Genomic DNA, 141,709 nt, shown 5'->3' on the forward strand with positions numbered 1-141,709 from the left:
ATAGGTAAATAGTCTTATAGTTTGTGTAGTTTGGAAGGCATTTTCTTCTGTAGGGGACACCGGCACTATGGTTGCGGTTTCTCTGATTGGCAGATGTAAACTTGCGGCTTGCGTTTTACTACGAGTGCCGGCTGAGACGGAGGGTCCCGCCTCTGTTTCACTTTTCGCTGCTTCTATTTCTTTCTTTATTTCATGCGATGTGCTTGGGAAGGGGTCGACTGATTCATAAGCGGGAGTTGGCGGCAGATTATGCAGAGGTGGGTAGATTGGAATATATGGCGGCGGCTCTAAACTCTCAGGCTTGTCAGCTAATATGGGCTCCGCTGCGAGCGGTGGTTTAACTTTTTTTTCTTGACTCGCATTATCTTTTTGTACTACAAATATGGCCGCCGCCGATGACGTATCATCTCTTGTATTCAAAATGGCCGGCTTCTCCCTTCTCTTCCGGTTTGGGGACTTCCAGTTACTTGTCTTTTTTATGTGCGCCACCATTACGAGGGCGGCCCCTTCTACTAACATTTTTGCCCACGCCGGTGGATCTAAAATGACTGCAATCCAGGAATTAATATACGGGATATCTTCGGGATACCCTGGCTGGCCTTCTTTCGTTACTATAATTCGAACTCTTGAGGAGTTGGGAAATCAAAAGTTCCTTTCGGGGGCCAGTTGACGCATAGGCTTGACCATTTATGTGCACAACGCTGAATCATGCCGGGCTTTGTGCATGCCTGCTTATCGAACACCTCGCTGAAGTGCTCCGTCATGACTTTTAGCGGAGTAGAGCCTCCCCCTCCCATTTTAGGATAGAATCACAGACAAAGGAGGGAAGGGATAGCGGATAGGTAAGGGGTCCGTATCCGCCAGACACAAAAGGATCACACTCGCCTCGACTAGAACGCGGTCGCCCGGCCTAGAACTGCGAGGCCATTCACTCTCTTTCACACAACAAGAAACCTAGTCCCAAACTTTCCAATTGCGTGGTCTTCGGAGCGGGAGCCCTACTAACCCAGCGCGAGGCTTGATCAAGACCTCCTCGATCCACCTTTAAGGATCGGCTAGTAATTTAGCTTTATCTTGTCTCTAATTCTAGTTCCCACTATGTTTGGATCAATATACTTGCCTGAAAGTTCTCTCGATCGCGAAGAAGCCTTCTTCCCGAATCACCAGCCCAGAGGTCTCAGGAGATTTTCTGTGGAATGGTCCCCTCAGAAACCTGATCGCTGAACTCAGCGGTGGCCACTCACCAGGTAAGTCTGGGGGATTGCTCCGCCACCAAACTACCGGACCAACTGGGGGGCTAAAATAGCGTCCCCGGTACCTCCTGGCTGGCTCGCCAAATGTAACCGTCTCTTTTAGTCAGAAAGAAGGCCCGGACAACTGATCCGTAAAGATAGACTTTTATTGCCAGCAAGATGCAGCTAAGACAATGGCTTAGTACAACTGCATGCCCCTCCCCTTCAGGAGCAGACTCTTATACATTCTACAATTCTTATCTTTTACACATGCGTTCTGTGCGATGCTGAGCAAGCATATTTCAGCCGAGGATTTCAAGTAGGTGTAGCTTATAATCAGACTATTGTTTCGTCATTTAATTGATGTGTTAGACATTTTGTAGCATCTATCTGAATGTCAGTACGTAACTACGTAATGCATGCCATTGCGGTTCAAATGTTAGTACATTCAATATGGCTGTGCCTTTCAATGCTGGCGCTGTTAATCAGAAGTTTTCAGTTGTCTCATTCAAGGGTCGTCCATAAAATTGAACTCCTTCAATACGATGGGTTAAAAAAATGCTCTCTGAACAAACATTATGCTGTCCTGTCACTTTTTAAGCTGGGGACTTGTTTTTTAAGCAAAAGGCTGTATCAGCAGGGTTTACACAAGTGGTTGTGGGGGAGAGTAGCTTGTCTGTGCCTGGGACCTAATTCAGGAGGAATGCCTGGCCAGCAGCCCTACAGAAAGATTCCCAGACCCAGGTGCTGGCTCATTTACGCACACACACTTGTTTACAAAGCCCTATAAAAGTTCGGGGTCCTCCGGTGGGAACTTGGAGCCTCACCTGTGCACTGACGAGAGGCGCAGGATCTTTCCCGTTGAAGCTGTGTGCTCCTGTTTTTCGGTCGCACCGGGGTTCCCCGACCTGATGAGTGGCAGGATGCTGATTTGGTATGTATTATAGTCACGGGAAATGAAGTATGTGTGCTGTAAATAAAGCTATATTTTCATTACTGTACATCTCGTATCTTGTATCATAGTGTGTGTGTGTTTAGTACTGTGCAGGGTGTCCTTGATTAAGAGGAAAAATGAAAGAAGGGCAGTAAAGAATCTGCAGGGGAGGAGGTGAAAGCCCAGATGGAAATTCCCAGCTGCGAAGATATACCCTACTCCTTGCTGACCAAGGAGTGGGGATGTAATACTGGTTTGTGTGAAAGTGGGCATAGAACCCCACGAGATGTTGGATATTTTTCAACGAGTTCCTATAGTTGCAGGGAAAGAGATGGCATGCATTGCCCGGCATGAATGAATACTTCTTACTGGATATAGGAAAGCTCACTTAAGGGTTAATGAGTTGCAATAGCAACTAACAGCAGCTCAAGAAGAATTAGAGAGGTTAAAGCAGCATAGAGTGGTGTTCCAATGTCAGTTGCAGCTTTGTAAAGATAAAGCGGACGGACATAAATCAAGTGGTGGCAGAGAGGGCAGCCATACGGGTTTATACAAATACAGCATGGTGCAGTGAGCCGGGCTACACAGAAAGTGAAAAGAAATTAGTGTAGATAACATTTAAATAAGCAATACAAAATGTATATATCTTGTAAAAAAAAAAAGTGAAGCTAGTGGGTTAAAAGACTTCCTGGATATCCCGGGATGGAAGAATAAACCATTTAAAATGCTAGATGAAATCTGGGAATCAAAGGTAAAAGTTTTATATGAGCCTTTAATTTGTGTCTGTGTTCCCCTTCATCTTTTAGTGTGAAGGGCTGATTTGTTTATGTTGGGACCGTCTAGCTTGTGTTAAGAATTTTTCTTGTAATCTGCAGAAAGCAGGATAGTGCATAAGAAAATCTATTGAGTACAGAATATTCTGTGTGTGTATTTAACTTTAGCATTATGTGGCAACAGAAAGTGTCATTTGTTAAGAATCACAGGGACACTAAACTAGAATTAAAAGCAGAAACAAAGAGAAAGCACTTTTTGGAGATTGCAGCAGCAGTATATGGGAAAAACCCATGGGATTTTAATGTCGCAGCAGACTTAAATTCTTTTGATGATGTGGAAAATAAGATTTCTAAGTATATCCATGCCACAATGCTCAAAAATAAGAGTATTTAAACTTGAGAACTGCAAATATATGATGTATCAACCAATAACACCTAAACAAACATCATATTTTGATGGCTGAGAGACAAAATATATTTATAAAGTAGAATGTGGCTCCTCATATATCAAGTGGGCTTCTCTGATATTTAAAAGAATGCTCACAGGCAAAAATATATAGCTTGTTAAATGCTATTTTGCAGTCTGTCTTATTACTCCAAGACTGTATTGCCTTCATTTAATCATTGGTAACCTCATTCTACAATGTTGACCTTTTCACTTTTTTTTGAATCATTTTAAAATATTTTTAAATAAGCAAGACACTTATCGTTGCATAGCGTGATTTTGACAGCTTTTTACTACACCGGCCCGACCCGACACGGTACGTGTTTCGTGGGCTTCTTCAGGGGAGGAAATTTTCTACGGTGTCTACAATATAAACAAACAAAGTTATACTTAACTTGTGTAACAGTTGAATAACTGAAGTTGTGGCTGTTGGCTATGTCATACATTCACAAAGTCTGTCCTGCTGCATACGCTGTTGCTTGGTCTCAGCTTTACTGAAAACAGGATCCATCCTGTTTAAACCAGAGATTTTGTAACGTTCAAAATGATATTGGATATCCATATGAATAGTGTATATAGGGATTATTACATACAAGGAGTTATTGATGTTTATTGTAGAGTTTCTTATTTACTTAATCTCAGTTTTTTATTCATTTCATATCAGGTATTAATCCATAAACACAAACATCTGAATTAGTGATGAGAGTGCAGAGGCTGTACTTCGAGGACAGCTTCCAGAGTGCTGGGCCGTGAGAATTGTATACATCATTTGTCATTGACCTCATAACGTGAAATCATCCCACCCTTTGCCACAGAAGACATCTTGAATCTTTCATTTTATGGACTGAAGTGCTCAGAATTTCCTTGTTCCATGGGGGTGGCATTACTTAGATAATGTTTTTAAGTAATATGTATATCTCTTTGAAATGTAATAACTGATTATCATGATGAAATATGATTATGATACACTCAGCTAATAACTAGTCACACTGTTACTTGCAGATGCTACTATTTTGATTCTCACATTAATCATACAGTCTGAATTGATGCACTTTTATTGCTCCGTAGTTGCTCTTCTCTGTGTTAAAGGTTCAGATAGTAATTTTTCTTTTTGTAGAAAGAACTAGAATAGATTTTTGAAACAGGAAATTTTTTTTTTTTTAATTGTTGGGTTTTTCTTTTTTTTTTGGCACCACCAGGGGGTGGGGGAGTATGTACTACACCTGAGTTTAACTGTTTCCAGATACCTAAAAGATAAGGAGATTAGCAGGCTGTATGCTGCCAGTGGGAGATGCTGTTCAGCAAGGACCTAAGACAATATTTCATTGAGGGGTGGAGAGGCACCCAAATAACTGCACATGTGGACGCAGGCTATACTGAGCGCAGTAGGCATGATACTGGATAATCAATAAACATTGGCTTATATATATTCTGATGAGCTAGGTGTCCCCCAGAAGTCAGAGAGGCCAAACACATACAACAAGAAGAATGGAGATTGCAATGGATGACAGAAGATAATGAGACCAATCACTGTGGACACTCCTGGCAGGCCAGAGGCACGCCTTGCTACTGTTTTAAATTGGGCAGTTCTCTGTGTCAGTTAAACTCCAGGGCCATGCAGTTTAGATGGGGCTTAGGTATTGATGAGGATATTCTGACCAACTACACAGAGGGAGCTTTTCTTGCAAATATGGTAGTAGCCCTGGTCTTTTATATTTGCTAGTCCTATGAGGACCAGTGTTTAATGCATGTTTATATCCAACAATTAATACACATTGTTCTGACCAATGTAAATATAGATTAGCAAACTTTTCATCCAGGGGTGGAATATGTTGGAGAGGCCGAATGGATTCAGAGTTTTCATCCAGACACAGACTAGTTTGAAGGCCGTACAGCTGTTTCTGAAAACTGATAAGAACTTAGAGGGAGGGAAGCTGTTGTTTTCACAATCATTTGTAGTGTATTTTATTTATTTATTTATTGAGTTTTATATACCGTCGTTCAGTTTCGCCATCATAACGGTTTACAAAGTTTCGATGTTTAACAGAGTTTCCAAAAGAAACCCCTGTCACATGGTAGGAGCACAAGATGGCGCCGGCCATCCAGTGCTCCTGCCATGTGACAGGGTCCGGCCAATGGCACGGATACCCTGTCACAGGGTAAGGGCAAAGGGCCATCGGCACCATTTTGATTAGTGGCAGCCGACGGCCCTGGAGCGGGAGATCGCTCCAGGGACCCCCACTGGACCACCAGGTACCTGTAAAAAGTTTTTTGGGGGGTCGGGAGGGTGGGGGAAGCTAAGGTATTAGTTTTAAAGGGTTGGGGTGGGTTTTTTGTTTATCGGCTCGGGCACAGCCGATAAACAAAACCGCTATCGGGCCCGATGAAAAAAAAACCACATGTGAGTCGGAACCGGAATCCGAACCGATTCCGGTTCCGACTCACATCTCTATTATGAAGAGACCATATGTAATTTGTCCTGAGAGCAACGGGTGGAATGTAATATGATGGGTTAAAAAAATGCTCTCAGAACAAACATTATGCTGTCCTGTCACTTTTTAAGCTGGGGACTTGTTTTTTAAGCAAAAGGCTGTATCAGCAGGGTTTACACAAGTGGTTGTCGGGGAGAGTAGCTTGTCTGTGCCTGGGACCTAATTCAAAGGAGGAGGAATGCCTGGCCAGCAGCCCTACAGAAAGATTCCCAGACCCAGGTGCTGGGCTCATCTACACACACACACTTGTTTACAAAGCCCTATAAAAGTTCAGGGGAACTTGGAGCCTCACCTGTGTACTGACGAGTGGCGCGGGATCTTTCCCGTTGAAGCTGTGTGCTCCTGTTTTTCGGTTGCACCGGGGTTCCCCGACCTGATGAGTGGCAGGATGCTGATTAGCTGTGTGCTCCTGTTTTTCGGTCGCACTGGGGTTCCCCAACCTGATGAGTGGCAGGATGCTGATTTGGTATGTATTATAGTCACGGGAAATGAAGTATGTGTGCTGTAAATAAAGCTATATTTCCATTACTGTACATCTCGTATCTTGTATCATAGTGTGTGTGTGTGTGTGTGTTTAGTACTGTGCAGGTCTGCCTACCTCCCATTCGGGCATCTTGTTACACCAGGTCAGACCAAAGGTGCATCAAGCCCAGTATCCTGTTTCTAACAGTGGCCAAGCCAGGTCACAAGTAAATTCCAAGCTGCTTATCCCAAGAATAAGCAGTGGATTTCTGTAACTCTAACTTAATAATGGTTAATGGACTTTTGCTCCTGGAACTTGTCCAAACCTTTTTTAAGTGCAGCTACACTAATAGCTTTCACCATATCCTCTGGCAACGAATTCTACAGCTTAATTATGTGTTGAGTAAAAAAAGTATGCTCTCATTAATTTTAAATGAATTACCTAGTAACTTCATTGTGTGTCCCCCTGGTTTGTATTATTTTTGAAAGAATAAACAACTGATTAACATTTACTCATTCCATTCCACTCATTATTTTATAGACCTCTGTCATTTTTATATTCTCTGTTCTATTCCGCATTCCTTTCCTAATAATCCCTAGCATTCTGTTTTCTTTCTTGGCTGCTGCTGCACATTGAGCAGAACATTTCAACCTATTTTCAGTGATGACACCTAGATCCTTTTCCTGAATGGTGACTCCTAATGTGAAACCCTTCATTATGAGGCTATAACGTGGGTTACTCTTCCCTAAGTGCATCACTTTGCCCTTGTCCACATTAAATTTCATTTGCAAGCCCAGTCTCCCAGTTTTGCAATGTCCTCTTGCAATTTCTCATAATCCTCTTGCGATTTAATAACTTTGAATAATTTTGTGTCATTGGCAAATGTAGTCATCTCAGTTGTTCCCATTTCCAGGTCATTTATAAATATATTAAAAAGCAGGGTGCCAGAACAGATCCCTGGGGCACTCCACTATTCACCTTTTTCCATTAGGAAAATTAACCATTTAGCCCTACTCTCTGTTTTCTTTTAACCAGCTGGCTAACCACAATAGGACACTGCCCCCTATCCCATGACATTTTAATTTCCTATAATGTCTCTCATGTTGCAGATTTGTGAGGCAAGACTTCCCTTGGCTAAATCCATGTTTATCCCATTAAACTATGCTTATCTCAGCAATTTTGTTCTTTATAGTTTCCACCATTTTGCCTGGCACAGATGTCAGACTCACTGGTCTGTAATTTCTTGGATCACCCCTTGATCCCTTTTTAAAAATTGGTGTTACATTGGCAACTCTCCAGTCTTGAGGTACCATAGATGATGTTATTGATAGTTTACAAATTTCCAATAGCAGTTCTGCAATTTCATTTCTCAGTTCTTTCAGCACTCTAGGATGTATGCCATCTTTAGTTTGTGCATTTGCCCTAGTACATCTTCCAGGTTCACTGAGATTTATTTCAGCTCTTCTGAGTCATCACCTTTGAATATCATTTCTGGCATGGGTATCTCTCTTACATCTTCCTCAGTGAATACCAAAGCAAAGAATTCATTTAGTCTCTTTGCTATGGCTTTGTCATCCCTAAGTTATTTATTTATTTATTTTTAATGGAATTTATATACCGACGTACGTTGGGAACATCTCGTCGGTTTACAAAGAACAAAACTAGCAACAGGCTTTACAAGGAACAAGTAACAATAAGAACAAATAATGTAGGGGAGAAAGGGATGTTAGGGAACGAGAGAACTAGAGGAGGGTAGAGGGGGCCGGGGTGTGATCATAATAAAATATAGTTAATAACACATATTTACAAGGAGGCAGTAAAGCATGTTATATACAGGTTATATTCAGGGTGAGTAAAGTTTGCATTATAATATGTTCTTGGGGTTAACCTGGACTAGGGGGGGGTGGAGAAGGGAGGCAGGCGGTTAGGTATAAGAGTGGGTGAAGAGCCAAGTCTTAAGGTTCTGCTTGAATATTTTAGGGCAGGTTTCTTGGCGAAGTGAGGTAGGTAGCTTGTTCCAAAGGGAGGGACCTGCGAGGGAGAAGGCTCTTTCCTTGGTAGAGTGCAGTTTAGTGAGTTTGGGAGAAGGGGTGTGAAGAGTGGCAAGATACTGTTTTCTAGTGGGTCTACTGTTGGTATGAAAGGTAAAATCTTTTTTGAACCAGTGCATGTTTTGGTTGTGAAGGGATTTGTGTATTAGGGTGAGAGATTTGTATGTAATTCAAGCTGAGATAGGCAGCCAATGCAAATGTTTGAGTACAGGGGTTATATGGTCGTTTCTGTGAGTGTTGGTGAGGATGCGGGCAGCAGCATTTTGTAGGAGTTGTAAAGGTTGCAAGGTGCTTTTAGGTAGGCCCAGAAGCATGGAATTACAGTAATCAATCTTAGAGAGTATGAGGGCTTGGAGTATAGTACGAAAGTAATTGAGATGTAAGTGTCCCTTTTTCTCCTTGATCATCTAATGGTCCACTTGACTCCCTCACAGGCTTTTTACCTCCAATATGCCTTAAAAAGTTTTTATTACGAGTTTTTGCTTCTTTTCAAAGTCTCTCTTTACATTCCTTATCAATGCTTTGCTTCTGACTTGCCAGTGCTTAAGCTGTTTCCTGTTTATACCTGAGGCAATGAAGGATGAAGTGACTTGCCCAAGGTCACAAGGAACAGCAGAAGGATTTGGTTTACAGCCTGCTGCTCTAACTACTAAGCTTCTCATCCTCTCTAACAGGCCAATACAGTACAGTGCGCTCCAGCGGCGGAGCGCACTGTACTGTGGATAGCGTGTCCAAAACACCCGCGATTGGACGGGTGTTTTGGACACGCTATCACCCCTTACTGAATAAGGGGTAAAGCTAGCGTGTCCAAAATGCACGTCCAACCCCCCCCGAACCTAATAGCGCCTGAAAATTGCAAATGCAAGTTGATGGCCCTATTAGGTATTCCTGTGCGATACAGAAAGTAAAATGTGCAGCCAAGCCGCACATTTTACTTTCAGAAATTAGCGCCTGCCCAAAGGTAGGTGCTAATTTCTCTGGGCACCGGGAAAGTGCACAGAAAAGCAGTAAAAACTGCTTTTCTGTGCACCCTCCGACTTAATATCATGGCGATATTAAATCGGAGGTCCCGAAAGTAAAAAAAAGTAAAAAAAATTGAAATGGGACTGCGGCTCGCGGGTTGAAAACCGGACGCTCAATTTTGCCGGTGTCCGGTTTCCAAACCCGTGGCTGTCAGCGGGCTCGAGAACCGACGCTGGCAAAATTGAGCGTCGGCTGTCAAACCCGCTGACAGCCACCGCTCCTGTCAAAAAAGAGGCGCTAGGGACGCGCTAGTGTCCCTAGCGCCTCTTTTTACTGCTGGCCCTAATTTTATTAAATTAAAATACTGTATCGCGTGGACGGGAGAGCGGGCGCTCGCCTGCTCTCCCATGATTTTACTTTATCGGCCCGTAAGAGCAGTAGAAACTATATTCCCATGCAGGCACTGGTGCAAAGCTAGGACTAGACCAGCATTTGTTGAGCTGGGTGAGGTGGCAACCCCAATTTTCAGACCTGGTATTTTCTGCATTTTGCTGGAGTCTCCTCTGACATTTTTTGAACACCTTCCAGCAAAATTCAAAGAAAGGGGCAGAGCAGAGGGGTCTCCAACTGAAGGACACAAACAGGAATTTTTTTGATTGAGAACAGAGACACTTTTGTCTGGACAAGAATAACTGGACAGATAGGATGGATAGGTTGGTCTTTTTCTGCCATCATTTACTATGTGTCTATGCAAATAAATTAAAAGCCATAAAAGATTTGATCACTAGAGGGCAGAAGCTTTTAGCATTTCTAGGGGGCAATGATTATGTACCCAGCAGATGAGATTTCACACACATACACACACTGTTTTAAGATCTCTTCCACCTTATATTGTTCCCTGTAAAAGAAGTCAAGCCTAGAAATACATCTGTGTTGTGCCTTAGACTTCTCTTCATACTCTTGTTCTCTATCCAGGCGCACCTGTGACCCCCCCCCCCCCCCCCCTTTTCTCCGCAGAGAATCCTCAGACTTCTTTTGGGTTATCTATTGGAAACCAAATCATTAAGATCTTCCTTCTTTTTTTAAATTCTGATTTTCATTTTATTCCAAGATCTCAGTGCGACCCAGTTACTGGATGAGAGGCTAGAACTTTTCTTCTGTTTAAAATCAGCACTGCAGGTGCAAGAATTGAACTGGAAACCCCAAGAAGCCATTGGAAAAAGAAATATAAATGTATTTCCTCCTGTACTGAGATATCGGATATGCACATTTCTAAAAGCATAATATTCACACAACTAGAGGACATATATAGAACAATTATCTTCAAAACATATTTTATTAAATATATATTAATATAAACACATTTGTTTAAACCTATCCTAATACACAAGATCACCTATCTTAGCGGCCTCTTACCCTATAAAAAGTATATCCATTCATACCTTACCCTTCATTCATACTACACATTCATACACATACATCATCACACATTAAAACCACCCAAAACCTCACCAGCACTGTATTTCATTCAATTGATATAAAAAAAATGACCGTTAATTTTATATATGTACCATCAAGTGCAATTGCCTCACACTGTTATACATACAGTTATAATCCCATATATAACAAACATTGGTTCACAATATGTGTCTTGTATCCAACGACGATCTCGTTTCACCCGTGGTTACAGGCTTCCTCAGGGATTCACTGTATCCTCAAACAACTTCTTTGTCACATATGTATATATCTCCCTCTTAAAGTGCCAACTATTCTTCGAAAATTAAGTTCTCCTTAATGGTATTATGACACTACACACCATTGCCGCACGTCGATAGGGTCTTGCTCTCTGCCCCGGCGTCTTAATACTATCCACCAACAATGTATCCGACGATATATTCATTCACCCGTATCAGTATCCTGTATACTTTGTAGCTTCTTAATTTTTTCATGCCCTTCACATCCGATTTTCTCAAAACACAATGTTCAATAACTTTCCGTCCGCAGTCACGTTATGCTGGACACAATGTTCGGTCGCTCTTCCATCCACACTCAGATTATACTAAACACCATCTTATCTAAATCTTTTACCAGATTATAATAAACGCGGGGGCACCATCTGAGCGTCGTTCCAACACAAATGCATTTGTGTTGGAACGACTTTTTTTTACTTTCGGGACCTCCGATTTAATATCGCCATAATATTAAGTCGGAGGGTGCACAGAAAAGCAGTTTTTACTGCTTTTCTGTGCACTTTCCCGGTGCCCGGAGAAATTAGCACCTACCTTTGGGCAGGCGCTAATTTCTGAAAGTAAAATGTGCGGCTTGGCTGCACATTTTACGTTCCAACACAAATGCATTTGTGTTGGAACGACGCTCAGATGGTGCCCCCGCGTTTATTATAATCTGGTAAAAGATTTAGATAAGATGGTGTTTAGTATAATCTGAGTGTGGATGGAAGAGCGACCGAACATTGTGTCCAGCATAACGTGACTGCGGACGGAAAGTGATTGAACATTGTGTTTTGAGAAAATCGGATGTGAAGGGCGTGAAAAAATTAAGAAGCTACAAAGTATACAGGATACTGATACGGGTGAATGAATATATCGTCGGATACATTGTTGGTGGATAGTATTAAGACGCCGGGGCAGAGAGCAAGACCCTATCGACGTGCGGCAATGGTGTGTAGTGTCATAATACCATTAAGGAGAACTTAATTTTCGAAGAATAGTTGGCACTTTAATAGGGAGATATATACATATGTGACAAAGAAGTTGTTTGAGGATACAGTGAATCCCTGAGGAAGCCTGTAACCACAGGCGAAACGAGATCGTCGTTGGATACAAGACACATATTGTGAACCAATGTTTGTTATATATGGGATTATAACTGTATGTATAACAGTGTGAGGCAATTGCACTTGATGGTACATATATAAAATTAACGGTCATTTTTTAATATCAATTGAATGAAATACAGTGCTGGTGAGGTTTTGGGTGGTTTTAATGTGTGATGATGTATGTGTATGAATGTGTAGTATGAATGAAAGGTAAGGTATGAATGGATATACTTTTTATAGGGTAAGAGGCCGCTAAGATAGGTGATCTTGTGTATTAGGATAGGTTTAAACAAATGTGTTTATATTAATATATATTTAATAAAATATGTTTTGAAGATAATTGTTCTATATATGTCCTCTAGTTGTGTGAATATTATGTATACAAATAGAGGGACTGCATGATCATTATTTACCTGTTGACATTTCTAAAAGCAGACAGAGAAAAATGAAAAACTTCCCACAAAAGAATGAGCAGGAAAAGTCCTGGGGGAAAGAGGAGAAACAGCAGTTACAACATCAAAATATGTGGTGTCCTGCCACCAGGCCAGAAATGTGACCTGACCAGGGCCAATATGGACCAGCACCAGAACTTGGGAATTGTCCTTTCTGTACTGTACCCTATAATTTTATTTTATTATTTTTTTGTCATTTTTTCCCTTTAATTAATGTTAACCACTTTATGATTACTTTGGCACCACATGTAAAAATTGTCATGCCAATAAAGCACTCTGAATTTGTATCTGCAAAAAAACATATCAGGTGTGGGTTTCAAAAAAGCTATATCTCCCATCCCCTAACTAGGATCATGTGACAGCTATGAAGGACAATAAACTGTCAAAAAATATAAAATGCAGACTGAGCTTTGAGTTCCATTTTCTCTCTGCAGTAACTAGAATGTAATCCTTAAAATTCAGCAGATGCAAGCTTGGCGTCCCAGAGCAGCTGAACACATGGCTATTACCCAACAGGTTCGGTGTCATACCACAGCTTATAACACCCAAGGCTAACTTTTAATCTCTTTTCTTGTTTTATGTTGAAACTCCAGGAAACATTAACCAGACTTTCTTGTTACATAGTTCATTTATGAACATAAAGGCTAGCCAGCACCTCTTTACAAAGTTTTATTGCAAAATTGCCTTCTGCTGGTATGAAATCATAAAACAGCATTCCATGAAATAGAGATGAGAGAGGCAAAGTCCAGGAAGAGAGTTGAGGTTCATGCCAGAAGGCTCACTGCCCACCACCAGCCAGATACTCCAAATAGCAACTTTTCCTGAGCTGCAGGTGTGGCTGCGTTGTGGGGGAACTCTACTGCACTTTAATGCTTTTCCATTGGACTCAGTTCTTTTGCAATCTCTTGGGTATTCCTTTCCTTGGAGACTCTTTCCATGTGATCTTCTCTTGTGCTTCCTTCCCCTGCACACTCCTCCCTTGGACCCTCTTTGCTTGAGCTCTGTTCCTTGCAATCTTTTCCTTTGTGCTTATCTTCTTTTGGAATTTCTTCCCCTGGACTCTATTGCTGTGGGTTCTCTGCTCTTTTACTTTTTTCTCCTGTGTTCTTTACTCTGGTCGCTTGCTCTTGGCTCTTTCTCTTGGAATCTCTTCCCCTGCACACTCTTCTTTATTTATTTGATTTATATTTCACTTTTCAGGCACTTCAAAGCGGATTACATTCAGATACTGTAGGTATTTCCTTAGCTCCAAAGGACTCACAATTTAAGTAGACTGCCAGGCTTCCACCCAGTCCACGCACTCCTGAACTTTTAAGGGACTGAGAGGAGGGGGAGATAATTACTTCATGCTGCTTTTCTTGGATTCTCTTTTCCAGACTATGGCCAGTAGCCATGACCAGAGCACCACTGCCCTAAGGGTGAGCCCATAAATTGTCAGGATAAGGGTAAGGCAGGACAGGAGAGAAGAGCACTAGCCTCAAGCATCGCCTTTCTAGTGGCATCATCAGGCTGCTTTCCTGACTCCCAACTTGGATGTGGCCCATAAGGCCAAAACCAAAATGCTCTGTTGCTGCTCCACCCTGCTGCTGGCAGGGCTGAAGAATCAGCTACTGGTGCTCTCTCCTCCCCGTGGCCTAGCACAAGCCAAAAGAAGAGCGGAGTTGGCACCTTTCCCTACCTCCCAAGATACCATATGAATCACACAAAGCTCCCTAGAAATCTTTATCTTTATTTATAATGTAGAGCCCACTGTTCAATCTGCTTCACAGCAGGATAGCTAAAACTAAACATAATGAAAAACAGAGAGGTACACAAAAATCAGGCATAAAAATGATTAGACTCAAAAAAATAACTAATAAATAAAACATAAATCTGAAAAAAAGCATTAAAACCAATTAATATAAAAATAAGATCCATTCGTATTAGCTGTAGATGAGAAAGTTCTCGAGTCAACGTAAGACTAGCAAATAAAAAAGCAACTTGAATGAGTGCTAGCAAACCCTGAAATATAGTCCCAAAGCCTGTTTAAAAAGCCAGGATTTCAAAGAGTTCCTGAATATGTGTTGACAAGATATACTGAAAAGCCACGATCTGGGGTTTCCACCAGATGCACAAGACGTGGTAAATTAACTTTGAGGAGGCCCTGTCTTTGCAGGTGGTAGAGTTTGAGATGGATTATAAATTTGCAATATTGAGTAGTTTATGAATCAACATCAATAATTTATACTTTACTCTCAACCGTACTGGTAACCAATATACAGAAGAAAGAACAGGAGTTCTCTCATCAAATCATCATGTGCCTGACAATACTCTGGTTGCAGTATTTGGAAGAACCAGTAAAGTATGCAATGTGTCGGCAGGAAAGAGTTACAGCAATCTACAGATGAAAAAACAAGAACTTGTAAAAGAGTTATAAAATCACAAATTAAAATCTAGCGCTTGCAAAAATCTGCTTTTACAAGATTTCTCATGTGAGGGTGCCTAGACAGGCACTTATCCAAAGTAACCCCCAAATACTTGACTTCAGAACATATAGAGAATACCACATTCTCAAAGGTAAGAAAAGAAGGAGCATCTAACAGGGAATCAACTAAGAATGAAAACCTCCGTTTTATTAATATTTAAAGAGAGCTTGTTATGAAAAATCCATTTTGTAATGGCTGATAAACAGATGCTGACTTCACTAAACTTAGATGACCAAGAGGAGTGAACTGGTAAAAAGAACTGAATATTTATTGTCCACATAGATTTTATAATTCATGCCCACTCCAGCAAGTAATCTACACAAACAGGTCAGGTAGATATTAAACAATGAGGACCCCTAAGGAACTCCAGAATGTACCGGATGCCATGATGACGTGTTTGAGCCAATCCTGACTTGCTGGCTACGATTGCTCAAAAAAGAACAAAACCATTCTGGCTATGCAAACAAGAAATCAGGATAGAGCAGTTTACAGTGACAAAGTCAGCTGAAATATCTAATAAAATCATGATGTATTTTGCTCCACAATCAAACCCGTCCTGATAGTATCCAAGGTGACGAAAAGCTAAAATGTTCCTTAAAACCATTTTGCTGCCAGTCAAGATCAGCATGGTCATCCAAAAAATCTGAGAGCTGGCTAAACACAATACCCTCAAGTACTTTCGAAACGAAAGGAAGGGAAGAAATCCACTGATAACTTGAAAATTCAGCAGGGCTGACAGCAGGGAGGAAAATAGAGGCCTGCTTCAGAGATGGTGGAATTATGCCTGATACTAAGGAAAGATTAATAGTTTTACACAGACAGGCACTTAGGTCAACATGCAGAACTTTTAACAGACCAGATGGAATGTAATTTAGTGGACAGAAGGCAGCATTTAAGGACACAATGGTTAGCACCACCTCACTCCTGGTAACTAATGCAGAATTATCCCAGAGTGGCTCAAGGATTGGCCTGCGATCAGAAAGAGGGAACCCTTTGCACAAATTCATGACTTTATTAGAAAAAAAGGAGGCAAATGCCTCCGTAGGAGACGCATCGCATGGTTTGAACTGCTTCTTAGACTCTGAACCATGCAGGAGGAAGAGAAAGGCGCCAGCTCCGCTCTCCTTTCAGTTTGGGTTGGGCCATGGGAAGGGAAGGAGAGCAGTACCTAAGGCATCTGTAGAAAAGCAAAGACTGTGGGGTTGGGAAGGGGAAGTGCAGCACCTGGGGCAATAGGAGGCAAAGGGGTTAGGAGAGGTAAGAGAAGCACCTGGGAATTTGGGGTGGGGGAGCATAGAAACTGGAAATTAGCGGTGGAAGGGAAAGAAATAAAATGGATATGGAGAGCATGGATTGGGATAGGTGGGTTTGTGGGGAAAGCAACAACTGGGGATCAAGGATTGGGTGAGCAATGACTAGGAAACTGAGAATGGCAAATGAGGCATGAGTGAGTTGGTGGAGACTGGGAGATTTACATATTTATGTATTTAATGTATTTACAAAACTTTAATTTCCACAGCTTACCAAACATATTATTTGAAGTGGCATTGAAGGGGGTGGGGACTGAGAGATTGGGTGGGAAGGGATTTGCGTGAACTGGAAGTTTGGGGGTGTAGGGAGAGCAGCAATTGGGAGGTTAGGTATGACTGGGGGATTGGGTGAATAGGGACTGGGATGCTACTGTGATAGGGTATGAGATGGAGAGATATGATATGCAACTAAGGGTGCTACTGTGATAGTGTGTGAAATGGGGTTGAATGATGAGACTGGGGGTATGACAGAGAGGAGGAATGTGAAGCTGGGTAGGGGGTATGAGACAAAAGAAAGGGACTAGAGCTAGAGAAAAGAGTGGATAATAACAGCGAAGGAGTTTGAGCAGGTGAGGGCAGAGTTTGTGTTGCTGTTACTGTGTGACACCAGAATGTGTATATTATGTATATTGAAGCTCACATGCGAAGATATAATTATGTGTTTCTATTATGGTACATGTATTTTAGATCAATAAAAAAAGTTTTAAAAAAATTCATAGTTCTATGGTGTTTCTGAATTCCATATTTAAAAAAATTAATGTATTTCTGTTAGGTAAAGTTATAGATGGGCAGAGGTATCTTTTTCGTTTTCATTTAAGGTGGAGATAAGAGATCAGTTGTCTATGCCCTTGAAAAATTCCACTCTGCCGTGCCCCAGTGTGAAAAGTGTGTATGCAGAGTGCCCCACTCTTGCTCATATGTCACCATCGGGCAGGCCTCGACTTTCTCAGTTTTATGTATATATCATATTATACATATGTCATGCACAGGGTATGAACTCACTTTTTCACTTGGCTATAGGTGCCAAATTGCCTGGCAATGGCTCTGCTCCCTCCTTGGACTCTTTCCCCATGGATGTTCTTCCTTTGCATTCTCTTCTCCTGGATTCTCTTCCCCTGAGCTATTTTTCCCTCCTTTCTCCTCTTGGACTCTCTTCTTGGATTCTTCACCTTGACTCTATTCCCCTCCGCTCTCTCCTTTTGGATCTTCATATGGGTGATGCTTTATTTAGTATGTGGTTTTATGTCTTTGGCTATATTAGTATATTTATGTTTCTTATATACTTGCATGTATTTTGTTTGCCACTCTGGGCAGTTTTTTGTTATTTTTCTGGAAAGGAGATTAAAAAAATCATTAATACCCTCCCAGGACTGACACCCCGCCCCCCCCCCAGGTGAGGTGTAAGCTTTGTCTGTCCACTTCTCCTATGTTAGGGCTCCTGAGAACATAGCTGAGGGAGGTCCTGCCTGGGCATGGTTACAAGGGGATGGGAGAGCTAGAGAAAAGGTTTGAAGGCTCTATTCCCCTGGCATTTAGTTGCATCACCCTGGCAACTACATCCACAACAAGGGAGCTTGGATGTCATCTTTATCCTCCTGTCCTGCACAATGCAGCAAGATCAGACCTGACACCCAAACTGCACCTCCTTATAATGAAGGGGCACCAGCTGGGTCCAGGTAATCAGAGATAAAGCGAGACAGTCCTGTTTTTACCTAATCACAGCTCTGTACCTGCTGACTTTTCTGGCAGAAACTGGAACTGTGAAATCAGTAGTTTGCACTGAGGGTAAAACCCAGGCTTAGCCTGGCCCTGATGGCCTGGAACCATCTGGTAACCCCAAAATGTGCAGCTCCCATTTGATTCCTTTTGGGTGCTTTGCTGCCCTTAAGGTTACCAAGTGATTCCACATCACATGGACAGGATAAGCCAGGCCTGGTTTTGTTCCCAGTGCATCTCTGGAATTTTATTGTTTCCTAAGATTAGTATACAGAAAAATGGTTCTGCATTACCACTGTACAATATGTAAGCAAAACAAAGCAGGAACTACAGGTCCTATAGAATGCAAAAGGCAAAAGCAGGGCTGGGTCAGGTTGTTACTAATGACATGGAGCTCAGCTGGTAACCAATCCATCGGCACTGCCTGTAACACTAGCTATGTGTGTTGCATAGAATATCCTATTCAGACTTCCGGCTGTTATCTCCACTAGAAGAATCCACTCAGCTTGCTATAGCCCTGACTATTGAGCCTGTAACAGAGGATCAGAAACAGTGGAAAGAAGGAGGCAAGATTTCAGGCTGTGCTACCTGAAAACAAATAAAGTCTCTAATCCTGATCTCAACACCTTGTGATCACTCTTTCTGCCCTGAAGACAAGCAAGGCACCTTATCCCTAACCCTTCCTGCTTCGGAAGACAGAGACAAGGAACCAAACTCCAAATACCTGCTCCATGACCATGCCCCTTAATGCTAACTCCTAACCTTTTATATCCTGGAGGACAGATGAGGGCACTTAACCTTTGATCGTCCCTGAAGAGCTCACTGGAAACAAGAAGCGTTACTATTTTTAAGAACTGTGGGAATGGCACAGCATGATAAGAAACCTACTTTGGTGAATATTTTTGACTTGGTGAAGAGGAAAACTGGGATTTGTATTGATCTGGTTTATGGAGGGGAGCAGGATTGTATGAACTTTGTGGATTTGGGGGTTTGATGCTCTGCTGGAATTTATTTATTTATTTATTTAATACACTCCCTGTGCTTAATTCAGGGAGGGTGGGGTGGGATTTGGTGCTGAAGGGTCAGGAGCAGGAAGGGGAGAGGAACAAGCCATACCCCTCTCACTCTGTTGCACAGGGCCAGTGGAAGGCATGCCATGACCCCAGTAACCTGACAGCACTGATGTGCCATGCAGACTGCCATCCCTTCTCTTGTTTGTCCTCAATTGTTTATCTTCCTTCCTTTACTCCATCCATCTGGCACTCATCAGGGAGGCATCATGCATGGCCCTCTGCCTTTCTCTTCCCCATCTAGCCTCTTATCCGGAAACTATCATGCTCAGCTTCTCTTTATTTCTTCCCATCTGGTGCACTATTAGTTCACATAATCAGACAGAATTTATCTGATTGTTGTACAAAATGTATTTTTTCTGCAGCTCGAGGAGCCGAGAAGACCCTCTGTGTTTGACGTTTTCTCCCTGACTGTCACTGATGAGGTAAGTCTCATACCTTGGATCTCACAGCTAAGGTTCTCCCTGCCCCAGCCAGTCCCTAGGCGGTTAACAATTTAAAACCTAGGAATAAGGCCAGTATACAACACAATAAAACTTAAATGGTGAACACCTCTCAGTGCAAACAGCAACTATTCAGCAGTGAAGGAGCCAAAATCTTCCCTCTGGCCTCCATGGATGAGCCTGAGTTTTATTACTGGTGGAGAGCAGGAGCTGGGCTCTCCTCTTTTATTGTCTGCTAGCACAAAGCTCGAGACTCCCAGGCTGAATCACCTGGAAACAGTTATTAGTTGCAGTGCCAGAAAGATAAATCCACGCCAGGTAGCCACCTGAGCCCAGTTCCAACATTCAGCCTAAAGCATTGTTCAATCTATCACACAGAAAGCAGCCCCTGTGCATGGCTTCTGTTTGCATGTGCCCTGCATTCAGTAACTCGAGATAAGTCAAGCAGTACCTGATGGGTACCTTCTGGGGACATAATTCTCTTCCTGTCTTGCCCCCATTTTTTTCTCTGCCTGTCCTTTGCTCTCCATCCTCGTTGTCCCTGCTTTCCCCCCCCCCAGGCATATTTCCATAGGCAGAGACTAGGGGGCATGGGGGCAGCACCCCCCCCCCCCAATGTTGTGGGCTAGTGCTGAGTCACCCCCCCCCCTCTTACCCACTACTAATATGACCTCTCTAGCCCTTGCTGAGCAGATAAATTATGTCTATGTATTTAACCTGCTCTTCTGTTCTAGCTATTCAGAGGCACTATCTCAGAGAAACCTGAGGAGGAACTAAAGGAAACAGAAGAGAGGGAGGTGGAGAAGGGATCCCCCGAAGTACCTGCCGCAGAGTACCTCAGTGAGACCCCAGTGAACATCCCAGCTCTTGGGAACCTACCAAAACGAGGTGAAGAGGAGCAAGGGCAGCAATGGGGTCACCTGCAGAGCCTACCCACAAACGGTCACCATCAGAGGCAGGCTGATCCTGCCCTGGTTTCTCTTCCACTTGGAGAAGCTAAGAATTACAAGTCCATAGTAGATGCACATGGAGTAAAACCAGAACTGGTCCAACCTGTCTTGGATCACTTGGAGCCATCTGGTAACTGAAGTCATTCACCACTCATTCTTTGTGTATTTGCTTCAGTCATGTTTAATTTTTTGGAGTGAAAAAGGCAGCAAACAGGCTGTAGGAGACAACTTTTATTATTGAAAAAACTGGTGGCAAGTTAAGTTCCTGGACTGAATTATACAAAATCTTCTGACTTGTTGATCCTTAGACTCATGTGGACTTTGTGCTCTGCTGTGGGACCTGGAAAAGGAAATGGGGGCCTCGTGCAGACTTCTGCTAATCTCAGGGGTCCAGTGTGGGGGTAGTATGAAGGGACATGGCTGTGGCACTTTTGGCTTCAAACTCCTAGCAAGTACTGTGATTTTGTCTTCTCTTTCAGATGTTTCTAGCTTGGAGGGGCTCAGCCAAGAGGAAGATGCTTCCCTTACTTGTTTCTTTCGCCGATTCTACATTGTTCTTGCCAATGTGGCCGTGGTACTGGTGGTGTCAGCGGCTGCTCTATCCATCTGCCTCATCCGTAAGTCCTTCCCAACCTCCAGGGGCATCTGCAATGTCTCTGCACCATTCTTGGCCCATTCTGGCATCCGTCACTGACCAGAGCCCAGTTTCTTCTTGGCACTTTTCCCGTTTTCTGTATCAGAGACTCACTCCTTGGATCCTTCCTCTGCCCTGATGCCCTTGTGGCTCACTCCTAATAGATCCCATGTTCACTTCTCCAGTCAGATATGGCCATAACTCATCTTCAGAACGGGCATGTCCAGATTACGTGGAGCTATGCATGCCAGTGGACAACTGCTCCCTGACTGGTGGCATCAACTCCTGCTCCTCAGCCAAGCAACAGGCCAATATAAGCCACATCTCCACCACTGGTAAGAAGCTGGATCAAGGTAGGGGTTCAGGCTTAAATCTGCTTGTTGCGTGTTATAGACAGTAAACCTTCCCTAGCTTCCAGTCATAGAGAGGGAAAATGTAATTGTTTTTCCACCTCAGTGAGGCTTTTCCCCTTACTGCTTGTTGAACCTAGGCTTCACTGGAAACTAAAGTATCACCTCTCTGCTTATTCCTTTTCTAATTATTCAACAGAGAGCGCAATCTTCCAGCATGACTTCCTACTGCTTTCCATCCAGTTCTCATCCACAATGCCTGATCTCTCTCTTTATGTCATCCTACTCAGCTCTCGTCAGGCACTCATCACACAGCCTTCAGTCTAAATCCATTTCTGCCCCTCCAACACACGCACACATGCACGCACACACACAAGTCAGTGTAAAAAGGTTTAAACCACACCCCTCACTGTGGCATTACATAAAAGAATTAGTCCAAGGAGCTGGAGAGCTCAGGATTCTTATTTTGGGTGATTCCCTAGGGGCTGTCCTGGTCACCATTCTTGCCCTTCTTGTTGACCCCCTGCAGATTACCGGAACCCTGTGGTGCTTCTGGGCCGCAGTTCTCTTCTCCAGGTGTACAATGTGTCAGAGGGGCGGTATTATACCATCTGCCATAAGGGCTGGGACCCCATCTTTGGGAGGATGACCTGCAGGGAACTGGGATTTAACAGGTGAGTGGAAGAAACATAAACATAGTAACAATGATGGTACATAAAGACCAGATGGGCCAGCCAGTCTGCCCAGAAATTTGCTTATGGTATCAACTGCTATTCCATACAGGTTATCCCCATGTATTCTGTTAAGGGTAGTAACTGCTGCTCCATGCAGGTTACCCTCATGTGTTCTGTTAAGGATAGTAACTGCCGCTCCTTGCAAGCTACCTCCATGTGTTCTGTTAAAGGTAGTAACTGCCGCTCCACACAGGATACCTCCATATGTTCTGTTAAAGGTAGTAACTGCCACTCCATGTAGGTTATCCCCATGTATTCTGTTAAGGGTAGTAACTGCCACTCCATGCTGGTTACCCTCATATGTTCTGTGAAGGGTAGTAAGTGCTGCTCCATGCAGGTTACTCCAAGTGTTCTGTTAAGGATAGTAACTGCCACTGCGGGCAGGTTACCCCTATGTGTGCTGTTAAGGGTAGTAACTACGCTCCATGCAGGTTACCCCCATGTGTTCTGTTAAGGATAGCAATTGCTGCTCCATGCAGATTACCCCCATGTGTTCTGTTAAGGGTAGTAACTCCTTCTCTGTGCAGGTTATCCCCATGTTTCTGTTAAGGGTAGTAACTACCACTCTGTGCAGGTTACCCCCATGTGTTCTGTTAAGGGTAGTAACTGCTGCTCCATGCAGGTTACCCTCATGTGTTCTGTTAAGGATAGTAACTGCCACTCCTTGCAAGCTACCTCCATGTGTTCTGTTAAAGGTAGTAACTGCCGCTCCACACAGGATACCTCCATGTGTTCTGTTAAAGGTAGTAACTGCCACTCCATGTAGGTTATCCCCATGTATTCTGTTAAGGGTAGTAACTGCCACTCCATGCTGGTTACCCTCATATGTTCTGTGAAGGGTAATAAGTGCTGCTCCATGCAGGTTACCCCATGTGTTCTGTTAAGGATAGTAACTGCCACTGCGTGCAGGTTACCTTCATGTGTTCTGTTAAGGGTAATAAGTGCTGCTCCATGCAGGTTACCCCCATGTGTTCTGTTAAGGATAGCAATTGCTGCTCCATGCAGATTACCCCCATGTGTTCTGTTAAGGGTAGTAACTGCTTCCCCATGCAGGTTATCTTCATGTGTTCTGTTAAGGGTAATAACTGCCGCTCCATGCAGGTTACACCCATGTGTTCTGTTAAGGGTAGTAACTGCCACTCCGTGCAGGTTATCCCCATGTTTCTGTTAAGGGTAGTAACTGCCACTCCATTTAGGTTACCCCCATGTGTTCTGTAAAGGATAGTAACTGCCGTTACGTGCAGGTTACCCCCATGTGTGCTGTTAAGGGTAATAAGTGCTGCTCCATGCAGGTTATCCCCATGTTTCTGTTAAGGGTAGTAACTGCCACTCTGTGCAGGTTACCCCCATGTGTTCTGTTAAGGGTAGTAACTGCCACTCCATTTAGGTTACCCCCATGTGTTCTGTAAAGGATAGTAACTGCTGTTACGTGCAGGTTACCCCCATGTGTGCTGTTAAGGGTAGTAACTGCTTCTCCATGCAGGTTATCTCCATGTGTTTTGATAAGGGTAGTAACTGCCGCTCCGTGCAAGGTTATCCCATGTGTTCTGTTAAGGGTAATAACTGCCTTTATAAGGCGAGCAGGAGGAATAGAAAATAGGAAGCAAGGAAGTGAGGGAGAAAAAAGAAAAAGGGAGAGAAAGAAAGAAGCTGGAAGGCAGAAAAGGGAGAGGGAGAAGGAGAAAGGGAGGGAGGCAGGCAAAGAGACTGAGACCAGAAAAAAAAGTTGGAAGAATGGATGAGAGATGAAGGGAGAAGGAAGACATGCATTGGAAAAGGGCTGATTGTAAAAGATATATGGAGATGTGAAAGAAGTCAAGTGAAGAATGAATGGGTGAGGATACGGAGGAAGGGCCAGGTGAATAGGACGGTTGCCCCAGGAGCTGTTCTGAAGAGGGGTGAAGAACTACAGTGCTTGAAACTGATGAGGGTTAGTGGGGAATGTAGGGCCTATGAGCCTGTGATATATGCCGCCTCAGATTCAGTATTCCCTGACTGCCACTGCTACTACTACTGCAAGACTCAGGACTGACCCAACTGTTTTTGCCACCTTAAGAGCACCAAGGTGAGGGGAGGCTGTGGCAGCATGAAGGGGGGAGGAGTATGTGATTGGTGGGAGGGTGCGTGTGAGCAACGTTCCAGATGTAGCTATAACCAGTCACACCACTGGCTTGTAAGGATGGCTGGGCGGATGGAAGATGGGATGAATATATAATGGGTAGAAATGGAAGAAGATGGAGAGCATTTCTAGAAGATGGATGGATGGATGGTAAGAGAGAGAGCAGTGAAAGCCAGGATAGGAAAAGAGGGAGAATGCTTGTGGATATTGAAAATCTTGCCTGTGCCATGTGAAATGCCCTAAGGATATTTGCACCTCAGATTCCGGAGCGTAACTTAACTTAGGCCATGAAGGCAGAGTGGAGATTGGATTACTTCCCATATTTGGGTGAATAATACTTATCACTTTCTTAGGAGGACCTCGATTTAAGTCAGCACAATGAAATCAAGGGAGGACCTAACCTCTACCTCCAGAAACTCAACCGAGTTGTTTGGTGTTCAGGCCTTTTACATTTTGGGGCAAAGAATTTAACTATTAAAGCACATATAGTTCAGAAATGGGAATATACACAACAGGATTTCATCCAGTACAGAAAATAAAGGATTAACAGGAGTCGTCCTTTCTCTCCCTTCTTTTTTTTCTTCTACTTGGTCCAGCCATGCCGACTCGGAAGCAGTGGACTTGCGACTCTCTGAACCCAGCTGCCTGGACAGCTTTGCCATAGTGACTAAAGTCGAAGAACACGCCGACCACATAGAAAACTTCCTGATGCCAGTGTGAGTTTCCCCAGTTTCCAGCCTTGCTCCCCTCCATCGGCGTGAGACATAAACTCTGTTAGCATTCCAACAGCAGTGCATACCCTGCAGAGATAGTCATAGGTGTAGCATGTACTTAGAAACATGACGGCAGCAAAAGACCAAATGGTCCAACCACCTAACTAATTCAGCTTGACAATTCTCATTGCTCTCTCAGAGATCCCCTGTATTTATCCCATGCTTTCTTGAATTCAGATACTGTTTTCATCTTCACCACCTCCACTTGAAGGCTGTTCCCTGCATCCACTATCCTCTCTGTAAAGAAATATTTCCTACGATTACTCCTGAGTTTACCCCTTTCACCGTCATCTATGACTCCTTGTTCTAGAACCTCCTTTCCTTTGAAAGGTCCTGCCTCCTGTGCATGGAAATTTTGGATGTCTTTAAATGTCTATCACAGGAGTGTCGCCATACTTCCCAGTCACCTGTTGGCCCATCTGCTCCCCTTGCCCCAGCGAGATGCGAACTCTTCCTCTGCCTGGGCTTAAAATGCTAATAACCCAGGCAAACGTGGCAGGAGAGCTGGAAGAAACATTCAGCGGTATTAGTAGCATGGTCTCTTCTTCTTACCCATCTTGGTCCAGAAGAAGAAGTGGTGTGCAGCAGCCGCACGTGCAGGAAGAAGAGACCATGCTAGGTACAAGTGTGTGCAGCATCGGCTCAAAGGAGAAGAGCAGCATGGCCCGGAGCAAAAGGAGGAGCAACATCAGCCCCCATGGCCGATGGAACTCTTCTCAAGGCCATGAGGGTTGGAAGAGGTTGAGGCTGTTGCTGCTGCTAGTTGTTCTTCGGTGGAGGGAGAGAGAGAGAGTGAGTGAGTGAGCATGTTTTTGAGACCCTGTTGTGTGTGTGTGTGTGAGTGAGAGAGAGACAGCATGTATGTGAGTGATTGATTGAGAGCCTATTTGTGAGAAAGAGAGCATGTATGTGTGATTGAGAGCATGTCTGTGATCCTTTGTATATGAGAGAGATCACATGTATATGTGTGATTGAGAACCTGTTTGTGTAAAAGAGAGTATGTGTGTGTGATTGAGAGCATGAATGTGTAAAAGAGAGTAAGTGTGTGTGATTGAGAACAGTTACTACCCTTAAGAGAAACATGGGGGTAACCTGCATGGAGCGGCAGTTACTACCCTTAAGAGAAACATGGGGATAACCTGAACGGAGCGGCAGTTACTACCTTGGGAAGCTTGCTGGGCAGACTAGATGGACCATTTTGGTCTTTTTCTGCTGTCATTACTATGTTACTATGTGTGTGAGAGAGACCACATGTATGTAAATGTGTGACTGAGAACCTGTATGTGTAAGTGAGAGCAAGTATTTGTATGATTAAGAGCCTGTGTGTATAAGAGAGAGAGAGTGTGTGTGTAATTGTGTGATTGAGAGCCTACATAAGTGAAAGAGAGAGAGAGAGAGAGCATGTGTATATGTGTGTAACCGAGAGCTTGTGTGAGAGAGAGAGAGCTCATGTGAGACTGAGAGAGGAGAAAGTTGCAAGCAACCCCCCCTCCACCTCCTAATTCACAACAATCTCAGGGCACCTGGAAATCTGATTCCAGGTATGGAGAGCAGAGCATTTTTTTTATCCTTATTATTTTTAATTATTGGGTCTTTGTGTCTGCTGCTTTAAAATATGTTATTGGTGTCTGGAAATTTTTTATATGAGTTTTTAATTATTGGAGATTCTGTTCATTAGCTGTTTTGAAATAATCTGTTCTTTTTGTTAGTATGGTTGTACTGCTATTTATTTTATATTTCTTGATTTGTTTTATGAGGACTAGTGATGTTTCTCTTTTTCATTTGTTGCACTGCATACAGAGTGTCTGGCTTGTTGCAGTTTCCAGTTCAGTTTTTGTCTACATGTTTCTAGTTATGCTTTATGGTCTCTTGATTCTTTGTTAGGTGAGGGTCTGCACCTGTGACCGAGGTGAGGTTTTCTGCTGGCGTGTAGTTTCTGTGTAGGGCTCTAGAGCAGCCTGGCTTGGTCCGTTTTCCTAATAGGAGATGTATTGGAGATTTAAGGCCTGGTGTAGTATTTTCAGTGTTGCCTTTTCTTAGGTAAGGTGGTTACAGTTTGAGTGCTGGAAGTTGGTGCTGTTCTGGTATGGGAGTTTACTATTTATGTAATTTCTATTCAGAAATCTATTCAGAAATTCCTTTATGTCATTCTTAACAATAAAAGTAATACTGGACCTTTTTTATTATTTTTGCTGTGGATTATAACGAGCAGTGCGTTACAGATGTGAGCGATGTCCATCAGGTGTGTCATGATGGGAAAAAGATTGAGAACCACTGCCCTAGGGTGTTCATGTTTAGATCTGTAAGACTATCCCCATATGCTTTAGAACGAAGACCACTGACCATTTTAGTAGCCACCCTCTGGAATGACGTCAATCGGTTTATATCTTTTTGATAGTACAATCTCCAAAATTATACATAGTATTCTCAAATTTTCACCAGGGACCTCTGCAGGGCAATATCTCCTCCCTTTTTCTGCTGACCCTCTCCTTATGCAGCCAAGCATCTTTTTTACTTCTGTCGTCACTTTATCCACCTGTTTGGCCACTTAAGATCATCAAATACAATCACTCCCCAGATCCTGCTCATCTTTCATGCTGTACCGCTGCCTTGAGTTTTTGCATAACAAATGTGGGAGCCTGCATTTTTTAGTATTAAATCTTAGCTGCCAAATCCTAAACCATTCCTTGAGCTTCACTAGATCCCTCCTCATATTTTCCACACCTTTCTGGCTGGCTATCCTATTCCAGATTTTGGTATCATCAGGAAAAAGGCAAACCTTTCCCAACAATCCTTCTGCAATGTTGCTGACGAAAATGTTGAAAAGAACTGGTCCAGATCTGTGAGGGACACTACTAGTATCACACCCCTCATCAGACAAAACTCCATTTATCACTACCCTTTGTTGTTTCCCACTCAGCTAATTTATAACTCAGTCAGTCACTCTAGGTCCCATACCAAGGGCGCTCAATTTATTTATAAGTCTCTTATTTGGAACCATGTCAAAGCCTTTACTGAAATCCCAGTAAACTACATCTAGTGCTCTCCCCTGATCCAACTCCTTGGTCACCCAATCAAAGAAATTGATCAGAGTCATCTAACTAGATTTACCTCTAGTAAAACATGCTGCCTCGGATCTTGTAACCCATTAGATTCCAGGAACTGCACTATCCTCTGTTTTAGCAGCGATTCCATTAATTTGCTCACCACAGAGGTCAGACTAACTGGTCTGTAGTTCCGAGCCACCTCCTTACTTTATCTCATTATTTATTTAATTTAATAAATTTATATTCCACACGTATCTAAAATTCAAGGCGGATTACAAAAATAACATAATAAATAATAAATTAAGAACATAGATAAAAACACAGAGCTTCCATTTTTAAGAATAGGAACCACATCCACTCATCTTCAATCCTCTGGAACTACTCCCGACTCTAAAGAAGCATTTAAAAGGACAGGTCTTCTCTAAGTTCCTTTAGTACCCTCAGACATATCCCGTACAGCTCCATTGCCTTATCTACTTTTAGTTAGTTCTACATGAACACATTGTTAAGAAAATTGATTGAGGTTTACCTCATTTATAATCTTTTTTGTGTTTGTTTTATGTGGTCCTGCTCCAGGTCCTTCCACAGTGAACACCGAACAGAAATATTTGTTAAGAAATTTTGCTTTTTGCTCATGGGCCTCTACATATTCCTCCTCTTCTCCTCTGAGTCTCACAATGCCATTTTTGCACTTCCTTCTATCACTAACATATTTTTCAAATGTCCCCCTGTTTTACCATATTTGCTATTTTTTTAAAATATAGGGGTAGATTTTCAAAGGTGGGGGGGATAAAAAAAAGTTCCCTCCAAGGCCGCTCCAATTTCGGAGTGGCCTTGGAGGGAACGGGGAAAGCCATCGGGGCTCCCCTTGGGCTTGGCGCGCGCAAGGTGCACAAGTGTGCACCCTCTTGTGCGCGCCGACCCGGGATTTTATAACATGTGCGTGGCAGCGCGCGCATGTTATAAAATCAGGTGTACATTTGTGTGCGCCGCGTAGCATGCACACAAATGTACCCCGTGCGCCTAAGAATAAAAATCTTCCCCATATTGTGAAATGTATTTGGGAGGGGCTATGGTGTTAAGTAGTCAAACACAATTTAGACCTATAAATAACATCACTGATGCACCCAACCTGCAAACTCTGAGCTATTCAGCCACAAACTCTCATATATCAACCAAACTTACCCAGTCATTCTCACACTGGTCCAAGTTTGCACTCTTTTCTCCAACTATTTATCTTTCAAACTGAAAAGCCAAAAGAATAATTTTTCCCAAACAGGGAAGTTTTAAAACAGAAAATCCAATATAAGCAAGAGGCTGACATGTCAATAAAAGATATTTATAAATGAAGGGGAGAGTTGTCTGGGACATGTCCCACAATACCGAATACATGTTTCATTGATTCTAAAAGTTGTGCATATGGTAAATGTTGGTACTTTGTCTGCAAAAAAAACAGGTTCCTTGAAGGGATATAATACTTTACTGAGTGTTCATTTTTTATTTGCCTCAAACATGTCATTTTTGATATAAAACTATTTTAGTATATTAAGATATTGCATGTAATATGAGTCTCAATATAAAATCTGTTAAAAGCAGGACATGAATTCACTGCCATAGGAGAAATTACAGACTAAACATCACCTTCCAGTGAGTATTCTGAGTTCCGTAACATACACAAACTAGTGTGGCTATCCCAAGAACTCACTGAAATCAATGTGCAACGAATGTCAGCCAGTTATAATAATGCAATTTTTTCTGCAGCAAACTTATTGTTATACATACAAAACAATATTGAGAGCACAGATGTCGCTTTTCACCCAGTAGCTAAGCCAATGTAAACTACAAGTTACCATGTAACCACCAGTCTAAAGGCTGCATTACGAAGTTTGGACACTTTAATATTGCTGTATATCACATACTTTTGAAGCAGAAATGGGCAAACCTTTTCCTCAGGGGCCACATTTGTGGCTGTTGCAGATTCAAGGAGCCATAGAGAAAAGACATTGAATACTTATATTTTCTTTTCTTCTATCCATTTGTGTCCAGTTTCCTTCTTTTGGAACCATTCATTTTTTTAAATTTTCTCCTCAAAAGAAATTGCATTTCTTCAAATTTTTTATGCCGGATTTTCTTTAGATTTGTACTTCATTCTCCTTTCTTCCTAGAAAGAAAAAATCTGAAATGTTACCATAATCTGTAAATACAATCTTAAAAAAGCCCTATATCTTTACTCTAGTTTATTCAAATTTTTTTTAGTTTATTTAAAAGGGTGGTGAATTGAAGTGGGATAATGCTGTGTACCTTCAATAAATATGATTATGCCAAAATGAGCTCCAAGTTTACTGGCACTCGGGGTACTCCAGTTCAGAAGCAGCACATTGTAAGAGTGTTGTTCTCAGGGCACTAGGGGTTGGAAATGGCAGGTTGAGGTGGCGGTGGTCTCGGGGCATTTTGGGTTGGAAATTGAGGTTGCGATGGCTGCCTTGGGGCATTCCTCATGGGAAGCTGCAGCAGAGAACAGACAATGCTGCAGTTTTGATGTTATCATCAAAGGCTTGATGATGACATGGGCAGGGACAGTTGCAGAACTGCAGCATCTTTCGTTTTCCGCTGCTGCTTCCCACGAGTACACTGAGACTACCAGAGCAGAATTACAATGATAGTGAATTGGTAGCTATATTATTTCAAAATTGACAAGTGGGCCAGAAAAAATTATTCCATGGACTGAAAATGGCTTGTGGGATGTAGTTGGCCTACTCTTGTTTTAAGGCATTCAGACTACACCCAAGCAGGTTTCCCAAACCTATCTTGGTTTTCAAGATATCCACAAAGCATAGCTATGAGATAAATTTGTATATACTAGTTCTCCAGTGTATACACAATTATCTCACGTATATGCATTGTGGATATCCTTAAAATCTGACTGACGGTGGGGTCACCAGGACATTTCTGGGAAGACCCTACTGTAAGGTAATATCACCCCCCTATTATTCCATTAAAAATTGTACTTGGTAAAGCTCCCAGGACAGATAGTAAGTGGCTACTTCCCTGTTTTTCTCCAAGTACTTGAAACTTTACTAATTGCTAGAACTGCTTGCTCTGTTATTTCATGTGTATTTAGCAGTATCAGTGTACACAGTGCTGTAAAGGGAGAATCTGTTTAGCACAGGACATAGAGGCACAGTGTGGTCTGCACTGAAGCCTCCTTAGATGTACTGAAATTCAGAAAAGCTGGCTCTGATCTCAGGAGAGGAAACTCATTCTAATGTACCTTTATTGATTTGCTTATGTACAACATGCTTCAGTAAGAAATGCCCATCTCAGGAAGGAGTCTCCCTTCAATGCACAGGTAAGGATCCAGAGTCCTGCTGACTGAGGGCCACCTCTCACCTTTTCAAAGTACCACTGATCTAGTTCCTCCCATTCTGTCATTCTTCAGGGGAATGCAAGTTTCTGTGCAGGGAAGTTGGAGATGCGGCCCTTGTGAAATTAACTTATGCAATTTATTCTTCTCGGTTACATTGTTTTGATGTTGAAAATTATAAATCCATCCACTCACCCATCAACCTACTCATCTTTTCATCTGTCTCATTCATCCCTACTTCAGCCCTTCATCATCCTTCTATAAATCCCTATGCATTCATCCCTTCCTTCACTCATCCATCAACCAATGTATCCATTTCATGCTAGGCCAATTGTATTCCCCTTTCTCTTTCCCGTGCTCTCTCCTCTCTTTGTCTCTTGATTTTCTACTCTCTCTCCCCTTCTTTCTTGGACTCTCTCTCTTACACTCTCCACTTCTTTTCATGCTGTCCTGGGCAGCACAGAACTCTCATCTTTTTTCCCCAGACTGTGGCCGTCCTGCCACCACAGCCCAGCGCATTGTTGGAGGGTCCCCATCGGCAGAGGGCACCTGGCCATGGCAGGTGAGCCTGCAATGGGAGAGGAGACACATCTGTGGAGGATCCATCATTTCCTCTCAGTGGGTCCTCAGCGCAGCCCACTGCTTTGTGCTGTGAGTATCATATCCCTGACTTGCCTTGTTTTGCAACCCATCGATTGGAAAGTTCTGTCCAATCCTGATGTGGTGTCACAACAGCCATGGTCCTCCTTTACCCAAAAGCTGGTTCCCATAAGCTTTGTTCCCATATCCAAAAATGATATCAGTCATCCTTCCCCAGAAAATGACTGCTACAGCAGACAATCCCATATTCCTAAGGATGACTTCCCCAATAATTCTCATCCTAGGCTGATGACTTCATCTGCCAGCAGCTCTGTATCTCTCTTTGGAGTCTGGTCATTCTTGCTGTCCTGTCATATTCCTTAGGACATAGTAGAGTTAGAAATATAGATTAGTGAAGCACAATTTTTCATCAGCCGTTACTCCCCCTGCTTGACAAGTACACACGTTGTGTTCATGCTCTTTGCACCCTGCCAAACCACTCCATTCTGTGTCCCATCCTAGGTCCAATCTGTTGACAGTCAATAAGTGGATGATTCAGGCAGGCTCCATCTCTATCAGTACCGCCACAGGGTCTACCTTGAGTCTGTATTCGGTGCAAAAAATCTACTACAATAGCCAGTTCTCAGCTGCTACCACAGATTATGATGTGGCCCTACTCAAGACAGCAGTTCCTTTGCAGTTTTCTGGTAAGTGTTTGCCTACCAGGGCCCAGAAGTGAATGGCTTTGAATAGGTCAATAGACAGACTTCCCCACAGGAGACCAGCCATTTTAATCTCTTGAAGTCAATTACTTTATCTTACCACAAGGATCTGTGATTTCTTCTGCCCCAGCAAAGAAGAGAATGAAGATTCAAACTGGGGTCCTTGTCCCACTTACAGTATGGAGAAGCCTTCTGGAGCTCAGATAGCAAACCTCCTAGAATTCCCAGGTTTGTGGGTGCCAGTCTCATTGATTTTCAGGTGGAAGATTTGCCTCTTGAATGCTCAAGGTGGCACACATAAGGTCAATTCTACTGGTAGTCACTTTTCTGTCATATTTATTTGCCCTTCCAGTCCCCTCTCAGATGTAAAAATAGTATTTGCAACTCCTACCTGTAATTAAAATTTGATGTCTCTCTTCCAAAGATACTATGTTGCTTTTGCACCTTCCACCTGGTGAAGTCCTATCACCCCCGACTATGGGCATTGCTTCACCCACAGTGGTAGCTATATATATCAGTCCACCTAAATATTTTTGCTAGTCTTCATCATGAGAGCCATTAGCATCTGTTGGCTTGACGATTTGGGCTCTGAGAATCTGATTTGTCCTTCTCTCCTCTCTATAGATACACTCAGGCCCGTGTGCCTGCCAGGCTACCGCCAACAGTTCCAGGCCAGAGGAAACTGCTGGATCACCGGTTGGGGCCATGTAGTGGAGGGTGGTAAGCTGCCAGGGTCTAGGCATCTTTTTTCTTTGGTTTTGGAAGGGGCTATGCATACTCAGTTTTAAAGAGCAGAGCACAGACTGTTTTTTTTCTGCAGACGAGGACAGTTATTTTGTGCTGTGCCTGCAGTTTACAAGAAAGTATGAGCGTGTTCCTTGAGTCACTTGGTTGTTTTCCCCTGCAGGTGTCTCTGTGCCGGCTGGCCCTCATTAATCCATTAAATCCTCACTAATTCTCTGTCCTCATGTTTTGTGATCAGGCATTAGGCACTACAGCACATCTAATCTTTATGCCAGCTGGCCTCATTTAAACCCCTTAGCCAAGGGCCAAGCCATCAAGCAGCAGGAAAATGAATCCTCTTCTCCTGGAGATGAAGCCTTAATACATTCATTCTTGGTTCAATCTGATGGGCGGGGAGCCTACTACTGCTATTACTGCTGATTATCTGTATAATACTATGAGATGTACGCAGCACTGTACAGGCCCACAGTGCCTGAGGCATGGAGCTTGCAATCTAGATAAGACACGCAGACAAAACAAGAGAATTCAGGAACTTGGTTATTATAGAAACTTGTAAAACCAAGGCCATGATCAGGGAAGACCAGCTTTAGGAATTGGAAGCTGCCTCAAAAGGTGGGTTTTTAGGCAGAATTTGAGAGGGCCACTGTAACTGAGCAAAAGGCCTCTCTCTGCCTTCTACGAATCTATATAAGAAAGCAGGCAATGGGACTGAGTAGGAGAACTGAGCATTTGAGAGACTGCCTTAATAACTCTATCAGCTGAGGTATGAAGCTACAAAAGTCCCACATCCCTGAAGTCTCCCTGCAGCCCATAGGGAGCGAAAGCACCTATTCCTGAGCCCAACACACTAAGACATCATTACCGCCCTGGTGACTGATTATTTGCATTTCATCTCCCATTGTGACATTCAGAAATCCGGTAGCCAGTTTAGACCTGCGGTAGAGCCCGAGTCTTTGCAGGTTCTGATAATTTTCTTTGGACTAACAAAAAAATTATTTACATACTATATTGCTGCATGGTTCTCATACCTGGAAAATATCCCAGAATCCGCAAAGAGCCCTGTTCATTCTACACCCGAGACAGGAGAATTTGAAGAGGACAGTGATTAAACAGTTAGCTGGCTAGAACCGATGGGGTGAAACTTGCCTGCGCTTAGCGGACAAATTGTTGCGATCCCGGTCACTAGGTTAGTGACCGGGCCCTTACCTGCGCTCCAAACCCCCCGAAACGCCGGTTCTTGGGCCGTCTGGGCCGCGTGGCAGCGGCGTCTCCACGAGGGAGACGTCGCCGAAGACTCCTCCCCTCAGCAGGGGAATGCGCGCGCGCGAGGGCCGGCTTCTTGAGGCTTCAGCACTCGGATGTGTGGGACCGCCCCCGGCTGACGTCAGTCGCCGGCAAAGGATTAAACCAGCTGTTCACTTTCATGCTTTGCCTTGCAACGTGGTCACTCTGTTGAGTTTCAAGTTGCCGTTCCTGCCTGCCTGGTTCCTGACTCCTGCCTGCTCGTTTTGGATTACCTGCTTGCCTGCCTGTTTGACTTCTGTTCCTGCCTGCCTTGCTCCTTGGATTTCTGCCTGCTTGCTGCCTGCCTTGACTCCGATCCGAGTTTCCACTTTTGCCTGCTAGCTGCCTGCCTTGACTCCGGTACGTGACTCCATTTCTGTCTGCCTGCTGCCTGCCTTGACCCCGGTACGTGACTTCATTTCTGCCTGCCTGCTGCCAGCCTTGACCCCGGTTCGTGACTCCATTCTGCTTGCCTGCTGCCTGCCTTGACTCCGGTTCGTGTCTTTCTCCGTGGATTCTTTCGACCTTCTCCTAAGTCCCAGCGGCCCGGGTCCCTACGGGCTCCTCCTGGGGGGACCTCGGGCTTCCAGGGCGAAGACACCTAAGTCCTAGCGATCCGGGCTCCCACAGCTCCTCTGGAGGGGTCACGGGTTTCCAGGTGAAGTTCCAGTCCATCCAGTCTGTGTCTGCCTCCCGACCGTCCTCTTGCGTCGGTCGGCCCAAGGATCCACTCCCGGATTTTGTCTAATCCTAACAGTTTGCAAGGCCATGGATCCGGCAGACCTCGCTGGTCTCCAGGCCATTCCGGGTCTCGCTCAGCGGTTAGTGCAACAACAACAGGTTCTTGACTCTCTTGTAGCCACAGTGGAGCGCATGGCTACTCGCATGGACGCCGAACCTCCTGCACCAGTACCAGTACCAGCGGCCGCTCCGGTCGTCACGCTTCAGACGCCCACGCAACTTCCTGCTCCCTCTCGCTACGCTGGGGATCTCAAGGCGTGTCGCGGATTTCTAAACCAGTGCTTCGTACGGTTTGCCTTATTACCCAACCAGTTTCCTACTGACTCTGTCAAGGTGGCATACATCTTTTCTCTCTTGGATGGCCGGGCTTTGAATTGGGCCTCACCCATGTGGGAGAAGAACGACGTCACTCTCACTAACTTTGATAACTTTGTAGCCAGTTTCAAAGCAGCCTTCGATGAGCCTGCTCGTCAGACCTCGGCAACTTCTGAATTGCTGCAACTGCGACAGGGAGCACATACTCTGGCCGAGTATGCCCTAGAATTCCGCACACTGGCGCTGGAAGTAGGCTGGCGTGATGACGCTCTTCGTGGCATTTTCCTGGAGGGCCTTGCAGGTCGGATTAAAGATGTCTTGGCCGCCAGGGACATTCCAGAGGACCTCAATGCACTCATAGAACTCGCTGGGCGCATAGATCGCCGCCTTCAACAAAGGGCAAGGGAGGTACGCCCCCCACGACGTATGACGTCTTTGGCTCCTGTCTTCTCGAGGCCGCTCACGCCGAGTCCTCGGACCGCCGGGGCTTCCTCCGAATCTTCCCCTGAGGAACCCATGCAGCTGGGGAGAACGTCCTTGACTGAGGAGGAGAAACGCCGTCGTCGTACACTAGGACTTTGTCTGTATTGCGGTGGAAAAGGACATTTTCTGTCACAATGTAAGGAGCGGGCGGAAAACGCTCGCGCCTAGGAGGATTAGAGGAGTGTCTCCTGGGCTGTCTTAATGCTGCTCCTCAATGTACAGTACCTATCACCCTGAGGTTCCCTGGGGGTGTCTTCGAAACGCGGGATCTCATTGACTCCGGAGCTGGAGGGAACTTTATCACCCGTGAACTAGTCCAGCAACTCCAGTTAGCCACGCAACCTCGTGAACCACCACTGCGGGTTACTTCTATTCAAGGTACCCCGTTACCTGGAAGTATTTCTGTTATCACGAATCCACTCACGCTCCAGACCGGGTTACTACACAAGGAGACGATCTCCTTCCTGGTCTTGGAGAGGTCGGTACACCCGGTAGTCCTCGGTCTACCCTGGCTTCAACAACATTCTCCGGTGATCCGCTGGGACGACCTTCAGATTACTCAGTGGAGTTCCCGCTGCTTCCGCTCCTGCATCAAGACTGCAGTGGTACCTCCCATCCCATTGGCACATGTTGGATCCCTACTCCCGGCACCCTATGCTGACTTCGCCGACGTCTTTTCTAAGGAGAAGGCGGAGCTGCTACCTCAACACCGTCCCTTCGACTGTGCCATTGAGCTACTTCCTGGTACAACTCCGCCACGCGGCAGAGTGTATCCTCTATCACAGCCTGAGACTAAAGCTATGTCTGACTACATCAGAGAAAACCTCGCCAAAGGATTCATCCGCCAGTCTAATTCGCCTGCGGGGGCGGGATTCTTCTTCGTAGCAAAAAAAGATGGATCACTGAGGCCTTGCATCGATTATCATAAGAACATAAGAACATAAGAAATTGCCATGCTGGGACAGACCAAGGGTCCATCAAGCCCAGCATCCTGTTTCCAACAGAGGCCAAAAACCAGGCCACAAGAACCTGGCAATTACCCAAACACTAAGAAGAACCCATGCTACTGATGCAATTAATAGCAGTGGCTATTCCCTAAGTATAATTGATTAATAGCCATTAATGGACTTCTCCTCCAAGAACTTATCCAAACCTTTTTTGAACACAGCTACACTAACTGCACTAACTACCTTCTCTGGCAACAAATTCCAGAGCTTTATTGTGCGTTGAGTGAAAAAGAATTTTCTCCGATTAGTCTTAAATGTGTTACTTGCTAACTTCATGGAATGCCCCCTAGTCCTTCTATTATTCGAAAGTGTAAATAACCGAGTCACATCTACTCGTTCAAGACCTCTCATGATCTTAAAGACCTCTATCATATCCCCCCTCAGCCGTCTCTTCTCCAAGCTGAACAGCCCTAACCTCTTCAGCCTTTCCTCATAGGGGAGCTGTTCCACCCCCTTTATCATTTTGGTTGCCCTTCTCTGTACCTTCTCCATCGCAACTATATCTTTTTTGAGATGCGGCGACCAGAATTGCACACAGTATTCAAGGTGCGGTCTCACCATGGAGCGATACAGAGGCATTATGACATTTTCCGTTCTATTAACCATTCCCTTCCTAATAATTCCTAACATTCTATTTGCCTTTTTGACTGCTGCAGCACACTGAGCCGACGATTTTAAAGTATTATCCACTATGATGCCTAGATCTTTTTCCTGGGTGGTAGCTCCTAACATGGAACCTAACATCGTGTAACTACAGCAAGGGTTATTTTTCCCTATGTGCATCACCTTGCACTTGTCCACATTAAATTTCATCTGCCATTTGGATGCCCAATCTTCCAGTCTTGCAAGGTCCTCCTGTAATGTATCACAGTCTGCCTGTGATTTAACTACTCTGAATAATTTTGTATCATCCGCAAATTTGATAACCTCACTCGTCGTATTCCTTTCCAGATCATTTATATATATATTGAAAAGCACCGGTCCCAATACAGATCCCTGAGGTACTCCACTGTTTACCCTTTTCCACTGAGAATATTGACCATTTAATCCTACTCTCTGTTTCCTGTCTTTTAACCAGTTTGTAATCCACAAAAGGACATCGCCTCCTATCCCATGACTTTTTAGTTTTCGTAGAAGCCTCTCATGAGGGACTTTGTCAAACGCCTTCTGAAAATCCAAATACACTACATCTACCGGTTCACCTTTATCCACATGTTTATTAACCCCTTCAAAAAAAGAAGCAGATTTGTTAGGCAAGACTTCCCTTGGGTAAATCCATGTTGACTGTGTCCATTAAATCATGTCTTTCTATATGCTCTACAATTTTGATCTTGAGAATAGTTTCCACTATTTTTCCCGGCACTGAAGTCAGGCTCACTGGTCTATAATTACCCGGATCGCCCCTGGAGCCTTTTTTAAATATTGGGGTTACAATGGCCACCCTCCAGTCTTCAGGTACAATGGATGATTTTAATGATAGGTTACAAATTTTAACTAATAGATCAGAAATTTCATTTTTTAGTTCCTTCAGAACCCTAGGATGCATACCATCCGGTCCAGGTGATTTGCTACTCTTTAGTTTGTCAATCTGGCCTACTACATCTTCCAGGTTCACAGTGATTTCATTCAGTTCGTCTGAGTCATCACCCCTGAAAACCATCTCCGGAACTGGTATCTCCCCAACATCCTCATTAGTAAACACGGAGGCAAAGAATTCATTTAGTCTTTCTGCAATGGCCTTATCTTCCCTAAGAGCCCCTTTAACCCCTCTGTCATCTAATGGTCCAACCGACTCCCTCACAGGTTTCTTGCTTTGGATATATTTTAAAAAGTTTTTATTATGAGTTTTTGCCTCTATGGCCAACTTCATTTCAAATTCTCTCTTCGCCTGTCTTATCAATGTTTTACACTTACCTTGACAATGCTTATGTTTTATCCTATTTTCTTCAGATGGATCCTTCTTCCAATTTTTGAAGGATGTTTTTTTGGCTAAAATAGCCTCTTTCACCTCACCTTTTAACCATGACGGTAATCGTTTTGCCTTCCTTCCACCTTTCTTAATGCGCGGAATACATATGGACTGCGCCTCTAGGATTGTATTTTTAAACAATGTCCAAGCCTGTTGAACACTTTTAACCTTTGCAGCTGCACCTTTCAGTTTTTTTCTAACTATTTTCCTCATTTTATCAAAGTTTCCCTTTTTAAAATTTAGTGTTATCGGGGCCTGAATTCCATTACCAAGAAGAACCGTTACCCACTGCCTTTGATTCCGGAATTACTGGATAAACTTCAAGGAGCTCGAGTATTTACAAAGCTGGACTTAAGAGGGGCCTATAATTTGGTCCGTATTCGTCCCGGGGATGAATGGAAGACCGCTTTCAATACCCGGGACGGACACTATGAGTACCTGGTCATGCCGTTCGGCTTATGTAATGCTCCTGCTGTGTTCTAGCATCTCATGAATGAGATTCTCAGAGAACTGTTGTACTCCTGTGTCATAGTATATCTGGACGATGTCCTCATTTTCTCCCAAGACCTGGACTCTCATAGACTCCAGGTCCGAAAGATGCTCCAGATTCTCCGAGACCAGCAAAGCTAGAAAAATGCTTTTTTGAGCAGGACTCTTTACCCTTCCTGGGTTATATTATCTCCGCCACAGGATTCAGAATGGATCCCGAGAAAGTGTCCGCTATCCAGAAGTGGCCTCAGCCTGTTGGTCTAAAAGCCCTACAACGCTTCTTGGGTTTCGCAAACTTTTACAGGCACTTCATACCTGGGTATTCGCAGCTGGTGGCGCCACTGACCGCTCTAACAAAGAAAGGGGCGGACACTCGACATTGGCCTTCTGAAGCATGTAAGGCGTTTTGTGACTTGAAAGAAGCCTTTCTATTGGAGACCTGCTTACGCCACCCTGATCCATTGCGTCCCTTCGTTGTGGAAGTAGATGCTTCCAGTGTGGCTGTAGGAGCTGTACTCTCTCAGTATTCCAGCACTGGGAGATTACTACCGTGCTCCTACTTCTCCAAGAAATTTACCCCTGCCGAAAGCAACTACGGAATAGGCGACAAGGAGCTTTTGGCCATTAAGCTGGCCTTCGAGGAATGGAGGCAGTGGCTCGAAGGAGCTCAACATCAGGTCACTGTTTATACTGATCATAAGAATTTGGAGTTTCTTTCACAGGCCCAACGCCTTAATCCCAGGCAAGCGCGATGGTCCTTATTCTTTAGTCGATTTGACTTCGTTCTCAAATACTGGCCAGCCTCGAAGAATGTACGGGCCGATGCCTTATCTCGGAATACCATTTTCGAGGAGAAGGATGATTCCGTTCAGTATATCATCGATCCAGCCAGAATCTCGTTAGCCAGTACCAGTGTGTCCACTCTGGGAAGAGTGGTGGTTTCTCGACGAGATCGTAGGAAAGTCCTAGAATGGGCACATGATTCCCTCACGGGGGGCCACGCCGGTTGGGAGAGAACTCTAACCCTCTTAAATCGATATTACTGGTGGCCCCGGGTACGACAAGATGTGCAGGAGTATGTGGCATCTTGTCCAGTATGTGCCAGACAAAAACCTCTCGGGGGACTCCTATAACCCTTACCAATTCCCACTGAACCTTGGACTCACATAGCCACGGACTTCGTGGTGGATTTACCGCCATCTGAGGGTAACACGGTAATATGGGTCACCGTAGACCGGTTTTCTAAAATGGTGCACTTGGTACCCTTACCTAAGCTGCCATCGGCACCAGAACTGGCACTTCTGTTTACACAACATATATTCCGGTCTCATGGTCTTCCACAAAGCATTGTTTCCGATCGGGGACCCCAATTTACAGCCCGCTATTGGCGTGCCCTGTGTAAGAAGTTTGGAGTACAACTAAACTTATCCACCGCGTTCCACCCTCAAAGTAACGGGCAGATGGAACGAATGAATCGCTCTCTCAAGACATTTCTTCGCAGCTTCATTTCTGAAAAAAGAGACAATTGGGTCTCACTGCTTCCCTGGGCCGAATTCGCTTACAATAATCATACGCATTCGGTTACAGGGCAATTTCCGTTCCAGACGGTCTTTGGACGTCATCTCAGATCGCCAGTCCCAGTCCCTGTGGATGTTCCCTCGCCGGCGGCCCAGACAATGGCCACTCAACTTCATCGACTCTGGAGAACCCTTCAGCACCGACTCCATTCAGCAGCGGAGAAGGCACAAAGAGGGGCAAATCGGTACAGACGCCTCGCACCCGAATTGCTGCCCGGCACTAAGGTATGGCTGAGTACCAAGCATCTCCACTTCCCAGGTCGTTCTCGCAAGTTGGCCCCCAGATTCTGCGGTCCGTTTCCAGTGGCGAAACGAATAGGACTGGTCTCCTATAGGCTTCGTCTTCCCTCATCTTTACGCATCCACAATGTCTTCCATGTATCACTGTTGAAGCCTGTGGTGTTCTCTCGTTTCCATCGGCCTACTCCTGATGCAGTCTCAGTCGAGTCTTCTGAGGAGCCTGTTTATCAGGTTCGGGAGATACAGGATGTGCGCTTCCACAACCGCAGATGGGAGTATTTGCTGGCCTGGGAGGGCTGCGGGCCCGAGGAGGACTCTTGGGAGCCTCCAAAGAACATTTTGGACAAATCCCTGCTGTCCCAGTACCACTTGGACAATCCCGGAAAGCCTGGTCCTCTCCGGAGGGGGCGTAAAAGGGGGGGTACTGTTGCGATCCCGGTCACTAGATTAGTGACCGGGCCCTTACCTGTGCTCCAAACCCCCCGAAACGCCGGTTCTTGGGCTGTCTGGGCCGCGTGGCAGCGGCGTCTCCACGAGGGAGACGTCGCCGAAGACTCCTCCCCTCGGCAGGGGAGCGCGCGCGAGGGCCGGCTTCTTGAGGCTTCAGCACCCGGATGTGTGGGACCGCCCCCGGCTGACGTCAGACGCCGGCAAAGGATTAAACCAGCTGTTCACTTTCATGCTTTGCCTTGCAACGTGGTCACTCTGTTGAGTTTCAAGTTGCCGTTCCTGCCTGCCTGGTTCCTGACTCCTGCCTGCTCGTTTTGGATTACCTGCTTGCCTGCCTGTTTGACTTCTGTTCCTGCCTTGCTCCTTGGATTTCTGCCTGCTTGCTGCCTGCCTTGACTCCGGTCCGAGTTTCCACTTTTGCCTGCTAGCTGCCTGCCTTGACTCCGGTACGTGACTCCATTTCTGTCTGCCTGCTGCTTGCCTTGACCCCGGTACGTGACTTCATTTCTGCCTGCCTGCTGCCAGCCTTGACCCCGGTACGTGACTCCATTCTGCTTGCCTGCTGCCTGCCTTGACTCCGGTTCGTGCCTTTCTCCGTGGATTCTTTCGACCTCCTCCTAAGTCCCAGCGGCCCGGGTCCCTACGGGCTCCTCCTGGGGGGACCTCGGGCTTCCAGGGCGAAGACACCTAAGTCCTAGCGATCCGGGCTCCCACAGCTCCTCTGGAGGGGTCACGGGTTTCCAGGTGAAGTTCCAGTCCATCCAGTCTGTGTCTGCCTCCTGACCGTCCTCTTGCGTCGGTCGGCCCAAGGATCCACTCCCGGATTTTGTCTAATCCTAACACAAATGCAGTGAGCTATTTTTGGACACTCACAAATGGATGTTTCAGGTGGCACACGGGTTGGGAGAGGGGGATATGTGGGGACAGGAAAGCATGGGAGTAAAGCTATGCACATACATTGAATTTTCAATTATATGTGTGTAGTTTTTCCCTTGTAACCCTAGCTGCAGATAAAGGAGTGGTAAATTATCGGGTAGCAAGTATTTCAAAGGGAAACTAAGTGTGAAACTTGCTGCAAGTTAGCTTAATGGATATTGCCCCAGAGCTAATGATACCTGGATTGTGGACTCATAAACCTGTCCCTGTGAGATGTTAAGCTTCCTGAGGCTGTTTCTTGATTTCTTCTCCTTGCCTGCCTACCCTTTTGCTGCAGGAAAAGTAACTCCAATCCTTAGGGAGGCCAGAGTGGAGCTGATCAATCCCCAGACCTGCAACCAGTCAAATTACTATGACGGTTACATCACCCCGCGGATGCTGTGTGCTGGGTTCCCAGATGGAAAGGCAGATTCATGCCAGGTAGCTGCTGCTCTGCATTTTGTATTAATTGGTAATAATTATTAATAAATACTGAAAAAGAGTAAGGAAATGCTCCCAGGTATTCCTCGAGAAATCTGATCCCTCTGATTACATCTGGACCCAGGTCTCTTGCTGGGAAGTCAGTACACCATGCTGTGACATAACAGCTGCTTGCACAGTATTGGCTGATGATGTCACAGGCAGTGGTTTGTGATTCTGCAGATGAGGAGGGCAAGGGCTCTGCACTGCAGCCATGGGTAGTTTCAAGTTGAAGGCTGTGCTTGTGCTGGTGCACATGAGCTGGAAGGAGGTACAGGCCATGTTCATGCCAGCCCATTGCAGCTGGAAGGCAGTGAGGATGCTTGTTCGCATCAGTACACATGGGAGACACGGAGGCCACCCTTGCAATGGCCTGCGACAATCAAAAATTACTGGGGAAACAATGCTTGCATTGGCCCGTATAGACCAGAAGGAGCAGGAGGATGCGTGTGTGTTGACTGGCACCAGCAGTTTAATAGGTGGGAAGCCAGTTCAAAGCTGTTGGGGTCTGGCCTGGGGAGGGAGGGAAGGGGGTAGTGTACTGGGATTAGACCCGGAGAGGGGAAGAGAGAGTGTAAGAGTGCATGAGACCAAACATTATGAAGAGACTTCACTTAGTTAGCCTACATGGGCCAGAAGGGGAGAGAGAGAAAGTTTTTGGGGGAAGAGTGTTCATCCCCTCCAACTCTTCTTGTCTCTCTATTCCTTACCTATCCCCCGTCCCAAATTAAGCAATCAAACTATGCTTATGACTCCAGCTCATCAGGGATATGTTGAGTCAGTTTTCTAGGTTCAGAGAAATGTGCTACCGTTTTCCCTTTTTTCCATATTGTATTCTGGGATTTGTATTTCAGGCATGTGCTGATAAAGAGAGAAGAGCCATCTTAGCCCTCTCTGATGGCCTTGGTGGGGAGGGGGTTTGTATTAACCCTCCAATGTGTCCCACACTCTCTCTCCCCATTTTCTCTGCAGGGAGACAGTGGTGGGCCCTTGGTATGCCAGGAAGATGGACTTTGGTGGCAGGTGGGCATTGTGAGCTGGGGAGACGGCTGCGGCAGGCCCAACCGCCCAGGTGTCTATAGCAACTTGACCATGCTGTTGGACTGGGTCTACCACAGGTTGCAGGTAGGGGCCCGACTCTGCAATGGGGATGATGGAGCCATCAGAGAACAGATCCTTGGGATGATGGAGGTGCTGCACCTCGGAAGGGGGGATGATGGAGCCATCACATTAGGGATTTCTAGGATAGAGGAGGTGGAAACTGACTTTGCAGAGGCTCTCAGGGTAGGGAGGAGAATCATCCCCTGACCTCTCCACTTCAGGCTGTGAGATAGGTGGGGAGCGGAGCCTATTACGAAGGGGCCAGCTTACCTAAGATCCTCTTCTTTTTGCCTAGCTGGATAACAAGATCCCATGAAGGATGGATACCCCACCCCTGCCAGAAGGAAAACAGTTGCAACACCTTCTAGAATTGCCAGAAGGTTGGAAATATTGGCAGAATGATTAAATAAAGAAAAATAACTAAAATAAGACAGCCTACTGCTTTCCTGGGATTATATTGCTACTTCTTTGGGTCTTATTTTTAGATCTTCACTTGGTTCTGTCCTACTATATCTTACTCGTTGTGTTTGTGGGGGGAGAGGGGAGAGGAAGGGTTTCAGAATAAAAGATTTACTTTTAGTATTTCCACCACACACTTTTAAAAATCTTCTTTTGAGGCCCACTCTTCAGCTATCTGTGCTGTATTCAAGCTTATGTGCATCAGTGTGAGGCCTGCATGGGGCTGTGATGAAGATCCTCATTTCAGCTGTCCATACGGTATTTGAGCTTGTATGTATCAGCGTGAGGCCTGCATGGGGCTGTGATGAAGATCTGAAGTTCAGCTGTCCATGCTGTATTCAAGCTTATGTGTATCAGCATGAGTTCTGCCTAGGGCTGTACAGGCTGTAGTGATAAAACAAGGTGTGCACTAAGAAAGCTCAAAAACTAGTCAAGTGTTTGGTAATTAAAACTGAAAGGATAAAAAGTGCAGAGTGATGCATTTGGGGGTGCAGATATCCAATAGAGTAGTACATGATAGGAAGAAAGGAAGGTGAGGTGCTGATCTGAACCAAACAAAGAAAAACAAATCAGCAAAACCACAAATACAGTATGAATACATCAGCAATCACATATAGAGCAAAACCTGACAAAGGAATGTCTGAGGTGAAGCAAACTTAAATCTAACAATGAGAGATCGAGAATTGCAGCACAGGACAGTGGACTACAGACTATGGTTCAAAACTGTTGCGCGCCCCGTCCTGCTCACCTCGCTAGCTCCTCTGCAGGTCACGGGTCGGCCTCCCCAGTGGCAGCCGCGAGCTCCTCCAGGCCTCGGCGTCCCGCGGCAGCGGTCTCCGGGCCTTCCACTGTGCACTAGGCCTCACACCGGAGTTCGGCATCCTCGGTGGCATTGGCCATGCCCCTATGCACGCGCGCGCAGACCTCCCGGCCTCTTGTAGGGCCAGGGGCGGGTCCTAACTCCGCAACGCGCCCTGATTGAACGTGCTACATAAGGAAATTCCTGCCTGCACTTCCTTGCCTTGGCAATCAGGTCGGCACTGTATGTGTACTAGTTTGCCTCGGTGTTCACAGACTTGTTCCAGTCTTGTTCCAGCGTCTTTCTGTTCCAGCCTCTCCAGCGTCCTCCTGTTCCAGCATCCTTCTGTCCTGTCACCCCAGGTAGTACCTTCAGACTGACTCTCTGGTACTGAAGTCTGCCTGCTCCATTGACCATTCTGCTCGCTGCCTGGATCTTGACCTCTGCCTGCCTTGTGACATTGTCTAACCTCTGGAACCTGACTCCTGCTTCGTTGACTACTATCGGACTGACTCCTGGTATCTGACCTCTACCTTGCCTGACACTCCTTGGACTGATCCACGGAACCTGATTCCGGCTGCCATTGACCATGTCTCTTGATTCCGGCTTTGTCCCTTGCCTTGTCATCGCCTACACTGTACTGGCCTTCCTTGATCCTCCAGGCCTACAGCCTAGTGACCGACCACGCTCCCTTGCTGCTCGTGGGCACACCTCTCTACTACCTCTCTGGGAGACGCTGCGAGGCCCAACTAAATCCAAGCAGCCCGGGTCTCTACGGGTTCCACACTGCTCCAGGACAAGGGTCCACCTCCAAGTGCAACAGGTTGCCAAGGCCATGGACTCGGCGGAGCCTCCCGCCTCCAGGGCCCTACCGGGTTTGGCCGCAACAGTCAAAGAACATCGCCAAGCTTTGGAATCGTTAGCCTCTTCGGTGGAAGAGCTTCGTTCCCAGCTACGAGATACAGCTCTGGCCAATCCCGTGGGCCAAAAGGCCTCTATGCTACCCAAAGCATCGTTGGCGCTCCCTGCACCTCCTCGATACAACGGGGACCCACACTCCTGTCGTGGCTTCCTTAACCAGTGCTTTATACAGTTTGCACTGCAACCCTCCTTGTTCCTGAAGGAAACTACTAAAGTGACCTTCATCCTTTCCCGCCTAGAAGGGAAGGCTCTTGCATGGGCCTCTCCATTGTGGGAATGCTCTGATCCCCTGCTTTCCAAGTTATCTGAGTTTGTTGCTCTCTTCAAGCAGACCTTCGAAGACCCAGGCCGCCAAGCTGTAGCCAGCCATAATCTAATCCACCTCCATCAAGGGTCACGGACCCTCTCAGAGTATACGGTGGAATTCAGGACCCTGGCTACTGAGCTCGGGTGGCAAAAAGATTGTCTGCAAGCTATCACCCTGTGCCCCCCCCCCCCAGGTCCCCTTTCACCCTCTCTCTCAGCCCGCCTGATCCCCTCCCCTCCTCCCCTGGCCACCTCCCTTTATCCTCGACACCCAGCCACCTCCCTACCCCCCTTTTTTTCCCCTTTTCCCCTGCCCTCCACACCCCCTACTTACCCTTGAAGAAACCCTTCCCAGTAATTACCTCCTGTTTCAATTGTTCCTTATTCCTATTTAATCAAATGTTTCCTGTACATTAGGCATCTGTACATAGCATTCCTCTTTTCCGCTTTATTCCCTCCCTTTTACCTCTGTTATCTATACCTCTCCCCCCTTCCCCCCTTATCCCCTTTCCCACCCACCTCCTACCCCTTCCCTTTCTCCCCCCCCTACCCCCTCAAATCTCTATTCCTTGGTTCCATTTATTGTTTATTTTGTTGTATTTGGTTTTGGGTTTGTTTTTGCTCTTGCGTTAGTTTTTTCATACTGTTTTATTGTCATTTTGTTATACTGTATCTCCCACCTGAGTTCATTGTAAACCGGCATGATGTGCTTCACGAATGTCGGTAGATAAAAGTTAATAAATAAATAAATAAAATCTTCCTAGGATGGTCCTCTCCAGTGCTCTCAAAGTAAACTCTCTCTCCGTCCGTGAGACTCCCACGTCTCTAGAGACCTGATTTCCCTCACCGGGAAGATCGACCATCAACTCCGGCAATGGCACCTAGAAGTAAAGGCCTCTCGCTCTCCTACTCCACGCCCCACGTGTGTTCAGAGTCCTCCAGCCAAGACTCCATCACCACCATCTCCTCCCATGGTGGAACCCATGGAAGTAAACCCTGGACGACTGTCTCCGACCGAACATCTTCGTCGGAGGAAAGAAGGTCTTTGCCTTTACTGTGGTGCATCCGGACATCTTCAGCAGTTCTGTCCAGTCCATCTGGAAAAACTGGCCAACGTCCTGAGCCCAGCAGGGGCCCGAGCTTAGGCGCTACTGTCACCAGCCCTCAACTCCTGCTTCCAGTCTCTCTGGGCATTGAGTCCTACTCCTTCGCCACCACTGCTCTTATTGATACAGGGGCAAGTGGCAGCTTCATTATGGATGACATCATCAAGCTTTTGAACATTCCTCTTCAGTCATTAGAGGTGAGCCTTCATATTGCCTCCATCCAAGGAGAACATCTTCCAGGGCTCATCACCCATTGCACTGTGCCTGTTTGTCTTACCGTGGGCACTCTCCACGAGGAGGAGATGTCCTATGTATTAAAATGCTCTACACAGCCAGTCATCCTGGGGCTGCCCTGGCTCCAGTCCCACGAACCAGGGTAGCATTCTCTGAAATGCTCCCTGTTCCACGCGCAGGTCACCAGAGGCAGGCAGAGCTCCGGAGTCTCAATGCGTGGATGAGACGATGGTGCAAGGAAGAGGGATTCAGTTTTGTTAGGAACTGGGGAACCTTTTGGGGAAGGGGGAGTCTCTTCCGAAGGTATGGGCTCCACCTTAACCAGGGTGGAACCAGACTGCTGGCGCTAACCTTTAAAAAGGAGATAGAGCAGCTTTTAAACTAGAACAAAGGGGAAAGCCGACAGTTGCTCAGCAGCGCATGGTTCGGAGAGAGATATCTTTAAAGGATACTAATGATGCATTAGAATTAGGGCATCCCGACAGTGAGGTTCCAATAATTAGAAAAGTAGTCCAAGTGCCTGTAACTAAAATCTCACCTGAGCTAAAAAAATTCTAACTTATCCCTATCAATTAAAAAGCAGAATAAAAATACAAACAAAAAACAAACTTTGAAATGTTTGTATGCTAATGCCAGAAGTCTAAGAAGTAAGATGGGAGAATTAGAATGTATAGCAGTAAATGATGACATAGACTTAATTGGCATCTCAGAGACATGGTGGAAAGAGGATAACCAATGGGACAGTGCTATACCGGGGTACAAATTATATCGCAATGACAGAGAGGAGCACTCGGGAGGAGGTGTGGCGCTTTATGTCCGGGATGGCATAGAGTCCAACAGGATAAACATCCTGCATGAGACTAAATACAAAATTGAATCTTTATGGGTAGAAATCCCTTGTGTGTCAGGGAAGACTACAGTGATAGGGGTATACTACCGTCCACCTGGTCAAGATGGTGAGATGGACAGTGAAATGCTAAGAGAAATTAGGGAAGCTAACCAAATTGGTAGTGCAATAATAATGGGAGACTTCAATTACCCCAATATAGACTGGGTAAATGTATCATCGGGTTACGCTAGAGAGATAACGTTCCTGGATGGAATAAATGATAGCTTTATGGAGCAATTGGTTCAGGAACCGACGAGAGAGGGAGCAATTTTAGATCTAATTCTCAGTGGAGCACAGGACTTGGTGAGAGAGGTAACGGTGGTGGGGCCGCTTGGCAATAGTGACCATAATATGATCAAATTTGATTTAATGACTGGAAAAGGAACAGTGTGCAAATCCAAGGCTCTTGTGCTAAACTTTCAAAAGGGAAACTTTGATAAAATGAGAAAAATTGTTAGAAAAAAACTGAAAGGAGCAGCTACAAAAGTAAAAAATGTCCAAGAGGCGTGTCATTGTTAAAAAATACCATTCTAGAAGCACAGTCCAGATGTATTCCACACATTAAGAAAGGTGGAAAGAAGGCAAAACGATTACCGGCATGCTTAAAAGGGGAGGTGAATGAAGCTATTTTAGCCAAAAGATCTTCATTCAAAAATTGGAAGAAGGATCCAACAGAAGAAAATAGGATAAAGCATAAACATTGGCAAGTTAAATGTAAGACATTGATAAGACAGGCTAAGAGAGAATTTGAAAAGAAGTTGGCTGTAGAGGCAAAAACTCACAGTAAAAACTTTTTTAAATATATCCGAAGCAGAAAGCCTGTGAGGGAGTCAGTTGGACCGTTAGATGATCGAGGGGTTAAAGGGGCACTTAGAGAAGATAAGGCCATCGCGGAAAGATTAAATGATTTCTTTGCTTCGGTGTTTACTGAAGAGGAAGTTGGGGAGGTACCCGTAATGGAGAAGGTTTTCATGGGTAATGATTCAGATGGACTGAATCAAATCACGGTGAACCTAGAAGATGTGGTAGGCCTGATTGACAAACTGAAGAGTAGTAAATCACCTGGACCGGATGGTATACACCCCAGAGTTCTGAAGGAACTAAAAAATGAAATTTCAGACCTATTAGTAAAAATTTATAACTTATCATTAAAATCATCCATTGTACCTGAAGACTGGAGGATAGCAAATGTAACCCCAATATTTAAAAAGGGCTCCAGGGGCGATCCGGGAAACTACAGACCGGTTAGCCTGACTTCAGTGCCAGGAAAAATAGTGGAAAGTATTCTAAACATCAAAATCACAGAACATATAGAAAGACATGGTTTAATGGAACAAAGTCAGCATGGCTTTACCCAGGGCAAGTCTTGCCTCACAAATCTGCTTCACTTTTTTGAAGGAGTTAATAAACATGTGGATAAAGGTGAACCGGTAGATATAGTATACTTGGATTTTCAGAAGGCGTTTGACAAAGTTCCTCATGAGAGGCTTCTAGGAAAAGTAAAAAGTCATGGGATAGGTGGCGATGTCCTTTCGTGGATTGCAAACTGGCTAAAAGACAGGAAACAGAGAGTAGGATTAAATGGGCAATTTTCTCAGTGGAAGGGAGTGGACAGTGGAGTGCCTCAGGGATCTGTATTGGGACCCTTACTGTTCAATATATTTATAAATGATCTGGAAAGAAATACGACGAGTGAGATAATCAAATTTGCAGATGACACAAAATTGTTCAGAGTAGTTAAATCACAAGCAGATTGTGATAAATTGCAGGAAGACCTTGTGAGACTGGAAAATTGGGCATCCAAATGGCAGATGAAATTTAATGTGGATAAGTGCAAGGTGATGCATATAGGGAAAAATAACCCATGCTATAATTACACAATGTTGGGTTCCATATTAGGTGCTACAACCCAAGAAAGAGATCTAGGTGTCATAGTGGATAACACATTGAAATCGTCGGTGCAGTGTGCTGCGACAGTCAAAAAAGCAAACAGAATGTTGGGAATTATTAGAAAAGGAATGATGAATAAAACAGAAAATGTCATAATGTCATAATGTCAAATGTCAAAATGTCATAATTGCTCCATGGTGAGACCGCACCTTGAATACTGTGTACAATTCTGGTCGCCGCATCTCAAAAAAGATATAATTGCGATGGAGAAGGTACAGAGAAGGGCTACCAAAATGATAAGGGGAATGGAACATCTCCCCTATGAGGAAAGACTAAAGAGGTTAGGACTTTTCAGCTTGGAGAAGAGACGACTGAGGGAGGATATGATAGAGGTGTTTAAAATCATGAGAGGTCTAGAACGGGTAGATGTGAATCGGTTATTTACTCTTTCGGATAGTAGAAAGACTAGGGGGCACTCCATGAAGTTAGCATGGGGCACATTTAAAACTAATCGGAGAAAGTTCTTTTTTACTCAACGCACAATTAAACTCTGGAATTTGTTGCCAGAGAATGTGGTTAGTGCAGTTAGTATAGCTGTGTTTAAAAAAGGATTGGATAAGTTCTTGGAGGAGAAGTCCATTACCTGCTATTAAGTTCACTTAGAGAATAGCCACTGCCATTAGCAATGGTTACATGGAATAGACTTAGTTTTTGGGTACTTGCCAGGTTCTTATGGCCTGGATTGGCCACTGTTGGAAACAGGATGCTGGGTTTGATGGACCCTTGGTCTGACCCAGTATGGCATTTTCTTATGTTCTTATGTTCTTAACCCCAGTTCGATTGGCATTCCCTGCAATTGGTGCAATGGGGTCCCAAATGACAGAAGAGATGTCTACGTCAAGTATCTCCAGCCGTCTCTGTCTTGAAGTCTACCACCCTATCTGGTTTGCCTACCCAGTATGCCGCGTTTGAAGACGTCTTCTCGAAGCAGAAGGCTGACACCCTACTTCTGCTATGCAAGCTGAATTACCCTATAGAACTTCTGCCAGGCACGACGCCTCCCAAGGGCAGAACTTATCCATTGTCTCATCCAGAAACCCTGGCCATGTCTGAGTATATTAAAGAAAACTTAGAAAAAGGATTCATCTGACCCTCCGATTCTCCCGCAGGAGCGGGCTTTTTCTTCATCAAGAAAAAGGACGGCGGTTTACGCCCTTGTATTGACTACAGAGGGCTCAATGCCATAACCCAAAAAGACCGGTACCCATTGCCCCTAATCAGTGAGCTGTTTGACAGCCTTCAAGGGGCGCGGATCTTTACCAAGTTGGATCTGAGGGGTGCGTACAATCTGGCACGCATCCAACCTGAAGATATCTGGAAGACCGCATTTAACATGAGGGATGGTCACTATGAATATACCGTGATGCCCTTTGGGTTATGCAATGCCCCAGTGGTCATTCAACGCCTTATGAACGAAATCTCCGAGACCTCTTGTACTCATTCGTAGTCATATACCTTGACGACATCCTGATCTTTTCTAAAGACCTTGAATCCCACCGAGATCATGTTAGAATTGTCCTCCAACGTCTAAGAGAAAATCATCTTTATGCCAAGTTAGAAAAGTGCCTCTTTGAGCGAAATCGTTTACCCTTCTTAGGGTACATCATATCCGATCGAGGCTTCTCCATGGATCCAGATAAAGTCCAGGGGATCCGGGACTGGCCCCAGCCAGTAGGCCTTCGGGCCCTACAACGTTTCCTTGGCTCTACTATTACAGGAGCTTCACTGCCAATTATTCTACTCTAGTTGCTCCGCTTACCGCCATGACCAAGAAAGGGGCTAACACTCGTGTGTGGACTCCCAAAGCCCAAGCCGCCTTTCAGACATTAAAAGCAGCATTCTTTTCTGGTCCTTGTCTTCAGCATCCAGACTCAAGATGTCCCTTCATCGTAGAAGTCGACACCTCTGCAATAAGAGCAGGGGCCATCTTAAGTAAATTTTCCCCAAAGGATAAACTGACACCTTGTTCATTCTATTCACACAAGTTCTCTCCTACAGAGCAGCACTACATTATTGGTGACAGAGAACTTCTAGCCGTCAAGCTGGCACTCCAAGAGTGGCGCCTCTGGTTGGAAGGGGCGCAACATAAATTTACCATTTTCACCGACCATAAGAATCTTGAGCACCTTCAAGAAGCTCAACTCTTGAACCCAAGACAAGCCCAATGGGCGCTCTTCTTTGAACGGTTCAATTTTGAACTATGTTATTGCCCAGCTTCCAAGAACCTCCGTGCTGATGCACTATCAAGATCCTTTGAACCAGAGGATGTTCCTGATGTTCCCAGACACATCATAGATCCTGCCTGCGTATCCCTTGCCATGACCACTACCGTTCCAGTTGGGAAAACTGTCGTTCCAAGTAGGTTACGTGAACAAGTTCTAAAATGGGCTCATGATTCCAAGTTGGCAGGTCACCCGGGTCGTACCAGGACCCTAGAGATGCTGCGGAGATATTACTGGTGGCCCAACATGGTGAAAGACTTTCGTAACTATGTAGATTCATGTCCCATATGTGCCCAACAGAAGACACCTAACGGATGGCCTTGGGGCCTACTCCAACCGCTTCCAGCACCTATCAAGCCATGGTTCAGCATCTCAACAGACTTCATCACAGATCTGCCTCCGTCCAAGAACAATACTGTAATATGGATCATTATCGACCGTTTTTGGAAAATGGGTCACTTTATTCCCCTGCCGGGCCTCCCATCGGCCCAAGAATTAGCCAAGTTGTTTCTAAAACATATCTTCCGACTCCATGGACTCGCAAAGGAAATCATATCCAACCAAGGATCACAGTTTGCCGCCAGGTACTGGTGCTCTCTTTGCAAAAAGTTCGACATTGCCTTGAATTTCACGTCGGCCTATCACCCACAGGCCAATGGTCAAACTGAAAGGACCAACCGGACCTTGAAAACATTTCTTTGTTCCTACGTAAATGACTGCTGTGTCCCGCGCCCGCGGCCATCCGCGGGCACGGCCCCCTACCTCGTCCTCGTGACTGGGCCGCCGGCGGCAGCGTCGGGGCAAATTACCCGGCGTCCGGGCCTGGTGCCCCCGCACGTCGGCGCAGGCCTCCGGGCTAGCCGCCGGGTCTGGAGCCGTCCCTGCTCCTCCCTCGCGGCAGCTGCTGCTTTCCTCCACGGTCCGGGATCCAAGATGGCCGCCGCCATCTTAGTGCGAGGCCGTGCCTCCTCACCAGATTTAAAGGGACCTCGTCCCTTCAAGTGCTCTCAGCTGATTCCTATCCACAGGGCCAGAGGAAGTATAAAAGGAGACTTCCTCTGACCATTCCTTGACTTGGCAACATCCTACGTTGGTCAGGTCTGCTTGCTTCAGTGAGTTCCAGTGTCTTGATTCCTTATTCCTGTTTCGTCTTGGTGTTCCTGGTTCCTGACTTCGGATTGGCTAGCGGTGATTCCTGGTATTGACTTCGGATTGGCAAGCGGTGATTCTCTGGTGTGTGACTTCGGACTGGCAAGAGGTGATCCCTCGGTGTGTGACCTTGGACTGGTAAGCGACGACCCTCTGGCACTTGACCTTGGACGTCTTCCTGACCATCGTCTCCAAGGGCCCACCTAAGACCCAGCGGCCCGGGTCCCTACGGGCTCCTCCCGGGGGGGACTGCAGGCTTCCAGGGGTGAAGCTCCAGTCAGCCCTTGCATTGAACGTCCGTTTCCTTGACCTCTCAAAGGCCCACCTAAGTCCCAGTGGTCCGGGTCCCTATGAGCTCCTCCTGGGGGGACCGCGGACTTCCAGTGGCGAAGACACACTTCCATTCCTCGATGTCACGACTCTTCATCCGCCTCCACAGTCGTCTCTGTCTACAGTGCCGAGGGTCAGCTGGTCACATCTTCTGTTCCTGCCTCACCTCCCGACGGGAGAACCTACGGATCTTCTCCAAAGGTATACCATCCTCCCGTTGGCCCAAGGGTTCACAAGCCTGAGCATAAGAGATTGCCAAGTCCATGGATCCGGCGGAGGCATCCGCCCGCCAGGCCATTCCGGGAATGGCCCAGCGCATGGTGGAGCAGCAAAAGACCCTGGATGCCCTTATCTCTGCTGTGGAGAGCCTGAACCAGCGCCTCGAGGCGTTAGGGCCCATGAACCCCAGGCTGCCCGTAGCTCAAGGAGGCCGCCCTACTCAGCAAGGCACCGTCCAGGCCTCCACGGGTGACTTTGGACACGGAGTTCCCCCGCAACTCCCAGCACCCTCTCGATATGCTGGAGATGCGAAGTTGTGTCGGGGATTCCTTAGTCAGTGCCAGGTCCGTTTTTCCTTGCTGCCTGCGCAGTTCCCCAGCGACCTAGTTAAAACCAGTTACAATATGTCCTTGCTCGACGGGAAGCCCCTGATCTGGGCCTTTCATCTTTGGGAAAGAAGAGACCCGGTGTTTGAAAATTTGAATCAGTTTCTATCTGCTTTCAGACAGATATTTGATGAGCTGGTCCGTAAACCCACTGCCGTTTCGGAATTGCTTCGGTTGCGACAAGGTACTCGGACAGTGGCCGAATATGCAACAGAATTCCGCACTCTAGCCGCAGAGCTAAATTGGAGAGAAGATTGCCTCCACGGGATCTTCTTGGAAGGGCTATCCTCTCGCCTGCAAAACGAACTAGCTGCGAAGGAACTGCTGGACGATCTCAATGGCATGATAGAATTAGCCAACCGAGTGGACCGTCGTATGCGGTTTCGCCTTCCAGAGGGTAAAGGCAGCGAGAAGGCCCTCGCCCTCCCCTAGGAACGCTTCCGGCATCCTGCGAACACCCGCCAAGGAACCCATGGAGTTGGGCCGCGGGAGAGTCTCTTCACAGGAGCGCCGACAGCGAATGAGGGAGGGACTTTGTTTTTACTGGGGAGCAGCTGGCCATCAGATTGCTGTTTGCGCAACGCGGTCGGGAAACTCTCGGGCCTAGGACCTGAAGGAGGTCTCTTTCTGGGCCGTACCTCTCCTGCACCTCCATTAATGCTGCCAGTAGCATTAACCGCGGTGGATGGGGAGTTCCTGGTGGACTCTGGCGCCGGCGGTAATTTTGTCATGGAAGGCCTGGTAGAACAAGATTCCTCAAGTTCCGCTGTCTCGCCCCTTGGTCATCTCCTCAATCCAAGGGAAGCCTCTACCGGAACAGGTGACACACACCACTATTCCTGTCCAGCTGAGGGCTGGGATCCTGCACCAAGAGCAGATCTCGTTCTATGTCCTGGATTCTCCATCCATCCGATCGTCCTAGGTCTTCCCTGGCTCCAGGAGCATGAGCCCCAGTTCGATTGGAAGACCTTGCAGCTGGCTCGTTGGGGGCCGAATTGCCATGGCAATTGCCTCCAATCTGTGGCTCCAGTATCCTGCCCTGTAGCTTCCACCAGTCTTCCAGGCCTGCCAGCTCCATATGCCTCATACGCAGATGTGTTCTCGAAACAAAAGGCCGAAATACTTCCACCGCATCGATCCTTCGATAGTGCCATCAATCTTCTCCCAGGGACGGAGCCTCCTCGAGGGCGTACCTATGCCCTCTCTCCGGCCGAGACGCAGGCCATGAAAGAATATATCGAGGAAAACCTGGAGAGAGGATTCATCCGGAAATCAAAATCCCCCGCAGGGGCTGGGTTCTTCTTCGTCGCAAAGAAGGACGGATGTCTGCGCCCTTGCATTGACTACAGGGCCCTGAATGCTATAACAGTCAAGGACCGTTATCCTTTGCCCATCATCTCCGAGCTCTTCGACCGGTTGCAAGGAGCACAGATCTTCTCCAAGTTGGATCTCCGAGGAGCTTACAACTTGATCCGTATCAAGGAGGGTGATGAGTGGAAGACGGCCTTCAATACTCGAGATGGCCACTACGAGTATTTAGTAATGCCGTTCGGGCTTTGTAATGCCCCCGCGGTGTTCCAGAACACCATGAATGAGATACTCCGCAACCTCCTGTATCAGTGCGTGGTCGTTTACTTGGACGATATACTGATATTTTCAGATACCCTAACCGCTCACTGCCAGCACGTCATCCAATTGTTACAGCACCTCAGAGAGCACAAATTATATGTGAAGCTTGAAAAGTGCCTTTTTGAGCAGGAGTCTCTTCCCTTCCTGGGGTACATACTGTCCAGAGAAGGTTTTCATATGGACCCCCAGAAGCTGAAAGCCATTCGGGAATGGCCGCAGCTTTCAGGACTAAAGGCACTCCAGAGGTTTCTGGGTTTCGCAAACTACTATCGATCTTTTATCCCGCATTATGCGTCCATCGTTGCCCCGATGACAGCCCTGACCCAGAAAGGCGCGGACCCCAAGAAGTGGCCTCCTGGAGCAGAGGCTGCCTTCCTTCGCCTCAAGCGGTGTTTCTGTTACAGCCGTGCCTTCAGCATCCGGATCCACAGCGGCCGTTTGTCATCGAAGTGACGCGTTCTCAGAAGGCGTAGGCGCCATTCTGAGCCAAGCCTCCGAAAGTCATAAGCTACGTCTGTGTGCCTTCCTCTCATGCCATTTCTCCCCGGCAGAACGGAACTACGGCATAGGTGATAAGGAACTCTTGGCTATAAAGGTAGCCTTAGAAGAATGGTGTCTGTGGCTAGAGGGGGCACAACACCAGTCTACCGTCTACACAGACCATAAAAACTTAGAGTACCTGCAGCGGGCGCAACAACTCAATCCACGGCAGGCACGTTGGGCCCTATTCTTCGCCAGGTTCAACTTCGTCCTTCGTTACAGACCCGCCGGGAAGAATATCAAGGCGGACGCCTTATCACATGTCTTTGAGTGTACAGAAGGTACTGAGGAACCGCGGTTCATCATTGAGCCATCCCGCATCCTCCTGTCTGCTACCACGACCATCCCTCCTGGGAAAACCCTGAGGAAAACACCTGGGAGCTGTTGGCCAACATCCTGGACCGGGGCTTGCTGGAGCAATTTCACAGAGACCATCCGTCTAAACCCAGGCCTCCGGGAAGGCGCCCTAAAGAGGGGGGTACTGTTGTGTCCCGCGCTCGCGGCCGTCCACGGGCACGGCCCCCTACCTCGACCTCGTGAATGGGCTGCCGGCAGCAGCGTCGGGGCAGATTACTTGGCGTCCGGGCCTGGTGCCCCCGCGCATCGGTGCGGGCCTCCGGGCTAGCCGCCGGGTCTGGAGCCATCCCTGCTCCTCCCTCGCGACAGCTGCTGCTTTTCTCCGCGGTCCAGGATCCAAGATAGCCATCTTAGGTGCAAGGCTGGGCCTCCTCACCAGATTTAAAGGGACCTTGTCCCTTCAAGTGCTCTCAGCTGATCCCTATCCACAGGGCCAGAGGAAGTATAAAAGGAGACTTCCTCTGACCATTCCTTGACTTGGCAACGTCCTACGTTGGTCAGGTCTGCTTGCTTCGGTGAGTTCCAGTGTCTTGATTCCTTGTTCCTGTTTCGTCTTGGTGTTCCTGGTTCCTGAGTTCGGATTGGCTAGCAGTGATTCCTGGTATTGACTTCGGATTGGCAAGCGGTGATTCTCTGGTGTGTGACTTCGGACTGGCAAGTGGTGATCCCTCGGTGTGTTACCTCAGACTGGTAAGCGACGACCCTCTGACACTTGACTTTGGACTTCTTCCTGACAATCGTCTCCAAGGGCCCACCTAAGTCCCAGCAGCCCGGGTCCCTACGGGCTCCTCCCTGGGGGACCGCGGGCTTCCAGGGGTGAAGCTCCAGTCAGCCCTTGCATCGAACGTCCGTTTCCTTGACCTCTCAAAGGCCCACCTAAGTCCCAGCGGTCCGGGTCCCTACAGGCTCCTCCTGGGGGGACCGCGGACTTCCAGTGGCGAAGACACACTTCTGTTCCTCGACGTCACGACTCTTCGTCCGCCTCCACAGTCGTCTCTGTCTACAGTGCCGAGGGTCAGCTGGTCACATCTTCTGTTCCTGCCTCGCCTCCTGACGGGAGAACCTACGGATCTTCTCCAAAGGTATACCATCCTCCCATCGGCCCAAGGGTTCACAAGCCTGAGCATAACAATGACCAGCAGGACAACCGGTCCGATCTGTTACCCTGGGCTGAGTTCTCACATAATACCCACGTTGCTGCTGCCACCGATGTATCACCGTTCTCTGTGGTATTTGGGCAAGAACCTCGGCTGCCACTTCCAGTTCCTCTCAACATTCCTTCTCCAGCTGCGCAATTCATGGCCCACACCATCCGCCAGGTGTGGAATCAAGTCAAAGAACGCCTTACTCAGGCCACCGAGCGCTCCAAGCTCACTTCTGATGCCCACAGACATCCCGCTCCAATCTTCCGTCCTGGTCAAAAGATGTGGTTAAGCACCCGACACATAAGGTTGAGACTCCCTTCTCATCGCCTGGCTCCCAGGTTCATTGGCCCGTTTCCGGTTCTCCGAAGAGTGGGAGCAGTGTCTTAACAACTTCAACTACCTTGTGCCATGGGCATCCACAACACATTCCAGGTCTCTTTTGAAGCCATTGGTCCTCTCCTGGCCCTCTCCTGGCCCTCTTCACCTCCGCGGATCTCTTCCGAACCAGATTTGTCACTCCAGGTAAGAGAGGTCCTCGACATCCGTCGGCATCAAGACAGATGGAAATAAACATGTGGATAAAGGTGAACTGGTAGATGTAGTGTACTTGGATTTTCAGAAGGCATTTGACAAAGTTCCTCATGAGAGGCTTCTAGGAAAAATAAAAAGTCATGGGATAGGTGGCGATGTCCTTTCGTGGATTACAAACTGGTTAAAAGATAGGAAACAGAGAGTAGGATTAAATGGACAATTTTCGCAGTGGAGTGCGTCAGGGATCTGTATTGGGACCCTTACTTTTCAATATATTTATAAATGATCTGGAAAGAAATACGACAAGTGAGGTAATCAAATTTGCGGATGATACAAAACTGTTCAAAGTAGTTAAATCACAAGCAGATTGTGATAAATTGCAGGAAGAACTTGTGAGACTGGAAAATTGGACATCAAAATGGCAGATTAAATTTAATGTGCGTAAGTGCAAGGTGATGCATATAGGGAAAAATAACCCATGCTATAATTACACAATGTTAGGTTCCACATTAGGTGCTACTACCCAAGAAAGAGATCTAGGCGTCATAGTGGATAACACATTGAAATGGTTGGTTCAGTATGCTTCGGCAGTCAAAAAAGCAAACAGAATGTTGGGAATTATTAGAAAGGGCATGGTGAATAAAACGGAAAATGTCATAATGCCTCTTTATCGCTCCATGGTGAGACCGCACCTTGAATACTGTGTACAATTCTGGTCGCCGCATCTCAAAAAAGATATAATTGCAATGGAGAAGGTACAGAAAAGGGCTACCAAAATGATAAGGAGAATGGAACAGCTCCCCTATGAGGAAAGACTGAAGAGGTTGGGACTTTTCAGCTTGGAGAAGAGACGGCTGAGAGGGGATATGATAGAGATGTTTAAAATCATGAGAGGTCTAGAATGGGTAATGTGAATTGGTTTTTTACTGTTTCGGATAATAGAAAGACTAGGGGGCACTCCATGAAGTTAGCATATGGCACATTTAAAACTAATGGAGAAAGTTCTTTTTCACTCAACGCACAATTAAACTCTGGAATTTGTTGCCAGAAGATGTGGTTAGTGCAGTTAGTATAGCTGTGTTTAAAAAAAGGATTGGATAAGTTCTTGGAGGAGAAGTCCATTACCTGCTATTAATTAAGTTGACTTAGATAATAACCACCGCTATTAGTAGCAATGGTAACATGGAATAGACTTAGTTTTTGGGTACTTGCCAGGTTCTTATGGCCTGGATTGGCCACAGTTGGAAACAGGATGCTGGGCTTGATGGACCCTTGGTCTGACCCGGTATGGCATGTTCTTATGTTCTTACCTCTTATCCTGGGAGGGTTATCGGGTCGAGGAGAACTCAAGGGAACCGTTCCATAACATTCTTGATAAAGAACTCTCAGGACATTCCACAGGACCCATCCAGAAAAGCCACGGCCGCTTAGAGGGAGGCCTAGAAGGGGTGTGTGTGTGTGTTACTGTTGTGCGCCCCGTCCGCACCTGGCCTGCGCACGGTCCTGTTCACCTCGCTAGCTCCTCTGTAGGTCACGGGTCGGCCTCCCCAGTGGCAGCCACGAGCTCCTCCAGGCATTAGTGTCCCGCGGTGGCGGTCGCCAGGCATTCCACTGCGCACCAGGCCTCACGCCGGAGTTCGGCATCCTCAATAGCGTTGGCCATGCCCCTACACGTGCAAGCATGCAGACCACCCGGCATCTTGTAGGGCCAGGGGCAGGTCCTAGGTCTGCGGCGCACCCTGATTGAACGTGCTACATAAGGAAGTTCCTGCCTGCACTTCCTTGCCTTGGCAATCGGGTCAGCACTGTATGTGTACTAGTTTGCCTCCGCGTTCACAGTCTTGTTCCAGCGTCCTACTGTTCCAGCCTGTCCAGCGTCATCTGGTTCCAGCTTCTGTCTGTCCTGTCTCCCCAGGTAGTACCTTCGGACTGTCTCTCTGGTACTGACCTCTGCCTGCTCCATTGACCATTCTGCTCGCTGCCTGGATCTTGACCTCCGCCTGCCTTGTGACCTCGTCTGACCTCTGGAACCTGACCCCTGCTTCGTTGACTACTATCGGACTGATTCCTGGTATCTGACCTCTGCCTTGGCTGACACTCCTCGGACTGATCCACGGAACCTGACCCCGGCTGCCATTGACCACGTCTCTTGATTCTGGCCTTGTCCCTTGCTTTGTCATCGCCTATGCTATACTGGCCTTCCTTGATCCTCCAGGCCTATAGCCTAGTGACCAACCTCGCTCCCTTGCTGCTTGTGGGCACGCCTTTCTACTACCTCTCTGGGAGATCCTGCTAGGCCCATCTAAGTCCAAGCGGCCGGGGTCCCTACGGGCTCCACCCATGGGGACCGCGGGCTTTCTGTGGTGAAGCTCATCCTAGCCTCCGTCTCCTCCTGTGCTCCACCCCCTGGGGGCAGGTGCTTCCTGGTCCCTACCAGGGAGCCGTTCCACACTGCTCCAGGACAAGGGTCCACCTCCAAGCGCAACAAAACCACCATACAAAATACTGTCAAAATAGACAAATACAGATTCTGTAAACCAGAACTGGAAACACTTACATAAAGGCAGAATAAAAGTAAATCTCATCGCTACTTGTGACACGCTGTCAGATGGCTGTCTACCCTGTTGCAGATTTTGGTATCATAGGCAAAAATACAAACCTTTCCCAACAATCCTTCTGCTATATCACTCACAAAAATATTGATAAGAGCTGGTCTACGAACCGATCCCTGAAGCACACCGTTAGTAATGCCCCCTACCCCCTCCTCAGAGTAAACTCCATTTACTACTACCTATGCCTGGAATGCCGCGGGCCCATTTTAAATTTATTTTTTTTTACTTTTTTTTAACTTTTGGGGCCTCCAACTTAATATCTCCATGATATTAAGTCGGAGGGTGCACAGAAAAGCAGTTTTTACTGCTTTTCTGTGCACTTCCCCAGCGCCGGCAGAAATTAACGACTACCTTTGGGTAGGCGCTAATTTCTTAAAGTAAAATGTGCGGCTTGGCTGCACATTTTATTTACTGTATCGCGCGGGAATGACTAATAGGGCCATTAACATGCATTTGCATGTTGCGGGCACTATTAGTCTCGGGGGGGGGGGGGGGGGGGGGGGGTGTTGGACGCGCGTTTTTGACGCGCTATTAGAAAATGCGCGTCCAAATGCCGGTTAACAGTGCGCTCCGACTGTACTGTATCGGCCTGTTTGTTTTAAAATTTGAAAGAGAGTCTGGTGGGGCTTTCAGTGCTTCCCCTACCTCTCCTTTTGAGCATACGAGCCCTCTCCATGTCTGACTTGCCTGCCTCAAGGTTAGGAAACACCAACATAAAGAAATGGTGGTGGTTGCATGGAACAGCTTCCCAGTATAAACACTGGAGGTAAAAACAGTATCAGAAATATAGAAAGCCTGCAAGGATGTGAGGATGAAGCCTGAGATCAGGTAAGCAATATAGTAGCAAGGCAGTCTAGCTGGGCCTGAAGTCTTTACTGTCAAACTCTGTTTGTAGGAGTTTTATATTTATATGTACACAATTTACTTAAGATTCACAGTAGTGAGAGGGGTTATGCAGGAGGAGCCTACAAAATCTTTACAAATGCTAACATCTACACCGCAATGAAAAATAAATCAGAATGTGACAATGAAGGCTTTTCATGACTTAGTTTTAACTTTCAGTTCTGTAAATCTAATGATTTACTTTAACAGAAATACTTAGTTTTATTTATTTATTTATTTATAACTTTTTCTATACCGAAGTTCAGGTAACAGAGTTACTTATCACTCCGGTTTACATTGCAACAGATATTAAACAATGACAAGTGTCTTACATAGAACAAGGGAGAGAACAACTTGGATAACATAACTGGGAACAAGAACATTACAAACTATTGGAGCGAAAAGAGGTCCATGGAGAGGGAGACTAGATCTTGGTGTCCTATTATTAAGAGGAGAGTGCTTACAAAGAACTAACAGCAGTATGGTTGCCTGGTTAGTCTCCTTAGACGTGTAGAAATAAAAGTGAAATTGCTTCTTGGCCTTTCGGCTATGGACCATCCAACCAAGCGTAGGAACCGGGTTACCAGCTGCCCTGTGATACCGAGTGCTATTGTACTATTATTTCTTTTTAATTGTTTGAAAGAAATAAAGTATATTTTGAACCAAAAAAAGTTGCTTCCAAATAATTTCTCGGCTTCTTTTCGGCGTAAGATCAAATGTGACTGAGACCGGAAACAATGCACAATTGGGGGCTGGAGGAGGAAGCGGGGGTTAAATGCCCCGTCACCCCATCGCAGGGGGGGGGGGGGTTAAACCTGCGGTTAAAAGTCAGCGAGGCGCAGGTCCTAGCAGAAGTGGTGAACTCCTCGGAGTTCGTCGGCTTTCTATGACCCAGAACGTGCGTCTCTGCTCGGCTCAGGGGTAGGGAATCCTGCTGCCTGCACAGAGTCACGTAGAGCAGGGAGGAAGCTGAGTCAGATGCGGGCAGGCAGGAGAGGAGGAGCCTGTAAAAAAAAAAAAAAAATGAGAACAATGTAGCTTGTGTGCATCCAGCAGCTCCACGGAGAAGTCCCAGAACCCTCTCTGCATTTTGCCGATCGCTGTACATCCTGATCGAAAGAAATAGCAGAAAGCAAGCCTTGCCAGCTCCCTACACTATAATAAATGAGAATAAAGCCCATTGTTGTTCTATAGAAAGATCATTTAAATAATTTGGGGAGGTGGATAAACAGTAACGATCCCAGGAACCTATATTTCAACATAAAATAACATTGCAAGTACAACTCTGCGTATGTGAAGTAGCAGGGAGTAGAGCTACCCCCGCCCCCAGGCATAGTCCTGGCTTCTGCCCGTTGCATCTGTAAACTTGCAGTCCTGAGCCTCTGGACTCCGTGACATAAATTCAAATTAAGGAACCACGGAGTATGTGAGAGAGAGCGTGTGTGTGTATGGGGGGGGTGGACTTTCCTTCCCTACATCGCAGGGGATGCTCGAGTGGAATTTAGACCACTGATAGGACTCCAATGAGGTACACTCAAAGGGGCAAAACCAGAGCGGAATCGGTTGATCAGGTTCAGGAGGAAACGAGACGTTTAACGGAAGGAAACCGTAAGACGCAGAGCAAGAGGGCTCGGGAGCTTGCCTAGCCGCTTTAAGAGGCAGCTCCGCCCCTTTTCCGGCCCCGTCCCCGGACTCTCCTCTGCTTTCTGATAGGTGGAGGTCTGGGGGCTCTGCTCTCGAGGAGTGCCCCCCCCCTCCTTCTGCTTTTAAAGACGCCGCCGCAGGTGCTGGCACATGAGAAGCCGCCGGAGGGGGATGTGGCGCTGTGTGAAGACCGTGGCTGCCCGCGCCGTAGCCCTAATCGGTGCTGCGGGTCCCAGGCATTACTGCGCCCGCGCCGGTCAACTGAAGGGCATCTTGTTCCGGCAGGTGAGCGAGAGGAGCCGTCGTGGAGAGAGGGAAGGATCACGGGCAGACCAAGGGGGTTCCGTGCTCGAGACCAGAGCAGCAAGGGCGGGGGACGGAAAAGTAGAGGCTTTTCAGGAGAATCCGCCTGATCCAGGGGGAAAGAGAAGAAACGGCAGTGGAATACGTGACAGTCACCGAGCTGGAAACGTGATCTGCCCTGGGAGCTGTCATCCTTTGCACTTCTGTTATTGCTTGGGCCATAGGTTTGGTAACCTACCGATTCGGTAACGCAGACAGAGGATGGGCGGGGTAGACACACATGCTTTTTATTTTCTTCTAAGCTACTTTCTGTATCGTTTTGGCAACCAACAGATGTGCAAATCTCCATGCCAAGAAAGAGGGCAATTTTCAACCCAGGCTGTAGTTGCAAACAGGACTATCCCAAGGGTGGGCAAGTAGGGCGAGCGGCTTGGATGCCAAACCGGTGGGGCGCCATGCTGCCCCTTTGCGGCAATCTGTGAGCGCCGAAAGCAACCCCTGCCCTGGAGCTGTTTAGGCCAGCTATTGCGCTGGTTGTAAACCAGATGGACGCATTTCTCAACGGTCAGTTTACCGGCATCAGTAGCATGGGCTCTAGTTAATGTTTAGGTACTTGCAACTTGGATTGGCCACTGTTGGAAACAGGATGCCTTGCTTGATGGAGCTCTGTCAGAGCTGGTAAGGCAATGTCTTATGTTCTTAAGCCTGGATTTAACATAGGAATTGCCTAAGATGCCAGATTCTGAAGGCACCCACTACCAGGGCAAAGAGGAGTGCAACCATGCCAAAGAGGAACCTGCTGCAGTGGTCAACTTCAAAGTGGGGCTGATATGCCACTCTGGAAATTTGGAAGGGAGAGGGGTAGGGGGACTTCACCCACTATCTGATCTCCAGTGTCTCCCAGACCCTACCCTCTAATTATATGTGCTCAAATCCTGAATCCAGCCCTGTTTTTAATGTGTGGATTTTATGCACATTTTCAAAAGAGAACTACCCTGGTTTTTTTTGTTTTTGTTTTTTTTGAAAAATTAGCAGCTGCAAAGTATGCACATTAAAAAGCACTGGTGGACTTCACACCTGCTGTTTTTGTGGTAGTAAAAATGAGGAACCTTGAGCAAAATAGCAGAGATGCAGGTGTACTGTTTTTCCTTCTCTAGCTTTTTGAGCATAGAATGGCTTCTACGGCCAAGTCCCAAAGCAAAGAAGGTCAAGCAACATTGTCTGAATTATCAAGAAGGCTCCTCACCCAGTAAAAATGTTGCAAACAGTTTGACAGTTCCTTGGTTTTAATTGTAAATATCATAAGGCTTAAGTTGAGGGTAATTGTGCAAAGTAGCAGTTACTACCCTTGACAGAAACACAGGGATATGCTGCACGGAGCAGTAGATAGTAACCATAAGAAGCTTGCTGGACAGGCTAGATGAACCATCTGGTCATTTTCTGCCATGTTTCTATGTTATGACATAACAGAAGGGTTTTCAGGAAAGGTTTGTCTTTTTGCCGATGATAGCAAAATCTAACAGGGTGGATAGCCAAGAAGGAACAGCTCCCCTATGAGGAAAGACTAAAGAGGTTAGGGCTGTTCAGCTTGGAGAAGAGACGGCTGAAGGGGGATATGATAGAGGTCTTTAAAATCAAGAGAGGTCTACAATGGGTAGATGTGAATTGTTTATTTACACTTTCGGATAATGGACTAGGGGCACTTCATGAAGTTAACAAGTAGCACATTTAAAACTAATAAGAGAAAATTATTTTTCATTCAACACACAATTAAGCTCTGGAATTGTTGCCAGGGGATGTGGTTAGTGCAGTTAGTGTAGCTGCGTTTAAAAAAGGTTTGTATAAGTTCTTGGAGGAGAAATCCATTACCTGCTATTAATCAAGTTGACTTAGAAAATAGCCACTGCTATCACTGGCATCAGTAACCTGGGATATACTTAGTGTTTGGGTACTTGCCAGGTACTTGTAGCCTGGATTGGCCACTGTTGAAAACAGGATGCTAGGCTTGATGGACCCTTGGTCTGACCCAGTATGGCATAGCTTATGTTACGCGCCCAAAAAAGTTTGAAAGTCGCGCAGATGCTCACTCGATTTCAAAAAGGGAGTTAGCGTAGGTGCAGTCTGAGTGGATCTGTTCAGCTTGGAGAAGAGACAGCTGTGGGGCGATATCATAGAGATCTATAAAATCATAAAAGGACTTGAACAGGTTAATGTAAATTGGTTAAAATATTTACTCTCAGATAATAGGACTACAGGGCATTCCAGAAATTAGCAAGCAGCTTATTTAAAACAAATCAAAGAAAATTCTAGCGCAAGGTTAAGCTCTGGAATTCATTGCCAGAGGATGTGGTTATGACAGTTAATGCAACTGGGTTTAAAAAAGGCTTGGATAAGTTCCTAGAAGAGAAGGACATAAATTGCTATTAACCAATAAGGAATTGTAATTTGTGATCTATTAAATGTTTGGGTACTTGCCGAATACATGTGACTTGTATTGGCCACTGTTGGAAGCAGGATGCTGGGCTTGATGGACACTTGGTCTGACCCAGTATGGCATATCGTATGAGTGGAAAACGTGAGGGATCTAGTGAAGCTCAAGGAATGTTTTAAGGTCTGGCAGCTAAGACAATGCTAAAAAAAAAAATGCAGAGTAATGCATTTAGGATGCAAAACCCCAAGAGAATTGTACAGTATTGGAGGTGAAATTATTCTAATTCTGGGGACCACACCTTCAAAAAGATATAAATAGGAGAGAGTCGGCCCAAAGGGTGGCTACTAAAATGGTAAGTGGTCTTTGTTCTAAAGCCTTAAAGATATAAACATATAATCCCTGATCGCTACCCGGGCGTCACGCACCAATGGTGCGCGACAAAGGAGCCTGCCCCTTTGTGCGCCCCTTCGTGCAGCCCCAAAGTGCTGCCCAACAGAAACTACAAGACCCACTCCTCTCTCCCTCTGGCCCTAGAGTCCCATCACAGAGGCCCACTATCGCTGGCAGTAGTATCTACTGCTTCCAAGCCACCAACAACCTTCTATCAACACATCATCAACCGCCTAGTCCAGACCGTCCCTCACATCTCACATATATTCGCTCTCTCCTCGCCTTCGCTGTCCAAGAGAACCCTCCCCACCCAGAGCTTTACTTAATCTCCTCCACCGGCACCCCGCCACAACTACCCCCGAACCCCCGACCTCATCCAGAAACTGCCCTAGCCTGACTCCCAATACATAGCGGACCTCTTGCTCATATCACGTCACCATCACTCATCCCGACTTCTGCCGGTACTCATCCTGTACTACCCCAACCAAAACCAACCCTCATAACTCAGCTGTGATCCGACTCCACTAAACAACAAGAGACAGCACGCCAAAAGACCTGAACTTTGAAGCAACCAACACCCGATCATCTACGAACCTTCAAGACACCTCAAATGTAATCCAACATATCTTAACCCTCAACAATCCAACCAGAAGACACAGTGACCTCACGAACTCAATTAATCCCAACCATGACTTCCCCACACAAAGCATCTCGCCAGACTGGATACAGGCATCTGATCAACATCCCCTTCAAGAAACATGTCAAAAACCTCATCTTCCTCACCTTTCTCCTTATTAACGCTCAATCCCTAACCAAAAAATTCATACTATTAGCTGACCTCATCCAAGATAAAAATCCTGACTTCATCGCCATAACCGAAACATGGCTCAAAAATACAGATCATGTAATAACTAACCAAATAACCCACTCCGACTATGATTTATTCTCCATCCCTCGCAAGTCTCGCAGAGGAGGAGGCCCACTCCTTATCATAAAAAAGAAATTCAACATGAAACTGATACCGCACAACCTACTGAAGAAGTACGAAGTTGCTCTCTTCGACTCAGAGACCCTACAAATATGCCTAGTCTACTGCCCCCCCCCCAAGCTCCTAGATAGCGAAGTATCCCCTCTCTTAGAATACTTAATCTCGAACATCAGCACAAAAAAACCTACCATCATACTCGGGGACTTCAACCTCCACACAGACTCCATCCCCAGATCTCAAAGCTGCCAAACACTACTTGACATGCTCTCCAGCTTCAACCTGCACCAACAAGTGAACTTCCCTACACATAAAGCAGGTCACATGTTAGATCTGGTCTTCACCAACCACCACTTCGCAGATTTGCAAATATCATCCAATCCAGTCCCCTGGTCGGATCACTTCATCATACAATGCAAGACACAAATACAGAACAACAACTTGAAGGATGCATCTGACCGACCATCATTCAAATACCGACCCCCCCCCTTCCAACTCAACCTACTACAACAAGAGCTCACTAAACAACTCGCTAACTTAGACCTCTCTAACACCAACATTGCCATACAATCCTGGCTCCACCTCACTGAACAAACTGCCAACAACATAAACCCCATAAAAACAAAAAAGATTAAAAAAACCAGTGATAAAAACAACCCTTGGTTCAACTCGCATCTCAGATCAATGAAATACAACCTAAGAAAATTAGAAAAGGAATGGAAAAAATCCAATTGCCCAGCAACCACTCAACGATACCATACGCTACTTGCTTCATATAAAAAAACAATCATGAACACCAAACGAGACTACTACAGTCAAAAGATAAAGAACTCCTCAAACAGTTCTAACGCTCTGTTCAACATCGTAAGAAACCTAATTGAAGAAAACAACTACAGCACCGCCACAACAAATACAAATAACCTAAGCCAAGACCTAGCCCTGTTCTTCAAGAACAAAATAAGCAAGATTACCAACTCCTTCAACACCCACTCAAACACGGAGGACCAAAACGTAAAATCAACCATAACACTCTGGTCGAACTTCATACCAATATCCAACAAAGACGCCGAAAACATGCTAAAAAAAATCAACCCAGCGTGCCACGAGCTAGATATAATCCCAACCCGAAACCTGAAAGAAATGGCGCACATCATCGCCCCGACCATTGCAGCAATCATAAAAAAATCACTCGAAGAAGGGATATTGCCAACCCAATTAAAAACAGCAACTATCACTCCAATCCTGAAAAAGAAGAACCTTGACCCTGCAGATCTGAATAACTACCGCCCCATCTCAAACCTCCCACTACTCGCTAAGATGACTGAGAAAGCAGCAATGATTCAGCTTAATGAACATCTAGAAGGCAACAATATCCTACATACCTCTCAACACGGATTCAGGAAAAACAGAAGTACAGAAACTCTGCTAATCAATCTATCAAATTAATCAGGGGCCTCGACGACAAACTAAATCACCTACTAATTCTACTTGATCTCTCCGCGGCGTTCGATACGGTCATCCACGAAAGCCTGATATCAAGACTTGCGCACATCGGTCTTGCTGGCAAAACACTAAGCTGGTTCACCTCCTTCCTAAAAGAAAGATATTTCAAGGTCATCGTTAACAACAACTCATCTAATCCCCTCCCACTTGATACCGGGATACCACAAGGCTCCGCCCTATCTGCCACCCTCTTCAATATATACCTACTCCCACTCTGTCACTTCATCTCAAGTCTTGGCATAACATATTATATGTATGCAGATGACATTCAACTACTCATCCCTGTATCCAACACCATCGAAGAGACACTGAACACCACAGCCAACCACCTAATCGCCATCAGAGACAAGCTAAACCAACTAAAACTATGTCTCAATATGAACAAAACCGAATGCATCCTCATAGGTAAACACAACTCAGGTTTGACAACTACTTCACACTTCCTACAAATCGACAACATCTGCATCCAACTGAAAAACACTACAAAAGACCTCGGAATCTGGATTGACAACGAACTCAACTTAAAAAAGAACTAAAACAAAAGAAGGCTTTCATAAACTCCACATCCTGAAACACCTAAAACCACTTCTCCACCACCAAGATTTCTGAACTGTGCTGCAATCCCTCATCTTCAACAGCCTCGACTACTGCAACTCTCTTATGATTGGCCTCCCAAAATCCACCATAAAGCCACTCCAAATGTTACAAAACGCCGCTGCCAGAATCCTTACTGGCAAGAAGAAATCAGATCACATCACCCCCATTCTGAAAAGTCTCCACTGGCTACCAATAGCACAAAGAATTGAATTCAAAGCTTTGACAATTGTCCACAACGCAATATTCAAAGAAGCCAACTCCGCCCTCAATGACATGATTCACCTTCACAAAGCGCAACGGACTACCAGAACAGCATGCAAAATGAATCTAGACATACCTTCCCTCAGCACAGCTAAACTGACCAACACGAGGAACAGAGCCTTCTCCATCGCAGGACCCAAATTATGGAACACCTTACCACACTACCTAAGTTCACTTAGTGACATCAAATCATTTAAAAAGGAACTCAAAACTTGGTATTTCAACCTAACTTTCCGTGATGGCATCGGTTAAGCCGCCCGCAACTTCCTATTTCATTCCTCTCCTATGCATATCACGCTCTAACCTCCTCGAATGTCCTCCCCCACCCCTTCTACTTCGTCATCCCTTCCCTCTCAATTCTGATCCTCATCTCCCCTTGTCCCACCCCTCAGATCAGCCTCTCCGATACAACAAGTCCTCTTGTACCCCTCACCTAACAATGAACTCTGCTTAAGTTCTCCCCCTTTTTAAATTATGTTTTCGTCTGTTGTAAAAATGTTCATTTCCAGTTTGTAATCGTTGCTCTCTTTAAACCTATGACCCGAACACCGTTCCTAGTATAATAAGTTGTTCCAATGTTATTATATTGTACTATGTTGTTACCAGGTAAACCGGAGTGAAGGCAATCTGCTGTACCTCGGTATATAAAAGCCTCGAAATAAATAAATAAAATATATATATCCTAGAAGATAGGGGAGATATGATAGAGACATTCCAATATTTCAAAGGTTTCCATGCACAGGAGGCGAGCCTCTTTCAGTGTAAAGGAGGCTCTAGAACGAGGGGTCATGAGATGAGGGTGAAAGGGGGTAGACTCAGGAATAATATTAAGAAAAATGTCTTTACAGACAGGGTGGTGGATGCATGGAACAGCCTCCCAGTAGAAGTGGTGGAGACAAAAACAGTATTTAATTTCGAGAAAGCATAGAATAAATACGGGGATCTCTAAGGAAGTGATTTTAAATGAATTGGATGGATGGCTAGACTAGATTGGTCTATATCTGCTATGATATTTCTGTTTTTTCCCCTGACTACAAGCGCTCTGATTGTTGCCTTTATTTTAAACTGTGGCGGAGGAGAGTGCTTTTCAGTTGGGCCCATTTATCTGGAGAATGGGTGAGATGACCTTAGAGTTTCCAGAGTCTGAACCTAAAATAGAGAGATGAACAAAGACCAAGACACACCCAGACAGGAAAAAAAGAGATCTGCAATAGCAGCAGTTCCTCCGCATACCACCAATGGAACGCCTTGCGTGTATTTCTCAGGAGCTGATCGCTAGACTGTGGTCCCACTTGCAATGCAAGCTATTTTCTCCCAAATTAAAATACATTTTATTTTTGAAAGTATGGAAGCTTTCCTGAATGGCTGCAGGGGAGAGGGATCTAGTGTCTTCAAAGGAGACTTACCATTGAGGTTATTGTATAATATACTCACTAAAATAGAATGATTTTTATTTATTATATTTGTTACACACATAACTACCAATATAAAACTTCCAAACATGTAAAAATAGCATAAATCCAACAATATCAGACACCAGTACAGGGATGATATACCCCTGGACTTCCAGCTCATTCATCTTGTTCTCTTCAGCTCTTTGAGCCAGTGAGCGCCACCTACACCTATCTGCTGGCGGACTCGGAAAGCAGGGAAGCTGTCCTGATAGATCCGGTTCTAGAGACGGCCCCACGAGATGCCAAGCTCGTAAGAGACCTCGGGCTGAATGTCCTGTATGCAGGTATTGTGCTTTTCTTCACCATGCACTGCTCGCCAGAGAGCAATGCTTTGATAGATGAGTCTTGCAGTTCCCAGACATCCATGGCATACATCATCTGGGTTTCCCTGTTAGTTACAGTGCCCAAGCCCACCATGGTGACAGATCTCAATACAATTTTGCTTTCCTCTCTTCCCATCTAGTCCAGTCTGTTCTGCCCAGTTCTTCTAACACTGTTTTCTCTTCCCACGATGCAGCAAACACGCACTGCCACGCCGATCACATCACGGGCACAGGCATCCTGAAGAAGCTGCTTCCTGGCTGCAGGAGCGTCATCTCCCGGCACAGTGGAGCCCAGGCGGACATCCTCATCCAGGAGGGGGATCGCATCATCTTTGGAAAGTTTGTGAGTGTTTGAGGTTGGAAGGGTAGAAACCTCAAGAAATTATTCACCCCCCATCACTGTTATTGACTCGGCATCTGTCCCAATCACACCATCCATGTGTGTGTCTTGCTCTTTTTCTTTCTTCTGTTCCTCAGGCTCCCCTCTGTGAGTTTCCAGGGCAACGTCAGAGACAGGATTTGGAGAATTGTGCAGAACCTTCTGTCTTCTGACAAAATAAAACTGGGCAGAGCCTTTGCATTCTGACTGCATACATCCATTTACTTTGGGTGTTTCTCTCTTAAATGTGGTGTGTGCGTGTGTGTGTGGTCCTCTGTCGTTTTTTTTTGTTTGTTTTTTGCTTTGGCACGGAGATCACCAGACTATATATATATTTTGTTTTAATTTATCTGCCTAATATCTTTTTCTACTAATTTTCACTAAGGTGAAAAGATAATATGCACAAGAGAAAAACAGAGCAGCAAGTAATATTTAAGAGTCTTTCAAAACTCTATGGTAGAAGCTGGAATGGAAGGTAGTAGAGGTGTTAATTGTGAGAATGTTATGCTCAGTCTGTTTGCATGAGATTTGAAACCTAAGAATGGAAGTACAGCCTCTTCTGGGATAGAATGAGACAACTGCCTGCTTGGTGTGGCTCTGTAATCATATGGCGGCTCTGATAAGTCTCCTTTGGTTACTTCGTTAAGTAAATTGGTTATGTTTAGTTAACTAGCTGCGGTATGTATGGTGGTTAAAGCATTACCTGTTTCCCTTCCCTCCCTCTACAGTCTCTGGAAGTCCGTGCCACCCCGGGGCACACGGACGGCTGCTTGACCTATGTCCTCAACGATCAGAGCATGGCGTTTACGGGAGATGCACTCCTGATCCGTGGCTGCGGGCGGACGGACTTTCAACAGGGTCTGTATCCCGTGTACAGTGAGGGGCCAGGAGGGGAGTTCAGTCATGTCACCTGGTCCCCAATGTCTCCACCTCATTCCTTTTCATAAGCCCAGTGGGCCTAAAAGCCAGACTTGATCGGCCTATCCCTGCTGACATGCAGCTGTCTGGCCACCTTGTTAACCTCCACAAAGCCAGATGGCAGCAGGAACAGCAAGGGCCAAGCCAGGCTATGTTAACTTTAGCCCGAAGCATCTTGGCTCACCAGTCGCAGAATGCAATGAGGTTCATCACTTAACTTTGAAGTACAGGGTTTACAGAGTTTCACTCATAGAGAGCAGCTTGCTCCCAGCCCCCAATAGATGATAAACCCCCTGTGGCTCCGTAAGCCAGAGGAGGTTTTGGTGGCCAGGGGATAGAACCAGGCTGGATTCTGGTGATTTTTCTCATAAACGTGTATTATTACAGACAAACAAATCAAAATGGAAACTGTCCTGCTTACCTTAGCAGTTTCAAAGCAAAGTTCACAATGTACTTCAAAACTGAGCATCGCTAGCCTTCCAGAGGCTCGCTTTTCCTCTCTGGGGCCTGGCTAGTTATTCCTTCTCTCTAGAGAATTGCCCCTGCACCAGGATTCCCTGCTGCTAAAGGGCTTAAGGTGGACTGGGCCAGATCTCTGGAGCTGGTTCTTTAAGGTGGTCTGGGGTTTTCTCCTATATACCCCTTCACACCCCCTGTCTGTATGTGTAGGTAGGAGATATGTCAGTGTGTGTGCATAAAGCATGTTACATACACAATACTGAAAAAAGTAGTAATTCTGGAAATCTTTTATATTTAAAAGGGTAATGGTGTTTTCCTGTTTGTACCCTGCATTAGTTCAGACAAGTGGGGTTTATGCCTCCCTACCAGCAGATGGAGGCAGAGAACAAAACTTTAAGGCACTGCTACATAACAGAGTGCCACCTGCAGTCCCTCACTATTTCTGTTTCCAGCAGACAGCAGAGGTGCAAACCTGCAGTCTGGAGTTAGCAAAAAAAAAAACAAAAAACAACTCGTCTCCCCAAGGTATTAGGTTCCTTCGTGGGCCATCCCTCGAGTGGAGCAGGGCAAGCGGGGGGTTGGTAACCCTTGGCTTGACTCGGCTCTTCTTGGCAGGGGGTGGGGTTGATAGCCAGGTGTCCTGGTTCCCTCACCTCCTCTAGGCCCTTCACTCCCTCGGTCTCCTCAGCTTGTGGCCTCCAGAAGCAGGGAAATTCTTTTGTTCCTTCACTTTACTCTCCTTGCCAGAGAAGGCAGGTGTTTTAAAAAAAAAAAGGAGTTAGGAGCAAGGGAAGAAGAGAGACAGGGCTGACACAGCAGGTAAGTGCTGTTTTTTCTGCTGGGAGACAGGTTGCAGGGAGCAGGCCAAAGTGCTTAGTCTGTCAGGGCCGGGTGCTGAGTATTTCAGCATCTGACAGCGTCAGGGAGCACTCGTGTCAGCAGCGGCTATTTTTAGGCCTGATCACGTGTGCAGGCCCGACTGAGGTGGCAGACCGATTCCCGCGCAGTGTGGAAAACTTTGTCACAACTCCGGTTTGAGGCGAAGTCACCTCGCAGCCTCGTTTTGCCGCAGTTGTGCCTCGGGTGGGGCTGGGACCTTGGCGGGACCCCTGGCGGTGGCAAAAATGTGAAGGCGGGGGGGTCAGAGGAGCCGATGGCCATTTTAGCAGCACATGCTGAAGTGCAGACTGCCATTTCTGAGCTCCGTGACTCCCCTCCCATGCTATTTCCTGTGGGAAAGGACCCTGCTGGGGGCAGGGGACAGGGAGAGGCTCGAGAGGCAGCGGACCCAGACTCTGCCTCCTCAGACCCGGAGGAGTTTTCCACGGAGTTTGTCCTTCTCCTCCATAAGGCTTATTCAGCCAGAAAGGAGTTAAGGGCAAAGAGACCCTTGCCTAAAAAGTCCCAGACGGCCAAGAAAGGTAGAGGGCTGGTGGAGTCGGGAGGACTCCTCCGCATGTTGGGCCTCGGAAGGGCCCCAGAGGGGGAAGATTTGTCGGAAGGTACAGATGATCCGGATCAGTGACAAGGGGGTCCGGTGGGGCTGGACAAGGACCCAGTTGGTGCTCTGGGGGCTCCGATGCAGGATCCAGACCAGGACCCAGTGGATGCATTGGGGAATCCAATGAAGGATCCTGATAAGAACATAAGAAAATGCCATACTGGGTCAGACCAAGGGTCCATCAAGCCCAGCATCCTGTTTCCAACAGTGGCCAATCCAGGCCATAAGAACCTGCAAGTACCCAAAAACTAAGTCTATTCCATGTAACCATTGCTAATGGCAGTGGCTATTCTCTAAGTGAACTTAATAGCAGGTAATGGACTTCTCCTCCAAGAACTTATCCAATCCTTTTTTAAACACAGCTATACTAACTGCACGAACCACATTCTCTGGCAACAAATTCCAGAGTTTAATTGTGCGTTGAGTAAAAAAGAACTTTCTCCGATTAGTTTTAAACGTGCCCCATGCTAACTTCATGGAGTGCCCCCTAGTCTTTCTACTATCCGAAAGAGTAAATAACCGATTCACATCTACCCGTTCTAGACCTCTCATGATTTTAAACACCTCTATCATATCCCCCCTCAGTCGTCTCTTCTCCAAACTGAAAAGTCCTAACCTCTTTAGTCTTTCCTCATAGGGGAGCTGTTCCATTCCCCTTATTATTTTGGTCGCCCTTCTCTGTACCTTCTCCATCGCAATTATATCTTTTTTGAGATGCGGCGACCAGAATTGTATTGAGTATTCAAGGTGCGGTCTCACCATGGAGTGATACAGAGGCATTATGACATTTTCCGTTTTATTCATCATTCCTTTTCTAATAATTCCCAACATTCTGTTTGCTTTTTTGACTGCCGCAGCACACTGCACCGACGATTTCAATGTGTTATCCACTATGACACCTAGATCTCTTTCTTGGGTTGTAGCACCTAATAATGGAACCCAACATTGTGTAATTATAGCATGGGTTAGTTTTCCCTATATGCATCACCTTGCACTTATCCACATTAAATTTCATCTGCCATTTGGATGCCCAATTTTCCAGTCTCACAAGGTCTTCCTGCAATTTATCACAATCTGCTTGTGATTTAACTACTCTGAACAATTTTGTGTCATCTGCAAATTTGATTATCTCACTCGTCGTATTTCTTTCCAGATCATTTATAAATATATTGAACAGTAAGGGTCCCAATACAGATCCCTGAGGCACTCCACTGTCCACTCCCTTCCACTGAGAAAATTGCCCATTCAATCCTACTCTCTGTTTTCTGTCTTTTAGCCAGTTTGCAATCCACGAAAGGACATCGCCACCTATCCCATGACTTTTTACTTTTCCTAGAAGCCTCTCATGAGGAACTTTGTCAAACGCCTTCTGAAAATCCAAGAATACTATATCTTTCTATCTGATGCGCAAGATCCGGATGTGGTTCCAGTCGCGGAAGGTGATGGCCCGAGAGTGATCCATCTGTTGCACAGGGAGGACCTGGGCCATTGATTCCCCAGGTGTTGGAGGAACTTGGGATTAAAGCCGCCCAGGAGGATGCGGGTGAACCTGCTCCTGGAGGGATTACGAGGACCCCTACAGCATTCCCGTAGCCAAAGCAGGTGAAGAAGTTGGTGGATCAGGAGTGGGAATCTCCCAAAGCGGACCTGAAGGTAGCGAGGGCTATAAGGAAGTTATATCCTTTGCTTGGAGTCGTGGAGGATTCCCAAGGTGGATGGAGCCATGTCTGCAGTTACCAAAAAGATGACCATCCCGGTAGCAGGAGTGGCAGCCCTAAAGGATGTCCAGGATAGGAAGCTGGAAATTCTACTCAAGTGGCTGTTTGATGTTTCAGCTTTGACTCTTCGTGCAGCGGTGTGTGGTAGTCTGATGCAGAGAGCTTGTTTGTCCTGTGTGCAGAAGGCACATGACAAATGGTCAGGAGCGATGGCTGATGCTACGCAGGTGGCCCGCTTAGAGGTGGGGGTGGGCTATGTGGCTGATGCTCTGTATGACATGGTCCAAACTGCTGCTAGGAGTATGGTCTCTGCGGTGGCAGTGCAAAGGCTCCTGTGGCTGCGAAATTGGTCAGCGGACGTGTGATCTAAAGCCCAGCTGTTAGGGGGAAGCTTCTCTTGGGGAGGAATTGGAATATCTCATAAAGCAGTTGGGAGAGTCTAAGGGTGATAAATTGCTGAGGACAGGAAGGGCCCTAAGAAGTCCTTTCCGCCACAAACCTCTTTTCGAGAGGTGAGGAGATTTCATGTGGGCAGGATACCTGCTCTGGCATCATAGAAGCAGAGTTCTGGCAAATGGCAGCCCTTTCAGAGTCAGCGCAGAACCCCGAGGAACAGTGGCTCCCAGGGGGTGGGGGTGGGTGGTGACAGCAAAATTGGACAATGAAGGTGTGTTGGTCTACTCTTCCCTAGATGCTATTGGAGGGTGGCTGTCTCTCTTACGAGGAGTGGACCAGAATCATGTCTGACCAGTGTGTCCTGGAGGTAGTAAAAGATGGATACGCCTTAGAATTTTCTTGGTCACTCAAGGATGCCTTTGTAGTCTCCCGCAGTGCAAGTGAGAGGTGGTGCGGGATACACTACATTGGTTGCAACTTCTGCACACCATTGTTCCGTGCCTCCTCAGGAGACAGGGCAGGGCAAGTATTCCGTATACTTCATGGTGCCAAGGAAAGAGGGGATCTTTAGGCCCATTCTTGATTTGCAGAAGGTCAGTGTTGCCCTCTGGGGGTTGTGCTTTCAGATGGAGACAGTGCATACAGTGATATCGGCAGTGTGTAAAGGGGAGTTTCTGGCATCATTGGACTTGTCAGAGGCTTATCTTCATAACCCAGTCGGGCCGAACACCAGAAGTTTGAGGTTCATGGGTTGGCGACGGCATTGCCCACATTCACAAAGGTGATGGTGGTAGTGGTGGTGGCACTCAGGAAATAAGGTTTCTTGGGGCACCCAAACCTGGACGATTGGCTGATACGGGCAAAGTCTGAGGTGGAGTGTGGTTGCTGGGTCTAGTGGGTACTGCAGCTTCTGGAGTCATTGGGCTGGGTGACGAACCTCGCAAAGTCCTATCTGAGGACCATCCAGTCATTGGAGTATGTGGGAGTGAGCTTCGATAACCCGGTTGCGGAAGGTGTTTCGGATTATGGAGAGTCTTCAAGTTTACAGGGTAAGGTTCTTTGGCTACTGCACCTGGCGGTGCCCAGAGTCTGGGATTACCTGCAGGTCCTGGGTTCTATGGTGTCAACACTGGAATTAGTGCCATAGGCCCTTTGCTCACATGTGCCCTCTGCAGGGGCCTCTGTTATCTCGTTGAAATCTGCTTTCTGAAGAATTTCATGTTCCTTTACCGTCACCAGAGAATACCAGGTCTAGACTTTGTGGTGGCTGTCTCTGTGCAAATCTGGAGAGGGAATGGATCTGGAAATGCCCGACTAGGTGCCAGTTTCTCAGGCTGGGTGGGCGATTTGTCAGGGAAAATCAGCCTAAGTTCAGTGGTTGCCGGAGGAGACGTCTTGGTCTATCAACTATCTGGAGACCAGGGCAGCGCGCAAGGCCTTGTTGGTATTTCTTCCACTCGTCCAGGACAAATCTGTGCGGGTATTCTCGGACAAAGCGATGACATGGGTGTACATCAGTCATCAGGGTGGTAGAAAGAGTTGTCTGGAGGCGCAAGAACTGTTTGTGTGGGTGGAGAAACATCTGGTGAGAATAGCTGTTTCTCATGTAGCCAGAGTGAACAGTGTGCAGGCAGACTTTCTCAGCAGACAGCGTCTGGACCCAGGGGAGTAGGAGTTGTCGATGGAAGCTGCAGGCCCGGTGGGACAGATAAATGGTAGACCTCATGGCGACTCCCTCAAATGCAAATACAGATCGGTTTTTCAGTCGCAGACAGGAGGTAGGTTCAGAGGGCATCAAAGCTGTCGTTCAATCATGGCCGACACATCTGTTGCTATGTGTTTCCTCCATGGCCTCTCATGGATTGAGTGCTATGGTGCATTGAGCTTCATCCGGGCAGTGTGATTCTGGTGGCTCCCGAGTGGCCGCAGTGCCTGTGGTTTGCGGACCTTCTGCGTCTGGCGGTGGACAGTCCCGTTCGCTTGGCTCATCTCTTAGGGTTACTACAGCAGGGCCCCATATTTTCAGACCAGGAGGATCACTTCTATCTAGCGGCTAGGCTTTTGAGAGGCGGTGACTCCATTTGAAAGGCTATTCGGAGACTGTGATTGCAACTTTTGCTTCAAGCGAGGAGACCTTCCACTTCAATGGCTTATGTCTGGGTGTGAAGAGTTTTTTTTGAATCGTGGTGTTTGCAGAACACAGTGCAGCCTTTAAAGGTAGACATACTGCAGATCCTGGCCTTTTTGCAGAGGCTTGGCCTATAATTCCCTTCGGGTCCAGGTATCGGCCTTGGGTTCCCTTCGTGGTGGGAATCAAGGTAGACTGCTGGCCTCTCATTCGGATGTGGCTCATTTTCTCAAAGGGGCAAAACATCTGTGCCCTCCGGTCTGGAGCATCTGTCCAGCATGGAATCTGAATTTGGTTCTTTGGGTACTCTGTGGCCCTCCCTTCAGGCCAATGCGGAGGGCATCATTGAAGGATTTAACCCTGAAGACTGTTTTTTCCTGGTGGCCATCTGTTCGGCTAAGTGAATATCTAAGCTGCAAGTGTTGTCGTGTAGGGATCCTTTCCTGTGTTTTTTGGAGGATGGGGTTTCTTTAAGTATGGTTCCTTCTTTTTTGCCTAAGGTGGTGTCCTCTTTTCACCTTAATTAGGTTGTCAAGCTACTGGCTTTTTCAAATTTTTCATCGGATGCTTCTATGATGAGGGAGTTTCACTTATTGGATGTGCATTGACTAATGTCTTTTGGAAGTCTGACCATCTGTTTGCCCTGTTAAGTGGAGCAAAGAAGGGAAATAAGGCTTCCAAGGGTGCTATTGCATGATGGTTAAAAGACGATAGCTTCGGCTTACATCTGTAAGGGCTGGTCGGTGCCAGAGGGGTTGAGAGCACATTCCACTGGGGCGCACGTGACCTCGTGGGTGGAGTGTCAACTGCTTTCTCCGAGGGAGATTTGTCGTTTGGTGACGTGGTCTCCCCTCCTACATGTGAGGGCTCCAGAAGAGGCGACTTTTGGGGAGAGTGTATTACGTGTGGGTTTTTTGAGTTCCCGCCCAGAATAGAGGGGCTTGGGTACATCCCACTTGTCTGGACTGATCCGGGGTATGAACAGAAAAGGAAAATTTTGGTTCTTACCTGCTAATTTTCATTCCTGAAGTATCACTGATCAGTCCAGAGACGTGTCCCCATCTGTCAAAAGACTTCCTCGCTTCTGGATATGGCTGAGCTGGGTATAGGATATGCTCAGACTAATAAGAAGTGTAAGTAGTTTGGTATATGGTTTGTGTTAAATCAAGGGGGCCTAGTTTGCAGGGGGCTCCAACTTAAAGTCTCTGTTTGCCCAAGGTTTATTGGGGTTTGTTCAGGTAAACATCTTGGCTTGGGCACAGGTTGATACTGAGGGACTGCAGGTGACACTCTCGGATATGTAGCAGTGCCTCAGTTTTGTACTCTGCCTCCATCTGCTGGTAGGGATGCATAAACCCACTCGCTGGACTGATCTGGGGTACTTCAGCAACAAAAATTAGCAAGTTAAAAAACCAATTTTCCTTTACTGCTAATGGTGTGTGAATTTCAGTCAGGTTAAAAAAAAGAATACCACAAAATGCCAAATACATCCAAGCTACATTTATTAGACAAAAAAAAGTTACCTCTTAAAAGACAGATTCTGATAATGGATAGTCTTTGCTCATGATCTTTCTCTTGACACTGCAGACACAGGCTCAAGGAACATAGTAAAGTAATTGAGGGTGTCAACAAGAGAAATCGGATTCTCCTTTCTGTATTTTGGGAATTTTTTGGATTTAACACTTTTCTCCAGGACAGCTTGCAACTGTGTCCTGGAAGTTAACCTTTAATTCACAGAAACCCCAAGATAATCTGTGGAATGGCCAGTTTTCTATCTCCACTGGCCAAGGGGCTAGGACCCAAAATATAGAACTTTAAAAATAGCAAAGAGCAAACTTGTGTATCAGAGAGAGTGGTTGGCAGAAGGGCAGATCCCTCAACTTTCAAGAAAAGCTGAAGCGAACCCCAGTGACATAACTTTATGGAAAAGTCCCTCGCCCACTCCCCAGATGTAAGTTTCTGTATCTAATGCATTTTTTTACTTTGGCAGAATGTTTCCTGTGTTTTGCTCAGTCTGCAGTAAATCCTGGGATTAGTGCCTGCATTACAGTGTGACCAGAGAGGCTCGGAAACCATAATAACATAAGTTGCCATACTGGGTCAGACCAAAGGGCCCTCAGATACAGTATCCTGTTTCCAACAGTGGCCAGTCCAGGCTACAAGTACCTGGCAAGTACCCAAATTATTAAGTAGAGCCCATGCTACTAATGCCAGTAATAGCAGTGGCTATTCCCTAAATCAGCTTGTTTAATAGCAGTTAATGGACTTCTCTTTCAAGAACTTATCCAAACCTTTTTTTATCCTGGGTACACTAACTGCCCTAAGCACATCCTCTGGCAATTAATTCCAGAACTTAATTGTGCATTGAGAGAAAAATAATTTTCTATGATTAGTTTTAAATGAGCTACTTGCCAACTTCATGAAGTGCCCTCTAGTCCTTCTATTATCTGAGAGAATAAATAACAGATTCACATTTACCCGTGCTAGACCTCTATCATATCCCCCTTCAGCCATCTTTCTCTAAGCTGAACACCTTTTTTTTGATAACTTCCTTATCAACCGGCCTTGAAAGGTGACTGATTTGGTGTTTAAAAAGGGCTTGGACAAGTTCCTGTAGGAAAAATCCATAAACCATCATTAAGGTGGAGTTGCAGAAATGCACTTATTATTCTTGGGATAAGCAGCATGGAATCTATCTACCCCTTGGGATCCTACCAGATACTTGTGACCTGGATTGAAAACAGGATACTGAACTTGATGGACCTTTGGTCTGACACACGGGTCGATACAGTAAGGCCGTGTTAGAGTGCGGCAGTGCCGGGCACACCCTCGTTTGCCCCACGCACTGTTCTGATCACATACCGCTCGATACTCTATTTAAATTGCTTGCAAATGCAAGCCGCGTCTGCAAAGCGTTAGGCGAAGCATTAGGCCTGCGCAACCCATTTTACTGTATAGGCGCTTAATACAGCGCCTAAACAGTATCCTGGGTGCGCTGGTACCTGTCATTTCAAATGACATTTGAAATGACAGGCACCAGGAAGTGGATCCCAACTTTAACCCATGAAAACCTAAAAACCGAAAATCCCCTCCTCCTGAAGCGGCTCGACATGTGCCAACTTACCTTTTGTTGCTTTTCAGCCCCTTCTGCCGCCCTCCGGAGGGGGCAGCCGGTGGCGAAAACGGCTCGCAGCAGTCCCCCCCCGTGCAGGTCCCGGTTCTCCTGGAGGAAAAATCCTCCCCCCCCCCCTTGGAGAACCCAGCTGGGGTTGAGAGGTGCGAGTACTGAGTAAATCCCCTTCCCCAGGGCAGTGCCCCAGACAGGGGCTGCAAGGTTGTGAGGGAAGCGAAGCGTACTCTCATTGGCCTGAGCGCCCGTCAATTTGGGCGCTCCAGCCAATGAAAGCACATAGACAGGCGCACGTAACGTCACGGTGTGCGTCACGCGTGCCCGTCTATGTGCTTTCATTGGCTGGAGCGCCCAAATTGACGGGCGCTCAGGCCAATGAAAGTGCGCTTCGCTACCTTGCAGCCTCTGTCAGGGGCATTGCCCTGGGGAAGGGGATTCACTCAGTACTCGCGCCTCTCAACCCCAGCTGGGTTCTCCGGGGGGGGGAGGATTTTTCCTCCAGGGCACTGGAAGCGCTAGGACTCTGGTTCCTCCCAAAAGACGCTGCACATGGTCACGAGGGAACGCTGCAAGCCGCTTTCACCGCCGGCTGCCCCTCCGGAGGACAGCAGAGAAGGGAAGGAGCTGAAAGCAACAAGTAAGAAAACAACAAAAAGTCGCTTCGGGAGGAGGGGATTTTAGGTTTTTAGAGGTTTCCTTTTGGGGAAAAGTTTGCCGCCTACCCTTACCCCTGCCTCTAACGCAGGGGTAAGGGTAGGCGGTAAGTTAGCAGGTTAAACGCGCGGCAAAACGGCAGGGTAAAATAGCGATAGTCGGGGCACGCGTTACTGTATGGGAGGGAATAGCTAATTCGATCGTTTACATTTAATATACATGCCGTGTGCGGAAGGGGTTACCCGGGGATTTAAAGAGGCGGTAAGGATGGGTTAAAGGGGATAGTGTATCGCAGGAAGGGCTAACGCGGCCGGAAAGTGAGTAGAAAGCGGGTTAGGAGCGGGGTAACCGCGGCCCCACTTTACTGTATCGGCCTGACAGTATGGCAAGTCCTATGGCTGGCTGACTAAATGACGTGTTAAGGTTGTGTGTTTGATTTGAATAGGTACCATTGTTTGTTAATCAGAACAGCAGTGAGTCACTCAGGAAAACTAACTGTAGTGTAAATCTCCAAAGGGGATTGTTTTGCATTAATTTACCTTAGAAGCACATTATATATTTCGAGGGAAGAGCTCAGTAACCCACATTCCAGTGGGAGCACTGAGAGGAGAGGATCACCTTGCTGGTGGCTGAGAGGAATCAGTAAGTTTTTTTGCTTGGGACATTGTCTTTTTCAAATGTATTGGGGCAAAGTTAACTATTTGGGAATATTATTTAGTGTGTTTGTGCTGTTAATAGTAAGGCAGCGAATAAACAAGTTAGACTGTTTGTTTGTATTTTTAAATGGTCAGTCTGTAAGGCAACTAGTAAGCAGAACTGAGTGTTTGTATTTAAAAAAATTAAAAAAAATTAGCCAGAAGCTAGAAATAAGCTAGGAGCAGTGTATACCTAAGTAAAAAGGTTGAAAAGTTCTGTTACTCAACTTGGAAAGATATTGAGGTAGTGTGATTTGGTTTGATTAGGTACCAACATTTGATAATCAAGAGAGCAGTGAGTCACTCTGGCTGACTAACTGAAGTTAGACTGGATTCCCCCCCCCCCCCCCAGCTCATCCTTTAATTTATAGGCAGGTGCCACTTTCACAAAAAAACCCAAAACAAAACAACAAATATTTATTGAGAGTTTGATCAGTCCTTTGTAGGCCACTACCAGACATAGTGAATTCACTAATACATTTAAAGGACATTAATTAAACACATTCCTACTCCCATAGCAACCTAAAACTTAATTAGGAACTGAACAAAACTGAGATGAAGGCAGCAGCATGAGGGGAGCTTCCCAGTCTTTTGCATCGAGTGTCACATGTATGATTTTTTACCCACCGGTGAGAAGTTGTGCATGCGATGCAAAGAGTTCCTGGCTCTCAGAGAACGAGTCCGATCTCTGGAGGCTAGAGTGGCAGGCCTGGAGGAGCTGAGGCAGACAGAGAGGTATATAGATGAGACCTTCAGGGACATAGTAGCCAAGTCCCAACTTCAGACTGGCAGCCCTGGTGCTGCCTTGGAGGAAGAAGGTCTCATGATTGGAGAGCATCAACATGGTGCAGCAGGAAAGGATCCTGTAGTAAGGACCTGCTCTCCAGGTGATGCATTGTCCTTTCGCACCAAGGATATCTCCCCAAGGCCTACTGCCCAGGAGGGAAGGGTTAGGTGGGACGTCATAGTTGGTGATTCGATTATTAGGAATGTAGAAAGCTGGGTGGCTGGTGGGCGTGAGGATCGCCTGGTAACATGCCTACCTGGTGCGAAGGTGGCGGACCTCACTCGTCACCAAGATAGGATTTTAGACAGTGCTGGGGAGGAGCCGGCTGTCGTGGTACATGAGCGCACCAATGACATAGGAAAATGTGGGAGGGAGGTTCTGGAAGCCAAATTTAGTCTCTTAGGTAGAAAGCTTAAATCCAGAACCTCCAGGGTAGCATTCTCTGAAATGCTCCCTGTTCCACATGCAGGTCATCAGAGGCAGGCAGAGCTCCGGAGACTCAATGCGTGGATGAGATGATGGTGCAAGGAAGAGGGATTCAGTTTTGTTAGGAACTGGAGAACCTTTTGGGAAAGGGGGAGTCTCTTCCGATGGGATGGGCTGCACCTTAACCAGGGTGGAACCAGACTGCTGGCGCTAACCTTTACAAAGGAGATAGAGCAGCTTTTAAACTAGAACAAAGGGGAAAGCAGACAGTCGCTCAGCAGTGCATGGTTCGGAGAGAGGTATCTTTAAAGGACACTAATGATGCATTAGAATTAGAGCATCCCGACAGTGAGGTTCCAATAATTAGAAAAGTAGTCCAAGTGCCTGTAACTAAAAACTCACCTGAGCTAAAATATTCTAACTTATCCCTATCAATTAAAAAGCAGAATGAAAATACAAACAGAAAACAAACTTTGAAATGTTTGTATGCTAATGGCAGAAGTCTAAGAAATAAGATGGGAGAATTAGAATGTATAGCAGTGAATGATGACATAGACTTAATTGGCATCTCAGAGACATGGTGGAAGGAGGACAACCAATGGGACAGTGCTATACCGGGGTACAAATTATATCGCAATGACAGAGAGGAGCACCTGGGAGGCGGTGTGGCACTTTATGTCCGGGATGGCATAGAGTCCAAGAAGATAAACATCCTGCATAAGATTAAATGCAAAATTGAATCTTTATGGGTAGAAATCCCTTCTGTGTCGGGGAAGACTATAGTGATAGGAGTATACTACCGTCCACCTGGTCAAGATGGTGAGACGGACAGTGAAATGCTAAGAGAAATTAGGGAAGCTAACCAAATTGGTAGTGCGATAATAATGGGAGACTTCAATTACCCCATTATAGACTGGGTAAATGTATCATCAGGACATGCTAGAGAGATAACGTTCCTGGATGGAATAAATGACATTTTTATGGAACAATTGGTTCAGGAACCGACGAGAGAGGGATCAATTTTAGATCCAATTCTCAGTGGAGCACAGGATTTGGTGAGAGAGGTAACGGTGGTGGGGCTGCTTGGCAATAGTGATAATAATATGATCAAATTTGAATTAATGACTGGAAGAGGAACAGTATGCAAATCCACAGCTCTTGTGCTAAACTTTCAAAAGGGAAACTTTGATAAAATGAGAAAAATAGTTAGAAGAAAATTGAAAGGAGCAGCTACAAAAGTAAAAAGTGTGCAAGAGGCATGGTCTTTGTTAAATGCCATTCTAGAAGCACAGTCCAGATGTGTTCCACACATTAAGAAAGGTGGAAGGAAGGCAAAACTATTACCGGCATGGTTAAAAGGGGAAGTGAAAGAAGCTATTTTAGCCAAAAGATCTTCATTCAAAAATTGGAAGAAGGATCCAACAGAAGAATATAGGATAATGCATAAACGTTGGCAAGTTAAATGTAAGATATTGATAAGACAGGCTAAGAGAGAATTTGAAAAGAAGTTAGCCACAGAGGCAAAAACTCACAGTAAAAACTTTTAAAAATATATTCGAAGCAGAAAGCCTGTGAGGGAGTCAGTTGGACCTTTAGATGATCGAGGGGTTAAAGGGGCACTTAGAGAAGATAAGACCATCGCGGAAAGATTAAATGATTTCTTTGCTTCGGTGTTTACTGAAGAGGATGTTGGGAAGGTACCCGTACTGGAGAAGGTTTTTATGGATAATGATTCAGATGGACTGAATCAAATCACGGTGAACCTAGAAGATGTTGTAGACCTGATTGACAAACTGAAGAGTAGTAAATCACCTGGCCCATCCGGGCCAGGTGATTTACTACTCAGTAGAGTTCTGAAGGAATTAAAAAATGAAATCTCAGACCTATTAGTAAAAATGTATAACCTATCATTAAAATCATCCATTGTACCTGAAGACTGGAGGACAGCAAATGTAACCCCAATATTTAAAAAGGGCTCCAGGAGTGATCCGGGAAACTACAGACCAGTTAGCCTGACCAGTGCCAGGAAAAATAGTGGAAAGTGTTCTAAACATCAAAATCAGAACATATAGAAAGACATGGTTTAATGGAACAAAGTCAGCATGGCTTTACCCAAGGCAAGTCTTGCCTCACAAATCTGCTTCACTTTTTTGAAGGAGTTAATAAACATGTAGATAAAGGTGAACCGGTAGATGTAGTATACTTGGATTTTCAGAAGGCGTTTGACAAAGTTACTCATGAGAGGCTTCTAGGAAAAGTAAAATGTCATGGGATAGCCGCAACCTGACCCTTACCACTGGGTCTTCATTTGAGAGGGCCCGAGAATTTCCTTAAATTTACCTGGAGTTTCTCTGCCGAGAGACCCGTGGATTTCCTGCTGCTTCCGGGTTGGAGAGTCGGTGATGTCTGCATTTGGAGGAGGAGCCGGATAGGCATAAAATCCGCCTATACCAGCGCGACGCCTAAGCCGCACATGGCCAAGGGGCGCGCGGCTTAGCCTGGATTGGAACGGAGTGGGACGGAGTTTTGCTGGCTGCTGCCAAGGAGAACACCATCAAGTTAAGTACAGCCTTTTTTTTTTTTTATTGTCTAACTTGCAAGCTTCCTGGTTGGGTTAATCTTGTGGAATCTAATTGTTCGTGTATTATTAAATCGCTATGCCTCATACTAAGAGGAAAGCAAAGTTGAGGGAAACCTCTTTAACATCTACACCGAATAAGATGATTCAACCCATGATGATTAAGGAATGCTTTCAAGTCTTTTCCACAATCACACCGGAAAGGGCCGCTGATAGCTCTTCTCTTGCTCCTGCGCTGTGCTATCTGGCCAATGAAACATCTCTTACACCCGGTGCCTCAGAAAAACCTGTCCCTCCATCCAAAAGGGCAATAGAAACTCAATTCACAACAAAAGAACTCATAAACTCTCAGAATGATGATTTGAATGAAATTAAAGTTACTGACGATATAGGTGAACATTTTAATGTCGAGTTAAAGGACTGCTCTGTATTGTCAACAGAACGGGAGAGCGGGACATCAAAACAGTTAAAAGGGGATATACAACAGGTTGGAATTATGGATGTGCCTGTTATAGTTCCAACAAAGTTCTCTATTGAGGAATTGGGATTAATGATGGTGAATATTCAAAAGTCAATAAATAACCTCACTAAGACTGTCCAGGAAGCCTTAAAAAATAATACCTTTTATTGAGGAAGAAATAGATAAGTTAGAAAAGAAAGTTAATTCTTCTGATTTACAATTAGAGGAAATTCAGAAAGTTCAAACAAATCTGATAAAATCTGTGGTAGAAACTGAAGGAAAAATTGAGTTTTGGAAAATCAGAATAGGAAATTTAATTTGAGTGCTAAATTTCCCAGAAATACATCTAGCTTCACCTGGGGATTTATTTAATAGTTACTTAAAGAACATCTTGAAGTATTCTGACAATTCTATACCTACACTATTTAAAATGTATTACCTCCAACAATCACAAGAAGAAAAAGATCAACAAAATCAAGGAAACTTGAATTTAACTGACTTCCTGGAAAAGTCTTATGAGGAGCATGTTGATAGCAGGGCTACACTCTTGGTTCAATTTACATCTCTCCTAGAGAGAGTTGCAGTATTAAAACAACATTTTAAATGCCAAAAACAAGATTTTTATGGATTTCCTACAAGAATATTCCCTGATGTTACCCGAGTAACCCAATTGAGAAGTAAAAACTTTATTGCTTTAAGAAAAGAAGTATTAGACAGAGGGGCGCAATTCACCTTTAAAATACCCGTGTAGATGCTTTATAAAGCATAGAGATAATAGGTATATCTTTAATACCCCAGAACAGCTTTGAAATTATTTGGATACTCACCCTTAAATACTATTTTAAGTGGGAATAAATAAATGTTTAATGTGGAAAAGGTGACTAGAATAATTGTGACAAAATTATTTTCTTATTATTTGCTCCTAGTAACTTCAATTTCTTTTTAAATTTCCTATGTCTTGCATGCTATGTGATATTATGTGGACTAGAACAGTTTCTTTGGAATAAATGTATAAACATAAGTATCCATATATTTGTTTCAATTTAAAATTGAAATGCAATAAACATAAAATTAAAAAGAAAGTCATGGGATAGGTGGCAATGTCCTTTCGTGGATTGCAAACTGGCTAAAATACAGGAAACAGAGAGTAGGATTAAATGGACAATTTTCTCAGTGGAAGGGAGTGGGCAGTGGAGTACCTCAGGGATCTGTATTAGGACCCTTACTTTTCAATATATTTATAAATGATCTGGAAAGAAATACGACGAGTGAGGTAATCAAATTTGCAGATGATACAAAATTGTTCAGAGTAGTTAAATCACAAGCAGATTGTGATAAATTGCAGGAAGACCTTGTGAGACTGGAAAATTGGGCATCAAAATGGCAGATGAAATTTAATGTGGATAAGTGCAAGGGATGCATATAGGGAAAAATAACCCATGCTATAATTACACAATGTTGGGTTCCATATTAGGTGCTACAACCCAAGAAAGAGATCTAGGTGTCATAGTGGATAACACATTGAAATCGTCGGTTCAGTGTGCTGCGGCAGTCAAAAAAGCAAACAGAATGTTGGGAATTATTAGAAAGGGAATGGTGAATAAAAAGGAAAATGTCATAATGCCTCTGTATCGCTCCATGGTGAGACCGCACCTTGAATACTGTGTACAATTCTGGTCGCCGCATCTCAAAAAAGATATAATTGCGATGGAGAAGGTACAGAGAAGGGCTATCAAAATAAGGGGAATGGAACAGCTCCCCTATGAGGAAAGACTAAAGAGGTTAGGACTTTTTGGCTTGGAGAAGAGATGGCTCTGGGGGGATATGATAGAGGTGTTTAAAATCATGAGGTCTAGAACGGGTAGATGTGAATCGGTTTTTTACTCTTTCGGATAATACAAAGACTAGGGGGCACTCCATGAACTTAGCATGTGGCACATTTAAAACTAATCAGAGAAAGTTATTTTTCACTCGACGCACAATTAAACTCTGGAATTTGTTGCCAGAGGATGTGGTTAGTGCAGTTAGTATAGCTGTGTTTAAAAAAAGGATTGGATAAGTTCTTGGAGGAGAAGTCCAGTACCTGCTATTAATTAAGTTGACTTAGAAAATAGCCACTGCTATTACTAGCAAGGGTAACATAGAAACATAGAAATGATGGCAGAAGAAGACCAAACTGCCCATCCAATCTGCCCAGCAAGCTTCACACTTTTTTTCTCATACTTATCTGTTTCTCTTAGCTCTTTGGTTCTATTTCCCTTCCACCCCCACCATTGATGTAGAGAGCAGTGATGGAGCTGCATCCAAGTGAAATATCAAGCTTGATTAGTTAGGGGTAGTAACCGCCGCAATAAGCAAGCTACACCCATGCTTATTTGTTTGACCCAGACTATGTTATTCAGCTCTTATTGGTTGTTTTTCTTCTCCCCTGCCGTTGAAGCAGAGAGCTGTGCTGGTTATGCGTGAAGTATCAGTTTTTCTTCTCTCCTGCCGTTGAAGCAGAGAGCTATGCTGGATATGCATTGAAAATGAAGTATCAGGCTTATTTGGTTTGGGGTAGTAACCGCCGTAACAAGCCAGCTACTCCCCGCTTTGTGAGTGCAAATCCTTTTTTCCACATTTCCTCTTGCTGTTGAAGCTTAGAGCGATGTTGGAGTCACAGTAACCATGTGTATGTTTATTGAATAAGGGTATTATCTCCAGGCAGTAGCCATCATTCTGGCGAGCCACCCACTCTTCACTCTTGACTTTATGGATCCACAGTGTTTATCCCACGCCCCTTTGAAGTCCTTCACAGTTCTGGTCTTCACCACTTCCTCCGGAAGGGCATTCCAGGCATCTACCACCCTCTCCGTGAAGAAATACTTCCTGACATTGGTTCTGAATCTTCCTCCCTGGAGCTTCAAATCGTGACCCCTGGTTCTGCTGATTTTTTTCCTACGGAAAAGGTTTGTCGTTGTCTTTGGATCATTAACACCTTTCAAGTATCTGAAAGTCTGTATCATATCACCTCTGCTCCTCCTTTCCTCCAGGGTGTACATATTTAGATTCTTCAATCTCTCCTCATAAGTCATTCGATGAAGACCTTCCACCTTTTTGGTCGCCCTTCTCTGGACCGCCTCCATCTTTTCTCTGTCTCTTTGTAGATACGGTCTCCAGAACTGAACACAGTACTCCAGGTGAGGCCTGTACAAGGGGATAATCACTTCCCTTTTCTTACTCGATATTCCTCTCTCTATGCAGCCCAGCATTCTTCTGGCTTTTGCTATCGCCTTGTCGCATTGTTTCGCAGACTTCATATCATTAGATATTATAACCCATAGGTCCCTCTCCTGCTCCGTGCACATCAGCCTTCCCCCCCCCCCCCCCCCCCCCCCCCCCGTCGAATACCGTTCATTCGGATTTCCACTCCCCATATGCATGACTTTGCACTTCTTGGCATTGAATCTCAGCTGCCATATCTTCGACCACTCTTCCAGTTTCCTTAAATCCCGTCTCATTCTCTCCACTCCTTCCGGCGTGTCCACTCTGTTGCAGATCTTAGTGTCGTCCGCAAAAAGACAAAGCTTACCTTCTATCCCGTCCGCAATGTCGCTCACAAAGATATTGAACAGGACCGGTCCCAACACCGATCCTTGCGGTACACCACTTAAAACCGCTCTCTCTTCAGAGAGAGTTCCATTTACCATCACACATTGTCTTCTGTCCGTCAACCAGTTTGCAATCCAGGTCACCATCTCAGCACTCACTCCTAAGCTTCTCGTTTTATTCACCAGTCTCCTGTGCGGAACTGTATCAAAAGCTTTGTTGAAATCTAAGTAGATGACATCGAGCGCTCTTCCTCGATCCAATTCCTTCGTTACCCAGTCAAAAAAGTCAATCAGATTTGTCTGACAGGATCTTCCCCTGGTGAATCCATGCTGCCTCTGGTCCAGCAATTCTCCGGACTGTAGATAGTGAACTATTCTCTCTTTCAACAGTGACTCCATTACTTTTCCCACCACCGAAGTGAGGCTAACCGGTCTGTAGTTACCAGCCTCCTCTCTATTCCCACTCTTGTGAAGCGGGACCACCACCGCTCTTCTCCAATCACTCGGCACCACTCCCGTTTCTAGGGATCTATTGAACAGGTCACACAGCGGACCCGCCAGCACATCTCTGAGCTCCATCAGTATCCTTGGATGAATCCCATCAGGTCCCATGGCTTTGTCCACTTTCAGCTTCTTTAGCTCTTCCCATATATTTTCTACTGTAAAAGGGTTTTCTTCTATTCCACTTCCTTCCAGTTTCTTGTTGTGTAGAGATGGTCCCTCTCCAGGGTCTTCTTTAGTGAACACAGAACTGAAGTATTCGTTTAATATTTCTGCCATTTCTTTGTCACTCTCCACGCATTGATCATTTCCACCTTTCAATTTCACTATACCACTTTGAACTTTTCTCTTTTCACTGATGTATCTGAAAAATGTTTTGTTACCATTCTTTATCTCCTTGGCAATCATCTCTTCTGCTTGACTTTTTGCCGACTTTATTAATTTCTTTGTCTCCCTCAGTTGACTCAAATATTATTCTTTGTGCTCATCCCTTTGGGATCTTTTATATTTCTTGAACGCTGTTCTTTTAGCCTTAATTTTGTCAGCCACCTCCTTTGAGAACCAGATAGGTTTCATTTTTCTTTTGCTTTTCTTTACATTTCTAACATATAGAGTAGTTGCCTTGGTAATTGCTCCTTTTAGATTGGTCCACTGCTGATCCACATCTCTCTTTCTCCCAGCCTTTTAGTTCTTCCTCTAGGTACTTCCCCATTTCTTCAAAGTCAGTGTTTTTGAACTGTAAAACTCGGGTCTTTGTGCTTCTTTTCCATATTTTTTTAGTGATATTAAACCATACCATTTGATCACTGGTGCTGAGGTGGGCGCCCACCTGGACATCAGAGACATTATCTCCATTAGTGAGCACTAAGTCGAGTATAGTTCCTTCTCTAGTGGGTTCATTTACCATTTGTTTGAACAAAGTTACTTGCATGGCATCCACTATCGCTCTACTATTTTTAGATTCTGCAGATGGGATTTTCCAGTCTATATCTGGCATATTAAAGTCACCAATGATCACCACTTCTCCCTTCTTTCCTATCTTAAGGATGTCTTCAATCAGGTCTCTGTCCAGCTCTTCTTTTTGGTTTGGAGGCCTGTAAACCACTCCAATATAAATGGATGCTCCGTCATCTTTTTTTGGACGACCCATAGTGCTTCTTCATTGCCCCAACTTCCTTGCAGCTCAGATACTTGGATATTGTTTCTGACATAAAGAGCCACATTCATTCTGTCCTTCCTTAACAGGTTATAGCCTGGTATTGCTGTATCCCAATCATGAGATTCTGTGAACCATGTTTCTGTGATGGCAACAATGTCCAATTTTGCCTCTGTCATTAGGGCCTGCAGATCTGGGGATTTTATTTCCCAAACTATGAGCATTTGTGGTCAGCTTTCCAGGTTCCCTCTTTAAGGTTATTGCTTTTCCTGGACTCCTTATGAGACTTTAGTTGAGATTTGATATTCACTTCACTCTTTCCTTTTGCAGTTTTGCCACTGATGACAAAGTCATCCATCTCAATTTGTTTTATCCTTTGGTTATGGATCTTGAAATTCTGCATGCATTGGGTTTTTTTTCTCTTTTCTGGTAACAGTTCAATGTTTTTCTCTAGAACTTCTTCAGTTTTTAATATAGGGAAGGCTTTTGTTCTTGTAGCACTTGATACCGTGTGTGTCTTCTCATCACTGGTCTAATTCTACCAGGAGCCTACTGTAATCCTGGTTTTTAATGAATTTCTTAATGACCTGTTTGAGTTGGGGGGTATACTTGTTGGCTGCCCATCAGTCAAGAATGGGTGACTGTAGGACACATGTGTTATCCTACCTGAGCCTACTGTATTTCTTTTTCTTGACTCCTGGTTATTCTTTGGTATTGGGGAATTAATTTCTGAGTAATGCAATGTGGGTGTACTTGTAATTGAAGCTAATTGAGCTATAACCTCAGTCAGCTCCTTTTTCAAAGAAGATAGAGCTTGCCCAATCTGTGCACAACTAAGTTTCCAGATGCTTTCCCTCAGAATAAAGGCTCCACAACAGTTACATTGGATAGTCCTCATTTTGGTGAGTATTTTGATTGGTATTTCCTTAGCTGTTAAAATTTACTAATTTATCTTGTTGCTAATGTTAAGTTAGTCAGTCTATATTAGAAAACTAACCCCAGGGGTGGGTGGGAATCAAACAGTTTATCCTGGGACAAGCTGGGTAGAGCAGGACACTTACTGGAACTTTAATAGTCCTTTAGCTATTAAATGATCCCTCAGCCTTATGTGCCAATATTAAACAGATTATTCAAGAACAGCTATACAATAAGAGAAATGCAGGTATACTGATTCTTAAAAACAAACAATTAGCAAGGAACCAACATCTAATATACAATACCAAACTTAGAGAAGTTATAAACAGAGCAGTTCTCCTACACAGAGAGCCCAGATATTAATCAAGCACAGAGAACTGATTAGAAGGAAAAGTGAAAGAAAAACACAGCAGATTTGTTTTTGGGTTTTTTTGTTTTTTTTCCCCCCAGAGAGAGCACCACAGAAATTGAGTCAGAGTTTAGAAAGAAGGGAGATTTAGAGACTGTATCTTTTTACACAGAGCTTAGAGACTTTGAATCAGAGCATAGGTAGAGGAATATAAAAACACAGAGTTCTATTATGCACAGAATCTCTACTATATATTAATTTCAATTATAGCAAAGGCTTATCTGCACAGGAACCAGAAGAATCCTCTCTTGGGCTGGCACTATGCAGTTTGTAATGCTCCAGCCAGTTCACTAGTTAGCTTCCCCCATGGAATAGACTTAGTAACATGGAATAGACTTAGTTTTTGGGTACTTGCCAGGTTCTTATGGCCTGGATTGGCCACAGTTGGAAACAGGATGCTGGGCTTGATGGACCCTTGGTCTGACCCAGTATGGCATGTTCTTATGTTCTAAAGAACAATTTGATGGTCCACTTTTAAGTGCTATTTTAAATTGTGAGGGGAGTGAAATATCTGGATGAGATTACTGAGCTGGAGGGAGGGAGTGGGAACATCACTTCATGAATCGTTCACAATCTGACCAAGATTTGTTGATCTGTGATGCTTGGCCATGATAACATTATGTTTGTAAACTTTCAGGTAACCCCAAGACCCTATACACGTCTGTCCATAGCAAGATCTTCACTCTGCCAGAGACCTGTCTGCTCTACCCAGCACATGATTATACTGGTGAGTACTGGGCGCTGTTTTTGTTTTTTTTTTGGAGGGCTAAAGGGGTCCATAATCAAAGGCATTTAGCTGGATAACTCACAAATTATCAGGATAAATAGCAACGTTTTGAACATTGGGGCACATATACAGCTAGAGTTTAGCCACAACACATTACCCAGCTAAAATTTAGCTGGATAAATAGGGGTTCCCAGGGCGGGGAAAGGTTATCTGGCTAATTTAGCCAATTTTCACCTATATCCAGCTAACTTAGGCCTAGATTTATCAAAATGCTGTAAATATAGCGGAAATAGCACCCATGATTTAAAAAAAAAAAAAAAAAAGTGTGTGTGTGTGTGGTTAGGCCAATTTCCCTTCTCCCGCATCGCATAGGTAATTTCCAAATGGTACAATACATGTATCGCACCTGTGCTATTTTTCGCTTTATGCGCTGTTCAGTGCACAACAGAGTGCATTACCGGAAAAAGGTTTTTATCGCACATGCTGAGAGAGAGCTTCTGTAGAAAACAATGTCACTCTACTATTTAGCTTTAAACAAGGTTGGTAGAGAGACCATTGTACAAATCAACTCCTCTTGTACCTTTCATCGATTCAAACAGCAGAGAATCTGCAGTGATGTCAACCTTGCTATTCGTACCTCCTACTGTGTATGTAAAACTGCACCCCCCAAACCTCACATAGTTAAATGTACCCCCTCTTACAATGGTATACATAATAGAGTACAACAAAATAAGCCCAACTACACAATCTCGAAACCTGAAGTACAAGTACAAGATAATATGATAAGGTTTCTAGGTCAGTTTTTTCAATTTTAGCACGCCACATGCATACAGATTTCTATTAAGTAAATTATGTAGGACCACTGCCAACCGAGTCTGTATGTCAATCAGACCCAACGTGGGAAAGGTCATGTTACTTTATTAATTATATGACTTGTAATGTTTCAAAAAATATTGCCACGGGAAAATGAATTCTCTGCAAACTATAAGTTCAAAAAGCTCTAATCCATCAGTAAAATCTCACTCAGTCAATTGAAATACTTAGCTCAAAACGGGATGTTAAATGAAGTCCCGACGTGATCACGTTTCGGACCACCCTGGTCCTGTCTTCAGACCGCCAACGAAAGAATGTGGAAGACGCCACTTTAGTTGCCAGTTTGGGAATGATTCTATTAAAAATCGAATGAGGCTCTACACCGAAGGATTTGGAAGATTCGACCCCTGAAGCAGGACATTTAACCCACTGAATATCCAGGCCACGTTATCCTTTAGCTGGATAAATTGCCCACTTGCTGGCCTACCGAGTATTGGCCTTACAGTGAAGTAAGATGTACAGACTGTCAGGTTGTGATAACAGAGCCACAAGTCTATATGCCCCCTTTGGGGACCAGAAATGTTCTGTCAAAGTATTCTGTAGTCTGTGTTTGCTTTATGAAACTGCACTACATTTGAAACCCAGAGCCTTTGAGGAAATCAGTTGGGCCACTAGATGAGAGAGGAGTAAAAGTGATACTCAGGGAGGATAAGGACATAGCATAAGAAATGAATGAATTCTTTGCAGTTGTCTTCACTGAGAAGGATATTGGGAACATACCCACACCCAAAACAGTCTTTTAATGATGATAATTCTGAGCAACTAAAACAAACCTCTGTGATTCTGGAGGATGTGACTGATAAACTAAAGAGTAACAAATCACTGGGACTGGATGGTCTCTACCCCAGAGTCCTAAAATAACTCAAACACGAAACTGCAAATCTGTTACTAATAATCTGTGCCCTATGATTTTAAAAAGAGCCATCAATCCTGAGGACTGAAGGGTGCCAATGTAATGCTGGTTTTTAAAACATGGCTCCAGGTTAATCTGGGAACCTATAGACTAGTGAGCCTGATGTTTGGGCTGGGCAAAAAAAGAAAATCACTGGCCACATAGACACACATGGCTTAATGGGCAAAAAGGCGAAATGCTTGTAGCAAAGTGAAAGCTTGCCTTAACGATTTTCTAAATTTTTTTTGTAGATGTAAATAAATGTAGATAAAAGTGAGCCAGTTGCTATAGTGTATTTGGATTTTCAGAAGGCATTTGACAGAGTCCCCAAGAGAGACTCCTCAGGAAATTAGAGTCAAGGTGCAGGAGGCAAGGTCTTATTGTGGGATTGGTACAGGTGAAAAGACAGGAAAGAGAAGGGGAGGTCTAACCTTTTCCTCATGGAGCAAGGTAATTAATGGAGTACCACAGGGATCTGTAGTGGGGACCTGTGCTGATTATCAGCTCATTTATGAATATGTTAAAGGGAACCAGGAGTGAGGTGATCCAAAATTATTCAAAGTTATTAAAACAGTATCCGAATAGCAGATTAAATTTAATGTGGAAACATGCAAAATGATGCACAAAGGGTGAAAAATAATCCCAACAACGGTACACAATGCTGGATTCCATCTTAGGAGTCACCATGTAGGAAAAGGACCTTGGGGTCCTTGTGGCCAATACATTGAAATCCTCAGCTCAATTAGTGAGAGCAATCAAAAAAAGCAAATAGAATGCAAGGAATGGAGAATATCATAATACCTCTGTATTGAGTAATGTTATGAATACACCTTCAGTAGTGTGTTCAGTTCTGTTTGCTCCATCTTTAAAAAAAAAAAAAAAAGACTAGAAAAGGGTGCAGAGAAGGACAACAATGATAAAGAGGATAGAATGGCTCCCCTCTGCGGAAAGGCTAAAGAGGTGGCTGAGAGGGGACATGATGGAAGTTTACCTGTTCCACCCCACTCTTCATTTTATAAATATGGAGTGGTTATTTACCCTAACAAATAATACTAAACATCCAGATTCAAAGCAAATCGTAGAAAGCACGTTTTTCATCAGTGCACTATCAAGCTGTGGAATCTGTTGCCAGAGGATGTGATCAAGGCAACCAGCATAGCGGGATTTAAAGGAGGTGGGGACAAGTTCCTAGAGGAAAAGTCCATAACCAGTTATTAGCCAGGTAGACTAGAGAAAGCCATCACTATCCATGGGAGTAACAGGAAATAGATCTACTTTTGGGATTTGCTGGCTACTTCTGGCCTAGTAGCCACTGTTGGAGGCCGGATTGCTGGGGCCGGATGGACCTTTTGTCTGACTCAGCCTGGCATTTTAGGTTTACACAAAAAATATTCCAGAAAACAGTGACCACCTCATATTTTGGTGACTTATCGCCCTGTGTGAACTGCAGCTCTGTATGGCAGGGTGAGAACCATTTGTATAGCGTCTGATGCTGGGGAAATCTGGCCATAGAAGCCAAGTTTCAGAGACATCAATGCAGCTAAAAAGGGTTTTAACCACACAAATTGAATGTTTGACATGTGCCCTCCCTCAGTGGGCCTTGTCCACAGCGTGTGGACTTTCGCTTCATTCAGAGGGAGGTATTCCCGGGGAGGAGAGGGATGATATGCACTCATGAGGTTTGATTTTCAACTCTGCACATCTTTTGTATGACAAAATTCTCCCTGCAGAAAAGGCAGGCACAAATGAAGGTGCATGCTTTCCACTCATCCCGTTTCCCAGTGATCGTACACGCCTGCATTCCCTTTGAAAATTGGTGCATAGGCCAAGGGTGAAATGTGCAGCCACTTGGGGAATTGCTGCTCTAATGGGCCATTCTGCCAGCAGGTCAGAGTGTCACCACGGTGGCAGAGGAGAAGACCGGCTGAACCCTCTGCTCACCAAGAACCTGGAGGAGTTTGTGAAAATCATGGAGAACCTGAATCTGCCCAAACCCCACCAGATTGGTGAGACAACAGCAAGCGAGAGTCCTGGGTTTCTAAAATGGAAAGAGGCTGGCAGGGGGTGATGCGGGACAAGATTGAGGTGCAGTGGCAGAGCTGTGTGTCTCGAGAGGAGAGTCTTAGTTCCGGAACGCAGGGTGTGCTGTGAGAACAGAGTAAGGTACACTAGCAGAGCCATGTGGGTCTTGGCACTGGAGTAACAGGATGCTACAAGGGCAGGAGTGAGGTGCATTGGCAGAGTCTATGCGTGTATTTGGGGGATATCGGTGTAGTAGGAAGTGAGGTACATTAGCAGGGCTGTATGAGGTGGGGAATCTCAGTACTGGAATAGCAGGGCCTACTGGAGGCTAAGGCTGAGTGGATTGGTAGAGCTGTGTATGGTGCTTTCAGTACTTGGTTGAGGGGTGCTGCAGGACAGGAATATGAGGTACATTGGCAGAGCTGTGGGGGTGGGAGGAGTCTCAGTACTGGAATAGCAGAACATACAGCAGTCCTAAGAGTGAGATGTATTGGTAGAGCTGTGTTTGGGGCTCTCAGAACTTGAATCATGGGCAGGAATAAGCTCCATTGGTCAAGCTGTGGATGGGAGTCTCAGCATTGGAATAGCAGAAGCTCCAATGGGCCAAGGCAGGTACACTGACAGAGTTGAGTGGGCGGTGGAGAATGAATAATTCAGTACTGGTCCTCCTTATTCCCATTTCTGTTTGTGTTATTCAGATATTGCCGTGCCTGCGAACCTGAAGTGGTGGAATCCAAGATCCATGAAGGATAAAGAACAGGAGCACTTAAGGGGGTGCTTACCCCTCTGGTGTTTGTAGGGAGCTGCAGCACCAATTACCTCAGGAAAAACAATTGGGGCCATGGACACAACCTGCCTACTCTGCTAGCAGTCCAGTTGTACATGGAGGAAGGAACTTTATTCTATTTTGAATACCCGCAATTAAAATGTGTTATGTATAGACAAGAAATGAGGTTGATTAAACCATTTAAGGCAAATCCTGAGGGGGGTGTGTAACCTCTTGTCCTCAGTCCACACACAGGGCACTTTTGCAGGCTATAATTAATGAATATGCATGAGAAATCTGCATGTAGTGCCTCATTGTATGCAAATAATCTCAATGTATATTCAATAAGGTCTTGAAAACCTATCTGATTTGTGGCCCTCAGGACCAGAAAGTCCCCACTCCAGTGATGAAGAAGAAACCAGGGATCCATATAGTCCCGTCCCCCCCCCCCCCCCCCAAAAAAAATATTTGTAAATATAAAAAAAAAAAAAAAATCAGGAGAGGTGCACAAGACAGGACAATACAGAAACCTGATCCTTCTCCCCCCCCATCATTTCCAGGTTGGGACCTGTAATCCTGCTTTTAGGTTACAACTATGATTCCAAAATGCAGCTGGTATTAGAGAGCACATCTGAAAATGTCCCACCCCACTGCTAAGGCTCTCTTCTCTGATCGCTCGTCCAACCCGTTCTGGTCTCTGAAAAAATTATTTTCCTGTTTTCAGATGGCCACATGAACTTAAACCCATGGCACAGAAAAGATGAGGCTCTCTGTCTTAGAATATATACTCTCTAACCAAACTAGAAGTAGGCAGTAAGAGTTTAATGTTTAGCAACCCATGGGAGACATAAAATCAACAGCAAAAATACATCCAATCCCTTTTCACACATGGCCCTCCACTTAAGGGATATTCTCTAGCATGTCTGTAATGCTGCACACAGGGCCGGGCTGCTGTGATTAAAAATCATCTCTCTGCCTCTTTTTTGCCCAAGACTGAGAATCTAAATAACATAGCTTACTGCCATACCACTGGGGCCTGAAAACTCATTTGAGTAGCCCAATGTTAAAAATAATATATCAAACATCTGGTTGTTCTCAAAACAGATGTATTTTTGTGTATAAATTGAGATGTAATAAAGTGTATTTCCGCTAGGTGGCAGCACCTCATTCTGTTATCACCACTCTGCGGGCTTATCCTTTCTTTGCTGCCACAGCCTGAGCCATGCAGACACTGCTCTTTCTGAGGCAGCAATACATTATAGATTTGCTTTTGTTTTCTAATCTGCTTTTCAGTTTACATTCATGTACTGCAAGTATTTCCCTGGCTGCAGACGGCTCAGAAGTTGGCAACAGGACAATGCAGAAAGGTGCATTCAAGCCTGCATATTTTCTTTGTGCAAGACTTAACCTGCCGATGTAACAAGGAGCGTTGCACGTAGAAAATGCGTGTTTCTAAACAGGAGTACTGCTTAGCGCCCTGGCATGGAAATCCCATGCAAATTAGGGCATTAAACAGTACTCCCCAATACAAAGAGACTGCTTCTGGCCAGTGCAACCTTTTTTAACAACCTGGAAACTTAACACCACCCGGGTCAGAGCTGGAGGGTTTCCAGCACTAGTGCACTGGCACTTAAAAACCCCTAATAAAATGTTAAAAATAATAAATAAAATATCAAAAATAATGTGCAGAGGGGGGAGCGTGACGTCACCACTCCACGAGATGGCAAGCTTGATCCCTGGGCCCCGCTGCCTCCCCGCTATATCCACAGCAATCCGCGTTCTATCTGATCATTTTGGGCCTTAATTAGACCTGGGAGAGTGCAGATCACCCGAAAGATGACCAGTAAGAAAAAAAATCCGGACCTCCAACGCTTCTCCTATCAAAAGGAGAGCTCTAAAGAGGTGTGGGCACTTTTCCTGTAGAGGAAGATGGCAGCCAAGATGGCGGCGATTCGCGCGCCGAACTATCTGAACCCTCTTTAAGCTTAATGAACGCTGCGGATGACTCCCCTTCTGAACACCCGTCTCGAGCCGAATTTAGGGAGTGGTTCGCCGGGATAAGGGCTGATCTAAAGGCGTACCGGCAGGAACTACTAACCCGCGTTGAGGAGGTGAAGGAGGATCTTACGGCATTGGGCCACCGGGTGGGAGATATTGATGTTCGAGTCGAGGGTCAGGCATTCAAATAATCACTAATAAAACATCATGCGAACTCGTTGCGGGCTGAGAATGCTCAGTTAAACGCTAAAATCGCTGACTTGGAGAACAGGGCGAGACGAAGCAACACTTCGCTTCAGGGGCTCTTAGAGTCGGCAGAGCCTGAAGACTGCCATTACGCTAGTCCGCGATTTCTGCATTTTTATGCTCCGGGAGACCAGCTTAACGGAGTCATTTGAATTACCTGACATCCAATTTGAGCGAGCGCACAGGGCTCTCCGTGCTCCCCTGCCCAATCGCCAGCGTGACATTATCGTCTGCTTCACCTCTTTTAAAGTTAAGGAGAAAATCGCGGCGGTGGCGCGGGAGAAAAATGAGTGGGCTTGGAACAATCAGAAAATCACCATCTTCCCGGATCTATCCCAAGCAACGCTACAAAGCAGGCAATCCTTTCGAGAAGTGACCACATTTGTCCGTAATAAAGCTGTTAGATACAGATGGATTCACCCGTTTGGCCTCTCATTTTCCCACGAGGGCATTACACACAAGTACCTGACTCCGGAGGAGGCCCTGCCAAGTCTCTCTGCTATGGGCCACGTGGGGCTACAGTCTTCTCACAAGAACGCTGGCTCTCTCCCTGCCCGTGAGCTCCCACCGGCGTGGCAGCGAGTGGGGAAGAGGAGCAGCAGGCTTCGACGGCAAACAGGGGGTCCCTCCTCAGATCAGGGCCCGACCTGATCTTTATGACCACTCAAATTGGAAGTAATGCTCACTTATCTGCGGTCAGGAGGCCATGAGACTGGTTTGCTTGTTTAAGATTGTTTTACAGTTTGTGTAACCAATGTAAAGCGGTTGAATAGTTTACCTATACTATATGTTTCTACTGCTGTGGGTTGGGGGGGAGGGCGGTGGGGGGCCACCATCTCTTGTTTCTGTGATTTCACTCACTTCCCCTATTTGGGATGGGAGTTAGTCTGCTAGGAGGTTATGGCAGACGCTTTTTCAGAGGATCGCAGGAATGTTCGAGTCCTCTCAGGGGGCATGCTAATTTATTTCATTATTGTTCTGGTTGTCGTTGTGTCACTCCTCCATGCTGCATATTTTTTGCTAATGGCAGGTTTTTTCCTTTTCAGTTCTTCTCTGACATTAATGGTCTCCCATCTCAGATGGTTGTTTGGATTCTAGAGTTAGTGCAGATACCCATTATTACCATGGCTGGTATTTTTTGCTCACACGGGGGCGCAAGTTCCTCGTGGTTTGCCCCACGAGCAGTTTTTGATTATCTGCATGGCTCTGATTAAAATTCTGTCCCTAAATGTTAAGGGGCTCAACTCTCCTCAAAAGCGCTCTCTCTTATACAGGGAAGCGGTCTCCTCTGGGCCGGATATAATTTTTGTGCAAGAAACGCACTTAACTCGTAGGTATGAAGCCTTAATGAAGTCTCGTAAGTTTCCCAATCAGTTCTTTTCTGCAGCAAATAAAAATGCTAAGTATGCAGGGGTGGGCATATTGTTTGCATCTCATGTGGTATTTGAATGTAAGAAAATAGTCTCGGATCCACAAGGCCGGTACTTGTTGCTAGGGGTCAAAATGTTCGATACTGAATTCACACTCCTTACAGTATATGCCCCAAATAGGGAACAGGCTGTGTTCTTTAGCCATTTACACCATATTCTTACTCAACATGCGTCAGGCTTCCTTATTGTGGGGGGCGATTTTAATGTAACCTTATTCCCAGCCTTGGACACCTCTAAGGGCCTATCGCACACAGCTATGGTACATACTAGGGCTCTTAAGGATCTCTTACTAGAGCATAATTTGGTTGATTCATGGAGAACTACTTATCCCCACTCCCGGTCCTACTCCTTTTACTCTAAGCCACACGATTCCTATTCCCGTATTGACTATCTGATGATAGATAAGAATTTATTTCACCGGATCCGCAGTCCTGAGGTGGGAGTGGTGACCTGGTCTGACCATGCTCCTGTTTCCCTACAAATTCGCTTGCCTGACGGGGATCATGGCACCAAATTTTGGAGGCTCAATGATTCTCTCCTTCAAGACCCTCAGTTTACACAGACTACTATGCAGGTTATCCGAGATTTCTTTCTCATAAACGCTGGGTCTGTCCCTTCTCCGGTCACTGTTTGGGATTGCTTTAAAACATATATGAGGGGACATTTCATCTCACATTCCTCTTATGTTAAAAAGAAGAGGGAGGAAGCCTGTTCTCACCTCAGGGCTAGAATAGCGGATCTTACAGCTCAGCATTGTAGATCGGGATCCACACGTCTTCGGACGTTGCTAACTCAATCCCGAGAGGATTTATATAGACTCGAGCTGGACCATATTACTCATGCACTAAATCTCACCAGACAACTGCACTTTGAAGGCGGCAACAAAGCTGGTAAAGTTTGGCTCACCAGTTAAAAAAACAATCATTTCAAAACCATATCCTTAAAATTAAGAACGAACAGGGGCAGATTGAAACCACTAATTCCGCTATAACACGACAATTTCTTTATTTTTACCAGACTTTGTACTCGGCTGAATCCCACATTCAGCTTGAAGATATATGCCATTATCTCCATGCACTCCCTCTTTCCAGACTTAATAAGGAAATGCATGATAGATTGAATGCGGAAATCACGACACCCGAGATCCTCGAGGTAATCAAATCCCTTAAGGTGGGCAAAGCCCCGGGACCCGACGGACTAACCGCTAAATTTTACAAATCTTTTAGGCATCTCCTGGTCCCACACCTACAGAGTCACTTTAACTATTTAAGGGGTGGGGGAAAGCTTAACCCAGATTCCAACACCGCGGGCATTACAATTATAGCCAAGCCTGGCAGGGATCCAGCCCTATGTGCCTCATATCGGCCGATCTCACTAATTAACCTGGATCTTAAAATTTTGGCTAAGATTTTGGCTGATAGGATCAATAGCTTTATCATGCATATTATTCATCCTGACCAGGCTGGCTTCATACCAGGCCGAATGGCTAGCGATAATGTACGTAAAATCATCAATATTATCTGGGGGGCCACACAGCGTCAGGTCGACCATCTCCTTCTGGCCATAGACGCGGAAAAGGCCTTCGACATGGTCCACTGGCCCTTTCTTTTTCAAACACTGCGAGAGATGGAGTTTGGCTCCTCTTTTCATAACTGGATTCAGGCTCTCTATCACAGGCCCTTAGCCTGTCTAAAAATTAATGGCAGCTATACCACTCCCTTTTTAGTCCAGCGGGGTACAAGGCAGGGATGTCCACTGTCGCCTTTGCTTTTTGCCATTTTTCTCGAACCCCTGGCCATCTCTATCCATAATAACACACTGGTGAAGGGTTTTCCCTTACATACTTGTGAGCCCAAGCTATCACTGTTTGCTGACGACATTATTTTCACAGTTGGTAACCCGGTGGAGTCTCTCCCAGCGATAGAGACGGAACTGGCTCACTTTAGTGCCCTTTCGGGCTTCAAAATCAACTGGGACAAATCCGAGATTTTGAATATTACTTGCTCACCAGCCATGGTAGGCAAACTCCAAACGACTCATGCATTTAGATGGGCGACCAATAAACTTAAATATCTTGGGGTTTACTTGAGTAACAACATATGTGATCTTTTCCAGCATAACTATGTTCCCCTACTTAAGAAAATAGATCTGGACTTGGAGAGGTGGAACTCCCTGCCTCTAACCTGGCTTGGAAGATTGGCTACCATCAAGATGAATCTGCTGCCTAGGCTCCTTTATCTCTTTCAGACACTACCGGTTACGCTCAATCGTGCCCTGTTACTTCAATGGCAACAGAAACTGCTCCGTTTTCTATGGCATCACCGCCCACCATGCGTGGCGCAACACATCCTTTATCAACCCAAAGCGGCGGGAGGTTTGGGTCTCCCTAACCTGATCTGGTATTATGTGGCCGCCCAGCTTAGACCTATCATTGATTGGCACTGCTCAGTTTCCACAAAGCCATGGGTCACCTTGGAGCAGGACTGGATCGCACCAGCACCCTTGGCTTCACTCCTTTGGCAACCTGATAAAACGTGGAGGCCCAATCTTCAGCTTACTCCTTGCACAAGGCAGACTTACAACGTATGGAAGCAGTGGAGACACCGGCTGGTGGGACGCCACACTTACTTCTCGCTTACTCATTTATTCCATGATGTCACGTTCCCAGCTGGACTTCCACAAAAAGCTTATGAACTATGGAAATCTGGAGGCATCTCTTGTTTCCACCATGTTATGCACCATGATCAACCAATATCCTTTTCCACTCTTCGTGACAAATACCAACTGCCTTCCACGGAATTTCTACCCTACATGCAGCTTCGTCACTTCTTACTCTCTATTCAATCCAGGGGACTTATGGCGCCCTCACGCTCACTATTTGAGGGCTATTGCGTCTCCACTAAAGTTGTAGGAGGCCTCATCTCAAAAATCTACCAACAGCTCCTGACCCGTCCGTTTAGCAAACATGCTCATATGAAAGCATGGGAGGCTGATCTTCAGAAATCACTCTCTGAGGAGGACTGGTCTAACATATTCTCCAAAATTTCCCGTGGCAATGTCTCCACTCGGATTATTGAAGCCAACTACAAGATCCTATACCGGTGGCATTTAACTCCGACCAGACTACACCGCTGCTACCCCAATAGGGATCGTCACTGCTGGCGGAACTGCCACCAAGAGGGGACATTTCTTCATATGTTATGGAATACCATGCCCACTGAACTGCATCTTGAGCCATCTCCCAAAACATTCAAGCAAAAACTCAAGACATGGTTATTCACACATGCCTATACTTGAAATATATATGTCCTTCCTCTCTTTACCTGCCCTGCCTTATCTACCCGACACCTCCTGTCTATATACCATCTCTAATTTCCCCATTTCTGCTCCTACTATAAACATCCTACCATATAATTGCTCTTAATCGCATTTGAAGCGCTATTTCCCCCCTCTTACCACCTCTAATTTAGAACTCCATCTAACCCTTTCCCTCAGCTTTTACCTATTCCCCTTGAACCCTTTTACTCTCTAGTACTGTTCAATTCTGCTCAGTTAAGTTACAACTAAATGACAGTTCTGTTTTTTAAAAGAGTCTACTTGTTTTATGTTCAAATATTTATATATTTACCTTTGTTAATTGTATAATGCTTATATAACTCTGTTAAATGTATAACGCTCCGGCGTAAGTTCCTGTTCACTGTACACCGACGTGATATCTTTGAGCGGCGGTATATAAAAATTTATAAATAAATAAATAAATATGTGGTGGAACTGTGTTTTTATCAATCCTTTTTGGTCATATATCTCTACGTTATTGTCCGACTTGCTTCAAACCACTTGCGTACTCACAATGGAGCAGGCATTACTATTTTCGCCTTGTGAATCCTTGACTCCTCCTGCTCAAACTCTAGTGCAGCAAATTTGCACGGCGGCAAAAATGGAGATTGCCTGTCACTGGAAGAGACCTCTTCCACCTACTCCTGATGAGCTGTTAAGACGCTTGGATGGTGTCTGCCTTCTCTATCGCCTCACGGCGATGAAGTATCAACGTCTTGCCAAATTTAACCAAGTTTGGGAACCATACATCACATGGAGATCATTAACTTTTACGGTGTCTTAAAGGAATAACCTGTAGCTTTTCACGTATCTCATTTAAAGTCTTTTACCTAACTGTTTTGTGCACTGACATAGCGCTGTCGAAGTTCGGAGTGATACCTCGATGACCATGACTATTTGAACTTTAAATGGCATGTGGGGGGGGGTGGGGGGTAGGGGATACTTACATAAACATTGTTGCTGTTAAGGTATTAAGCTGTATTTTCAACCTCGATCCATGTTATAGCTGGGTGTTTGTGTTTTATAAGTGTTATAACTGTTTTTTGATTCTTACAGCAATAAAAATCATAAATTAAAAAAAAATAAAAAATAATGTGCAGAGAAACATGTTTAAAATAACATTTTAAAAGGTTTATAGATAAGTAGGTACTTTATCTGGCTAAGTAGTAGCTGCTGCCACTTACCCAGATAAGTACTGAGTGGCTATGGGTTAGAAGGTAACAGGTGCCAGATAGCTGGATAAATCAGTATTTAATCTGGCACAGTTCACTACCACTTAGCTGAATAAATATGAATCCAGCTAAGTAGCAGTCACCCATAGCCAGATAACCGGATAAGTATTGACATCTGCCATTACTTATGCCATGTCAGGGGGTGTCTTTCCCCTTCCCAAATTAAAATGTGCATTAGACCATCATCCAAATGCACATTTTGCTCATAAGATGGTAACTTTAAAACAGGCGCGTGGGCACACATGCGAGCATTCATCAGCCTGCACCCAGGGACGTGGTCATTTTATAACATTCGCGCATGTGCACCTCATTTTAAATGGATGCACGCATGTGTGCGCAAATCTCACGTTTACTGTATAAGTGGGGGAATTTTACAAGGGATGCGTGCTGACGCCATTCGCATTTTCCCAGTTCATTCCCAGTTTGCCCAGTTCAGGGACAGGACTTTCAGACTCCCTTATTTTAAGTCTCCCTGCCGTCTCTTAGCCCCAGCCCTTAAAACCCCACTGACTAGCCTAAATTTAGTTTGTTTTAAAAGTAACATGCCATCCATAGCAGAAGTAAAGTTACACAGCAGGCAACCTGTACGCTTAAGTATTTACGTGCACTGTTCTTGGCCGAGCCCCAATGCCCAGGTCATGCCCTGCGCCTTTTCGGAAACTTTTACTTGTGCGCACAGTTGGAGATATGCATGTCCTCGGGTGGCTTTTAAAATGTGCTGGCTGTGTGCCAGCCTTTGTGTGCGTATTTCCCGCTTTTGATGTGCACAGGGCCTTTAAAATTCACCTTTAAATGCTCTTTTTATAAACTCCAAGATGTATTAGCATTTATTTAGTTTACTGCACGGGGAGTTAAAAAAAAATAAAATAATAATAATTGGTGTTAAAAATGTGCACTGAAAACTAGTGCACAATTTCTGCATTGGCAAGTGACTTTGTACCTTGGGCAATGGAGGGTGAAGGAACTTGCCATAGTCACAAGGAGTGGCAGTGGGATTTGAACCCTGGTTCGCAGCCTGCTGCTCTAACCCCTTGTCTTCTCCTCTGCCAGTCCCTAGTACTTGTCCATTCTATTAACCATCTTGTACCCAGTACGATAATTTAATTGCTGTTAGCAGTATTACATATTTTTTTCTTTTTAACCATGTTAGGTGTGGGGTTGTTTCCTGCAGGTGGTGTGGGGGTCATAGAAGCCTCCATCCTTAGTGTGATGCCTGCATGGGGCTTTCATGACACAAACACTTATTAAGCATGGATGCAAGTCGGACAGCCGAAGGGCAGATTGTCACCTAAACTCCATGGACTGTGACGGTAGACAAGCACCCCACTTCCTCCTCCTCCTCCTGCAGTGTCATGCCTGCTCTGCCCTTGTTTCATGTTCCCTGTGCGGTCCAATGCTGCTGCTTGTTGCTCTTCCTGTGTCTGCATTTTCTTGTTGCTCGTGGGAGAGGGACTATGCTCCTGTTGCACGGCCTTGCGCTTCTCCTTGTCCTCCTGTAGCATGGCTGTTGATGCTTCTCCTCCTTTGGGCACGCATTGCTCCAGCTGTTTTAATTCTGGCCTTCTGCAGCAGGGCACCCAGAGTTTTCGGGTGTTGGCCTGGCGACCCGGCAATTCATTCAGAATTCCAGAGGCTCTGGGCCAAATCTGGAGAGTTCCCTGGTATGCCCATTAGTTAGGCTGACGAGTTGCTTGCAGGACAGGACGTATGTGTTTGGCTTGGGAAGAGTTATTTGTCCTTAAACATCAATAAATCAAAAGCTTTACTGGTTTGCTGGTCTAGAATAAATATAAGTATGACCCTACTGTCCATTGCTGGGGTGCCCATTAAGTTATATGTTTTAGACTTGGGGGTTTTACTTTATTCGTAGCTTTCTTTGAAACCATAAATTCAATCTGTTTTATAAACTTCGAATACTGAGGCATTTGAAATATGTATTACCTCTACAAGATTTTCAGTCCCTTGTTCAAGTGTTTATAATCTCTCCAGACTACTGCAATTTTATATGTAGGGTTGTCTACAGATCACTTACAAGTTTTGCAGTTGGTTCAAAATGCTGCAGCCTGATTGATTACTTCTCTGCCTTGATTTAATCACATTACTCCAATTTTGAAATAACTTCATTGGTTACCTGTCCATTTTAGAATCATTTTTAAAGTTTTAGTGTCATGGCTTTGTCTGCCATTCAGTCTCACGGTGTCCTGATCCTGTCTGCTATGACACCTTCCCACCAGCAGGGGCCTCCAGTGAGCTCTGTTCCAAGCTACCTGAGCCATCTCCTCACTGGCCACCTGACTCAGTCTGTGATGCAGCCTCCTCTCCACCCGGGGTCCTCGGTGAGCTTCACCTTCAACCTTGCCAAGCTCCACCTCATTGCTCGCACGACACCCAAGCTCCAGCCCCATTTAACCCTGCCTTGCCAGAACCTAGATGCTATTTCATGGAGTCACCCTTGACTTTCTGATCTGGCTGCTCTTACCTTATTCCATGTCTTGTGACCTCCAGAACTGCTCTTACCTTTTCTCAGGCCTCTCCTTGTTTAGTGGCCTCCGATCCTTATTCTTGGAGGCCTAAGGGCCTTCTGTGTTCCTGCCTTCAGGCCTCAGTGTTCTCTGTTCTGCATTGTCCTTGTCTGCTCTTACCCTAGTCTGCCTTGTTTGGTCCTGGCCTTGTCTGGTCTTGTGCCCTGCCCAGTTCAGTCCCTAGCATCCATTCCCTGCTTTGCCTTGCCCAAGCCAGTGTCTATATCCAGTTTCAGTCCTTGCTTAGTATCCTGCCCAGCCTACAGTTGTATCCAGTTCCTGCCCTTGTTCAGTATCCTGCTACCCTTCCGTTCCAGTATCCAGTCTTTAGCCTGTCCCAGTATCCAGTCTTCAGCTTCTTCCTTGTTCCAAGACCCAGACTTCTGCTTCCAGGCTGTCTCTGCCTAATACATCCAGCCTGTGCCTGACCTCAAGTTCCAGCTTGAATCTACCCTGCCTTGTCCAGCTTGCCCAGCCTGTCGTGCCTTGTCCAGCTTCTTCCAGTTAAGCCCTACCAGCCCCCAGAACCCAAGGGCTCAACGTGCAGTGTAGGGGTCTGGCTAGGCAGAAGATAAACCTACCTCCTGTCCTGTTGTCCTGCCCTGCTCCTGAGGGGTTGTTTTCAGACTCCAGCCCAGATGACATTTAGTTTTAGTGTTTAAGGGTTGTGCACATGGGCAAACCTCAATATTTAAAAGGCATTTTCCACTTTTATACCTCTAAGCATCCATTGCATTCTCAGGGTCAAGAACTGCTTTCATTCCCCCTTCACTAAAGGGAGCAAGCAGTGGTGTAGCCATAGGTGGGCCTGGTGGGGTGAGGCCCACCCACTTTGAGCTCAGGCCCACCCACTTAGTGTTGCCTGACGGCTTGAGGAGAGGCCCTGTCACAGGGTCCCTGCAAACAGCCCTGGTGCTGCCAAGTGTGAACAGCTAACACAGCAGCATCATGAGGGCAGGTGGCGTGGGAGGCCACTGGTGGACCCTGTCCTACCGGCAACTGAAAAGAGAAGGAAGCCCACTAGGCAGTCCACCAGCAGCTGGGAAGAGTATGAGGTCCTAGGAGGCCACCAGTTGACCCTGTCCCACTGGTGGTCGAACAAAGAAGATGCCCAAGAGGCTACCAGTGACGTAGAAGAGGAGCAGGCCTGGGAGACCACCAGTGGACCACATCCCACCAGTGGCGAAGAGAACCCCACCGGGGGAAAACCCGTTTGCTTGTTCTACCATGTGTGCCGGCCCTACAGCATTCAAAACTCTTGTGAGACCAGCATAGAAGAAGTGCCAGCCGCAAGAGTGTTGAATAGGGCCGGAGCCAGCACACAAGGAGCAGCAGCAGAACAGGCTCCCCCTTCTGCTTTCGATGGGGAGACTGGATTTTGTGTTTGTTTGTGAGTGAATGGGAGCCTTCCTGGGTGTGTGTTTGTGTGAATGGAAGCCTGCATAGGGTGGGAGTGGGGGTTGCTGGTGTGAATGGGAGCCTGCCTGGGGGTGTGCATATATGTGTGTATGAGAGACAACGTGGGAGTGGAGAAGCTGTGTGTGTGTGTCAGAGAGCATGTGGGTGTGAGAGCCTGTGTATAAGAGAGAGCAAGAGCATGTGTGTTTGAAAGGCAGAGCATTTGAGAGTGAAATTGTGTGTGTGTGTGTGTGTGTGTGTGACGGACCATATGTGTGTGGAAGTGGGAGCCTGTGAGAGATCATGAGAGTGGGAGCCTCTGTAGGTGTGGAAGTGGCAGTCTGCTTGTGAGAGTGAGAGCCTGTATGTGAGAGAGAACATGTGAGAGCCTATGTGTTTGTGTGAAAATGTGAACCTTGTGAGAGAAAATGGAAGAGTGAGAGCTTGTATATGTGAGGGAGAATGGAAGCCTGTGTGTGTGAGAGCAGCATGTGAGAACTGAGAGTGAGCCTGTGTGTGTGTGTGTGTGTGTGTGAGTGAGAACTTGCATGAGAGACTTAGGGCCTGAATGTGAGAGAGAGATTATGTGGGAGTGAGAGCCTGTGTGTATGTGAGAGAGAGCATGCAAGAGAGAGCCTGTGTGAGAGTGCATGTGAGAGACAGTCTGTGGGTACGTGGGTATGAAGGAGGAAGGAAAGAAGATTAGGAGAGAGAAGAAACAAAGAATAGGGATGTGCATTCGTTTTCAACGCATTGGCAATCCACAACGCATAAGCCCCTATTCGTTGTATTTGTGGGTTTGCGAAACACATCGCGATCCCCCACAAATGCAACATATCATATTAGTTTCATTCTTTTGGCGCGCAGTGATTTCTTAGTGGCCGTTTGAAATAGGAGATAGCAAAAACCAGCCCTTTCTTGTGAGTCATAAGTGACCTCACAGCCCTGTCATAGAGTGGGTCAGACAGGTTGGCAAGGAGACCAGAATGCAACCTATCAGAGCTAAGCAATGTAAGCATTTTTCTAATGCAGCCATTCGCCGCTTTCACTCAGTGCTCTGTGATGCTATTCCTGATGATGCAGCACTATTTATACGTTAAGCACGCAGCGTGCCATGCACTTTCTTGGCAGGGATGGTCTGGGGAGGTGGCTGAACTCAGAGTTAGTCTGAGTGAGTGTCTCAAATCTGTATTCAATATTTCTTTGTTTTTGCTGCTGTACCAAGCAAGCCATCCTTTTTTATTTAACTGCAGTTTGTTTTTTTTATTGAACTCAGGCTGTCTCTTTGTGCTCTTTTAAGCCAAGAAGACAGGGCACTCATTGGGCATCAATGGGCACTGGGCAGTTTTGCAGACTCACATATATTGAGACAGCGGTGCTCTCTGAAGCCAGATCCCCAGTGGGCCTCTTTTGTAGTTACAAGCTTGGTGCGTGTACATACAGTGGTCCCACTTTTAGTGTACATCTAGGCACAGCCTCGTGGGCCTGGGGGCACTTTTGCAGACTCACATATATTGGGACAGCGGTGGTCTCTGAAGCCAAATCCCCAGTGGGCCTCTTTTGTAGTTACAAGCTTGGTGCGTGCACATACAGTGGTCCCACTTTTGGTGTACATCCAGGTACAGCCTCATGGGCCTGGGGGCACTTTTGCAGACTCATGTACATTGGGACAGCGGTGCTTTCTGAAGCCAAATCCCCAGTGGGTCTCTTTTGGAATAATTCTTTTAATTGAAATCCCTAGTAGGCAGTGACATTAAATCCATAATGTCAGGGAAAGCTAGACGTGGTCAAGTGATTGGGACTGGCAGAGGAGGCACTTCAAAAGGCAGTGCCAGACCCCATTAAAGTTAAAAAGAATGTAGTGTATTTGGATTTTCAGAAGGCGTTTGACAAAGTCCCTCATGAGAGGCTTCTATGAAAACTAAAAAGTCATGGGATAGGAGGTGATGTCCTTTCGTGGATTACAAACTGGTTAAAAGAGAGGAAACAGAGAGTAGGATTAAATGGTCAATTTTCTCAGTGGAAAAGGGTAAACAGTGAGTGCCTCAGGGATCTGTACTTGGACCGGTGCTTTTCAATATATACATAAATGATCTGGAAAGGAATACAACGAGTGAGGTTATCAAATTTGCGGATGATACAAAATTATTCAGAGCAGTTAAATCACAAGCAGACTGTGATACATTACAGGAGGACCTTGCAAGACTGGAAGATTGGGCATCCAAATGGCAGATGAAATTTCATGTGGACAAGTGCAAGGTGTTGCATATAGGGAAAAATAACCCTTGCTGTAGTTACACGATGTTAGGTTCCATATTAGGAGCTACCACTCAGGAAAAAGATCTAGGCATCATAGTGGATAATACTTTAAAATCGTCGGCTCAGTGTGCTGCAGCAGTCAAAAAAGCAAATAGAATGTTAGGAATTATTAGGAAGGGAATGGTTAATAGAACGGAAAATGTCATAATGCCTCTGTATTGCTCCATGGTGAGACCGCACCTTGAATACTGTGTACAATTCTGGTCGCCGCATCTCAAAAAAGATATAGTTGCGATGGAGAAGGTACAGAGAAGGGCAACCAAAATGATAAAGGGGTTGGAACAGCTCCTGTACATAATTTTTGTACACAGGGACAGGGCAATCAGAACACTTCGATTCAGAAAAAGATTTTAAAATATAATTTATTCAGCTGTTTATAAGAAAGTCCAAGACAAGTGTTCTGGGAGATGCAATATAACTGCCCTCTATCTGTAATAACTTGCATCTCAGTGAATCTCTGACATGCCCTGACTTATATAATCAAAATACAACATTCCCGAAGCTTCCAGACTGAATGACGTGACTGCCCAAAGACTTTTTTACAAAGATACCTTATGCTGTTGTCATGACAATCTATCATGTATAGGAAATGCCTGTGAGGTCATCCTCCATTCAGTTGTAAAAATCATTCATTTACTAATCTTTCCTGAAACCACCCTTCCATGATAAAAGTTCCTGTATCACTTTGGCTTTGATGCAATGTGTTCTCTTCTGTTCTTCTTTTGTTGTGTAAACAGATAGCAGTCTTAGTCTTACATAGAAGCTAGACTTGAATTCCGTTGGTTGGCACCAGGATTTAATTGAAACTGTCACCTCACAGGATCTCCTTTTCAACTGATTTCTGTCCGTTGAAACCATGCATCTGCAAGACAAAAGCTTGCATCCTGGACCCAGTTTCTCTGTATTGTGAAGTAAATGTTGCCATTAAATAGGCCTCTTTCCTGTTGTTGCCAGCAAATCTGTCTCAGGGATTTTCTGCAAGTCATGCTCAGAAAAGCACTCAAAGTTCATTCACCTCTGACAAGCCACAGTACAGCAGAGGCATCTGGGAATTTTTTGGTTGTCTGCTCGGCCTATTCTTCATTTCCCTCTATGGGACACCTTTAATGGACAGGTGTCACATCAACCAGTCTTCGATGATAAGCCATGACAGAGGAACTTAAAGTGTATCCTAACCACTAACCTTGGTATTTATCAGGTGTAGTGCATAGGTGTATGTCCCTCTAGATTCCCAATTAATATGAAGGATGCTCCCACAAGCATTCACTAGTTAATCAAACAACAACATTCAACTTGAATTACAATAATAATTCTCCAGTTCTATAGTTAAAATACAAATATCATACTTTCATAATGATAGTCTTACACTCAAAATTTGCATTGCATAAGAAGAAAATACTATACTTAAACTAATTGTATGAAGAGAGTGAGTTGTTCCTACTAGAAATTAGTCTGCATACTACAAATCATATAATAATGCATCATATACTAATATAACCAAAGCAAGAACTAAAAATTATTAAAAAATAAAATACCTATCATATTACATTGTTTATAAAAGATGCGTCTCTGCAAGAAGAACTGTCTCATATTGAGAACCAGGGATAGAAGTAGGTATGTGTAATAGGGAAGAACGAGGACGAATATATGATAAAAGTGAAAAAGAACATTGGAAGCAACAACAGCCAAAAATCAGTATACAGAAGATAGCAAATACAGAAAATAGTAACTTACGTAACCAAGAAATTGAAGGAAGCCAAGAAAATATAGAATCTAACCATGAATCCGTATCAGGATTTATACCACCTTGTGTATACATAACATGCGAAAGATTTCTAAGGTGTTGGAAAACATATGACATATTATGTTCATAAGCTGCTGTAGGAATATAGGTACAACACGCAGTACCAATGATAACACAAACCCCTCCTTTCGATGCAAGGACGGAATCCAAAGCTAACCTATTTTGCTGAGCAGTAATTGCAGTTGCTCTGAGCTCAGTATTGATAGCATTAAGACCTGCAGTAGTCAAATTAACAAACTGCATAAACTGATAACGAATAGTCTGAATCCACTTAGCATTTGCTGCAGCTTGAACACCAGGTGTCAGCCATGAAGCAAAAAACAATTCAGTTCTACTAAACAATTTAAATTCATCAGGGACATCAGTTGGAGTAAGATAAGCAGAACGACGTACCCGTTTAGAAAATACAGAGGGTGAAAATATAGAAAGAGGCGAAATAAATACAGGGGCAGCTAAAGTCACCATAGCACAAGTACCACGCCATCGAAAGGGAAGAAACTGATAGACAGAAATACCACACTGCCAGAAAACATCCATAAGAGGTTGTGAACCAAATTCTAAATATATAGCATAATAGACAGTATCACAAGAAGAAATACCTAGAAAAGGTCCAGTACCATTTTGTGAAAAACAAAAAGGAAAGTGGGTAATCGCAGTATGAAATAAAGGGCCTGAAAAAGGAGGTGGCCATGTATTAATAACAGAAGCAAAATGAGTAAAAGTACAAGTCATTGAAGGTCGTATAGGAATAGCAGAAACACATAATGTAGGAGTATCCGAAGTTCCACATATAGTCCATTTTTCTTTCTCTCTACAAGAATAAGTAAGGTAACTAAGCTGACGAAGTAAATGCTGAGGACACAAAGGGGAAGTCTCATTAATAACAGATGCATTCCACAAGGAAAGCATTGTAGAAGGGGAAAAACCAAATTTAGTATATTGATTAGCATTAGCAGCAGGAGGAATAGAATAAGGAGGTCCAAAAGTCTGATTACCATAAAAACAAGAAGTAACAGAAGAAATAAGGGAAGAAACTTGTGCTTGCGTTCCAGCAACTGGACAGGCAAGAGCATGATAGTAGCAAGAAACATTTGAAAGAGATAGTGGTATTGTCAGAACAAAACCTGCCATTTTAGTAGTATGAAAATGTTGAGAACACGCAATACAAGGAGTGTTGGGGTATGATGTAATAGCATGTTTATACATCAATTGATACCACATATTGGTAGAAAAAGGTATATGTGTAGGTAAAGAGAAATTAAGCAAAAGGTCAGGGGAAAGAATAGTAAAAGAGTGAGGAAGAGAACAGAGTAAATAAAAAACACATAGATATATGATTTCTAAAATCTATCACTAATAAAGAAAACAAAAATAATGATTAGCTAACTTAGTAATCTTCTAAATAAAATATAAATCTACTAAATAATACTTCAGTTGGTCATAGATTAGTCCTTTAAAGAACAAAACAGTCCTTAAAATACTCCTAAGAATCCTTCAAAATAAAATAAAGTCAATTCAAGCCCATGAAGCTGCAAAAGCAGATTTAAAAATAGTCTCTTCAAGTAGTTTCTGTGCTTGGGCACAATCTCAAATCAATTAAATGAGTAAAAGTAGTGTCAGCATCTAAACAAGCCGCTGTAGGAGTTAATGTTGTTATTCTGTATGGTCCAGTATACACCGGATCTTTCCAAGTTCTGTGGGTAAAGTTGCGGCGATAGACTAGATCTCCTACTGCATACACCCTCGAAGGTTCTAACACTTTGGATTGCTTAGCTCTGGCAGCCTGTATTTGTTGACTTGCAACCTGCAAATTTTTAAGAAAAACAAACAGGTTATCTGGTACCTTAGCATGTTTCTGATACTCAACTTGTTGAGGTAAATTCATAGCTCTACCCATACACAGCTCAAAAGGCGTGAGTCCTATAGATCTCACTGGGCTCATTCTGATTGCCATCAGTGCAGCAGGTAAAGCTGTGAGCCAATTTTGCTCATAAGCCAACATCAGTTGTCTTAACTTTGTTTTAAGAATTCCATTCATTCTCTCTGCCAAACCATTAGATGTAGGTCTATATACAGATACATGACGGCATTTGATATTCAGATCTGATGTTATTGCATGCATTAATTCATTTCTAAAATGTGATCCATTATCTGTCACAATTGTCACTGGTACCCCAAATCTGGGTATTATGTGGGTCAGCAAAGCTTTTGCCATACAAGTACCTGTTTCTGCTTTACAAGGTATGGCTTCCAGCCATTGAGTGTATGGACATACACATATCAGTAAATATCGATAGCCAGAACAGGATTGGATCATATCAGTATAATCACAATGCCATTCTAAATAAGGTCCCTGTGGTTTTGGAATATGTCCACTAGGGGTCACTGCACCTCTACGGGGATTCGCAGTAGCACATATTGGACATCTGGTCACAAATTGCGAACAAAGGCTTTGTAAATTTGGAGCCCATATACTTTGAGACAAATTCAAATACATTGTATTAGAACTATTATGTAGCGGCCAATGAACTTCATGTAACATCAGATTTAAAACATTCAAAGCACAACACAAAGTTCCTGCTGGATGAACCCAACCTAAATTTTTAATAACTGTACAACCGGCCGCCTTCCATTTTGCTTTCTCATCACTAGTTGCTGACTCCTGTAATTGCTGGACTGTTCTTAAACCTGTATCTTTTTGTGCTCTCGTCTGCACTAATTCCTTCACTGCTGGCTGACAAGCTGTCTGTGCAATCTCTTGTGCTGCATAATCTGCCAATGCATTTCCTCTATAGATCCACGTATCAACAGCATGGTGAGCTTTCACCCAACAAATAGCTGTTAATAATCCTTTCTCTCCCCTTTCCTGTAAACGTGATAAAATTAATTCCCATAACTGCACATGTGAAAGAGGTTCTCCAGAAGCTGAAATAAATCCTCTCCTATTCCATTTTCGCAAATGTTCATTAACAGATGAAAATATATAATGTGAGTCAGTAAAGATAGTTACAGGCTCGTCTGAACAATATAATAATACCCATGAAACGGCACAGAGCTCCGCTCCTTGCGCAGACAATTCTGTTGGTAATGAAAACTGCTCACATCTAAGAACTTGATCATCCGAGTTGTATTGAATAGCAGCAAACCCTGGACTTGCTTTTGTACAAGACCCATCTATAAACCAAAAATCTCCTTCAACTAGAGGTTCATTAGATAGAACAACTTTATCAGGTAAAGGCAGAGCCGTGATTCCACAGGTGTGTGGGAGCACAACTGCTCCCTCTAGCAGATCTTGGAGAAAATTAAATTTAGATGCGTTTGTAATAGTCCTATGTAACACTGTAGAATTCAATAGTATAGCTGAATATTTCCCAAGCCTAGAAGCAGAAAAGGAAATATGAGTATTTCCCATAAGTGTTTTAACTGCATGAGAAGTATGCAATATAATTGGAATACCTGGCACATGTGACTGCAATTTACATATAGCATCAGCACAAGCAACAATACCTAGCTCACAATCAGAAAATCCTTGTTCTACCACTCCAAAAGTGCCAGAAAAATAAGCGATTGGAGTGCTGTTATTATGTTGAGATGCTGCTGCTGTCCAACCATTCGACCCCTGATAGACCCATAAATCAACTGGACACTTTAAATCAACCAGAGCCAAACTAGGAGCATTTAATACTGACTGCACTAAGTCCTGCAATATTTCTAAATCTTGTTCAGTTAAAATCAATTTATCTTCACTAGCTGGGCTACCTTTAAGATGTCTTCTCAATGACTTACTTTTGGTACTAAAAGCTGGAATCCACAATCTACAAAAGTTTAACAAACCTAATAAACCTCTTAACTGTTTCACTGTTTGCGGAACTGCCAATTCTGACACTTGCTCATGCAGTGCACAACCAATACTCTTTCCCTCTATTCCTAGATTCAATCCTAGAAATGAAACTTGTAACTGACAGATTTGTGCTTTGTCTGAATTTACTTTATATCCCGCCTGTGCTAATGTCTGCAAAAGCATTTCAGTTGCTTTCATGCATGCAGACCGTGTAGATGCTGATAATAATAAATCATCCACATACTGGATCAGCGACACACCCACTGGTAGTTGAGTACGTACTGCCTGAAGATCTTTAGACAGAATTTTAGAAAAAATAGATGGACTTTCTACATACCCTTGCGGTAATCTAGCCCACTGATAACTCTGCTTATCATATTGGAAAGCAGTTAACTCCCTACTTTGCCAAGCAAGAGGCACACAATAATATGCATTCGCCAAATCTAAAACAGTGTACCACTTTCCTAATGGCTCAGTTTGTAAAATAGTAGCTGGATTCGTAACATTAGGATATTCTACCACTACCATTTCATTAAGTGCACGTATATCTTGCACTAATCTCCATTTCCCTGAAGGTTTCAAAATTGGGAACAACGGGGTATTAAATGGTGAACCACTAGACTCTATTATCCCATGTTTCAAAAGAGATGCAATTTCTGGCTTGATTCCTTCTTGTGCTTCTCTAGATAAAGGATACTGACTACGCTTAGGGCCTGTATAACCTGCCTTTAATTGTATTTCCACAGAATCTATACTCTTCACTTTACCATACGGATCATTCTCAGTTGCCCACACTGTCTCAGGCACATTAGGAAATTGGTCCTTTCTGTGTGTTATATTAACAAACTGTCTTGCAAAATGTAGTGCTGAGGATTTTGGTGCAAATGAGAGTTCTATTTCCAAGGCTTGTAACAAATCCCTTCCTAGTAAATTTACTGGACATTCTGGAGCATACAAAAACTGACTCATCACTTCTTTTCCTTCTAACTGCACACTAGTTTTTTCCGTTCTCTGTACTAACTTATCCTGTCCATTAAATCCTATTGTACAGATAGTTTCATCTGACAATGCAACTCCCTCAGGAAGTCTGGTGATCGCAGATTTGGTTGCTCCTGAATCCAATAAAAAAGTATACGGTTGTTTATTTATATGTATTGTCAACATGGGATCTGCTGTTCCTGCCCTAATTTGCACCACCCCTAAAAGTCATTGATTATACCCATTTCCTGCTCTATATCTCTGAATCTCATTTGCAGGATCCCAATGAGGGAATCCTCCTTGTCTCCCTCTATTACCAGTACTGTTATTATCCGGATTGGCTCTACATTCATATGCATAATGCCCAAATTTACCACAGAACCAGCAGTCTATTCCTGGTCTTCTATCAGGTCCAAACCCAGCTCCCTGTGATGGACTCCCATACATTCCTCTTCCACCTATCCCTCTTCTGCCTCGCAACATCCCTCTACCACGGATGTTATTTCCTCTAGCTGTAATCACTGCACCTATCAATTGATTCTGGGAATGATTCTGTGGGTAACCTACATTACACCCATCCTGTCCAGGTTGCATTTCTGACACAACTTCTTTATCTGAACATGCTTTAACTCCTTCTGTCCCTATCACCTTATTTGTCTCTTCCTCTTTTTGTTTTTTCAGCTGTTCAATCTGAAGAGAGCATAACTTAGTTTGAATTTTAGTCAAATCATCCGTGCCCTTATTTTTCTCCCTAATGTACAAATCCCCATAATGGCAGATAGTACGAAACATTTCTGGCCATAATTTACTGTCTAAACTGACTACAAGATCTAATTTTTGTTGGACACTTTTTGGTAAAGTTTTCCTTAAAGCTTGGAAAAACAGAGGTAACATTCCGAGCTGATCAAATGGCTGTTCCATCTGCCTAAACCAGTCTTCCTGCATTGTTTGCACATGCAGTCTAATATCAGTTATGCCATCCCATACACGTGACATAAGAGTTGATAAATCTCTTTGTGTAGGGAAGTTTTGCCTTAAAGCTTCCCAGACATTCTGACGAAAATGATTAAAAGGATTACCATCATAATCTGAATTAGCTAATGTAATTTCCCTCATTCTAGCCTGTCTAAACAATGCATCTACATCAATTCCAGGCATTCTAGCTAATAATGCTTTTATATCTCCAATGGCTAATGTCAATCCACTAGTTAATTTTTCAAAATCACGAATCCATGCCCCTGCACCCTTGGTTAACGGCGGCAATTGCAAGATTAAATTAGTCAGATCAGTAAATTGCCATGGTGTATAACGAGGGAGAACCTGCCCTCTTTCATTAGGTCGCCCTAACAACAGGGGATACTGTGCAGCTTCAGCCCCTGCTTGCTTTTCATATTTCTCCCATACCATTAAACCATCATTCATATATTGATCATCCCACTCAGGATCCCCATAAGGACCTCTAATACACTGACGAGCTACATTCATATCTCTAGAAGATAAAGAACCCTGTTTTGGATACGGAGACATATCTCCTCTCCTGTCCTCAGTCCATCTAGATAACCTATCCACCCATAAATCCACATAATATCTACTAGCTTCTTTCTCAGCCACTATTTCTTTTGGTGTCTGTTTACACCCACTCTGAACTATCATAATCAGATCCCCTTTTTCATCTCTACAAGCTGTCTCTTCATCCTTCCCTTCGTGTGTAATTATACAGCCCTGCGTCTTACATTTTCGGGGTAGCTGTTGTCTAGGAAAATAATTTCCTATCTTAATTGATTTTATCTTACCCTTTTCCCTTACGCTTTTATCCTCTCCTGCCATACTTATAGCACTGTCCCCTATAGGTTCTATGCTCTCAGATATTGGAAGAGTAAGCACTTCTCCAAACCTTTTTCTTAACTCATCTACAGTTAAACCTGGTTGCACAGTGTTAGATGGATGCATTAACCCCTTTAAAATGCAAGTTATCTCCTGCCATCCGTCCTGTACTTCTACCTGAGGAGGGACAGATCCCTCTACTGGCTGCACTACCACCGGTGCTTTCTCTAACGCAGAAGCTGGGGAAACCATTTCTGGCTTAGCTACCACCTCTGGCCAAACAGAAGCAACAGCACTGGGGGACTGAGATTGCCCAAACATACCCTCTCCTGAATTATCAATAACTGATAATGGAGTCAATGGGAGAGGATCTAACTGCAATGGTTTATATCCTGGGGCTACATCTTGTGGATTGACAGGTCCTAAGTCTTTAGGCATAGTATATACTGGAAAATGCCCCAAATTAAACTGTGGCAATGCTGGGTATAATCCTGAATAACTAGAGGCATGGAGCATGGGATTCTCCGGTGCATACGCTGGAGGTTTCTGAGTCCCCTCAGTGTCTGTAGTAACTGAATCTCTCTGCCTATACCATAAATCAAATACCTGCAAATGCTTATCTAACGATTTCCCTTTCTTTGAATCTCTAATATATTTAAGCAATTGTAACAGCACAGAAGATTGTAATGAGCCTGTTGGTGGCCACATGAAATCTGGGGATGCTTTAGATGGCTTCATCCACTTACGGTGAAAGTCTGTAATGTCTTTACTATTAAGAGGATTAGCCTGAATAACTGATTCTAACGGAGTTTTCATATTGTCCACTAGATGGCAGCCCTATACCACAATCTACTTAACCCACTCTAGTGCAAAAAATATATAGCTTATACCCCTCTCCTTCTCCTGCAAATGTTAATATACAACTTTCAGAAGATAGGAAAGAATTGAACTTCCGATAATGTTAAACTCAAAAGATTAAGTTATCGTCAGACCATTTATCAGAAATCAATTATAGAATATAAAGATTTATTTCCTTATATTTTTTTTTTTCTTTTGTTGGTTAAGGCAGTCACAAGGACTGAAGGGGAAAAAAAAAGTCAGAAAAGAGAGAGAACAAAATACCTAACTGAAACAAAATACCTGAATAAAATGAAACATACAATCACTATACATGTGCACACAAACACGCAAAAAAATACAGATAATAAAATTTTTATACTTACAGACGTCTCGTTTGAAAAGTAACTACTTTTGGTGTTTACCTGGAACCAGCAAGCTTCTTCTCTGAACTCAAATATGCTCCGGGATAACCTCCAGTCTTACCTGGGAAACTCAATATCTTTGGATAAAATATCCAAGAACCTAGTGCGAGTGTGTCCACCACACGTAGCACTACGGCTAATAATTATAATAACAACAGCTATTAATGTCCCTTCACGGTCGCCAAAATGTACATAATTTTGGTACACAGGGACAGGGCAATCAGAACACTTCGATTCAGAAAAAGATTTTAAAATATAATTTATTCAGCTGTTTATAAGAAAGTCCAAGACAAGTGTTCTGGGAGATGCAATATAACTGCCCTCTATCTGTAATAACTTGCATCTCAGTGAATCTCTGACATGCCCTGACTTATATAATCAAAATACAACATTCCCGAAGCTTCCAGACTGAATGACGTGACTGCCCAAAGACTTTTTTACAAAGATACCTTATGCTGTTGTCATGACAATCTATCATGTATAGGAAATGCCTGTGAGGTCATCCTCCATTCAGTTGTAAAAATCATTCATTTACTAATCTTTCCTGAAACCACCCTTCCATGATAAAAGTTCCTGTATCACTTTGGCTTTGATGCAATGTGTTCTCTTCTGTTCTTCTTTTGTTGTGTAAACAGATAGCAGTCTTAGTCTTACATAGAAGCTAGACTTGAATTCCGTTGGTTGGCACCAGGATTTAATTGAAACTGTCACCTCACAGGATCTCCTTTTCAACTGATTTCTGTCCGTTGAAACCATGCATCTGCAAGACAAAAGCTTGCATCCTGGACCCAGTTTCTCTGTATTGTGAAGTAAATGTTGCCATTAAATAGGCCTCTTTCCTGTTGTTGCCAGCAAATCTGTCTCAGGGATTTTCTGCAAGTCATGCTCAGAAAAGCACTCAAAGTTCATTCACCTCTGACAAGCCACAGTACAGCAGAGGCATCTGGGAATTTTTTGGTTGTCTGCTCAGCCTATTCTTCACTCCCCTATGAGGAAAGGCTGAAGAGGTTAGGGCTGTTCAGCTTGGAGAAGAGACGGCTGAGGGGGGATATGATGGAGGTCTTTAAGATCATGAGAGGTCTTGAACGAGTAGATGTGACTCGGTTATTTACACTTTCGAATAATAGAAGGACTAGGGGGCATTCCATGAAGTTAGCAAGTAGCACATTTAAGACTAATTGGAGAAAATTCTTTTTCACTCAACGCACAATAAAGCTCTGGAATTTGTTGCCAGAGGATGTGGTTAGTGCAGTTAGTGTAGCTGGGTTCAAAAAAGGTTTGGATAAGTTCTTGGAGGAGAAGTCCATTAATGGCTATTAATCAATTATACTTAGGGAATAGCCATTGCTATTAATTGCAGCAGTAGCATGGGTTCTTCTTAGTGTTTGGGTAATTGCCAGGTTCTTGTGGCCTGGTTTTGGCCTCTGTTGGAAACAGGATGCTGGGCTTGATGGACCCTTGGTCTGACCCAGCATGGCAATTTCTTATGTTCTTATGTTCTTAAAGGGACCTGTTCCAATCTAAAATCTCTGGAGGGGCAGGCAGTTCCATCCGGAAAAAAATGAAATTTAAAGATGATGCATCGCCACCACCTGTTTCTGACCCTATAGTTTTGGAGGTGAGGTAAGGGGAGGCTGAGTTATGCCAGACAAAATGGCGACACCCAAAAGCAGCAGTGCGACAGCAGACTCGACTTAGCATTGATAATGTAGCGCAGGCACTGTTTGCTTCTGATTCCGATGAAGAATCATCTTGTGTGGGAATCTCATCATCAGAAATGGAAGAAGTAATAGCTGAAGAAGATTTAGGAGGATTAGTTAGACCTGTCTTAGCTTCTACTTCAGTGCAGCAGGGAAGAGATGAAACTGATGATGATGATGAGGAAGAGCAGTCAACGCAGGCACAGAGTGTGATTGATGCCCCTGGCATTGCTTCTCAGGGTGCACCCACTACTTCAGCTCCAGTGCCAGCATCCACACCGAAGGCTATAGAAAAGGGATCACAAAAGAAATCTGAGATCTGGAGCCACTTTAAAGTGACGGAGGACTCACGTTTTGCTCAGTGTAATTACTGTGCCAGGGCTATTAGCAGAGGCAAGCAAATGGGACATCTATCTAATTTTGGCATAATGCATCATATGAAGAGGCAACACCCAACAACAGTCCTGCTATCTGGGGATAGTGGCAGTACCAGTCAGGGGACCCCTTTTTCCAGGCAGTGTAAAGTGGTTGAAAAGGAACAGAGTCATCCCATGCCCTCAGCCCCTTCTAGCTGTCAGGTGGCAGGTGGGCAGCCCCTGCCATGTGGCAGAAGTGACAATCCACCATGGGGGAAATAGGGTTTTGTGCAGTAACACTATCCCAGGGTAGGAGGCAGGCAGCCTCAAAAGTTGTAACCAGGAGCATTGGGAAAATGATTGCCCTTGATGACCAGCCCTTGCAGATAGTGGAGAATGTGGGTTTCAAGCATTTGCTGAAGGTCTTCATTCCAAATTACAAAGTCCCCTTCAGAACCACATTTAGCAGAAAGGTGATCCCCAGCTTGTACAACCAGCGTCGCAGTCGCATCCAAGCGCTGCTAACTAAGGCAGAGGGGAATGTGCATTTTACCTGCGATATCTAGACAGCCAAATATGCTGCACACTCTTACTTCTCCATGACAGCACACTGGTGGGACCTGGCTGAGGGAGGGGCAGGCAGCAGCTCTATTAGTGAACAAGTATCAGGGTGGAGGTGGGCTTTACTGCACACTCACCTGACGGACGAGGCCCATACCTCAGCCAATATTCTAGCATGCATCAGACAGATGCTGGCGAGCTGGTAGCTACACCAGCGATGAGGAAAAAACAAAGAAATGGATGCCACAAGATAGTCCTTTTCAAAGTTTAATCAAGGAGACGTAAAATTCTTATAAGCATGCCCAACTCTGGCCGGGTTTCGCCACCAATGGTGGCTGCCTCAGGGGCTACAAACAAACATATATAGGTGTTTAATAACTCATACATCATGTTAAAAGCATAAAAATCAAAAACATTACTGGTTAACCCCATATTTACTTATCCAAGTTATATCGACCTGTTCTTTGTAAGACACTTACTTGTCAATGTTATTGTTCTGTTAAAATGTAAACCGAATTGATCAGTAATTCTGTTATTGGAAAGTCGGTATATAAAAATGCTAAATAAATAAATAAATAACATAAATAATCATAAACAAGTAAATACATAATCCAAATGGATTTTTGAATAAATAAAAACTATGTAAATTCTATCAGAGTGACAATGGACAATGGAATTTCATCTTAAAAAAGGAGAAAAACTGCTTAAGAAGAACTACAAACAATTTCAACAATACAAAAATATTTTCAATAATGAATGTAAAAGATACCTTGTTGGTCACAGAACAGTATTCAGATGGTGGTCCAAAAAAGGTCAAGTGTATATCTATGTCTTTTTAAAAATAATAAATTATGATCAGCTATATTATAAAATATAATTCAGTGGTTCAATCATATATAAACCATACATTGATATATGATTCAAATAATTAATGTTACTAATGTGCCACATAAAACAAAATACTAATGTAAGGAAATATTTGTTGTACAATCATTGGACTCAATAAAATCTGTCCTCTCTCCAGACTACCCCATATGCTCAAATAATAAATTAGAACAAAAACCAAAAAAGTTAAATGACCCCAAACATGCTAGTAATATCATTTAGTCACTCATAGTGCTGTGCAGGGTAACAGCAATGATCAAGTTGCTGTATATAGAAAGCAAGGTTTGTTTATGGATCTTAACTGAATTTGAACGGCAGTATCGATCTAAGCAAGCTAAATGAAAAATGCCTATATAACAGTCGAGTGGAGACACCTGACTGGGTTACCCTTAAATCTGATATTAGAGGCAAACTTAGGGCCTCATTTTCCAAAGAGTTACCACGCGCGATACGGCTGTACCGCCTGCGATAAATTCGCGAACCGCGATAACAAGCATATATCGCGGTTCGCGAATGCAAATATGGAATAATGTATTCAGGGGGCGGAGTTGGGGCGGGGCAAATGTAAAGTAGGGAGGACGTATCGCGTGGCGCGAAACCCGCGGCGGTGTTAGCGTGGAGGTATCGCGTGGTGCAAAACCCGCGGCGGTGTTAGCGCGGCTCCTAACGCGGCCAATAACTACAACCCTTTCAAATGCGATACAGTCTATCGTGGCGCGCAGCGCGCTAATAGCGCGTTGAACGAAAATTTGCCAAACCAATCCCCATAGACCTACAAATGTAGAGCTGGCCAATAAAAAGGCCTGTTCTTAGTAGGTGAATCTGCTCCACACATTCACAGTGTATGGGGCAGGTGCACGCCATGGCTGACCAGGCCCAACGCAGACGCAGACGCCAGGATGTTGGTCGACGTCGCCATCGTTACAGGCATCGGATCTATCTGCCACGAACCTCATTGCTGGGAATGCCAGAGGATGTAGTCATCAGCAGATATCGCCTCAGCACTCGTGCCATCATGGAACTATATGGAGACATACGAGGTGCCCTTGAGGCCCGAACCCGAAGGACCCGTGCCATCCCCGGCCTGACCAAACTCTTGGCCACCCTGCATTTCACAGCAAGTGGCTCCTTCCAATCCACGGTAGCTGTTGTGGGTGGCATGTCACAGAGCACCTTTTCCCGGTGTCTGCACCAGGTCATTGCAGCTGTTATGGACTGCATGCCTCGCTACATAGCATTCCCACGCAACAGACAGGACCTGATGGACCTCAAGCGTGGTTTCCATGCCGTTGCCCGCTTTCCGAATGTCATTGGAGCTATTGACTGCACCCATGTGGCCATCGTTCCACCCCGTGAGATGGAGGCAGCCTACCGCAACAGGAAGCAGTTCCACTCCCTCAACGTGCAAGTGGTGTGTGATGCTGGAATGCGGATCCTCTCGGTGATGTCCAGATTCCCGGGGTCAGCGCACGATGCCTTCGTACTCAGGCAATCAGCTCTGTTTCGCAAATTCGAAGATGGCCTGTATGGCGATGGTTGGCTTGTAGGTAAGATCCACGTTAACATACATATAACATATTTGCAAGGGTCATCTCTGTAATGGCACACAAAGGTGATGTAGACGCCTGTTGTGATGGAGTCACAGGTCCCCATCACAACAAACCTGAGTGGGACATTGTGTTACTGAAAGTGGTGTAATGGCTCAGGCACCCAACCATGTACTATTGGCTGCCAAGCACAAACTATGCAGTACGCCTTGTATGTGGCATGGCTTGCTCACCTCACTGCACAGGTGGACAGCCTACACATATTGGGTGTAGCCATGGCTACTGGCAGTGTGCAAGATGAATTGAGACTTGTCATGTAAGAGCAGCTCACATCCACAGGTGTTAGTGAGCCCCTGACGTTCCTGAGACCTTGCATGAACATCTCTACTCAGTTGTGCACATTGAGGGGCAGCCAGTTGACACCATGTATGTTGTTGGGTAGGCATACCGACAGAGAAGGTGTACCTGAGCACATATGTCAGTACACAATGACTGGAGTGCATACTGCATATGATTTAAACACAGGGATGTCAGGACAGTGGTGTAATGCACCAACCGCATACACAGAGCTGACATACATCTCACTGTTTAGGGGCCCTTCACGTGCTATAACGCCTAATAGGCACACACCAGCTGTGTGCCAAAGCAATCCTGACACCACACACATAAGGTGTAGGGAAACAGGAATGGGCTGCCTCGTGCCATCCGGTTCAACTGCATGTATTGAGCACATACACCCATGGGACAGAAACATAAGTATGTGTAATCTGTTCCCTATGTCATTGCTACGGGAGACGCAGCCTATGGATGCAGGCCCTGGCTGATGACCCCGATCCCCCAGCCTGCCACAGCACAACAGCTGGCCTATAATCGGTCCTTAAATGCTACCCGCATGGTCATCGAACGTACCATCGGCCTTTTGAAGAGCCGCTTCCGATGTTTGGACAAGAGTGGGGGAGCGCTACTGTATGCCCCCCCCAAGGTTGCTCAAATAATCCTGCTTTGCTGTGTGTTCCATAATGTGGCTCTTCGCCATGGAATACCTGTGGCTATAGCTCCAGACCTCAGACCTGATCCCCCATGTGCGCGTGCACGACGGCATGACAACACACTCAGGGGCAGCCAGGTTCGCCAACACCTTATACAGACACACTTTTAAGGTTGGCATGGGGCAGACCCCTGCCCCAGACGGCCTGTTTGCCCACCGATGGGTTAGGAAATAGGTTAGTGTGCAGAGCTCCTTTCAGTCTGCTACGACCCTTTATCATATTGTTTACACTTCTGGTTTACTGTGTTCCTATGCCTTTTTCCTTCCAACAATATACAGCTCCAAGTGTACCAACCTTGTTAAATGTACCTTTATTCTTCTGGTTTTTTACTATTATTTACTATTTGTACTGTTTTTTGTTACTATTGTTACTATTACCCTGATCGATGTAAACCGGTCTGATATGGTCATCCAACCATGAAGATCGGTATAGAAAAGCGTTAAATAAATAAATACATACGTGCTTCACCTGCTACGTGTGTCCACCCAACAACTGTGTGGGGTGCTGGCCTGCCACAGAGGATGTAGGCCATAATAGGGTGGGGAAGCGCTGCCTCAAGCCTCTGCTGAGGTGCTGTATGTGTGATACCTATTCTGAGCTATTGGGCTAAGCACTTGCTACATACTCTGGGTTGCTGTGCAGTGCACTTCTGCCATCCAAGGTGTACCACACACCTGTGTCATTCCAGATATGGCACACATTATCTGATGGAGTTACTGAGCAACACAGTGCACCTCAGCAGCAAGGAAGAGCTACCTGGCCATGCATGCTCCTGGAAGCAGCACACACACATGCTGTCAGACCCCTCATGATATAGATGGCCCCTGTTGGGACACACAGCCACCATTTAATGCAGGCCGGACATACTCCTGTCATGACATCTGACCTGAAGAAAGTGTCAGCAGTGCTGGCTGCACGGAGCTGTGGGCTGGGGCTACCCAGCCACCTTACGCATTTTTGGCTACAAAGGTGATGGCCTGACTGTTGGCATGTGATGGGGAGGACAGCGTGTCAGGCAGGGTGAGAAACTAATGGCTGACTCTATCATCTATGGAGACTCAAGACCTGGCTGTTCATGAAGGCTTGTCCATAACTCCAATATTATTTAACTCCTAACAGTCAACACACCTCACCATAAATATGACTATTAGCTACCTCTTACAATGTAATCATATATACTTATCTTGTTTTCCTTTTCATATGTTGCCTTCTTACTCCAAATTCTATTTTCCGCTGTTACATGTAACAGCTTTTTCTGCACTATTGTTCAAGTGTAAGCTTATTTTGCACTCCTGTTTCATGTGAACCAGCATGATGGGACTATTGTCAGGAATGTTGGGATATAACAAACTGAAATAAATAATTACAATAAATAAAGGATTCCTCATACTGGAAGCATGTGTGGCTCATAAAGTATGTAGGATACAGTGGCCTGTCGCCCTCATACTGTACGGTATAATGGTACACAGGGCAGGAAGGTGACCAATTGGGCTGAGGTTTGGTCTGCGCTCTGACCATAACCATGCCTCCCCCCCAGTCTGGCCACAAGATATGCAAACCCATCCCACCCAGCTTGTGTGACTGGGACAGGTTGCTGTGTTGCCACTATCTGACAATGATGGTGCTGCCCATTGCAGCACCCCATACCAGGATGGCATCTCGGGGTACAGGTGGTACCTAGGCTCTGCATTACACCCCCCCCCCCCCCCCTCACCACCATCCACTCTTGCTTTGGCCCTCAAGCATGATCCCATGCAGATGTATACCTGGAGCCTACAGGTACTGTTCCTTATGAGGGTGCACCCGTCTGGCAGCACGCGACCTGGCTGCACCCAGCGATGTCTTCCACAAGGGGATGTAAGGAGGGCCAACGGTGCCATCAGCCCCTGCCATGGCTGGTGACAGTGTTCAAATACCTCACACTTGGCCAAGCAAATGTGCATCCTTAACAATTGTGCTACCTGCTGCACCACAGTTGTATGGTCCTGGTTTCCACTAGCTGGGTATGCAGACGTTAAACAGGCTGCACGGTACATGCTGTATGTTCTGACATGGCTACCTGTTCTTAATGAGGTGGAATGTGTCAGTGAAGCAAGATGTGCCTAAGGGTGTTGACAAATACCATCACAGTGTTCAGTGTTGCACTTGGCCTCTGCCTCAGTGCATACACAGGCCACACAGTGCCATGGACATGGAGGCAACACCGTACACCATGTATGGCAAGCGTTCGACAGGTGACAGCTTCCTGATGTCCACGTACAGTGGAAAACCATCATTCATGGATTGTGTCCTCCATGGGTGCACCAACAGGGTCCTTAGTAATGCCATGAATACAGAAGTGTGTGAGACCCAGTGATACAGATCTTCATTATAATCTACTGAATTAGAACAGGACAACAATCATTCACATGCTGCAGAACCCCAGTGTACCTCCCTCCCTACAGGTGTGCTGGTCAGTCAGACGGTGACAGCTAACCAATGTGGCACACACATCATTATCAGCAGAACATTACTGTTTCCACATGCTGAATGACCTGTGGCACTGCCTGACAGGCCATATGTGTAGGAGACCCCTTTACCTTGCTTCCCAAGTATGTAGTGCACAGGAGCTGGTGCACAGTGGTGTTACCAGTACTGCTAACTGCGCTGTGTGCAGGCATATAGGGAATAAGGGCCACACATGGACCTACATGTCCCTCCGCGTGACATAGATGCACCCATATTGGTACGTTGGGAGGGTAGGCGTCCCATCCACATGATGTCCCTCAAAAAAGGCTTGCAGGTACAGGAGCTTCACGACAGGGTTTGTAGCACAATGGGTGTGAGGTGGCTACATAACATGATGGTGACACAGGTCACACAGTCTGTGTAAAATGTCTGCTGAAAAAGATGTGTGAGCAACATTGTTTACCTGTAACTGTCGCAACTGCATACCTGTAGGAAGGAAAGTCCACTGGGGTTCTGCAGCATGTGAATGATTGTTGTACTGTTGAGGGACAGTTATGTCTAACAAATATCTGTCACAACTGACCGATACCTGTGACTGCCCTGTACTGGTTAGCCAATCAACATGCCCTATCACCAAGGACAGTCCACCTTGGTGAGTGGCTGGCATATGTGTGTGTAGTGACCTTACATATGTGAAGACACTGTAGGACTCTGGACCACACAGTGTGGGCCATCAGATGGTGGGCCATGTCCACCATTGGAACAGGTAATGGAGGAGCCATGCACACCCCACAGCTAGGAGATGGCACCAGAGGGATGTGTGCCACTATGGATGGGGACCCCTTGTTGCGATATCTGCACCTTTCAGACCCACAAAATCCTACATGGGTGAGTAACAGTGACTGCACAACAGCAGTCACCACATCAGTGTGCACATGGACACCCGCTAAACACACGTAAGGGCTGTTAACCATGCCTTACACCGCTTGCACCCTGTACACAGGTATGACATGTTGCCATTAATATTGTCCCCTCTCTGTACAACTAACAGCCCACTTAGCTGGCTGCTGACAGTCTGTGCAACTGCTGTAATACACAGCATGCAGATAGCAACATTACCTTTCCCCTCCCACACTTGTCAGGGGCCCACAAACTTAATGCTAACAGCGTGCCCATAGGATGGCGTTCCTGGCACACAACCAAGCTGCCATGGTGGGGATGCACAACGATATATGGGATTGCACACGGTACATGCTTAGCATGTACAGCTGGAAAGGCCTACACAGTATTGTATGCCAATGGTGCCTGGAAATTAAGAGTGTGCATGCGCTACCACTATCATGGATGTCGTGCATGCCAACCTCTCGGTCAGTCACCCAGCAGTGCTGGATGCTATCATCCAGTTACCTGCATAGGTGAGAGACCATCTAGGAAGCAACGTTGGCTAGTACCTTAGCATCAGTTCGCCTTACTTACATGGTGTGGGTCATGCACAGATAGGTACCATACTGAACCCTGGTCAGATATCCATGTCTGGCCTCCTCACCGACATCAGTGCATGACATGAGCAGTGCTATTGCAAGACACAGCTGCCCACCTCTTCCCCTTTCCTCACAGATCAGGAGTGCTGGCATACATCAGCAGACTCCATTACTGTGCATTCCCTGTACTGAGGAACAATACCTCTTCTACTGTCAGGGACATGTCTGGTACTGCCCTATGTTTTACTCTGTAAGGTATGTGGCAGACAGGTGCACATGTAGCAATAGTGACCCTCAGCCAGGGGACAGTTTGGACACTCTGTATTGCTGCAATGTGGGATACAGCATGCAAGGTGTGGCGGGGGGACACCAACAGCACATTAGGAACATAACAACGACACAATAGGTGGCAGGTTAAACAGGATATTTATTCCTGACAACATTCAGCAGGGTATAGTCAAGTATTATGTGAGCAGTAACAGCATACAATTGATGTTCCTAGGTATTCATTATCTGCAAGTACTAGATAGCTAATGGATCCAAAGTGATCCAATTCCGGACTACATCACTTCACCATCAGCAGTATTTACACATATGCAGGTAGTGGGTGTTATCAGTACTGGCAAAGCATGATTACCTAGGAACAGGAAGTGGCACCCCAATAGCTTGGATACTGTAATACATAGATTACCGCTGGTCAGTATACAATGAGTAGACAGGCATAGGCCCCAGGCAGTCCATGTTGAAAGAGTGCACTGAAAGAGGACAGCCTGACAGGCCAGCCAGCAGAGTGAAAGTCCAGGCCCCAGGCAGTCCATGTTGAAAGAGTGCACTGAAAGAGGACAGCCTGACAGGCCAGCCAGCAGAGTGAAAGTCCAGGCCCCAGGCAGTCCATGTTGAAAGAGTGCACTGAAAGAGGACAGCCTGACAGGCCAGCCAGCAGAGTGAAAGTCCAGGCCCCAGGCAGTCCATGTTGAAAGAGTGCACTGAAAGAGGACAGCCTGACAGGCCAGCCAGCAGAGTGAAAGTCCAGGCCCCAGGCTGTCCGTGTTGAAAGAGTGCACTGAAAGAGGACAGCCTGACAGGCCAGCCAGCAGAGTGAAAGTCCAGGCCCCAGGCAGTCCGTGTTGAAAGAGTGCACTGAAAGAGGACAGCCTGACAGGCCAGCCAGCAGAGTGAAAGTCCAGGCCCCAGGCAGTCCATGTTGAAAGAGTGCACTGAAAGAGGACAGCCTGACAGGCCAGCCAGCAGACAAGGTACCCAGCGGTTCAGCATGTAGGCAGCAGGCAAACACATGAAGGTTCAGGCTACAGCAGTGAAGGGTCAGGACCAGACAGCAGCAGCAGCAGGCGGAGGACACAGCAGCAGCAGCAGCAGGCGGAGGCCCAGGAGGACACAGCAGCAGCAGCAGCAGGCGGAGGACACAGCAGCAGCAGCAGCAGGCGGAGGCCCAGGAGGACACAGCAGCAGCAGCAGCAGCAGCAGCAGGCGGAGGCCCAGGAGGACACAGCAGCAGCAGCAGGCGGAGGCCCAGGAGGACACAGCAGCAGCAGCAGCAGCAGCAGGAGGAGGCCCAGGAGGACACAGCAGCAGCAGCAGCAGCAGCAGGGGGAGGCCCAGGAGGACACAGCAGCACATGGCGTTTGGAGACATGAGGCACAGATTGCACCACACAACCAGCATTAACATGCCTTCAGCAGACCGGTCATCCTACATCACACTGCCAGAATGTGCAGCCCTTGAAACAGAAGGTGGGAGACAGCAGAGTGGCACAGCGGATGGCGGTGGCAGACAGCAGAGTGGCACAGCGGATGGCGGTGGGCCAGGTGAGCAGGTGGGTGGGAGCTTTGCATGGTGCTTCCCCCTCCATCTCGACGGCACTGCCCCTCTGTAGGGAGCAGCCAGCAGGACATCCTCTTCCATCTCGACGGCACTGCCCCTCTGTAGGGAGCAGCCAGCAGGACATCCCCTTCCATCTCGACGGCACTGCCCCTCTGTGGGGGTGTGCATCACAGTGTTGGTTGGGTGTACCTGCCCATACCCCATTTATGGGCATGTTGGTCCCCTCAGGGCCCCTTGCCACGTCCAGATGGTCCACTGGGTGGTGGCAGCTTCTTAGGTGGACGGCCCCTGCGGCCTCGGGACACTGAGGGACTTGGCTGGGGCGTTGAGGTTGCCGATGAGGAGGCCTGCACGTCCGGCAGCCGCTGCAGAATCTGCATCATGATGGTGTTGAGCGTGCCTATTGATCCAGATATGCTGTTCCCTACATTTGTGACCGCTGCCGTCATTAGGTGGAGGTCTCGCCTCTGCTGCCTCCATGCTCGCCTCAGGGCACGTAACTCCAGCACCACCTGTTGCACCGTTGCATCAGCCACTGGTTCCAGCTGTGGTTGGACAAGTGGCGCTGCTGGCGGTTCCTCCGGGCCAGGGGGATGTCCCATGACCATTGCTGGCCCAGCTTCCAGTGCAGGGCTGACTGGGGACATCACTGGTGTGTCCGGGATGGGTGGGGTACCCACTGAGCTCCCCGGGATGGCTGCCCGCAGAGGAGTGTGGGGGTGGCCCCACTCAAACTCCTCAAAGGCCTCGGTCAGGGTATAGGGGCTGCCTGGGGGTGGCATTGCGGCCTGCACCATCTCCTCCTCCTCCTCTGACCACTGTGTTTCCGCGTCAATATAGAATGGCCTCGTCACCATGGGTGGCCGCCTGAGCCCTGGTGGATCCCTGCTTGTGCCTGGGCCCTCCCAGCTGTCATCAGAGGGCTGCTGCCTGGGACCAGATGGCTCTGTAGGAAGATTGGGGAATAAGAGGATATACTGCATCAGTAACACAGCTGTTCTGTTATATTACTGTTATGTCAAACAGGGGCAGCTAATGTAAAACCAACATGTCATTCTGCATATACAGTACAGTTGGGTCCTTTGAGACATTCCTCATGGCATGGGTGGTGGGGCTGCGGCCTGAGGCCAGGCCCTAATGTAGACAGTGACCTGTTGCCAGCATGCCTTGCACCCTGCTGCCTGCCCCTTGCTGACTGGGGGAGGGGGGCTGGGCCCAGAAGCCTGGCCTGTGCACAGGCCAGGCTTCTGGGCCCAGCTCACTGTGTCAGTTAGGGCCTGGCCTGTGCACAGGCCAGGCCCTAACGTAGACAGTGACCTGTTGCCAGCATGCCTTGCACCCTGCTGCCTGCCCCTTGCTGACTGGGGGAGGGGGGCCACTACAGTTCTGCAGAGCACATGGGTAACAGAAACTGAAACCTGCCCTAAACATTGTGTTACGACCGTTCACAGGGGGGGGGGGGGGGGGGGGGGGGCCAGAGGGCAACTTACCATCTTCGAGGTGGGATGTATCCAGGTGGGGATGCAATCCCTCGAAGACATCTGGTCCCAGACGCTCCATCAGTTGCTGCTCCATGGGTGTGAACCGGATGGGGCATGGGGACTGTCCTCCTGTGTCCCTCAGGTACTGGTTCCTGTCTGCGATCCGTGTCTTCAGCTGGGCCTTTATGTCGCGGTAGCGGTGGGCCACCTGCTCCCCGGTGCGATGGATGTCGCTCTGCCGCTGTATGTGGCCAGCTATGCTGGACCAGATCTCGGCCTTTGCTGCCTTGCTGGTCCTCACCGACAGGTTACCAAACAGCCGCGCATAGTGGCGCAGGACCCCCTCGATCAGCATGTCATTGTCCTCCTGGCTGAACCTGATGGCACGCTGCCTGACCCTGGCCTGGCTGCCTGGTTGGGGTGCCACTTCCGGAGGGTTCTCCTCCCTATCCTCTCTCTCCCCCCCCCCGGTTCCCCACTCCCTTCCTCCCCCCCCCACCTGACCCTGCACTTCCCACTCCCTTCCCCTCTGCCCTGCCTGTCTAGCCCTACCTCTTCCCACCATCCTCTCCTGCCTCACCCCATCCCCCTCCCCCACCCTCCTATCTCTTCCCTCCTGCCTATCTCTCCCACTACCCCTGTCCCTGCTCCTACTCCTCATTCCCCTACGTCCCCCTTCCTCCTCCTCCTCCCTCCCCCTCCCCCTCTCCATCCCCCTCCCCCTACTCTCAACACCCCTCTTCTCTCCTCTCCTACCACTCCTCTCACGCTCCATCCTCCTCCTCCTCCTCACCGCCACCAACACCAACAACACACTCCTCTCTCCTCCTCCTCACCACCGCCAACACCACCACCACCACCACCACCACCACCAACACACTCCTCTCTCCTCCTCCTCACCACCACCAACACCAACACCACCACCACCACCACCAACACACTCCTCTCTCCTCCTCCTCCTCTTCCTCACCACCACCACCACCAACACACTCCTCCTCCTCCTCCTCCTCCTCCTCCACACAGATAGACAAACAGTTGACTGACACACTTGCACTCCAACACAGATTACAAAAGACACAGGTAAAGGGAAACAAATGAGAACAAAAACACAGGACACCGCACTCAGTAATCAAATCTCTAACCTCCTAACAACTCTAAACCACCAGCACCTACCTCTCTCTCCAAAACGCCTTCCAAACCCTCAAAGGAGGAGGGGCAGGAAGTCAGTTCTTATACCAGACACATTATCGCGGGACGCGGTACTTGGTTTCATTTTGTATCGCGTACCGCGGTAACGGCGCGTACCACGATAATATTTTGTACTTTTCTTCGCGTACTGCGATATTTGTTTCGCCGCACGCGAACTTGTTTCGCCGCACGCAAAACAGGTTCGCCGCACGCGAAACAGCTTTGCCGCATGCAAAACAGGTTCGCCGCACGCGATGTTAGCGCGTGCGGCGAAAGTTTCGCGAAGCACGAAAAAACACCTATTTGCATGGGGCACGCCCCCGTTTTTTATCGCACGCGGTAACAATGCGTTACCACTGCGATATTGGAAAATAAGGCCCTTAGTAAGAATAAAAACCATACCTAATGTTATTCAAGTTAAAAGATGGCTATGCAAGTTCTGTTCCAAATCTTTTTAAGTATGCCTCTTTTCATTGAAAATAAAACATCAAAATGTCTGACTGGGCTTCCTATAACTCTAATATGTGCTGCAAACCTTTCCATAAAACATTGACATATTTCTAACTAAATAGCACTGCTGGGTGGAAAAAAAAACCTCACAAGATAGATATCTTTTGAATGTCAGCGGAACAACTCACCAATCGCGCATTTCTCGTAGCGATTCGTCTCCTCTCAATAACAGATAAGAAAGGACGACGCCTAACAGATCGCCCTTTAAAACTGACTTGGCTCCAAAACTGAAACTAATTAACAATGGGGTGGGGTTTCAGGTGGGGTAACAAACTGTGTCATGAAAATCTCAAAAAATACTCAGACCGTTCTTAAAAAAACATTCCTGATGCATCTATGTGAAGTATGAACTAAAAAACTAAAAACTCAAATTAAAATAAAATTATATGGGGGAGTTAAAATGACTTATAAAGGGCGGGGTTCTGTGATTGACAGGAGTACCAGGTGGATTTCAAAATCAAACTGTTGTCATGGGAATCTGACATCATTCAACCTGAACAGCATGGGGGCGGGATACTGTGAATAACATGAAATATGGTGGAATTACCTCATAAAAAACATGCTGTACAACCATAACAATATTTTAACTACGTTCATGGATAGCCATTCAAGGCATTATAGAAAAAAAGTGCAATAATAAAAAAGTCCAATGATAAAAAAAGAGAAAAAAATGTATATATCGTGGCCCATCACAATGGATTAAAATCTACAGATACAAAATACTTAAAGAATAAATATTAAAAAAAATAATAAATTATTAAAAAATAAGTTCCAATTCCATTGCGATAAAAATTATAAATAGCATTAATTAAAAAGAATACATATAAAAAATGTGGAATATAACTGACCATTAAATATTAAAAAATATATATGGTTTATATATAGCTAACCATTTAAATTGTGAAAACTTATAAAAAAAAAAAACAGACAGATCAGTCTCATTATTCAGACCATCAGGTGTCAAAGTCTTAAAATCAAAAATATATCTTGTTCAAGTTGTAGCAACAATAAATCAAAATCACCTCCTCTTTGGTTAGGTAATGGTTGTTGTACAACACAGAATTTATAATCATCAAATCTATGATTCTTCAAGATAGAATCTTCAACTAAAGGTTTAGCAGG

General features: G+C 45.4%; 2 protein-coding genes across 4 annotated transcripts; both read left to right on the plus strand.

The window, feature by feature from the left end:
* Positions 1-18,826: 18,826 nt before the first annotated feature.
* LOC115076278 lies at positions 18,827-44,719 on the plus strand. Of its 3 annotated transcripts, XM_029577536.1 has the most exons (10): positions 18,827-19,024; positions 19,568-19,627; positions 20,380-20,533; positions 21,075-21,212; positions 21,415-21,564; positions 22,109-22,253; positions 25,029-25,148; positions 33,542-33,637; positions 43,430-43,572; positions 44,584-44,719. In XM_029577536.1, the coding sequence occupies exons 1-9, from the start codon at positions 18,995-18,997 to the stop codon at positions 43,449-43,451; spliced, it is 915 nt and encodes a 304-aa protein (XP_029433396.1). In that variant the 5' UTR covers positions 18,827-18,994; the 3' UTR covers positions 43,452-43,572; positions 44,584-44,719. The 3 variants fall into 3 exon arrangements, with proteins under 3 accessions (XP_029433396.1, XP_029433395.1, XP_029433394.1); XM_029577535.1 differs by lacking the exons at positions 33,542-33,637; positions 43,430-43,572; positions 44,584-44,719 and adding exons at positions 32,102-32,267; positions 32,718-32,869; XM_029577534.1 differs by lacking the exons at positions 33,542-33,637; positions 43,430-43,572; positions 44,584-44,719 and adding an exon at positions 32,102-32,738.
* Positions 44,720-65,174: 20,455 nt separating this feature from the next.
* On the plus strand, positions 65,175-101,566 carry ETHE1 (ETHE1 persulfide dioxygenase). The gene is given in 8 exon segments (XM_029576451.1): positions 65,175-65,307; positions 73,086-73,230; positions 73,464-73,612; positions 74,377-74,506; positions 96,707-96,796; positions 100,449-100,483; positions 100,486-100,567; positions 101,282-101,566. Coding segments are annotated over 8 exon segments (846 nt in total). The 5' UTR covers positions 65,175-65,193; the 3' UTR covers positions 101,383-101,566.
* The last annotated feature ends 40,143 nt before the right edge of the window (positions 101,567-141,709 follow it).

This window comes from Rhinatrema bivittatum, chromosome 14, assembly GCF_901001135.1.
Source record: "Rhinatrema bivittatum chromosome 14, aRhiBiv1.1, whole genome shotgun sequence".
Classification (NCBI taxonomy): Eukaryota; Metazoa; Chordata; class Amphibia; order Gymnophiona; family Rhinatrematidae; genus Rhinatrema; species Rhinatrema bivittatum.

Excerpts from the sequence above, each read along its gene's own strand:
- LOC115076278 (XM_029577534.1), top strand. The coding sequence starts at position 18,995 with ATGGCACAGCATGATAAGAAACCTACTTTG. Across the intron at positions 21,213-21,414 it reads TCTATCCATCTGCCTCATCC|TCAGATATGGCCATAACTCA; the intron begins GTAAGTCCTTCC and ends TCACTTCTCCAG. Across the intron at positions 22,254-25,028 it reads AGGGAACTGGGATTTAACAG|CCATGCCGACTCGGAAGCAG; the intron begins GTGAGTGGAAGA and ends TACTTGGTCCAG.